At 44.4% G+C, this 132,496-nt stretch overlaps 3 protein-coding genes across 3 annotated transcripts; 1 reads left to right on the plus strand and 2 right to left on the minus strand.

Moving 5' to 3' along the window:
* Positions 1 to 975: 975 nt before the first annotated feature.
* Positions 976 to 20,575, minus strand: NUPR2 (nuclear protein 2, transcriptional regulator). Its single transcript, XM_078155445.1, has 3 exons — positions 20,540 to 20,575; positions 2,147 to 2,619; positions 976 to 1,198 (listed from the first exon to the last, which is right to left on the minus strand). Exons 1-2 carry the CDS (start codon positions 20,573 to 20,575, stop codon positions 2,191 to 2,193), a joined length of 465 nt encoding a protein of 154 aa, XP_078011571.1. The 3' UTR covers positions 976 to 1,198; positions 2,147 to 2,190.
* Positions 20,576 to 39,058: 18,483 nt separating this feature from the next.
* VKORC1L1 (vitamin K epoxide reductase complex subunit 1L1) lies at positions 39,059 to 85,903 on the plus strand. The gene is made up of 3 exons (XM_021007012.2): positions 39,059 to 39,359; positions 76,893 to 77,002; positions 81,834 to 85,903. The coding sequence occupies exons 1-3, from the start codon at positions 39,169 to 39,171 to the stop codon at positions 82,058 to 82,060; spliced, it is 528 nt and encodes a 175-aa protein (XP_020862671.1). The 5' UTR covers positions 39,059 to 39,168; the 3' UTR covers positions 82,061 to 85,903.
* A 1,764-nt stretch (positions 85,904 to 87,667) lies between these two features.
* On the minus strand, positions 87,668 to 111,328 carry GUSB (glucuronidase beta). The gene is made up of 12 exons (XM_021007011.2): positions 111,059 to 111,328; positions 107,308 to 107,493; positions 105,866 to 106,047; positions 105,149 to 105,291; positions 104,528 to 104,715; positions 99,801 to 99,953; positions 98,226 to 98,404; positions 97,832 to 97,978; positions 94,322 to 94,406; positions 92,177 to 92,353; positions 90,019 to 90,154; positions 87,668 to 88,372 (listed from the first exon to the last, which is right to left on the minus strand). Exons 1-12 carry the CDS (start codon positions 111,269 to 111,271, stop codon positions 88,197 to 88,199), a joined length of 1,965 nt encoding a protein of 654 aa, XP_020862670.1. The 5' UTR covers positions 111,272 to 111,328; the 3' UTR covers positions 87,668 to 88,196.
* Positions 111,329 to 132,496: the final 21,168 nt, after the last annotated feature.

The following is a 132,496-nucleotide window of genomic DNA, read 5'->3' on the forward strand; positions in this document are numbered from 1 at the left end:
ATCCCTGGAAATATTAGTAGGAACTTCATATACTAGAACATTAAATACTGCCCCAAAGCAGGGAACTGTTTTAAGCATGAAGCTTAAAACAAATAAATGCTTCTGAGAATCTAGTGTCCTCAATCACATAAAAATAAAACAAAAAACTCAAACCTTATCTTGGCCTCTAGGAGAATAACAATTAAAATATCTGATTTTTAAAAAAAGATATTTTTATTTCACCACAAAATATTAGCTTTGGAATGAAGCATTTTCCATAGTAATTCTAACAGTGTCTAGTTTTTTAAAGTATTTTTAAAAATCCTTAGAGGTCTTTCTTGTTCAGCTGTCTCAAACTCTTCATGACCCCATTTGGGGATTTCTTGGCAAAGGTATCATAGTGGTTTGCCATTTCCTGCTTCAGTTCATTTGACAGATGAGGGAACTGAGGCAAACAGGGTGAAGTGACTTGTCCAGGGTCACACAACTAGTAATGTCTGAGGTTGCATTTGAGCTCAGGTTTTCCTGACCCCAGGCCCAGCACTCTGTGCATTATGTAGGCCTTTAGAGATCATGTAATCCTACACCCTCATTTTACAGATGAGGAAATTAAAGATCACATGTTAAAAAGCAGACCTGCCAGAAGTCAAACTGGGTATTAAAAAGCAGAGCCAGGCTTTAAAACTAGGCTCTAGACTCCAAGTCAAGGAGTCTACAAAGGTGGTAACAGTGTACCTTTCAAGCCTTCTTAATTGGCAAAAATCAGTCTCGGCCAATTTTTTTACTGACCTAACATATACCTGCTACTTGTAACAAGTGAGTGCTGACAGAGTACATGGACAAGTACTGTATAATACAAGAACAGATTTGATCCTTATTATTCTGGTACCTAAACTACAAAGTAGCACTTTCTGTAATCTCATCAATGTCTTATAAGCACCTATTTTAAAACCACTTTTGTGCTCCTAGTAATATTAACTGACCAAAAGAGAAGAGTTGAAAAGCCATTCTTGCTGCTCTTCTTTAATGAGGAATCCTAAAGAGAAGACACACCCAAAGGGACTGAACACAGATCTTACTGAAGGAACAGCTCAAAGGGAAAAAGGCACTGAGGCGTCAAGAAGAAAGCCCTGGTGACCAACATGGTCTCTCTCTCCCTTTTATGGCCACAGTTACAGCTGGAGTCAGAGAAAAGACTCTAACATGTCCTTTGTGCAGCCTGCAAAAAATTAAACACAAAAAGATAATGGAACTCTTCAGTGAGAGGGTCGCCATGGGGGGCAACGCTGACTTTGGGAGGAACATCTATGTCCATACACATGATGGAAGGAACTGCTTCCTGGACTTTGAAAGGGCCAACGATTTTAAGGAGTTCCTGGGCATTTTCCAAGATTTTATAATGGAAACCAGCTCGAAAAGCAACACATCTAACATTTGTCCATTCACCATTAACTAGCGCGTAGTATTAAGCACTTACTATGTGCCAGGCACTATGCTAAGGCAAAACAGTTCCTGCTCTTAAGTAGCTCACTGTCTAAGCTCTTCGAGAGCAGGTATTGCCCTCTTTGCTTTTTTTTTTTGTATCCTCAGTTCAGCCCAGAGCCAGGGGCATAAGAAGTCTTTTTCTTTGGACCCCCAGCCTTTTCAAGCACCTGGCACATAGCAGGTAGGCATTTAATAAATGTTTGCTGACTGCTTAATAAATACTTTATCTTTTATCTTCAGTGTGAAGGGCTGCTTGTCAGATGAAGAACTGTGAATGGACAAATGTTATGACTTTTTTTTGCTTCGATTATTAAGCCTTGGGAAAATTCCACTTAAAAATCCCTGGAACCAGGAAAAGTCCTTGGCCCTGGGAGGAGACAAACAGAATGAAAGTTTCTAGCAATTCGAGGAAGGTCACCGAGGCTGGATTTTTTTGAAGGGGTGGGGCTTAGAATTAAGAAGTCCTGAGTTAAAATCCCGTCTCAGACACTGCGTTAGCTGTGTGACCCTGGGCCAGTCCCCGAACTCTTAGCCTCAGTTTCCCCATGTGAAAAACGGGGCTCTCAGCGAACGGCCCCAAGCGCACGGAGTCTCCCGGAGGAGGGAGGAGGAAGCGGGCTCCGGGGGCGGGGGCGGGGGCCTGAGCTAGGGCGCGCACGCGCACACCGACGCGCACACGCACCGTGGCTAGGGGCGGAGGGCGACGGGAGCGGGAGGCCGTCCCCCTCAACAGAGCCGCGTGCGGGGCCGGGTCTGCAGCTGGCGCTGGCGCCGCTTCCGCTGGCTGTTGTACAGCTTCTGGGCGATCTTCCGCTCATGGCCCGCGGGCACCGGCCGGTTGGTGCGGAGCTCCCGCTCCCGCCGGGTGCGGCCCTTGCTCCAGCCGGGCCCGCGGATCGGGTACTCCCGCAGGTTGTAGTATTCGTAGCAGTCGTAGTGCTCCTCCTCGAAGCTCGTCAGCGGCAGCTCTGCCAGTGACTTCTGCCGGGTCGGAGGCTGGAACCGAGGAGGCGGTAGGGGCGGTGACAGTTGCCGCTCCGCTTCCCTCTCCATCCCGGGGCGCACTCTTGGGCCCCGGCGCTCCTCGCGCGAGTAAGAGGCCCGCCACGTGACAGGAGCCCGCGGCGGCCATTGGCTTAGCCGAGGGGGAGGTACCTACGGTTCCCGTCCCTCTCCCTGCGTCACAGAGCGCGCAAACCAATCGTGGTCAGGCTATGTCACCTGTCTTGCCCTAAAACCCCTCCCACCTAGCCACAAGCAAGGAAACTCTCCCTAGTAGATTAACTTGGTGGCTTGGCCCCCGCCCTCGTAGAACTTTGAAGGAGCAAGGGTGCTTGCGCTCCACGTGCGCTCTCTTCTCGTTATCCTCTCGCGGGAGTTCCTACAGCCTAAAGATGTGCCCGAACTACCGATCCCAGCATGCTTAGCTAGGGGGCTAGAGGACCTTATCCTTAAACCTGGTATACAGAAGGGGCTTAGTAAGTGCTCTGTTATCCGTCCGTCTGTCCACTTTGTCAGTAAAGTGATCAGTCTGTCCACCTAATAATAATAATAATGACCAAAGCTATTTATAGAGTGATGTAAGGTTTGCAAAGAGCTTTAAAAAACATTACCGGACGTATGCGAAGTGCTTTGCAAACCTTAAAACGCTATATAACATAAATATAAAGTGCTATATTCATAAAATACTAACTGTAGAATCTATCGATAGTTAATCTTCGTATCTACCATGCGTCCAATAATAATAGCACTTTGATTGACAAAGCACATGTTAAATCTGTTTAATGACAATAATAATAGCTAGTATTTATATAGTACTTTAAGATTTGTAAAGTATATCTCTGTATTATATTTCTGTGTATTATATTTACACATTTATCAGAATATCTTTCTAATAATAAGAGCTAGCATTTATATATCATTTTAAGATTTGCAAAGTATATTGCCTGTAATTAATTGATTTTATTGACTATTTCTATCGTTCTGTGTGTAACCTTGAATTCCTCAGCAGACCCCCGCCCCCTTGAGGATCCGTCAAACAGCTGTATATTCAGGTTATGGTGTGATAAGATGCCATAGGCCAGAGGGTCAGAGCTCTGTGGGGTCATCGATATAACCCGACCCCTTCCTTTTACAGATGAGGAGGACACTGAGGCAGGCCCTGGGCATCCCTGAGCGTCCTGGGATCATAGCTCCATAGCTGCAATGGAGCCCCAGTCCAACCTTCTCATTTTACGCTCACTGAAATGGAGGCCCAGAAAACTTTTAGTCCAATGTCACACCGCTAGTTAATGAGGAGTGAGAGCACCTTGTTTCAGATCCCATCTCTGCTACTTAATGAAACCTGTGTGACCTTGAGCAAGTCACTTTCTCTCCCCAAGCCTCAGTTTGCTCGACTGTAAAATGAGGGAACTAGCCTAGATGGCCCTGGGGTCCCTTCCAGCTCTGGATCTTTGTAGTCCTGTCTGTGACCTCCAGCAAGGCACTTACTTTTTCTTGGGCTCAGTTTCATTTGCAAAATGAGGGGTTGGGCTAGCTAAGGTACCTTCTAGTTCCAAATCTGTAATAAAATATGATTCAAAAATTTTCGAGGCGAGACTAGAACTCAGTTCTCCTAACTCCCTGCCCAGTGCTCTTGAGGATAATTGTCTCAGTACAGTTCTATAATTGAAGATATCCAAGCTGTTGTTTAGTGACTCTTCTTTGTGTCTCTCATCTATTTTCTTAAAACAAAAACAAAAATGTGTATTGATATCTTCTGTCTTTTTCACATCACCAAAATTTCTTCTGGTATTCCTCTCCCATTCCCTCAGGGCTATTCCATACATGAAATGCCTTTTTTTTTTTTAAAGAAAAAAGAGAAAAGCAAATCTGCAAAACTGATCACTTCATCTAAAAAGTCTGGTAATACATGTAGTTTCCCATTCCTTTGGACCTCCCACCCCTGCAAAAGAGTGAAGTAGAGGCATCTTCTCAATATCTCTTCTTTGGGGTCACAGTTATTCTTTATCATTTTGCTATGTTCACTTTTGAGTTGTGTGTGTGGTCTTTCTCTTTACATGTTTGTCATGATTGTGTATGTTGTCATCTTGTCTCAGCTTCATCCGAGTTTCCATGCTTCTCTGTACTCACCCGGTTCTTCATTTCTTGCAGCCCAGTACTTTTCTCTTACGTTCATGTACCACAGCCAGCCATTCCCCAATCAATGGACAGTCCTAGTCTCCATTTCTTCTGCACTACAAAAAGTGCCCATCCTAAATATTTTGGCCTGTATGAGGACTTTCTTCTCCTCGATGACCTCTTTGGGGAGTAAATTCGATAGTGGAAACTCTGAGTCAAAGAGCAAGCATATGTTAAAGCATATCTTAATCACCTTATTTGCATAATAACAAACTGCTTTCCCCAATGGTTCCTGTTGATTAACAGCTCCACCAAAGACATGCCAGAGGGCCTATGTGCCCACAACACCCCTTCCCCCAACACTGATTATTGCCATGCTCTGTCATCCTTGGCAAACTGTTAGACGTGAGGTGACATCTCAGGGTTGTTTGGCTTTTTATTTTCCTTCTCTCTTTATATTTGATCTGGCTTGCTCCTTTATGTGGCTGTGTGCCGTTCTTTTGTCAATTGTTTGTTCAAATCCTACAGCCATTTATCTATTAGGAAATTACTCTGGTTGTCTGTTTGTATGCATATGTAATGTAGTGGCTCCAAGAAGCCATAACATGCACAGTGGCCACCCCAGGGTAGAACCATCTCAGCAGACTGGCTAGACCAGGTGGAGGGTAAGCAGCCTGTCGGTGACTTAGGGGGACGGCTGCCTCAAGCGTGTGAAGACTTCCCCAGCAGAAGGGGCAGAGGTGAACACTGTTCAAACAGGCCGTGAAGGCTGAAGCAGATATTGTGGAGGCTTAGAGCTTGGTTGGACGGAGGACGCCGACGTTATCCACCGCGTCCCAGGCCATTGCCAGTCCTCTTGAGGTTTGTCCTGCCTTGTTTGGACAAGAATACATCTCCTGTTCATAGTGGTGAAAAATATATAATTTATTTCTCTCCCAATTTTTCTGTTCTTTTATTGATTTTCAAATTCACAGACTTACTTCACCTATCACCTTCTCACCCCATGAAGAGCCTTCCTCAGAGCCAGGAGAACCAGGGTTTAAGTTCCAACCTCTGATACTTTTGGCCTGGTGACCCTGGTGAAGTCACTCAACCTCTCAGCGCCCCCCAGGCAACTCTGCAAGACTTTAAGTTTCTGAGAAGGCGCCAAGAATTTCCTCATGTGGGAGTTCTCTATGCCAATGAAGTCACAGGTCCAGTTCCAGTGTCGCATTGGATGAACTCAACTTAGAAAAGTCTTGCATCTTTCAGTTTCACCCTGAAAAAAATTGAGGTCAGCTTGGACCCCACTTGAAACATTTCTCATACCATTTCATAACTGGTGTGCACGTACTGAGACTCTCCGGCCTCAGTTTCCCTATCTGTAAAATAAGAAATCTAGATTAGATTTGAAGTCCCTTCCACTTATATTAATGAGAGTTTAATTTATTGTACTAGGGTAGGGTTAAGTTTCTTTTAAATCTAGGCCCAAGAAGACATGTGCAGAATTCATGAAAAATAGTTTTTCCTTTGCTTTCACCAGAGTCTCCCTTCAATGCCTGAAGTTGTCCTTACCTTCTTAAAAGCCATTGAAGCTTAGCTTAGTGCTGGCACTGAATGGCAGGAACCAAGACACAAGGGCATCAGGCCTGGGAAAAGATGGAAATGCTGGGCATCTGAAGACCAATCCAGGAGGCCCCAAACCAGGTGCAGGTTGGCTGAAAGTTAAGGAAGTTTTCAGCCACAGCAACCCACCAGGACCACCTGCTAAAAGATGGAGAAAGGCAGCTAGGTGTCACAGTGGGTAGAGTGACAGGCCTGGAATCAGGAAGGCTCATCTTCCTGAGTTCAAATCTGGCCTTAGACACTTACTAGCAGTGTGACCCTGGGCAAGTCACTTTACCTTGTTTGCCTCAGTTTCCTTATCTGTCAGATAAGCTGGAGAAAGGAAATGGCAGATCTCTGCCAAGAAAACCCTGAATGGGCTCATGGACAGTCAGACAGGACTGAAATGACTGGACAACAACAGAAGATGGAGAAGTTGCATTCTGCAACATGTTGACTGCAAAGGGAGCGCCCACTTGGGTAAAATCTGCCGTCCTTGATGTATTTCAGCTTTTGGTATTTGTGGCTGCTATCGACAGGACGTGAGGATTTTATCTAATGTGGAAAAAACAACAGCTTATAAATGGGCCATGGCACATTTACCAACTATAAACAGGAATAAAGGAAGCTGTATGGAAGGTGTCAAAGAGAGTAGGACTGAAAATGGAAGTGGGCCCATTGTGCTGGGAGACCCAGGTGGGAAACATAGTGGTAGCTCTCAGTGCCCAGAGGGTCTTACTGACTCCAGGTCAAGCTGGCCTGTGGGCTGGTGGTACTTCTATAAAGTTAAGTGAAATAGGGGAAGACATATGTCCCCCCATGGTTGGGTAGACTCCTTGGGAAGAATGGATATAGATGGGTGTGAACTGGCATTGCACAGTGCGAGAAGGTGTGTTGGTTGTGATTGGCGCTGAAAGAGGGAGGACCCACGACGATGTGGTTACAGATGTACTGAACATGGTTCTTTTTGTTCTCCAGGGGCTAGAGAAAGTGCTAATTCAGGGCTGTGCTAAGTCCTCTGAGTACAAACACCAACAAGCAAGACAGCCTCTGCCCTCAAGGAGCTTACTCTCCAATGAGGGAGGATCACTGATGGAGGGAAGCTGCAAAGGAGAGGAGGAGGAGGGGAGCGTCTCTGGCAGGTGTGCTAGAGACATGTCCAGAAAAGGGACTAGAAGCCTGGATGGCTCTAGGGCTGAATTAGAGTCTCCAGTGGGGGAACATTGGAGAAGATGGCCAAGGTGGAGTAGGCATGGCATGGCAGGAGAGGGTCAGGGCCCCCAAGGGGACAGCAGTCCCTGCTTCTGGGAGACACCCCTGTCTGGGTCTTCCTACCTCTAGTTCTAGTGTGGTCACTCTCCTTCCTAAGGCCAGCCAATGTTCCCATGGGATCACAGGTTCTAGGGCTGCGAGGGACTTTCAAGATAACCTTGTTCAGCCCCCTCCCTGTGCAGAGCCCAGACCAAGGCTGTAGCCTGGAGCCGAGGGCAGCACAGATGAGGAAAGAGAGTGAGGGAATGACTTAATTTCCCCTGGGTTGCAATAAGCAGCCAACTTATGACTCAAACTCAGGTCCTCTGCCTTTGAGTCCCGGGATCCTTCCTCTAATACCCCGTGCTGCCTCTTCAGTGACTCAGGAGGTGGTTCTCATTTTAAGGTAGAAAGCCTCTGAGTTCCTTAGCCGCAGGAGGTATCAGCTGGCAGTCACCCACCCAGCCTGGGAAGGAGGCCTGGCACAGAACCTCGGGCTGACCTCAGGGCAGATGAGTCAAACTCCCAGCCTCTCTCCTCACCCTGCCCAACACAGACTTCTCTGGGAACAAGATGGGCCCGGGGTGTGCCTGTTAAAGGAGCAGGAGTGCAAGCTAATCCGGGCAGGTACAAGGCTTTTGCTAGAAAAGTTGGAGGTCTAGTCTTTGCTCCCTTAGGCCAGCAGCATGGGGCAGGAACAGTTACCTTGCCAGCGCTTTCAGGTTCTCCCGTCAACACCTGGTTCTGATGATTTAATTGCTCCTTCGGTTGAAACTACTCTGAGGAAAATATGAAGTATCAGAGAAGGTTCCCCCACCCCTTTCAGGTTGTTTTAACCAGCACATTCTTCCCTAGAAGTGGCCGTCATCGCTGTGGGAGCGGTCTTTCCCAAACTGACTGAACATCATCAGTGCCAATTCAGAGACATCTTTCTAGCTCCTAGTGATTCTGGAGTCCCAGCTAGCAGGATTCTAGGGCCAGAGCTGGAAGGGATAGTCGAGGCTGTTCAATCCAGGCCTCTCCTCTTACAGACGAGGAAACTCAGGCTCGGGAAGAGAAGTGACTTCTGGGATGAGATCCAGAGATGGATCTCATTTTACAGATGAGGAAACTGAGGACCCTGGAGGTTACAAGACTTGCCCAAGGTCACACTTGGTGGGAGGGGAGGGGGTCACATACCCAGAAGCCCTCTGGGTCCAGAGCCGGTGCTTCCCCACCTGTACCAGGCTGTCTGCAAAGCTACCCATTTTTTATTTTACTCTCCTATTTGGTGCCATATAATTAGGAGTGGGGATAGTGGCCTACATAACATTGTGAGAAGCAGTGCAATTTTGGTGACTCGTTAAAAGGACAAGTCCTAGAGGACTATTTTTAATAAATCACTGAAGCCTTGCTTCTATCCACATATCCCGACTCCCTTTGACTCAGAAGGAAAAAAGTGAATCCAACTGAGTCACATAGAGGCTCCCAGGCAAATAGAAAAGTGGCTCCAAGCCATTTGTGTGGACTCTAGCCAGCCATTCTTTGCCTTGAACTTGAGCCGCATTCTGATGGACATTTCTGAGTTTCTGTTGAGTAATTCACTTTGGGTTCACACCCTGTTACTGCCTGGGTTGGGCAGCACCGTGCAGTCTCTTTAAATTAAGGAGTGTGTACAAATATTCTGGCTCCATAAACAGAAACACTTCCCCTCAGTATTTAGTCACTATAGGACTAAATGTGGGGGAATAGAATTCCACTGATCAAAAAGCCTTGATTAGGCTCTTGTTATGTGTTTGGCACTGGGGAAGAAACTGACCTTTCTCACAGTGAACTCACCTTCTAATAGGGAGATGACAAGGACCTGTATATAAGTAAGTAGGTACCAAATTCCCCTGAATAGAATTAATACCGAGCAATTCTATAGTTGGAGAGGGGAGGGCAGCCTCTGCTGGGGGAAATCAGGAAAGGCTTTTTGGAGCAGGTGTTTTGAAAGGATGAGAGGGTTTCTGTGAAGTGGAGATAGAAGGCGTGTATTCCAGGCGTGGAAGGCCTTGGGAACTGAAGGTCTAACAATAAAGGCAAGACATACCTCAGACTCTTTTTAGGAATGAGATGAAGGTAGGTAGCATACACTACTCTCCGCTTTCTGCTTCCTGAAATGCAAACGGTTTTGGTAAAAGTCATTATCAAATCACTGTTCAGCGGAAAAGGTTACCTTTGTATGTTCTAAAGTGAGAGAAAGGGCCTTTCGTTGTTTATTGCCCAGAAGTAGCTTCACCAAGGCTTCCTTCAGGTGTTGGCTTGGCAGGAGGAGAATATTTTGAATGTTCCAAAAATCCTGCCAGGCAGACTAAACCCATACAGGGCTAAAGACTGGGACCCCAGACAGACCCCATGACACACGCATAACATATTTGTAATTTGGGCATGGTATCACTCTGTGCAAATAACAAAGTAGAATTTTAAATATGGTCCAAGGTTTCCTTTTTTCCTTATGCTTTTCTCTACACTAAAACCAGAGGCTGCTAGGTGGCGCCGTGGATAGAATGCCAGGCCTGGAGTCAGGAAGACTCTTCCTGGGTTCAAATATGGTCTCACACTTACTGGCTCTGTGACCCTGGGTGAGTCCCTTAATGCTGTTTACCTCAGTTTCCTCCTCTGTCAAATGAGCTGGAGAAGGAAATGGCAAACCACTCCACTATCTTTGCCAAGAAAATCCCAAATGGGGTTGTGAAGAGTTGGACATGACTGAAACTGTTGAAATTGGGGGGAGCCTTGTCTAGTTAGATGAACTGGGTAAAAAGCTGCCTACTTTAATGAGTTAAAAAAGCACAAAAGCAGGCAGGAGCTGAGAGATTTAGTCACTTATTCACCCCCGTTTCCCTCTGCCCATGACCACTCCAGATTTAGGACCACAGAATTCCAGCTGGAAGGGACCTCACAGCCCTCCAGTCCAACCTGGATCTAAACATGAATCCCCTCTACGAGACATATAACAGGTGGCCCTGGAGATTTGGCTCATAAACCTTTAGGCATGGCGAGGCATATCTGCAATCCTTGCCACTAGGGGAAGCTGAGGCTGGTAAATTGCTCAGGGTTTGGAGTTCTGAGCTCAGTACAGCTAAAACCTGTCAGACTTCTGTGCGAAGTGTGGCACCGTCGCAGTGAGCCATCAGAAGCAGGAGGTTGCCAGGCTGTCTAAGGAAGGGTGAACCAGCCCAGGTGGGAAATGGAGCAGGTCAAAGCTTCTGAGCCTGTCAATCAAGAAACATTTATGAAGTGCCTACTATGTGCTGGGCAATGCGCTAAGCAGTAGGATAAAAGACAGTGCCTGCCCTCAAGGAGCTTACAATATAGTGGAGGAGACAACATGCAAACAAATATAGACAGAGCAAGCTGTGTACAGGATAAATAAGAAGTAATTAACAGAGGGAAGGTAGTGGAATGAAGAGGGGTGCGGAAATGCTTCCAGTAAAAGAAGGGATTTTATGTTTTGGGGTTTTTTTGGCTAGGCAGTGGGGTTAAATGACTTGCCCAGGGTCACACAACTGGTAAGTGTTATGTGTCTGAGGACAAATTTGAACTCAGGTCCATTCTGAATCCAGGGCCAGTGCTCTATCCACTGCGCCACCTAGCTGCCCCAAAAGAAGGGATTTTAGTTAGACTTAATGGAAGCTGAGGAGATCAGTTGTCACAGTAAAATCAGGAGAGTGTTACAGGCAGGGATAATAGCTAGAGAAAACGCCCAGTGTCTTGACCAGGAGACCAGTGTCACCAGATTGCAGAGTAAGGTGTAAGAAGGCAGGAACTGTAGGAGGGGGCTAGGTTATGAAGGGCTTTGACTGCCAAACATAGCATTTTGTATTTGATCCTACGAGCAGTGAGATGGGGTGTGGGTGGCCACTGTAATTCCAGGCTGATCAAGATATGGATATCCAGTCTCAAACAAACAAGCAAATAAAAGAAAACCCCCAGCAAGAGGGAACCTGCGGCCTCCTGAAGCAGCCAGTATCCATTGAGTATAGATTTAATTTTTAGGAAGTTTTTCCAAACCTCAAGCCTAAACTTACCTCTCTGTCCCATCTATGCCTTGCCTTTTTTTCCTTCTGCCCTCTGTGGCCTGCAGAACAAGCCTATGGTGCAATTCTGTGCAATAGCTGTTCAAATCCTTGAAGGCAGTTATCATGTCCTAAATCTCTTCTTCAGGCTAGATATCCCCACCACTGATCTTCACGTGGCCTGATCTTGAAGCCTTTCACCTTTTACTTTTTTTTGAGGTAAGCCTTTTCCCATCCTGGTTGCACTCCTTTGGACTCTCCTCTCCAGCTTATCAGTGCCTTTACTATTATGTCATATCCTGAACATAAGCTGATATTCCACACGTGGTCTGACCAAGGCAGACACAGCGGCATTATCGCCTCCCTAATCTTGGACACCAGACATCTCTTACACAAATCTGAGATTGCATTAGCTTTATAGGTTGCCATATCACACTATTGACTCATACCAAGCTTGCAATCCACAAACACCAACGCTGTCCCACCCCCCATCTTTTTCAGTCAAACTGATGTGTAGCAGTGCCTTCTCCCTCTATACTTTCAAAGATTGTCTTTTGAACCCAAAAAAGAGTACTTTGCATTCAGCACTTTGCATTCATCTTACTAGATTTGGCCCGATTTGTCAAGGTATTTTTCAATCTTGACTGTCACCTAATGTGTTATCTCTTCTAACATGTTATCATCTGCAAATTTTATTTACATAGCATGTATGCTTTTATTCAAGAAATTGATATAAATGTTAAACAGCAAAGGGACCAGGAGAGATCCCTGGGCATGCCACCAGAGATCTCCTTTCAAGTTGATATTGAATCCTTAATGATTACTCTTTGGCTTCAAGCATTCAACCAGTTCCGAATCTGTCTAATTGTGCTATTATTAAGGCCACATTTCCCTATCTTTTCCACAAGCATATTATGAGAAACTTTGTTATGTGTTTCACTAAAATCTAGGTAAATTGAATTCAGCTGTATCTCTAGTCCTTTCCTGATCTACCATTCAAAGATCCCTGTCAGAAAAGGAGATGAGCTTGGTCGGTTCTGGATGGAAGGCCTATGGCAGTTTGTGACCAGGGCTTGCTTTCCTCAGTGCTTTCTAACCCAGCCCTAGAATCATAGGATAGAAATCAAATTCACTGCGTTAGAGTTTGCTCCGTTCTCGTTTCTTTTTTTGAAAATTAGAACAATGTTTGACTTTCTCCAATCCAGTGGTAGAGCTCCAAACCTATTCTCCATGATCTCTTTCTCTCTCTCTCTCCCCTTCCTCCCTCCCTTCTTTCCTCTTTCTTTTCCTTCCTTCCTTCCTTCCTTTTCTTCTTTCTTCTCCCTTCCTTCCTCCTTTCCTTCCTCTTTCTTTTTCTTCCTTCCTTTCTTTCTAGAAAGCATAAGCCCCATGAGGTTAGACACCTTGTCATTTGGCCTTTGGTGTTCTCATGAGATTACTGAATTGGGGACAGCTAGATGGCTGGGCATGGAGTCAGGAAGACCTGAGTTCAAATCTGGCCTTAGACACTTACTAGCTTGTGACCCTGAGCAAGTCATTTAACTTCTATGTGCCTCAGTTTCCTCATCTAGAAAATGGGGATATTAATAATATTATACTGTTGTGAGAATTGAATAAGACAATACTTTTCAAAAACATTTAACCAAGTGCTTTGCCCATAGTAAGTGCTATATAAATGTTAGCTATTATTATTAGTGTTTAGTATTTAAGCTGGTGTGAAGATATTATTTATGAATCTACAACTTCTGTCTCCAGGGTTGTTTTTTTATCTTTACCCTGGAGCAGTGTATTTGTTCCCCAGTTCAAAGGCTTTGCTAGGAAGTACCTGGGTTATAAATTCATTAACATTGTTTTCTATTGACCAGAGAAATTTTCTTCTAACATCCATGCCAAGTCTAAGTATGGTAATATTTACTTTTTGTTGCTGTTGACATACCATTATTATCATTGACGTAATAATTATATTGTTGGAGAGTAGAGTTAGGAAGGCTTACGCTCCCACCCTGGCTCAGGTACACACTAGCCGTGTGACCTTGGGCACTTGCCCTTGGTGACTTTCGAAGATTATAAATAATAAATGGTCTCATATCAGTGGAGGGGTTTTTATACACAGGGAATTCTCTATATAAATGAAACCACAGCTCTATATACCCTCTCCCCCCAAAATCGTTATTATTTCAGATCCTCGTCTTGCATCTAGAGCACTGACATTCGGCTTTACTAGGATCCATTTTCTTTTGCCAAAATCCGACTTTGCTCCCACATTGTGGAATGAAGGTGCCAGTGGTTGTGTTTGAGAGGGATTAAATAACTTGCCCAGGGTGACCCAGTGAGGATGTGGATCTGAGGTAGGGTTAGAACCAGGTATCACTGATTCCAAGACCAGTGCCCCAGCCCCTGCAACACCTAGCTGCTCAAATATTTGGAAACCCTTGTCCTGGACAACAAGGACCATTCATTTGGAAAGAAGGGGAAGGAAAACCTTTCTAGAAAATAAAGTCTCCAAGTCCTTTAAAATCACGGTTAGCAGAAACACTAAAGTACAAAGTGCTAGTGTCAGGGACCTGGCCTGGAATGACCCACAAGTCAATGACAGAAGCACCTTTTGGCAACCTGTCTCAAAGGGCTTTACACATCTACACGCCACCCCTCATACCCTTCCACGTTGTGGAGGAGAGAATTGTAGAGCCATGAGTCATTGCAAAACCCCTGTTGTCAGCTCCTTCTCTTACCTTTATCCCAGTCTGACAGAGAGGTGGCCTTTCTCCTTGCCAAGGCCAACTCCCTTCCTATGGACCCCAATCTTACTCCCTTTTCTCCCCTACAGGAGATCATCCAATCTATCATTCTCCACCCCTTCTCATATCTTCAGTCTCTCCCTAGCAAGTGGGTCCTTCCCTTTTGCCTTCAAACATGCCTAAATCTCTCCCTTAAAAAAGCTTCACTAGACCATACCATCCCCTCAAGCTATCATCCCATATCTCTCCTTCCCTTCTCCAGGGAACTTCTAGAGTTAGCTACATTCATTCCCTACCTTTGCAGTCTGCCTTCCTGCCTCACCACTCAACTGAAACTGCTCTCTCCACAGTTACTAATGAGCTGTTGATTGCTAAGTATGATGGTCCTTTCTCAGTCCTCCCGCTGCTTTTACATCTCTGCTGCTTCTGACACTACTGACCACTCTCTCTGCCTGGATGCTGGCTCCCTTCTGGGCTACTTTTTTATGACATTTCTTTATCCTGGTTTTCTTCATTCCTTTCTGATATCTCTTTCTCAGTCTTCTTTGGTGGTGTACTATCTTTATCAAGTTCCCTCATTGTAGGAATTCCTCAAAGTTCTGTCATAGATCCTCTTCTCTTTCTCTTTTCTTTCCTCTCTCTCTCTCCATCACCTCTCTTTCTCTCTCTTGCTATCTCTCTCTCCCTCCCTCTTTCTCTCTATCTCTCTGTTGCCACATTTTTCTCTCTTTCCTTCTCTCCTCTGTCTCTGTCTCTCTTTGTCTCTCTGTCTCTTTCTCTTCATCTGTCTCTTTCTGTCTCTCTCCATTTCTCTCTTTCACCATCTCTTTCCATCTCTTTCTCCTTCCTTCTCTCTGTCTCTCACTCAGCTCCCACAGATTTAATTATTATTTCTATACTGATGACTTCCAGATCTACATATCCACTGTTGGTCTCTCCCTCAGCTGAGTCTCACATCATTAATTGCCTAATTGACATCTCAAACGGCTTGGCCTGAGGACATCTAAAATCCACCGTCTCTACAACTGAACTCATTTCTTTTTCCTGTGACCCCTCTTCCTCTTCCTAGCTTCCCTATTGCCATCAAAAGACACACGGTCCTTCTGGTCTTGCAGGTTCATAACTTTAGCATTTTCCAGGACTCCTCACTCTTCCTCATTTCTCTCAACCAACAGTTACCAAATCTGAGGGTTTTTTTCAGCCTTAAAAATGACTCTCACATCTTCCCTGTCTCTCACACACGAGCTGTCACCTTACCTAGGTCGTTCCCTTATTACCGATTCTCTAGGTTATTGCAGTCAGTTGTGTCCCTTCGTCAGATCTCTTCCCAGTGCAGTCTATTGTGCTCAAGTACAGATCTGACCGTCGGGCCTCTGGCTTCCTCAGTGTAGCCAATTTTAGTGACTTCTTATCAAAACCTCTAGGGCCAATTCCTCAGTTTAGCTTTTAAAGTCCTGAGTAAACCGGCCCCAGTCTATCTTTGCAGGCTCATTGTCCGCCTCAGGCACTCTGTGAATCAGCCAAACTGACCTTCTCTCTGGTCCTCAGACACAGCCATCCATCTCTTATCTCTCTTTGCTCTGAGAATGTACCACCTCCTCACCTTTGCCTGTTAATTTCCCCTTTGCTGCATCTCTTGAATAAACACCCTTCTAGCCTCTGACACTGTCCTACCCTGGTCTAGGCCCTCATCATCTCACTCTTGACCATTGCAATAGGCTGATGATGGTGGGTCTGCCTGCCTCAAGTCTTTCCCCACCCCAGGGCATCCTCCGTTCAGCTTACAAAGTGATTTTCCTAAACACGGGTCCAAACACATCCCCCACTTCGACCCACACTACTCAGTAAACTCCAGCAGCTCCCTGTTGCCTCCAGGATCGAATACAAAATGCTTTGTTCAGCATTCAAAGCCCTTCATAACCTAGCCCCCTCTTACCTTTCCAGTCTTCTTACATCTTACTCCCTGATTCTCTCCATTCCAGTGACGCTGGCCTCCTAGCTGTTCCACAAACAAGACCTTCCGTCTCTCAGCTGGAGAATGAATGCTCTGGGCATTCTTTGTGACTGGGACCCCATGCTTGGAATACTCTCCCTCCTTATCTCTAACTACTGACTTCCCTGACTTTAAAAAAAAATTTTATTAATTTATTTTGATTTATCAATAATCACTTCCATACGCTTTTGAGTTTAAATTTTTTCTCCCCCTTCCTCCCCACCACCCTCCCCAAGACGCCGCACAATCTGATATAGACTTTACATTTACATTCCTATTAAACATATTTTCACATTAGTGAAGTTGTAAGTAAAAATTAAAACCAATGGGAAGAACCATCAGAAAGAGGAAACAAAATTCAACAGAAGAGAAAAAAAATGATAGCGATTCAACTTCCATAGTTCTTTCTTTGGACGTGGATAGCATTTTCCATCACGAGTCCTGGCTTCTTTTAAGTCTCAATTAAAATCCCATCTCTTAGAGGAATCCTCTTAATTCTAGTGCTTTCCCTCTTTTAATTATTTTTTGCTTATCCTACATACAGCTGGCTGTCTCTATGTGTATATATATATATATATATATATATATGTGTGTGTGTGTGTATATACACATATATGCATATATATGCACATACATATGTATGTATGTGTATGTACACATACATGCTGTCTCCCCCATTAGAGTATAAGTTCCTTGAGGGCAGGGACTGTTTTTTGCCTGTTTTTTTTTTAATTTCTGACTCTTAACACAATGTCTGGCACAAAGTAGTTGCTTAATAAATGTCTATTTTCTGACTGATTTTGCCTCATAGAGTTTCTCTCTTCTTTTAGGATGAAACCCAAGTACCATCTTCTGCATGGTACCCTTCCTAATCCCCCTAGCCAGTGGTACCCTCACTCCCTAAGTACCTTGCATTTATCTACTTTGAATATACTTGTATTTATTCACTTAATATTCATGATGTATATATTTTTAGGTGTCCTTGCTATCTCTCCCATTAGAATATAAGCTCACTTGAAATGGGGATTGTTTCATTCTTTATACTTGTATCCCTAGCACCCGGCACACAATAAGGGCTTAATAAATGCTGGCTTGATTGATTTTTCCCTTCAGTATAATATTGTCAGGGCAGAAGACAGCTCCTGGTTTAGAAATCCTAAGTTGCACATTAACAGTATAAGGCAATGAATGACACAACTATAAGATATTCCAGGGAGGTTATGGAGAGATATCTGGATAACCAAATTCCTAAAAGACAAAAAAAACCCCAAAAACCCAAACCCTAAGGGGAAGAAGATTAAGACCCTTGGCTAGGGATGGCTTAGTTTTTAAATAGACGTTTTGAAGATGGAGATTTCAATTTTGGGGAGAGAGAACTGATACCAAGGAGAAATCCTTTTGAGTTGATTTATTAGCTTCTTTGATGGGGTGATTGGTTCAAAAAATGTACTATTCTAGCCTGGAAAATCTTTGTGAGAAATTTCCAGTTGCAATGATTCAGCCAATGGTTCCACACTCCTTGAGGTCCCCAGCTCTGGAGCTAAGATCCTCTCTGATGCTAAGAACATTTGGAGTCTACCTGAGTCACCCAGCTCTCACCTGTAAATTGTAGCATTTCAGTGGCCCCACCTCAGTAACAGGCTAAACCAGATTGAGGGTAACTGAGAGGTCTCCAATCTGTCAGTGAATTAAGGGGTGCCTACCCCAAGCATGTGAAGAGTTCCCTCAGTGTAATGGGAAGAATGAGAACAGTTTGTTCCAACTGCCATGAAGGCGGCTGAAGCAGGCCCTGTAGAGCGCTTAGAGCTTGGTCAGATATGGAAGATGCCAAGATCACCCACTGCATCCCAGGCCATCACCAGCCATCTTGACTGTCCCTTAGCACTGGGCTTGGATGACTCTGGAAGAGAGAGTGAGGCTGATGGCTTTGTGCACCTCTGCCTCACTTAAATCCAAAAGTCAAAAATCCTTCTGAGCAGCACAGTCACTTGGGAGATGTTTGGGGATGGTTCTGTCTCTTTGGGACTCTTTTCCTAGGCTGCATCCTCCCTCGTATCAGCTTTCTGGTTGCTCATCTCCTCTATCGGGTACAGGGTTACATTTATCAAGCATCTACTGTGTGCCAGGTACTAGGGGCACAAAAACAAAGAACAAAGCTACCCACAAGGACCTTCTGCTTTGAGAGTGGGGACCACAGATGCGTATATAAATATATACAACATAAATATGAAATGAATTAATACAAGTAGATGCACAGTCATTCACTAAAAAGTAGTTTAGAGGAGAGGCATTAGAGTTTGGAATGATTAGAAAACAGTTTGTGCTGGAGATGGTGTTTGGAAATGTGTTGTTTTTTTAACATTATTTTTCATTCTGAGCTTAAATACCAAACATAAAAGAGCATTTCCATATATACAGAACAGAAAAAGAGGATTCTATATGAAACTGCATCTCCATTAAATGGCAGTTTGCCCACCATGACCTCTGTTTTTCTTATTCATTTCTCATTCATTTCTTATTCACCTTTAATACCCTCCGAAAATATTAAGGATCTGAAGAGATGCTTGTTTCTTCTCTCCTCCTCCCCTATAAGACTATTAGCATTACATCATTGTATAGCTACTTCTAACTGCTCGGAAAAAAAAAAAAACAAACTGCCACAGACATTTATTTGCTAGCAATGGGACGCTGGAGTCTGCCTGCCTCAGCTCCTTCAACTGTAAGATGGGGATAATAATAGCATCTGTCTCCCAGAGTTTTCCTGAGGATCAAAGGAGATAATGTTTATAAAGTGCTTAGCACCGTGCCAGACGTACAGTAGGCACTTAAACATTTGTTCCCTTCCACCAAACACATTTTTACCTTCCTAGGTTTTCAAGTGTGTCTTAAATGAAGGGAGGGACTCTCTGAGGTGGAGGTGAGGAGGAAGTGCCTTCCAAGAATGTGGGACATAGTGCAAGATATTTCTTAAGGTTCGCAAAGTAATGGAGATGCCTGAAATATGTGGAGAGGAGAAAAGTCGACTACCAAAGTCTGGTTGGTTTGAGTTCATTGGCGATGCAGAGCTCCTGTTGAATTTCACTTTTCCCCTAGTTAGTGGTGGGGTTTCTTCCAAACTGGGCCCCATATTTGCTCCCATGCCAATCTGTGAACAAAGGAGACCTTTTCTTGAACTTGAATGGGTGAAGAAGAAACACGCTCTGTACTGTTAAAGCATTTTTAACGCATCCAGGACAGTAACTGGTCAATTCTTCTGTCGGTCCACTTTGCTTGAGTTGCTCCCCAGTACATTTCGATGAGCTGGGCTTTTGTCAAGGGGAACAAAGCAGGCAGTAATGGGCATGCTGATTTGAATGCTTGCATTGTTTTCTTTTATTGTTTCATAGTCCTCAGGGAAAAGTCCAAAGTGGTGGCAGCTGCGTTGGGAGGATGTAGTGTGGGCTCCAGGCTTCCTCTGCTGATGAAACTCAACAGGCCATGAGAACTGGGTTGGGTGGGTGTGAAGGAGCTTGACATCTCCCATTCGAAACAAGGAAATGACGGGAGCCACAATTGAGAAAGAGACTGAACTCTAACTCAGAAATCTGCTTCTCTATCTCCCATGTACTTTCTCGTGTTTCTTTATGTTGCACCCTGGAAACCATACAGAGTAACTTCACAGTTTTAGTTTAATTAACAATGACTTTTTTTTCCCCCAGGGAAGGACTGGAAGCAGTGAACCTGACTTAAAAAAAAATTACCTCCTAAAATCTCGTCTTTCCTTACTCTGCCTTCCTATTCTCTTCACCTTTTGCAGTGGAGCTACACTGAGACAGATAGAAACACAGATGCAGATAGATTGATAGACAGGCAGCCAACTGCTGTTGTTTAGCTGTGCCTGACTTATCTTAACCCCATTTGGAGTTTTCTTGGCAGGGATCCTGGAGCCGTTTGCCATTTCCTTCTCCAGCTCATTTGATAGATGAGGAAACCGAAGCAAACAGTGTTAAGTGACTTGCCCAGGGTCACACAGCCAGTACGTGTCTGAGCCTGGTTTTGAACTCATGAAGATGAATCTTCCTGACTCCACAAAGTAGAGTCTATCCACTGAGTCACCTAGCTGCCCCAGATAGATAGAGTGCATTTATTAAACAGTCCCTACCACGTGACAGACACTGTGCGTGGATACAAAACAAACAAAACTAGATGGCCGCCACTGGCAAGAAGGCCACCTTCCAGCAGGGGAAGACCAACCAAAATGGGGAGCTGGAAGGGGCAGGGAGGGGAGGATTGGTGGAGCAGGCGAAGCAGATTGGAAGGAAAGTGGGGCTCCTCAGCATACCGGTGTTCTCAGGCAGGGACTGACTCACCCGCCAGTCGTCCAAGAAGCCGCAGGCCAGAGTCATCCTCAGGTGGGCAAGGTGTGCAGGCTGAGCAAACAGCAAGTCCAGTGGGCAGCTGCCCTCTAGCTCCCTTTCTCCTATGGAGCCTTGCAGCCCGATTTTCCCTCTGGCAACGAACTCTGCAGGTCATCGTTCCCTCTTAGGTCAACCTTTCCTTCCTACAACTCTTGAGTTAGCCAGTTGTGAAATCTGGCTGCCTTCAAGTCCTAGCTAAAGTCCCCACTCAGGCTGGAAGCCTCTCCCACGTGCCTTCCCTCTGTTGATTGTCCCAAGTGTATCCTATATATGGCTATTTTGCACGAAGCTCTTTTGACAGCAGATCCCCATGAGACCGAGAGCTGCTCGAAAGCAGGGCTTGTCTTTCGCCTTCTTTGTTTCCCTAGAGCAGGGTGGGGAACCTGGGGCCTCAGGGGCCACATGTGGTTCTTTAGACCTGGCTGGCAAGGGCCGCACTTGAGGATCTGGAGGACCACATGTGGCCTGGAGGCCACAGCTTCCCCACCCCTGCCCTAGAGCTTAGATCGTTCCGTGGGTAAGAAAAACCAAGGAGAGCCTTCTTCCTCAGACCACAACCAGAAGTGAACTCGGTGGTGGAGAATGCAGATGGCCACCCCTTCAGTTCTGAGTGTTCTCTCCCCTAGAAGCCAAGCTGGTGGTAGAGAAAGGCCTCTTGGTTTAGGAAGGAAGTTCTTATTCTTCCCTTCTTCTTATCCTTTTTCGGTAAATATCTGCTTGTAAAATTAACGGATGTTAGTTGATGTTGGGATGATGTATCAACTGGTTATTGATGATGTCGAATACATTACTGGTTGAAATTATGTTTTTGTGTTTTGGTTGGGCAGTGGGGGTTAAGCGACTCGCCCGGGGTCACACAGCTAGTAGGTGTTATGTGTCTGAGGCTGGATTTGAACTCAGGTCCTCCTGACTCCAGGACCAGTGCTCTATCCCCTGCACCACCTAACTGCCCCCATGGTTAGATAACGTTAAAGAGAGACCAACTGAGTGGTCAGTTGATACTGGAGAGATGATTACTAGTGATTTTTATTGCAGGAATACACGAGATGGGGGCTCGTGATTGAGAAGAACCCTTCTCCATCCTTCAGCCTTATCCCAAAGGAGAGAAATAGCTAGATATGCTGGGGGGGGGGCCCTCAGCTGATCGTGGGGTTGGGGGTTGGGAGGATGAGCCCAGAGCCTGTGAGACATAGCTGTATATTTGTATGTGTACATACATGCATACATGTATACATACATATATATATATATATATATATATGTGTGCCCACCCATGTTGGGCACATGCGCAGTGTTTGTATCATGTACACATAAATACACACACACTGTTTCATAGCTTAAGACTTCACTGAGACTTTTGGAAGACTGTGTGTACACACATACATAAACGTAGATGTACAGCATGCATGTACATATATGTATGTGTGCATATGAATTTATTTTTTTCTTTCTTCATTTGTTTGTTTACTGATTTGTGTTGTTTCCCTCTAGGAGAACATAAGCCCCTTGAGGACATAAACTGTCTCACTTTTGTACAGCGTCTGGCACATAGGTGCTCGATAAATGCTTGTTGATTTAAATTTGATTTAACTGTGTGACCCTGGACAAGTCACTTCACCCTTTTTTGCCTCAGTTTCTTTGTCTGTTAAAAGGGCTGGAGAAGGAAATGGCAGAGCACTCCAGCAGCTCTGCCAAGAAAACCCCGGAATGGGAACACAGAGAGTCAGACACGACTGAAAAACGACTGAATAACAAGAGAAAGGGCAAAGCAAAGCAACTTATAATTACCAAATGTTCACAGCCGGCAGGGCCTTTAAAGGCCGTCTAGTTCACCCTGCTTATTTTAGGAACGAGGAAAATGAGACCAGAAAAGGGAAGTAAATTTGTTCAAGGTCACATAGCTAGTTAGCTAGAGAAGCACAACATCTGTGCATTCCTGACAAACCTGGGTCCCACTCATTTAATTAGAAGAAATAAATAAATGGAAAACCTGGGATCGTAGAGAGTCATAGTGTTAGAGCTAGAAAGGAGCAGGGAAGTTATCTGGCCCCCACCCCCAACCTCGTTGTACAGAGGAGGAAACCCAGGGGTTTGGGAGTGGGCCAGTCCATCGGCAGCCTTTGACCTCCAGAGCAAACAAGGGTGAGAGGCAGTGGCATTGGTTCATTAGACTATGCTGCTAACAAGCTTGGATAAGTGGAGAGTTGAGAAATGTGGCTGGCCAGAGTACAGAAGGCGAGGGACAGACTGCTTGTCATCAGAGCTAAGGAATGACTACCTTCTCTAGAGCTTTTTCACCTTGGACTATGTCCCCTAAAGTTGGCCAAATCAGTGTGTTGCATTGGGGGCCTTTCATGACTGGGTAAGAAATGTAAATGATAACAGCCCAAGATTGATTTTTTTCCCCTCAAGCAACCGTATATTTAAATAGACTCCCCCCACCCCATTAGACTATAAGATCTTTGAGAACTGTCCGTGTTGTATGTCTCTTGACATCTGTCCCTGGTATAGAAAGACCACAGGTTATAGGAATGTAATAGAATATCATTGTGCTAGAAGAAATGATGAGCTGGCAGACTTCAGAAAAACCTGGAAAGACTTGTATGGTCTGATGCTGAGTGAAATGAGCAGAACCAGGAGAACATTGTACACAGTAACAGCCACGATGTACAATGACTAACTTTGATAGACTTAGCTCTTCTCAGTAATGCAAGCATCTAAGACATCTCCAAAGGCCTCATGATGGAAAATGCTATCCACATCCAAAGAAAGCACTATGGAGTTTGAATGCAGACTGAAGTATAGCTCTTTTTTTTCTTCTGTTGTGTTTTGTTTCCTCTTTCTGGTGGTTCCTCCTATTGGTTCTAATTCTTACTTACAACATGACTAATGTGAAAATATGTTTGATAGGACTGTATATGTATAGCCTATATCAGATTGTGCATCGTCTTGGGGAAGGGAGGTGAGGAGGGAAAGGGAGAAAACTTTAAAACTCAAAAGCTTATGGAAGTGATTGCTGATAATTCAAAAGAAATTAATTTTTAAAAAAAGACCACAGGCTTTATTGGACTGAATTCTCAATGAGTTCTTCCTTTTGCAGGCAAGCTGTTTTTCTTTTTTGTATTTATTTAGTATTTTATTTTTTCTTGTTACATGTAAAAACAATTTTTAACATTTGTTTTAAAAAACTTTGAGTTCCAAATTCTCTCTCCGCGTCCCCCCCCCCCCTCCCCACTGAGAAGGCAAGCAATTTGATATAGGTTATACATGTGTAATCATTTCAGGCAAGTTGTCATTATAAAGATGTCACACCCATGGTATGTCTTTCCACAGCCTTTTGAGTTAATGATTTTGATTCTTATTAGAGTGTGTTCTGTGATTGGCAGCCACATAGTGTGACTGGGAGAATGGTGATGTTAAATAGAGAGGCTTTGGCAATAGTGTTGCAGGGGGATCACTGAAAGCCCTGCCCTGTTTCAGGTCATCTCTGACAGATAAAGGAGGAGTACCTCAAAGTTAATGATAACCCAAGAACTCTCAGATTGGTATGCAAATACTTTCAAGATACAAGATACACAAAGAGTAGGAAGGCAAGGTCACCCTCTATAGGTGCTTTATGGGGGAATTTATGATAAATCATGGGCAGGAATTGTACGGGGTGTGTGGAGGTGTTGGTGTTGATGAAGGAAATACCAACATTGAGGAAATCATGGGATTCTTCACCTTCTCAATGTCCTGTACCCCTTTGTCAATATCTGGGGAAGTCTGGGGACCCCTGCTCAGAAATCTTTCTTTAAATGCATCAAATAAAATAAGCAGGATTATAAAGGAAACCAGTGCAGTTATCCAAACATCTGTTTAAAATAACTAGTTTACAGACCCCAGGTTAAGAACCCCTAACTTAGGTGTATCAAAATATGTACAACAAAGGTTGACCCCATGAAAGTAGTCACTTTTGAGAGACTTCGCTCTTGTCCTAACTATGGGTCTCATTCAAACGTTATTGGAACCCTTCTTTTGGAACTGCTTTCAGAGTTCATGCCATCCCCAGCCTGGGAGATCTTTGTCCTTTGAAAGCAGTCTTGAGTTTTGGAGACAGCCCTAAGTCATTCACACGCAAGTCTTGAGAACAAGGATAATCAAGCTGGACAGTGTGAATTTTGGTCAAAGTTGTTCACTGGAACTTAACTGCAATAATGTTGGAACATTGCCATAGTAAAGAAGCCAGCCATGGAGCAACTCTCAATTACTTCAGAATTCCAGTGTAACTATCAGACTGACTATTTGTCTTTGGGAGATTGATTCTACATGAAGACAGACTAATGTCAAAGAACCAAACCAATACCATCTTCACTTCTGATTATGACATAAAATTCGGGCTTGGGGGATGATGGAGTTTGAAACTACAAACTTTGACTTCTGTTTACAGGTCATGCTGATGTTACCCAAGGTACAGGGGTTGTCCCCCTCTCACAAGGGGCTTCTGCTCTGGATTCCCACAAAGCAGGTTCAGTCCTAGTGGAGTCTGACCCCAAAGGCTTTTTTCTCATTGTCTAGTTTGTAGCTAAGAGTTCCAGTGGAGATCTCTTAAACAAAGCTTGGGTATGTATCATGTTTAGAGTTTCTCCTAAAAGAAGAAAAAAAGTACTCAGTGTACAAAGGAGATATCAGGAATAGGACAGCTACCCTGTCTAGAACAACTAACAAAAAAAGAAATGCTTAAAATAAAAAAGACTTACAAGCATGAATTAAATACTTAAAATGCAAAAACAATAACAAATCGAACTTATTATATTGTCCTGCAAGTTAAAGGTGCTTTGTGGGATTATGAATCAGATAATTCACTTGCACCACAGATTGCCCACCTGCACAACTCACAAGGTCCAGATCTCCTGGCTGCCACCTATGGCTTTGGGTTTAGCCCATTGGTTGCAGAATCCTCCTGATGGTAGTGCTGTTCTTATAAGAGCTGCTGTGGAAATCACCTCCTGATGGCCAGCTCATATCTAATGAAAGAACTCCCAACCTCTTAAACTCCTGAGGTTATTGAAAGGGCTAGAAGTGTCCATAAACACACACACACACACACACACACACACACACATACATACACACACACACACACAGAGTCAGCTATGGTTTCAAAGCCTTTTCTCAGGCTCATATAAACAAGCACATGTTGACTGCAATTGATACGAGCCCTGATTACAGGTTTCCAAGGCTGCTAGGGTTGGGGTAAGAGGAAGAGAGAAAAATCCTCTCCTCTCTCTTCCAAGAAAGGTCAAAAGAAAGATATGTTCCCAAACAGGCAGAGCACAATGGAAAGACCACCAGAGTGTCTCAGTCCCATGGGAAATGCACCAGCCCAACAGATCTGGGGGCCTCTCCCCTGATTACCCATGTTACAATTGAGAACACCATATTTCATAACTACTGTTTTCCTTCAAGATGTGTTAATTTCTCTAGAAAGATGGGAATAAATGTCAACTAACTAACTCTGTAAATCACTCAGGATTATGGGGAATGATCTTTGCAGAAACATTGCTCATGTTCAACTTTCCTTTTAAACAAGTCAGAATATTCCTTTATCTAAATGGAACTTTTTAGTCATCATCACAATTAATAATATGTATAAATATAGTAAATCTCTGATCCTACTAACAGTTTTATTGGTCCTTTGCATAACTGATCAAATGACAACTTTAAGCAATATCATCGACAAAAATTATTTATCATTATTATTATTATTTAAATATTTTTATTATGAACAAATATAAATTTTCAGTTTACAGTATAATTTATATAAGTCAACAAACATAAATTTTCAGTGTCCAGAGGAACAAAAAAGATGATTGAATATGAAATCACAAAATTCTGCTAAGTACAGTTTTTTGAAAGTGTATTTGAAATTTGACATGTTCCCTATATTCTTCAAGTCATTAACATTATTTCATCCTCATATGTTTCCTTTAATATTTAGAATGCCATGATTGAAGACTTATTTCATGTCATGAGAAATTTGGTATTTATTGCTTTAAATAATGGTTATTCATTCAAGATTCACACGGTTAATAAGTGTGTGAGGCTGGATTTGAACTCATGAAGATGCATGAAAATATCATTTATTTCTGTGTCTCATAGCTGCTCGCACAAGGCTGACTAGATGATCTTAAAAATACTGTAGCCACAAGTGGAAGCCTTGGAATATGATTCTGCTGTGATCCTTCTTCTACATACCACACACACACAGAGGCAGTCTCATAAATTTATATTGACAGCTCAGCTATTCCTTAACCTGTAACTAAGAATTAGCATATTACCATATCAACAACAAAACTAACAGAAACCATGTGATTATCTCAATAGATGTAGAAAAAGCATTTGACAAAATTCAACACCCATTCCTATTAAAAATACCAGAGAGCATAGGAATAAATGGAATCTTCCTTAAGATGATAGTATGTAGCATCTGTCTAAAACCATCAGCAAGCATTATATATAATGTGGACAGACTAGAAGCATTTCCAGTAAGATCAGGGGTGAAACAAGGATATCCAGTATCACCACTGTTATTCAATATGGTACTAGAAACATTAGCTTTAGCAATAAGAGAAGAAAAAGAAATTAAAGGAATTAGAATAGGCAAAAAAGAAATAAAGCTATCACTCTTTGCAGATGATATATGGCATACTTAGAGAATCCTAGAGAATCAAGTAAAAAACTACTTGAAATAATAAATAAATTTAGCAAAGTTGCAGGATGTAAAATAAACCCACATAAATCATCAGCATTTCTATATATTACTAATTCTATATATCACTAATAAAAGCCCAACAAAGAGAAATTCCATTTAAAGTTACTGTAAACATTATAAAATATTTCTGAGTCTACCTGCCAAAACAAACCCAGGAACTATATGAACACAATTACAAAACACTTTTCACACAAACTAAGTCAGATCTAAATAATTGAAAAATATCAGTTGCTCATGGGTGGGCCAAGCTAATATAATAAAAATGATAATTCTACCTAAATTAATTTACATATCCAGTGTCATACCAATCAAACTACCAACAATTATTTTATAGAACTGGAAACAAATAACAAAATTCATCTGGAAGAGCAAAATGTCCAGAATATCAAGAGAACTAATGAAAAGAAATGCAGGGGAAGGTGTCCTCGCCGTACCAGATCTTAAATCATATTATAAAGTAGCAATCATCAAAACTACTTGGTACTGGCTAAGAAATAGAGTGATGGATCAGTGGAATAGGTTAGGTATGCAAGACACAACAGTCAATGACTATAGTAATATACTATTTAATAAATCCAAAGACTCCAGCTTCTGGGTTAAGAACTCACTATTTAACAAAAACTACTGGGAAAACTGGAAAATAGTATGGCAGAAACTAGGCATAGACCCCAACATCTTACACCCTATACCTTTACACCCTATACTAAGATAAAAATGGGTACATGATTTAGATATAAAGACTGATACTATGAGCACACTAGAAGAGCAAGGAATAGTTTACCTATCAGATCTATGGAGAAGGGAAGAATTTATGACCAAACGAAAGATAGAGAACATCATGAAATGCAAAATGGATTACTTTGATTACATTAAATTAAAAAAAATTTGTGCAAACAAAGCCAATGCAATCAACATTAGATGGGAAGCAGAAAGCTGGGAAACAATTTTTATCTTGTGTCTCTGATAAAGGCCTCATTTCTAAAATACATAGATAACTGAGTCAAATTTATAAGAATACAAGCCATTCCCCCATTGATAAATGGTCAAAGAATATGAACAGACAGTTTTCAGAGGAAAAAATTAAAGCTATGTATAATCATACAAAAAATGCTATAAATCACTATTGATTAGAGAAATGCAAATCAAAACAACTTTGAGGTATCATATCACACGTATCAGGTTGGCTAACATGACAAAACAGGAAAATGATAAATGTTGGAGAAGATATGGGAAAATTGGAACATTAATACATTGTTGGTGGAGTTGTGAATTGATCTAACCATTTTGGAGAGCAGTTTGGAACTATGCTCAAAGGGCTATAAAAATGTGCTTACCCTTTGACCCAGCAATACCACTTCTAAGTCTGTATCCCAAAGAGATTCTAAAAATGGGAAAAGTACTCACACGTATAAAAATATAGCAGCTCTTTCTATGGTAGCAAAGAAGTGGAAATTGAGGGGATGCCCATCAATTGGGGAATGGCTGAACAAATTGTGGTGTATGAATGTAATGGAATACTATTGTGCTATAAGAAATGATGAGCAGGCAGACTTCAGAAAAACCTGGAAAGACTTGCATGGACTGATGCTGAGTGAAGTGAGCAGAACCAGGAGAACGTTGTACACAATAACAGCCATCCTGTTCGATGATTGACTTTGACAGACTTAACTCTTCTCAGCAATGCAAGGATCTAAAACATCTCCAAAAGTGTCATGAAGGAAAATGCTGTCTGCATCCAGAGAAAAAACTATGGAGTTTGAATGCAGATCAAAGCATATTATTTTGCTCTTTTTTTCTTCTGTTTTGTTTTGTTTCTTTTTTCCTATGTTTAACAGGAATGTATATGTAGAGCCTCTATCAGATTACATGCTGTCTTAGGGAAAGGGGAGGAGAAAGAAGGGGGAGAAAATTTAAAATTCAAAATCTTATGGAAGTGAATGTTGAAAACTGGAAGTAAATTATTTTTAGATGTGTCTCAGGGAGTCCACCCACCACGCTGGGGACTTTCCTCTAGTTCTCTTAACTAGTTCATTTAACCCTCTTATTAGCACTGTGATACAAATAGAATGGTTATCCTTCCATCTTGTTATGTGGTTGCTACACAATTTCATTTCCATACACACAGCCGTCTCACAGTCACATATATAGTATACACTCACACACATACAGATAGTCCTTTACACTGCTTCCTTCTCCTATGCAGTTTTTCGGTGATATTATGTTACAGGTATTTCATGCTCACTATTTTCCTGTGGGTGACTCATAGCTGTAGTTCTTCAGGGCTATGGTTTTCCATGTCTCAGAGTCATATAGTATCACCTCTATGGCAGAATTAATTTTATAGGGTCTAAATGTAATCTAACTAACCATGTCCACTTTTAGTGTTGACTTGTTGATTTTTGAAACCAAGTATAGAATCCTCTTCAGAAATAAAGGATGGGGGAGACATAGGCTAGTCAATAGTTTGTGTGGAAAAAACCCCAAATCTGATTATTTTAACAGACTGAAAATTACATTATAAGTCATTTGATAGCCAACAAAATTAATGTTATTTTAAACTGGGTGGGGGAGGGTCTTACCTTTATTTTGTAACGTTGACCTCTTTGGCAGTCTGGTAAAACCAATAAACTTCTTCTCAGAATGGTGTTTTTAAATGCGTAAAATAAAATATACAGGATTATAGAGGAAGCCAATTAGATTGAAATGGTTATTTTTTTAAAAAATTCACAGATCCTCTGACATCTATTAGGGTCAGAGGACCCCAGATTAAGAACCCCCATTCTAGGCTCCATTGAGGGAGCCAGAGTGTATAGAGAAGTGGTTTACAATTTTTTTTTTTTGTTTTGCAAATGGCACAGAATTCTTTGTTAAGAGGAATCATGGCACATTGAATGTCTAAGGTGGTAACACAGTGGGAAAATTGGGAGAGTCATTAGTGTACAGTTTCTCTTCAATAAAAACAGCTGTTTTTATTGAGTTCTTTGCAAGTTCAAAGAGTGAGGTATTTTGAGGTTTGTGTGATCACCTACATAGATGAGTTTTATTTATTTTTTTGCCATACTATGAATGCTGGCAAGTAAAATTTAGAGTAAATAAAATTATCTAAACATTTTCTTATCGACAGTAGCATCCCAAAATTCATGGCAGACCTAGTGAAACTCATGGCATCCCAGTGTGCCATGAAACCCCCTTTCAGAGTCCACGATGGAGAATGTGGGAGGTCATGAGTGGGTCCTCTGCCCAGATCAGACAGTATCTGGAGTTCTGGGTTTAGTTCTGGATGCCACATTTTAGGAAGGATATTAATAAGTTGGAATGCATTGAAATGATGATGGCCAGGAGAGGGAGAGGTCGGAAGGCTATACCATACAAGTATCAATAGCAGCAATTCGAGATATTCCGCATCGAGAGGTGAAGACAGCCCAACATAGTGGCAGGTTTCAAGGGTCTGAAGTTGTAAAAAAGGACTTTGTGTTCTTATGTTCTTCTCTGCCTTTGAGGGTAGAGCTAGGGCAGTGGGTATAGGTGGCAAAGGAACAGTTTTAGAGAAAATATCCTGGTAATTAAAGATATCTGAAAGTGGAAAAGACTTCCTTTGAGGGATGATGGGTTTCATCTCCCTGGAGGCCTTTAAGCTAAGGCTGAATAATGACTTGTTGACAGTGTGGAGGAAGGGATTCTTGATCAGGTGTGGATTGGATGAGATGGCCTCCGAGGTCCTTTTCAAGACTGAAATTCTGCATCAGAAATGGGTTAGAAAAGAAACAATATATACATGTAGAAGGGTATAAAAATCTTCTAAATTTATGAAGCAAAAAGATGGTGAGGGGATAGGATAAAAGAGGGTATGTAGATTAAGAATTAGGAGGGTAGGGGAGAGGATAAGAGGGCAAAAAGATGGTGAGGGGATAGGATAAAAGAGGGTATGTAGATTAAGAATTAGGAGGGTAGGGGAGAGGATAAGAGGGGGACTGTTAGAGGGGCTGGTAGATTTAGGAATAGGAAGGCAAGGTAGTAGTTAGAGATAGGGTAAAGAGAGAAGAAGGATAGTAAGGCAAAATTAGATGAAGGGAAATACAAAACTAGTAATTATAACTTTGAATGTGAATGGGATGAATTTACTCATAAAAAGGAATGTGATAACAGAACGGATTAAAAATCTGAATTCAACAATATGTTGCTTACGAGGAACAATAAAAAATGAGAGATATACACAGAGCTAAAATAAAGGCTGGAATAGAATTTATTGTGCTTCAGCTGATGTAAAAAAAAAAGCAGGGGTAGCAATCATGATCTCAGACAAAGTTAACCCTAAAATAATTTAATTAAAAGAGATAAATAGGAAAATTACACTATATGTCATCAATATTATTCAGTATTGTTTTAGGTCATTTAAAATAACTGTAGATAGTATAAAATACCTGAGAGTATACGTGCCAAAATAGACCCAGGAACTACATGAACATAATTATAAAACACTTTATACAAATAAAGTCAGATTTAAATTATTGGAGAAGTATTAATTGTTTATGAGTAGGCAAAGCCAATATAATAAAAGTGGCAATTTTACCTAACTAATCTATTTATTCAATGTCATCCCAATTAAATTACTAAAAAATTATTTTACTGAGTTAGAAAAAATAAAATTCATTTGGAAGAACAAAAGATCAAGTATTTGAAGGAAACTAATAAAAAAAATGTAAAGGAAGGGGGTTCAGCAGCCCTAGACCTCAAACTACATTATAAAGCAGTAAATATCAAAACTATATGGTACTGGATAAAAAATAGAAAGGTAGATCAGTGGAACAGAATAGAAATGTAATACACAGTAGGAAAGGATTATAGTAACTTTGTGTTTGACAAATGTAAAGATTTAAGTTTTAGGGATGAGAATTCATTATTTGGTAAAAATTGTTGGGAAAGCAGTCTGGCAGAAATTGGGCATAGACCAATATCTTAAGCCATGTACCAAGATAAGGTCAAAATGGATACATGACCTAGATATAAAGGGAGATATCACAAGAAAATTAGAAGAACATGGAACATTACCTATGAGACTTATAGATAGGAGAACAATTTATGAAAAGCAAGAGAGAGCATTGTGAGGTGTGAAATGGATAACTTCAATTATATTTATTTAAAAGTTCTTGTACAGATAAAACCAATGCATCTAAGAGTAGAAGGAAAGTAGAAAATTGGGGGAAAATTTTCTTAGCCTTTCAGATAAAGGTCTCATTTCTCAAACATATAAAGAACTTTGTCAAATTTGTTAAAATACAAGTCATTCCCCACTTGATAAAAGGTCAAAGGTTATGAACAGGCAGTTTTTCTTTTACATTTATAATTTTATTTGTTTTTAGTTTTCAACATTCACTTCTATAAGATTTTTGAGTTCTAAATTTTCTCTCCCTCCCTCTGCTCCCCCTTCTACTAGATGGCATGCAATCTGATATAGGCTATACATGTACAATCATATTAAACATATTTCCACATTAGTTATGTTGTAAAGAAGAATTAGAACCAAAGGGAAAAAAACACGAGAAAGAAGAAAAAAAAGAGAGAGAGAAAATAGTATGCTTCAATCTGCATTCAGACTCCATAGTTCTTTCTCTGGATGTGAACAGCATTTTCCATCATGAATCTTTTGAAATTGTCTTAGATCTTTGTATTGCTGGGAAGAATTAAGCCTATCAAAATTGGTCATTGCACAATGTTGCTGTTACTGTGTTCTCCTGGTTCTGCTCATTTCACTCAGAATCAGTTCATTCAAGTCTTTCCAGGTTTTTCTGAAGTCTACCTGCTCATTGTTTCTTATAGCACAATAGTATTCCATTACATTCATATATCACAACTTGTTCAGCTATTCCCCAATTGATGGGCAGCTCCTCATATCCAATTCTTGGCCACCAAAAAAAGAGCTGCTCTAAATACTTTTGTACATTTTCCCGATTTTTTGTTTGTTTGTTTTCTTTGCTAGGCAATGGGGTTAAGTGACTTGCCCAGGGTCACGAGTAAGTATCAAGTGTCTGAGGCTGGATTTGAACTCAGGTCCTCCTGAATCCACTGTGCTACTAGCTGTCCCCATTTTCACGTTTTTATGATCTCTTTGGGATACAGACCTAGAAGTGGTATTGCTGGATCAAAGGGTATGCACAGTTTTATAGCCCTTTGTGCGTAGTTCCAAACTGCTTTCTAGAATGGTTAGATCAGTTTATAGCTCCACCAACAATGCATCAGTATTCCAATTTTCCCACATCTTCTCCAACATTTATTATTTTCCTGTTTTCTCATGTTAGCCAATCTGATAAGTGTGATATGGTATCTCAGAGTTATTTTAATTTTCATTTCTCCAATCAATAGTGATTGAGAGCATTTTTTCATACGACTATAGATAGGAACAGGCAGTTTTTCAAATGAAGAAATAAAAATTATAGTCACATGACTAATCAGTACTAACCAGTACAGTAACTTTGACCTCTATGTCCAGCCTGGGCCAGTTTGACCCTCCTGAGGTGTGCTTCTGGTCACCTTCTGCCTTGCTCCTAGGGGCTCACCCTATCAATGCCAAACTTAGTGGTGACTGTCAGTCAGCATAGCCCACTACAGCTTAGAACTCCAGCCCTCAAGTGATCCACTAGCTTCAGCCTCCCAAGTAGATGGGATTACAAGCCTTTCTACTTATTTTTACAATTATTATATAATACAATTATTATACAATTATAAAAATTATACAATTTATTTCATCAAGAAAGAGGAGGTTCAGAGACTTGTGGTGATTTGCTCAATGTCACACAGCTAGCTAATGGCAGAACTGAAGTTAGAACCCACGTCTTTGTACTCCTAATTTACCTCTTTTTTTTATCCACCAGAGCATACTGCCTCTGCAATTTTAAGTGTTCCCGTTGGGGAATTGAATTCCCATTTCTTATGTGACCAATAAGGATATTTACCCCCTACATCCTGATTTGAGAAAACAAAGGGCACATTCCTGTAGAATCATAGTTTGTTAAAATGTGAACGCCTAGAGAAGACTGGGTGCCGTGCCCATGTGATAGAAAGAGTTGAGCGAACCTCCTGTGGCAGGCATGAGGTTCACAAATAGAATTTTATAGAAGCCCCATGGAATTGTTCATCCCCTGAGTGCTTGAGTGGTTTAATTATGTTCTGGAATAGGTCTAAGGGGAAGTGGTAACTGGACTACTTTAATTCCCAAAGATATTTCAAGCAATAAGGAATCCACAGCATGACATTTTCCTAAGAATCTGACCTTCGTTGTGATTTGGGAATGGCTTGCTGCATAATTCCTTGATCTGTGAACCTAGTTGTATGTATTGGGGACAGTGCCCTACCAAGAATGTCTGGATTTAATTTGGCTTCCAGCAAATTTGACCTCATGCTAAGCAGCACTAGATGTGTATAGAAGGTGACACTTTTTAGTTCCATCAAAGAGACAAGGAATCAGAGCCTTCCGGGACATTTAAGGAATAGGGCCATGACTCCCAAAGCCTTGTCCTCATTAAGCATGTTTTTGTGATTTCTGCATCAAAGAGAAGTGGAGTCTTGTTCCTGGTCTGAAGACTGGCTGGAACAGGTTGTGTTGCCGGTATAGGAATTCTATGGGAGACACATCTGAAAAAAAAATGTCAAGGATTGTTCATGGAAAGATGACAAACTGGATTATAAAAGCAGGTGAAGCATTTCTTAATGAGTTTCAACCAATTTACTCTCAGGCCTTTTGTTGGAGAGTTATGCAGTTTCTTAGATGAGTTAATTAGGATGTTTTTAGACAAACAAAATGATGAAAAATTCATAGCCGTTCTATTGGCAGACAAATGTTTATAACACACATCCCCAGTAGGAATCCAGTGTTTTGGAAGAATTATTTTTGGCTTGTGCTCTACTTTAAATACACCAACTACATCTTGGTTTAGATGTCCTCTTATCTTTTTTAGAATAAAGTTCTTATTGTCTTGGGGGCTTGTCTTGGGGGCTCTCTCTGTTGTCCTGATTTACATCTTGCTATCAGACCCAAATGGTTCCAGAGGAGAGAATGAGTCTAGTGACTTTGCACAGCCCTCTCTCACTTAAATCCAATTCACTTGCGTGTCATGGCATCACCTTCCTGATGTCACAGTCCTCTTTGAGAACAAAGGACAAAAATAATGAGAACAACAACAATCTTATTGTCTTAAAAAACTTGGGAAACAGGCATTTATCATTTTTAAAAAATCAGCCCATCATATTGACATTGTGTTATTTTTTCCATATAAGGCCATAAAGTAAATCGTTAATACTCTATTTGTTCTGCAACCAAAACATAAGCTCTTTACTGGAATAAGAAGGGTTTCTGAAGTATGGAAACTTTTTTCCTCACTGGTATGGAATCAAGAATCTAGGTGCTTCACCAAGGACTGGGAAGAGCTGTGGAAACAGGCAACTCCAATTCTTTTTTTTTTTTTGGTTGGGCAATGGGGTTAAGTGACTTGCCCAGGGTCACACAGCTAGTGAGTGTTATGTATCTGAGCCCACATTTGAACTCAGGTCCTCCTGAATCCAGGGCCAGCGCTCTATCCACTGTGCTACCTAGATGCCCCTGCAACTCCAGTTCTTAAAGGGCTCTCAAGACAGCCTCAAGACCTCTAAGACAAGGGCCCCATAAATATACAGTGTGAAATACAAATGATGAAGAGGCTTAAGGCAAGCACTTCATTCTCTGAAATCAGCAAGGCTCTGAGGAATCTGCAGTCCTTTGGTGATATTTGGGCATGTGTTTTGTGGGTTCATTTTTTTAAAGGGTGCTGAAGACTGATTTCTGCAACATCTGATATGGGAGTAAGTCATGTGGTGAGACGTCTGAGGCTCAGTGGAGTCTCTTCAGCCTTGGCACAGCAATTCCTGGCTTTACTTGCTAATCTAACCAATGACCAGTTACTGTAAGGTCACAGGCAGAGCAACTACACCAGTCTTTGAAATAGGTGCAGTAGCAGACCGAAGGGCCAGAGGCGATGACGAAGTGGACCCTTAATGATGCTTCAGTGAATCAGATCTACCATAATGAGGAAGTAAGATAATTAATATTGCTCATGACTAGAATTATAATGACGACCTTGTTCATCTTTCTAGACAACTTAGGGGGTGAGGCCATGACCCTGGCATGAGGAAAAGAGGATCTGTGTCTCTTATTCCAGATCCACCCCAGGCAGGAAACTGGAAGGGATTTTTCAAGTTGGTTAGGCCGCTGGGGAGGGCAGGAGAAAGAATAGCGCACTCGACACACTTTGGTGACTGAACAATCAACTGAATGGATGAGGAGAGCTAGTCTCCCTGCACATGTCCTGCTTAGGATGGTTCTGTGATGTTATCGTGGAGGAGAGGGGGAAGAGCACGATTCAGTCATAATTGGTGAGTTCACCACCTTTCCCCTTACCCAGCCATTAAAAAAAATGCTGTTCCTCCTCTATACCAATGATGTAACAAAAGCAGAACGTGTTCTTGGGATGTGAAGATGATGCTTGGACCTACCATCAGTTGGCTCCATACCCCTTTGGAGTGGGGCTTGTTTGTTTTCTAGGGTGGTACGAAGGTGTTTTCCAAGGTCCTGAAGCAGACAGGCATGTGGACAGGCAGCTGACAAGGCCTCCGGCTGATTGCCACACCCTTAAATTGACCCTTGCAGGCATTCCCAGTAGAAAATGCTTGGCAGGCAGCTTTCCCTGAAGGCCTAACCAATGGAACCAGAGGTCGTGGCTTCATTATCAACTTAGATTTGGCTAGTGCCCTGCTTCTGAGGCAGAAGTGAAAATCGGGGAAGGGAATAAGCATTTATTAGGCACCTACTCTGTTCAGTGTTAAGCAAACATCTCTTAGGAAAAGATCCTCTGACTTGTGTACTCTTTTTCAGCTCTCTCTCTTTCTCCTCTCTCCCTTTTTTTCCCCTATCTTTCCTCTAATTCTAATCAACTTCCCCTGCTCATACATTCTCATACATTCACTTACAGATAGGTGCCCTAAATATACTCTCTACACAGTGGCAGGGAAGGGAACTTTAGAAAACTTCATTTGACAGATAAATATGAAACTAGGGCAATTCTCTACTTAGCAAGCCCTCCAGATGGTAAGCTCCACAAAGAGGGGGAAAATCCTGCTTTCCGAGTCTTCTGTGTGCAGTCGGGACCTTCAGGGAGCTCAAAGACATTTACTCTGAATGCATCTTGTATGACCAATGTTTCCATGTTGTTTCTCTCATTAAAACGCGTCTTCTCTTCTTCGAAGGTAGGGCTGGTGTGTTTGCCTTTCTCAGCCCACAGTACCTGGTGCAACTAGGCAGGCACTTGTGGATTGTAAAATGGGGATAAATAATAATAGCCCCGACCCCCTAGGGTTGTTTGTGACGATTAAGTGAGGTAATATGTAATGCAAGGTAATGGAGGTGATCTCTGGAGGTCTGCAGGCCAGGGAGGTGATCTCAGAGGGAAGGCACTAGGGTTAAAGGGGACTGGGAAAGTCTTCTTGGGTTGAGACTTGAAGGGAGCCAGGGAAGTTAGCAAGGAGAGTGTTTTCCAGGCGTTGGGGGACAGCCAGTGCAAGGGCTCGGAGGGCAGACGGGCCCCAAGACCAGGGTCATCGGATTCCGGGGAGCTCGTAAGGTGAGGAAGCTAAGGGTGAGCGGGATTGAGTGACTTTCCGGGGGTCAAACAGTTAGTGAGTGTCCAAGGCAGGTCTGAATTCAGGTCATCGAGGCTGGCTCTCTAGCCCCTGAGGGGCGACGGTACCTAAGGGAAAGTGACTCAGCCAAGGCTGAACAGCTGTTTTCAGCCCCAGGACGACCTCACGGGGAGGGGGGCTGCCACGCCGGGGGCTCTGTGCCCTGTTGTCTGGAGACCGGGATGCTCTGGAGGGGGAGGGGAAGGGGGGGTGAGGGGATGCTCTGGAGGGGGACGGGAGGAGGAGGTGAGGGACTACTCTGGAGGGGCAGGATGGGGGGCAGGGATGCTCTGGAGGGGCAGGATGGGGGGCAGGGACGCTCTGGAGGGGTAGGAATGCTCGGGAGGGGGAGGGAGGCGAGGGGATGCTCTGGATGGACAGGATGGGGCGGGGCAGGGATGCTCTCTGGAAGGGGAGGATGTGGAGTGGGGTGATGGTCGAGAGGGAGGGGCTCTCCCTTCTGGGCCAGGAGGTTCACCTGCGGTCCCGGGGATCCCTCCCTCATTTCTGGGAAAGCACAAGGACCCTAGTGGGTGGGCGGCGAGCCCACGAACGCCTGCGAACTGTCGCCGTCCCCGGGTCCTGAGTCCCGCCGCCGTAGGACCCGGGTCCGCCGGCTTCCCCGGGGCGCGGCGCCGTCCCTCCCTCCCGGCGCCCCGCCCCTTCTGCGCGCGCCCCCGAGCCCCAGCCCCTCCCAGGGGCGCTCCAACTCGCTCTCTCGCTCTCAGGCGGAGCCGCGCGCGGCCGGCCGGTGGCGGAGGCGGGGCGCGCGCTCCCTCCTCCCTCTCCCCCGCCCAGCCTGCCCGCTCCCCCCTCCCCTCCCCCTGCCGGCCGGGCCTGTCCGCGCGCCGTCAGGGGGAGGGGCCCGGCGGCGGCGGCTGAGCCAATGGGGCGCGGCGGCGTGCGGCGGCGGCGGCGGCGGCAACGGCGGCCGCGGAGGAGGTGGTAGAGGCGGTGGCGGTGGCGGCGTCTGGGGCTGGGCGGGGACAGGCGCTGGGGTCAGCCTGAGGCTGGGTCGGGCCCCGGCGGGCGGCGGCGGCGGCGGCGGCGGTGGCGGTGGCTGAGACGGCGGGCAGCGGCGGCTGAGGCGGCGGCGGCGGCCGAGGAGGATCGGGCGCGGAAGATGGCGGCGCCCGTGCTGCGGGTGTCGGTGCCGCGCTGGGAGCGGGCGGCCCGGTGCGCCGTGTGCGCCGCCGGCATCCTGCTCTCCTTGTACGCCTACCACGTGGAGCGCGAGAAGGAGCGGGACCCCGAGGCGCGGGCCCTCTGCGACCTGGGGCCTTGGGTGCGTTGCTCCGCCTCCCTCTCCTCCAGGTAGGCGGCCGCGGGCCGGCCGGGCGGCCAGGGGGAGGAGGCCCGCGCTGGGGGAGGGGGCGGCCGGGCGGGGCCGGGGCCGAGGCCGCGGCGGACAGGTGTCCCGGCCCCTCCAGCCCGGGGAGGTAAGTGGGGTGGGGGGTGGGGGGGGCGCGGGTGAGGCCGCCCATGAACCCCTCCGCCCCGCCCCCCCCCGCGAGCGTGACCTTGCCCCTCCACGAGACTCTCGGTTGTCCCCCGGACGTTGCGGGTGTCTGGGCAGGAGGCAGCCCATTCTCCTGGCGAAGGACTGAGGACGGCTCTCGGTGCAGCAAGCGGGGGGCCCGTGCGGGACACTGGGGAATCCCGGGCGCCCGTGGGAGGGGCACCTATTCCTCGGAGCTTCTCCCCCCCGAGTTCGGCTTTCTCTCGTGAACAGGTTCCTTTGATTGACTCGCGAGACGCAGACTTGAGGGGATCTCTGGGTGTGGGTGGCCGGGCGTGAGCCGAGGCTCCCGGGGCCGTGCTTAGAGCTCGGGTCGGTTGCCTTTTGGCTCCCTCTGGACTGGAGTGCGTGGACGCTGACATCGGTTACATTTTAAGTAGCATCTTCCGACCCGGTGACCCCTTATGTGCGGTGCCGCAGACGTCGTCTGTGCCCACGGAGCCCAGCTGGCAGTTCTGGGGCTGGGGTTCGGCTTGGAGCTCTGGTCCGCAGGCTCCGAAGTTATCAACTTTCCCCAAGATCACATCCGTTTGGAAGACCACACCAACGAATATGTTATTCTTTTTGGAAATTGACTAAGATGTGCAACATTTATAAAGTAAAAAAAAAAAGTGAAACTGTTTTTATTTCTGTACCCATTTTTCATTTTTGGTCTTACTAGGAATTGATCACAGAAAAAAAATTATCTTATGTCAAAGGAGTAGTGTAATTCTACGTGAAGGTTATCTCTATGAGAGAAAGAACGTGATATAGTGGCTTTCAGTTTGAGTTCGGTTGTCATTAGGCAACCTCTAGCCTCAGTTTCCTCATCTGTAAAATGAGGCTGACTCAATGACTTTTGGGGGCCCTTCTGCTCCAAATCTGTGAAACTTTAGAATGTAGTTTTGTTGTGACTGAAACTAAGGTTACAGAATTATTTGGATGCATGGGGCAGATACGGTTCTCAGGGTTAGGTGAAAAAGAATGAGCATACTTTATGTTAGGGAGAGGCTTGAGCGTTGAGGACCAGGAAATAGGTGAATGGGATTTCACTTGCCATAGAAGTCATGGTAGATGATGAAAAATAGTTTCTTGATAAAAAAGATTTATGAAAGGTCATGTACCATACGTCTCTTCCCCAGTGACTTGATATGCCAATTTAATTTAGTAGTTTGGAGAATTTAGAAGCTTGAACCTAGTTTTATTTAGCCTCTAGAAGTGAATGGAGTGAATGTGGCTGAGAGTTTTCATTTTGCTAAGGTAGAACTACCCTTAAAAACACATGCAGATGGCTCTTTCTTACTTCCAGTTGCTTTTTTTGTTACTTGATTCAGGTATCGTCATCCAGCATGTATAAACAATATCACCGATACAGAAAAGTTTGAGCTCTTAGTAGACTAATAGAATTGGAGAATAAGGGTGAGGAAGGGTAAGATTTAATGAGGATTCTGAGTTCTTTTCCCATCTTCACTCATGTGACTTGGAGTTGCTTAACCTCCCCATCTCAGTTTCTCTGTCTGTAGGTATGCTGTCAGATAAGGATGACGTTCTGATTAGAAACACTCCTGAGATTTTTTTTTTAAACAGCAAAATAGGTAGTCTAGACACCTTTTTGGAGGGCATAGGATGAATCTCAGAGTCTTCACTTGTTTAAGTTTTTCTTAAGATGACAAGGTACACATACTGAATTTAAATTATTTGTGGGCTGTTCAATTGCTGCCCTATGGATGGTCCTTTGTAAGAATATAGCTGAAGACCATTTTAAGCACTTTCAGATGTGTGACATGAGACAAAAATTCGACTACTTCATTGGTGATACCTGAATCGCCTTATATCAAAAAAGTATCAAGTGGTCTGCCTCTTGAGAGAATACAGCTAGGCCAGACAGGACGCTTTTGCGGTGCCTGGAGACAGTCTTGGAAGTTGTTTTCAGAATGGTTAGGTTCATAGAAAGTTTCTCTGGATTGCAAACATTGTGTTGGATTAGTCATCCCCTCTATACGTTTCCCAAAGTAATAGGAAGGGAAAGTGAGATCTATTAAATTGCTTTTGGGCTTGGTGCGGATTCCTTGAGGATCATGGTTAGAAAAGACTTCACTTCATCTAGCCCAACCCCCTCGCATGAGGAAACTGAGGCCTAAGGAGATGAATAATAATAGTAATGACACTTATTGGACAGCTTGACATTACATTTATGGTTTTACCAAGCTGGATTGCCCAGGGCATCCCTTTGACTTGGTGACTAAAATGTATGTTAAGCCCATTTCCCTGTGGAGCCTTTTCTAGTTAAGTGCCTACCGGTCCCTGGGAATAAAAGGATAAAAATGAAACAGTGCCTTGTCCTCAAGGAGCTTCTGTTTAATCATGGGGAGGGAGCAACTGAGACAAATGAAATACAGAGTTATTTGGGAGAGTGGAGGATAGGGAGAGGCAGGCACAGCTTGGAGCATCAGGAAAGGCCTCCTGTGGTTGGTGAGGGTTGAGCAGGGCCTAGAGGGAAGCTGGGGTCATGGCTAGTCTCTGTGTCTGCTTTGAGGGGACCAGGAAGCAGTGTGGTGGAGTGGCTGGAGGAGGCCACTTGGGAGGCCAGACCTTGGGGCTTCAAGCATCACCTCTGCTGCCTGCCTTGGGCAGCTGCAGCTAAGACTGACTTAGAGCCTTGCTGCTCTGCAGTAAGAGATGGTGTTTCTGACACCAGCAAAGTCACAGAGCCAGAGTTTTAGAAAATGTCCATGCCAGGGAATTCCAGCTTGGAACAAGGATTTCCTTTTATTTGCACAGTGAGGTGGCATATGATGACAGTCTGGTTGATGGACTCTTTCTCAGGATAATGTTTATAAGTAATTGGAGAGAATACTAAAAAAATCCAATAGAGGTTAGTCAGACTTGAAGTGGAATTTTCCCCTCATTTGAGTTCACAGACCCCCCTGACATCTATCCATGGAGCCCAGTTTAAGGATCTCTGACCTAAAGTCAGGAAGACTTGAGCTGCCAATATGCAAATTGAGGGAGTTGGCCTGGGAGTTCCTTTCAACTCTTAAACCTGTGATTCTGTGACAACATGAACGGTTCGTTCTAGTGTTTATCTTTGAAAAAAATTAATTAAAAATTTACAGTGTATACGTATGCATATAAATATGTATATAAGTAAAATATACTTGTATATGTCACTTATGTAACCCTTGTTTCTTGATATGGAAACTAAAGGAAAACAGACGAATTCTGCAATTTTAGTGTTAGGAGACTGAAATGAGAGGGAAACGGAGGTCATCGATAGAGACCTGGAAGTGGAAAGAGACTCTTTGGCTTAATCTTCCCATTTTACGGATGAGGAGAATGGGGCTTGGAGAGATCAGGTGATTTGGCCCAGGCAACCCAGGAGGGAAATAGGAAGGGAGGGGACTGGAAGACCTTTCCTCTGAGCTAGTGCTCTTTCCACTGTGCAGACTCATAGCAGCTCTCTTTTCTTCATACTGTTCAGCTTCCAAGGCCTAATGTATCACACTGACTCATAGACATAATGAAGAAATGTTAGGAAGAACTGTTTTATTTCTTGGGTTTGTTGCATTTCAGAATTTGTCTTTTAGGAATCTTTTCCTTTCCATTCAATTGTCATTCAGAAATGTCAGTCTAACAGCCTCACCATTGAAAGTAGAAGTCACACTCGGTAGTGGATCATTTCTCCATAAAGAATATTATAGCATTGCGGTTGCTTTAAAATGTTATTATAAGTAATAATCATAATCTTTGCAAATACAGATATTTGACGTTTGTCTCTTTTCTTGCTTTGTCTGAGACTTTCTGAGTTAGTTTTGTTCAGTTTAATAATTAAAAAAACCCTTTCCATTTATACAGCATATCTAAATGAAGTATTTTGTTTTACCCTTGTTATAGCCCTGTGAGGCAGGCAGGACAAATACTGTTCTCTTTTTTTTACAGAGGGGTGGCCAGTTACTGCAAGTTGTTAGCAGTTCTAGAACTAGAATCCGGGTCTCCTGAATCTTCAGCCCAAGATTCTAAGGCTTGCTAGTTGAAAAGAAGCCAACCATGTTTTATCTAGAATTAAGTGATTGCCACCCTGGGTCTTTAGAGCAGGACTTCTTAAACTTTTTCCACTCTGACTCCTTCAGCGCCTCTTAAACTGTGGGTCATGAGCCCATATGGGGTTGCAACCCATGCTGCTAGAGGAGTTACCTCTTATAAATAGAGAGCTGTGTGCTGGGGTTAGGCTATTATGGCATTGATCTGGGCCGCGTGATGCTTGATATACAGTCAAATACGAAGATTTTGAATGGTTCAGAACACCCTCAATGTTCATGGCTTCGTGGAGTCAGTTACTGATTGAGTACTCAACCCATAGGAATGATGATCCCCGCTTATCATGACATTACAGTATTAGGCGATACCTTTAATTTTGGGATCTAAATGAGAAGTCACTGCTCATTCATTAGTAGCAGGACAAAAAACTTCTTCATTCGGTAAGTCTTAAACGTCCACGGGCTGTGCAGGGTCCGGTGAACTTCCTTAAATATGTAGTGGACCAGGTTTGAAAGCACTGGAAGATCTTTGAATCTCAAGACCTAGGCGGTCTTGCTGGTGACCTCATAAGCACTTCTTTCCCTTCTGAAGAGGAGAAGGAAGCCGAGGCCTAGGATCGAATGACCTACCCATTTCTCACACTTGTATTAAAGATCATAACCTGAGGACTCAAGTAGAAATGGAGAACACTAATCCATACCTAAGGATCCCTCTGCTGCATATTGACTTAGTTTTAAAATGTAACGTGGCCTATGGTTTGTTGTATTTTTGTTTATTTTGTTAAATTTTCCCCAGTTACATTTTCATCTGTTCCACCTCTACTTGGGTTACCCACTGCAGCTATGTGTTGGACATCTCTAGACTAGAGAACCTAAGTGTATAAATAGGCCATGGAGAGTGGAAAGAGCATTGCGTTAGGATGTGGTGTTTACCCTCTTCTAGGCCTGTTTGCTTATCTTTAAAATGCAGGTCTTTTGCACCCTCATTTTGCAAATTAAAATACTGAAGCTTCGCTAGTACCTATCCAATTGGCCCAGATGATAACAGATGGAAATAATGCTGGAGGGCTGTAGGAATACAGTTGGCACACAGATACACCATTGGTGGAGCTGTGAATTGGCCTAGCCATTCTGGAAAACAGTTTGAAATTATGGGAGGAAAGTCGTGACTTTTCATATGCTGTATCTTAGCATCCATCCCACCGTTGGGTATATACTCCAGGGAACTGAAAGACTTTTAAAAAAAGTCTTATCGATATCAAAATATTCATAGCAGAACTTAGTAGTAAAAAACTGGAGAGGAAAAAGGAAGTGCCCATCAGTTTGGGGAAGGGGACGTGAAGAATCATTTGAACATACCAGTACTGGAAATGGTTTGAAATGTTATTTTGTCTCAAGAAATGAGGATTTAGAGAAACATGGGCTGACTCTGAAGCGATGCAGAGTGACTACAGCAGAACCAGGAGAGAAATAGGCCCAATGATGAGAGTAATGCTGCTGAAAAGAACATTCAGAGAAAGTACAAAGGATGAAACAAGTCCCAGCTCCTCAGTGTATAGAGAAGAGTGGGGCAGCAGGTATACTCGGACAAATGTGGTTGTGGTGAGGGTTGGATGTACTCAAGTTGTTTTCCTTTGTTAAAAGGAGGTTTTTTTTGAGAAGAACCTGTATCTGGAAATGACTTCTCCTTTTTAAACAAAAGGCATCAGTAAACCTTAAAAACTTAAGGGGAGATTGGATAGAGGACTTCCAATTTCCTTTATTTCCTCAGTCCTACAATCTGTTAAGTTCCCTGTTCTCCATACCACTTCTGCTATTAAATTGGATGGCCAGCTGTTCCTGGAACTCAGCAGGCTGTTGTCCCCACTGCACACTTGGACACAAGTGTTGTCTGGGTCTGGAATGCATGGCCTCAGCCACGTTCCCCTTCATGATCCTCTGCTCAGGTGCCACCACTTCCTCCCATAAAGCCTTCTGGGAGAAAAGTAATGTGTCCTCTGCTTTTGGGAGAGGGTCTGTCTGCATCTCACTTTTGATCCCTCACCTAATTGCCCTGTGTTGGTGCTTACCAGTGTATTTATCTGTTGAAGTGAACTGAGAGCTCTTGAAGACCATTGGCACAGTCTGGTCCCTGGGCCTGACATTCACTCCTGCTCACTTCTGCCTTGTACAGTTCCTTGCTTCCTTGAAGTCTCATCTCCAGTGCCATCTCTTACATTGCACTTAGACTAATATCACAGTTGGCTAGTGCCTTACCAGAAGGCACCCATTTATTTTTAAAAAATAAAATGCTTTAAGCCCAAATCACTCTGGCTGTCATTGTTTGGACAACAATAGGTCGGTCCCAGTCTAAGCCTCACTTGGTCATTGTTGCTACTGGGCCCAGGTGGTTCCATAGGAGAGAGTGAGGCTGGTGAGTTCCTTCCTTCCCTCCCTCCTCTCCCTCTGACCACATAGGGTATCATACCCTTACCTGTGGGTGCTCTGATATAAATTTGGATTGCTGGCGAGATTTTTTTATGAACTGTGCCTTAAACCCAGATCACTTTGGCTCTCTTTGATTGGCCAACAGTAGGCCCCAGCCCAAGCCTTACTTGGCCATTGTTTGGATTCTGACGACTCTGAGTAAATAGCAGTTTTTTCTGTTTTGGCCAGAAACACTTAGGGTCTTCCCTCCCAGATTTTTTTTTTTGTTTTTGGACTAGCCTTAATCACTGAATGGGGAAAGACCTCAGCTTAAAAAGGCTAAGGTGTCCCACTGCATCAGGGCCATCTCCAGTCATCAAGCAGCTGGACCCAGATGGCTCTGGAGGAGAGAGTGAGGCTGGTGACTCGCACAGCCTCCCTCACTTCAATTTTATCTCCTTCCTGATATCATTGGTCCTGTTCCAGAAGGAAGGACAGACAACCACAGACATGTACTCACGCATACACCTCCACACACATACGTGTATCTGTGTATGTAATGTCTGTTTATCAGTGTTCCCGTTGATTCCCCTTCCTTGCCTCCCCCCAGGGGAAGAAAAAAGCTTTGAGAAAGAGGACTCCTTGGCTTTTGTCTTTGTATTTCCAGTATCCAGCACAGTTCATGACACATAGTAGGTACCTTATAAGTGCTTGTTGAATGAATATTACTAGTAAAATACAGTATTGCGATTGTCACCTCACAGGTATTAGTCGTGATCATCACCTGAGTTATCATAATCTTGGAGATTGATTCAGCTTTGATACTCAACACCTCCTTAGCATCCTCACTTGCCTCTTGCCTTTGATTGGAGGGCTGAACAATGAGTTCCTCCCAAGGTCTTCCTTTATAGTGGGTTCATACTTTTCCATCTAACTTTATTTACCATCACCTGCTCTGCTTGGGTTCTCATCATGGACGTGCTTGTACCCCCTGGTGCCCAAGGTGTGTGTGTGGGGGGGGGTTTCAATTTCCTTTTTGTGTATTATCTTCCCCCATTAGACATTAGAAGCTCCTTGAGGGCCGGGACTGTGTTTTGGTTTTTTTTTTTTTTTTGGTATCTCCAGGGCTTAGCATAGTGCCTGGCATATAGTAGGCCTTAATAAATGTTTGTTGATGACTAATTGCTCTCTAGAACATAATTCCTGCAAGAGACTAGAGTTTCTTAGTTAATTCAGTAATTGAAAAGTTGTTTCAATTGCATCTAATTCAGTTTAAGAAATTAAAAGAAAAAATTGCTTTGCTACTGTCTTTGCATTATTTGATATGTATGCTAATTTCATGTGATTAGAGAAGACCAGATGCCATTCAGCACAGTATATCATTTTGAAAAAGCATTTCCTTAGCATCTCAGTATTGAAGTGTGTACTAGGTTAAAAAAAAATTATCAAAGACATTCCTGGGAAAGGAGGGTTTAAATGGGTTTTTGTGCCAACAATATTCTGTGCTGTACGGCGAGGGATTTTAGAAAATGGTGTGCCAGTGTGGGAGAGCGAGTTGATGGTCTCGAAACCAAGATCAGAGTTAAACTTTGGTTCAAGTCTCTGATTTTCCACTTATTACTTACATGACAGTAGACAATTAACTTATCCTCTCTTCCCTTAGCTTCTACATTTGTAAAATAAAAGAGGCTGAACTAGAAAATCTTAGAGGTTCCAGCTGTGTTTCTAACCCACACTTCGCTGTGTGGCCTTGGACAAGTCACTTACCCTTTTGGTGAGGTCAAGCAGCAGGGAGGACTGCTAAGGCAGAGTTGTAGGCCTACATAGATGAAGTCATTTTGAACCACAAATCAAAACACGAAACCCAGAAAACAGCTCACAGTCTGATGTGTTATAGACTTGGAGAATTTTTTTTGGGGGGGGTGAGTCAGTTGAGGTTAAATGACTTGCCCAGGGTCACACAGAGCTAGTAAGTGTCAAGTTTCTAAGGCTGGATTTGAACTCGGTTCCTCCTGACTTCAGGGCTAGTGCTCCAACACTGCACCACCTAGCTTCCCCTTGGAGAGACATGCTCTTAAAAGGAGACAGAAAATTATTCTACTACATCCTTCCTCCAATTCTGAGTGCATACCGTATTGGTGTGCGTTCATGACATAGCTAAGGGAGCACTAAAGCACTTCCGCTCTGTCTCTGGGTTTATGGCATGCAGAGGTGGCGTGTGCTTAGGAGGGATCTAATCCCGGCTGCTTCTTTTGGGGGCATTGCCTGCGTCTCTTGTTTGAAGCCACATGCTTCTGCTACTTCACTGATCATTCAAAGAAATGAAATCTGCCTTTGACAAGGGAGCATCACCCTAACCATGACGTTGACCTTGAGGTTTGTAGAAGGGGAAAGGTTGCTTCATTTGCACTGACCCGGAGCACCCTGTTCTTGTCTTTCCATGTTTCGATGTATTTATGTTTGTAAATTCCTTGTATCAATATGCTGCAGTTTACCAGACCATTCCGAATCACTGTTTGCAGTTCCCAGTTGTTGGAAAATCTTTGACTGTTGAGCATGGATTTGATTTTTGGAAGTGGCCAGACATTTGAAACTAAAGTGAAAGAAAGTGTTATTAAGGTTGGATGATGCAATTTGGGGGCAAAAGCAAGGTATGGTTATAACATGAAGCTTGACTTCCTTGTGTGGCTTAAACTAGCTTTGAATGCCATTACAAAAATGGAGTTCAAAAAATATTTGAGCATCATTTGAATAAATCTACTTTTCTGTGTTGACTGCTCAGAAGGGTAGAAATCCTTTTGGCCCTTTAAGTTCACAAAATCGTACCAGTCATTGTGCAAAGAGCAATCTAGCAACTACTTGCTTATCCCATCAGTAAGCTTTGTACGTGTCAGGCACTGTGCTAGGCACTTGGGATACACAGACAATTGGAACAGTGCCTGCTTTCAAGGAACTTCCATTCTGTGAGGGACCCTGCTTTAATATATATGTTATATTTATATATATTTTCATATGCACAACATACATATGAACAAGAAGAACAAATACAGAAAATTAGGTAGGAAGGGAAGGGAGAACATGAACGGTTGGGAGCATCAGAAGAGGCGTTGTGTAGAAGGTAGAGCTTATTGCCTCTTGAAGGATGAGAAGGATGCTACGTGGTGGAGGGGGCACATGGCAGGGATGGGAGACTGATGCACAGGCACAAAGGTGGAGGAACAGGAGGAGGAGCACCTGCCATGGGGAGAGGGGGGATTCATGTTTCATGAGACTGGAAAGATGTGGTAGGGCCAGAGCTGAAAAAGTGTTTTTAAAAGCCAAGCAGGAGGATATGTGCTATCTTAAGAGGCAGTGGGAAGCCAGTGGAGTTGAGTAGAGGGAGTCACGTGGTCAGAGCTGGGCTGAAGGAAAATTACTTTGTCATCTGCGTAGAAGATTGATTGGAGCAGGGAGAAGCTTGAGCCAGATTAATTTCAGTGGTCTGGGCAAGAGGAAAGGGCGACCCAAACTAAAGGAGTGACTGTGAGTGGAGAGAAGAGCTGGGATTGGGAGATGAGGTTTTATTGTCCAGCCTTTGGTGACCCCATTTAGGGTTTTCTTGGCAAAGATACTGGAGGAGCATCTGGGTGGTGTAGTGGATAGAGCACCGGCCCTGGAGTCAGGAGGACCTGAGTTCAAATGCAGCCTCAGACACACAACATTCACTAGCTGTGTGACTCTGGCCAAGTCACTTAACCCCAGTGGCCTCATCAAAAAGAAAAAAATCAGCAAAAGTACTGGAGTGGTTTGCTGTCTCCTTCTCCAGCTCTTTGCACTGTGCCACCTAGCTGCCTGATGTGGTGATAGAAATAGAAAAAATTGGCCATCGATTGGCTGTATGGAGTGAGGGAGAGTGAGGAGTGTAGGATAATGCCAAGATTACAAACTTGGAAGCCTGGAAAAATGCTTGTTTCTTCAACACAAAGAGGAAAATTTAGAAGAGCGGTAGGTTTGGGGAGAAAGTTGATGACATCTAAGTTTGAGATGTTGGAGGGATGTTTTCCACTTTGAAATGTCAATAAGTGATAGGAGATTCAGGGCTGACACTTGGGGGAGAAGGAAGGGTGGGAGTCATCTTTGATGAGTTGTTAATTAAACTCCTGGGAAGGGATGAGGTTGTGAGAGTCTCCGTCCTGAGATTATATAGAAAGAGAAGTGATGAAGGCCCAAGATGGGGTTTTGTATTCGGGAAGGATACTGAGAAAGAATGGTCAGACAGAAGGAGACCTAGGAGAATTCAGAGAGGAGATAGTATCTGGAGAGAGGGGCTGGCTGGTGAGTAGTATCAGATGCAGCAGAGAGTTAAAGCATGGTGGGGGCTGAGAAAAAACCATCATATTTGGCAATGAAGAAGTCACTGGTAATCGGAGAGAGCAGTCTCAATAGAGTGTTGGAGTCAGGAGCCAGATTGTGAAGGGATGAGGAAATGAAGGGGGTGCGGTGAGCGTGAACAGCTCTTTCTAGAAGGGGAGAGACAGAATAAGAACTTGACGGGACCATCGTGTCTAGTGAAGGGTTTTTTTAAGAGAGGAGGCAACTTGGACATGTTTGAAGGCAGTAGGAAAGCCATAAGTACGGAGAAAGAAATCGAAGACTAGAGAGAGAACGGAGGGTTGAGAGAGCAGGCTGCTGGGAAAGAAGGGAGGGGAAGACACCAAGGGCACAGAGGTAGCAGTTGGCCTGGCGAGGAGAAGGGCCACCTCAGGGGAAACTCCTAGGGATTGCAGAGAGAAGAGGGATTTCACAGTCCTTTTCCCTCAGTAAAATTAAGAATCCAGGTCCTCGGCAGAGAGGGCTTGAACAGCTGCCGGGAGTGAGATTTAGTCAGTTAGGGAGGAACGAGGGGATTGCCCTCTTGCCATCAGAGCGGGTGTGCTTGCTCTGGGTGCCGTCTGGCAGCGTGTTGAGTAGGCCAGCGGTGTAAGTAATACAGGGCTGGGGACAGAGGGACAGGAGGGACCCACGGGTAGAGTGCAGGTTGTGGTGTTGAATTGGTAACTGTCAGGGCAAGATTGGGAAGGGAGCAAAGGGAATTTGAAGTATGAAAGGGATGGGAGAATTGTAGGTCTTGGTGAGGGTGAGGAATAGGCTCAGGAGAGGTGAGGCTGTGTGGGGAGAGGGCGGGCAGGCAGAGCACTTGTTGGCAGTGGGGCGATGTACCTCTGACCGTCCCAGCCTTCAGCTCGGGGATAGTGGGAGAGCTAGCCCTGGGCTCCAAAGAAGGTAGTGTTGGAGTGAGCTGCAAGCTGAATGGCTGCTGAGCTCCTGGAGAAGGGCAGGGGGATGACCTGGCAGCTAGGGTGGGGGGAGAGTGGGGGGGGATCACTTTAACACAGTTCACAAATCCTGTTTCGACTGTACTACATGATTATGTCCTGTTTGTTAAAACATCGGTCACACGCAAGTTCACTTAGCATGACGCAGTGTCTGCCGTTGGCTGTCAGAATCTTGATTGGGGTCTTGGTGGTGATATAGTCTCTTTTAGGTTAAAGTTATCTGGATACTTTGAACTCATAGCTTTTTTTTTTAATTAAAGCTACCTAAAAACCATTTTCTCCCCTTTAAAGTGAATGAGTATACAAAAGCCTTTTTGGCTGCGTACCTAGCCAGATGTTTATAGGTTACTTTCATTTCTTTTCTGGGACAATTCTGTGAAATTTGTTTAGTGAGTCTGAATCTAAATTAAGAGCATTTCATGATGATTCTGCTGTTCACAAGCTTCCTACAGCAGTGGTTGTGTGAATGGTACTGTAGTGCATACAGTATTTTTAACCTTGAAAACTGACAGCATTAGTGACTAATGCCTATTAAGAGAAACCAGTAAGTTGATATAAATGCTTTTTAAAGTAGGAGCATCTTAATTATCTTGTGACTCAGAAGAAGTCCCCATTATGTTGAGGTTTTTAAAGTTACTCAGCTTATCAGTCAATCCCAGAACCTTACTGGAGGCTAATGTGCTTTGGATAAAGGGAGCATAACTTTGAACTTTTATTCAGGACCTTCTCTTACGAGGACTCAGCCTCCTAAACAGGCTTTTTTGGAGGGAAGGTTAGGGTTTGTTTATATGCTTTTGCTTATGATATTGATGATCTTCGATACCACGGAAAGCTTTGGCCAAATAAATCAACAAATGAACTTTTGCTGAGTGCTTCCTGCGTGCTCGGTACTGTGAATTGGTCCTTGTTCTTGAGGAACTCACTTTCCCCTGGAGGAGGGGATATAGCATAGTCACAAATGAATAAATATAAGATTGAGGGAGAGATTTTGAGGAGTCCCTAATAACCTAACAACCGAGGGAAGCAGAAAGGTTGCCTCCTGAGCTGAGCATTGAATGAGGCTAAGGGCTTCTAGGTGGAGGGGGGGAAGCAGGAAGGACAGTCCAAGCAGAGGCACTGGGGGAGGCCAGTTTCACTGCATTCAGATTGGGGATCTCAAAACAGATTTAGTTTTTATTCTTTAGGAATTTAAAGTATAGTACAGTTAGCCCTTCCATGTCACAACTTTTCCCGTTGTGGTTTTGATATATTGCAGGTAGGCATCAGAAATCAAATGGGAATTTTTTGGGAGTTTTAAGAAGCCTCAGATGATACACAGAGGCCAGCAGATGATACAGAGCCTGTGATCAAATACTTAACCCAAATTTTACAGTAAGGTACCATAAACACCCCATAAAAGAAAAAGAAAAAATTCTCTTCTGATACAAAGGACAGGCTAAAAAATTTTGTGCAGATTTTCTAGATTGCAGAGTGTACCCCCTCAACGTGGAAGGGATAACTGCATAAATTATCTCGTCCCCCCACTCGGCCAAGTCCTGTCAGTTCTGCCTCCATTATATGCTCTGTTCCCTTCTCTCCCTTCCCATTGTACCCACTCTAATTATTTTTCCCTGCCCCCTGCCCCAAACTCAACTGGTCTTTTGTACTGCTTCCCCAAGTGTCTCCAGTTCAGTCCCTTCTCTAGTCACATGGCCAGCACCCTGTTTCATACCCTCGTCACTTGGTATTTGGACTATTCCAGGAGCTTCCTCCTTGGTCTCCCTACTTCCAGTCTCTCCCTTCTCAGGTTTGTCTTCCACACAGCTGCTAAGGGTCTGATGGTGTCACTCTCCTGTTCTATAAGTTCCTGTAGCTCTCTACTGCCTCTAGGAGAAAACCTGGAGTCAGCTGTTTGGTGTTTGCAGCCCTTCCCAGCAGGCCTGACTTCTCTGGCCTCCCTAGAGTCTTCCCGTGCCTGTTCCTCATATGTGATGTTTTACTTCACCTTCTCCTTAGCTTTCCCATCATTGTTGTCTGTGCCTCACCTCTACCTCTCATAATACCCTTGTTTCCTTCAAGGTGTATTGAAAAGCACATCCCTTTCATTTGAAAGATGAAGTGGAGAATCATAGAGGTTAAGTTGATTTTTTTCCCCGTTGACATTTTTTCTTTGGCTGTAGGAGCCGGCTTTCAATTTTAGTGGGAGCCTGATGCATTTTTTACCTCTTACAGAATGAAAACCAAAATGGTGATGGTTCACTGTATGTTGCAGTGGGCCATTGGTTTCCAGTCCTAGGTGGAGATCCAAATTGAGGGTCCTGAGGCTCTACAGAAGGATCTCCTCCTGGACTGGAACATGTGGCCAGGGGCCCTCTGGCTTCTTTATTCCTTCTCTCTGTCCATCTCCCTTTTGGGAATTGAAGTCTGAGCTGGAGTGGATGCCTCAGAGTCTGAGAATCCTGTGCAGACTTTAGGCAGATCTTTGTGCCCTTCTCTGCTCTGCCATATGCACATTCAGTGGTCCTTTCCTAGGCTTTGAATTTTACAGAATCACACGCAATCTCAGTGTTGTTGGAAGAGATTGCAGAGCTTCTAGTTCAGTCCATGGTTAACCAAGAATCCTCTCGATAACATAGCTGGTAAGTTGACATCTGATGTCCCTTTCAAGACCTCCAGTGGGGGTGAGAGGGGAGATCCACTGCCTCCTCAGGCTGGCCATTCATGCACTTTGGGGCAGTTCTAGAGCCTGAAGCTGGGCTGGTTGTTTCTAATCTGCCCTCTGGACTTAAGCGGCAGAACAACCCATCACCTCCTCCTTCTCTCTTCTGCGTGGATCCCACCCCCAGTTCCTTTAGCACTTCTTGTAATGGCATGGTCGTCAGTCCTCTCACTGTCTTCCTGCTCAAACATTCTGTGTGGCCCTGGGGATAGAAGGACAAACCAACAGTTTACATTCTGCAGGGGTGAGAGAAGGAAACAACATGTACATAGAAGATGAAATACAGAGTATATCAAATCTCATTTCTTGGAGGTGGGATCAGGTTAGGCTTCCTGTAGGAGGCGGCACTGCAGAGGATGAGGGAGCCCATTCTGGGCATGGGGGACAATCTAGGCAGAGGTGGGGAGGCAGGAAGTAGCAAGCAAGGCCAATGTGCCTAGAGTGTCACAGGTGTGAAGAGCAGTAATGCACAGTGAATCTAGAGTCAGATTACGAAGGCCTTTGGAAACCAAATAGAGGAGCCTGCATTTTTTATCCTTAAGGCAAGGCAGAAGGGAGCCCCTGAAGCTTCTTGAACAAGTCAGAGATGTGGTCAGCCCCGGGCTTTAGGACCATCTCTTTGGTAACTGTGTGGCCTGGATACAGGGAGACCAATTAAGAGGTTCTTGCCTCTTCAGGTCAGAGGTGATGAGAACTTGAACTAGAATGGTGGCTTTATGTGGTGGATGGAGAGGAAAGGGTCCACGGGATGCTTACTGTGGAGGTGGAATTGATAAGATTTGGCAAGACGTTGACAGTGAAGGAGAAGGAAGAGCCAGTGTTGTGAACCTGGGTCATGGGAAGAATGAAAGGAAGTCAGGAAGAAGACAGGGTTTTGGGGAGATGGGAGATAAGATGCCTATAGAACATGCAGTGGGAGATTGCCATTGGTAATGCAGCAGGGTGCCTAGGTGATTCAGTGGATAGAGAGCTGGGCCTGGAGTCAGGAAGACCTGAGTTCAAATCCAGACTCAGACACTTACTAGCCATGTGACCCTGGGCAAGTCACTTAACCCTGCTTCCCTCAGTTTCCTCATCTGTAAAAAGAGCTGGAGAAGGAAATTTCAAACCACTCCAGTGTCTTTGCGAAGAAAACTCCAGATGAGGTTACAGAGAATCAGACGTGACCAAAACAACTGAACAACAACAACATTGGTAATAAAGGGCGTAGGCAGTTACTAATATGGTAATGGAGATAAGCAGAGAGACTTAGGGCCGCTCTAGCCTGTTAGCATCCCTCCTAAATCCTGGTGTCCCAGATTGAGTACACCACTGTAGATGTGGTCTGACGAGGGTATGTTCTCATCATCCGGGAGCTATCGCTTTCCTCCCTTCTGGATTACTTCTCTCCTGTCATCTCAGAGAGACAGTGGGTCTTGGTAGAGAGCCAGCTTGAGAGCCAGGAAGACCTAGGTTCAAGGTCCACTTCTGCCACATATTGGCTTTTTGACCTGAGCAAATGACTTGACCACTTGGTGTAGAGAAGCTGCCATTCTGCGTTGAGGTGACATTTCCTCACTCAGGAGTTCCATGTGTCAGTGAAGGCATAGGCCTAAGCCCTGTCCCGGTGGTGGTGTGAGGTTTGGGGCCTCCCCAGTTTTATTGATGGTAAAACAGAAGTGTGTATGAGTGGGAGTTTTGTTTTTATAGTTCCAATAGATAAGACTGTCCGAAAGGTGATAGATGCCATAGTGACCTGGCCCCTGGCCATTTGTCCTGCACTCGCAGACAGTTTTTGGCCACCACTTTAGCTCAGTGGTATTGGATGTTGAGGAGTGATAACAAAGGTATTGCCTTACTCTGGGGAGGGCATCTACTTGGGTCAGAGCCAGGCCTCCTGGTCTTTTGAAAGCCAACCTTGGAGCAGGTTGACACTTCCTGATTTTTCTTTGTTGGTCAACAAGCATTTTATTAACTGTCTGCTAAGGTCCTGGAGAAGGTAAGGCAGCCTCTGCCCTCAAGGAGCTTAATGTTCTTTGCCAGCTCCCATTTCCTTTGGCTTCCTCCTAGGCTTATTTATCACTTGTTCCTGCTTTGAGGTTAGTAGATTACTGGAATACCTTGATTAAGAAATAGCTTTGTAGTGAAGTCATCTTAGTTTTTGTTTTTTTTTTTAAAGCAGAACTGCTTCATTTTTAGCTCACGTATCAAACATTTCAGACCCATCTATTTCTTTGGATTCATTTGAAGGTAAATGGGGCTGATCTCAGACAAAGTTGTGAAGGTCCTTAAGTCAGTTTAACACTCTCCCTTTTCCGCACCCTTCTCCTCCACCCCCTCCTCAAAAGTTTACTAAAAAATCCTTCTTTCAGAGACTCAGACTGTCCACCTTGTCTCCTGGTAAAACGGAAGAATCCAATGACTGCTTTCTAGACTTGTTGAGTAATTGGCTGATTGTACTTTAATGGAAACTCAAAGTTTTAGCATTTGGCTAATTCTGGACACAAGAGTTACAAATACAAGCTTTTCCAAACTTCATTAGAGGAATTTCAAGTGTCAGAAAGTAGGTGTGATTGTTTTGAAGGGTCAGAGAGTGTTTGAAAGGACATCAGCAGTCATATACAGAGAGGACCCATTTTACAACTATAGAATCTCATCTACCCTAGTCCAGGTAGGGGCCATCTACTTTATGCTTGAAGACCTCCAGAGATGAAGGCCCCTTACCTCCTCAGGCAGTGCGTTCCACCTTTGCATACTTGTGGCTTGTTGGAATGTTTTTCCCCTTCTGTCAGACCAAGATCAGTGCCTCCGTAGCTTTTTCATTCTATTCTTAGGCTGCCCTCTGGGGCCATGCAAAACAAGATGAATTCTTCTTCCCTGAAGTCTCCTCTTCAAGGCCTCCTCCAGGGTTTTTTGTTTTCTCTCAGTGTATGCTTACTTTCTGACAGAGTACCTGGCACCTAGGCATGTTCATAATAACTTTTTCAATAGAATGGTATTCATTCTATTGGTCCCTCTCCTCTGGACCTGCTTCATCTTGTCTGGGTCCTTCCTAACACTCTCTTGCTTAGATCTGAGCCCAGGACTTCAAATAGGGTCTGTCCAAGGTAGAGCGCAGAGGGTCTTCTGCTCCCTTTTTCTGGCTACCTCTACTAAGATAGGCCAAGGTGCATTCTCTCTTTGAGCTGCTCTGATCATAATGACAAATCACATTAGCCCGTCTGGCCTGGCGTTGTGGGTAAAACTGCTGACTTTTATTCTAGACAAAAGGCTTTACAAAGGTGGTCCAAAGGGTCCAGGCATCCTTAGGATGCTCTTGGAGGTGGATGCACCTGTGTGTGGCCTCCTCCAGGTCATCTCCTTGCTCTTCTTCTCTCACTTTCCCCATCACTCCCTGCAGAGCTTCCCTCATTTTTCCCTGGCCCTTTTCGTGCCACTCTCCAGGCTCAGTTTCTGCCCTTCTCCTTTCACAAATGCAATTTTTACCTTCCTCTCCCCTCTGCTGCAGCCTTCTGGTTCATGACATGTTTCTTGGCACATTTGACTTTAGTTTAGTTTGTCGTGTTTGCTGTTCTTTTGTAGATGTGATGTCAAAGGATCATAGTTAGAAGGGACCTTAAGAGACCATCTGGTAACACCCTTTCATTTGACCAGTGGTGAACCTCAAAGCCCAGAGATGGGGCTAGAGTCTTGATCCCTGGTCCTTGTGAGCACCAGACCAGACTCTTCCCTCCTCTGTCTAACCCTGAACTCACTTCCTTGAGTGCTTATGAAGTTTCTGATGAAGTGTGTCACTGCAATGAATACATCTTTGTCTTTCATAGAGTAGTTATCGAGTGTAGATTTCTTTGTGGTTAGGTTTATTTTGGCTCAGGTTGTATTGTTTTCAATTATCTAAACTTGTAAGAAAAATTTTTTTGAGATAAACATCCTTTGAATTAAACACAAATTAAAATAAAATCCCATGTACCAAACCGAACACTTTCTTTTAAACCATGTCGAAATAGAGCTGAGGTCATTCCTACCCTGTCTTGCTGGCTTAGTACCACCTGCCCAATAGGGAGTAGCAGGTTGTGTTTCACTGCCTTTGCTCTGGGCTCTTCTGCCCCAAGCTTGATAGTTACAGCAGGAAATGTCATGGGGTCACTCAGCTGCCAGGACAAATGGGCCCTGACTGCAGACTCAGTGGAGCTGGCTACCTGCTTTCTTTGGCATTAGAATAATGGGGACCTTGACAGCTCCAACCTGCTGATACAGAAAAGTGGCCATTTTGACCTTATGGGGTTAATTAAGCAAGGAACTGGAATAAAATTGTATGAGATCAGTCACATTGGGTTTGGGTGTCTACATGCTTATTAATTGAGGCAGTCTGATGTAGTGGCCTTGAGACTGAATTTGGAGTCTGAGGATCGGGAATTTAGAACCAAAGGCTGCTAACATCCCACGGATCACTTCCCCTCACTTGGACCTAGCGTCTTCATTTCTAAAACATTTACCCCTAAGCATCCTTTGGCTCCAAATCTTTGATCCCTTTCATAGCCTATGTTTCAATTCAAATTCTAAGATTCAGATTGTCTAAATGTTGAGGGCAGCAGTGTGAAGTTGTGGAGGATGTGATAAATTTTTTTTAAAAATCACATTGGCCAATTTTGCAGTTTTTCAAGAGATTGGGTTCAGTAACTTAAGGTTTGGAAATATTTGTTCTTCCCATGCCTCTCATAGTACAAGCATTCAGTACTGATTGATTTTAGTAGAATTTTCAGGCTGTTTTTATGCCCCTATCATACATGATTATTGAACCTTATTTGGGAGTTCCAGAAGTGAGAGCCATGATAAAAAAAAAAAAAGTTGAGTTGCCCATTCTTGGGGGTCTTGGCAATACCCTTTGCTCATCCTTGTGGCATTCACATTCTTTTCCCCTGTTGTTCTTTCAAATATAAAACTGTCATTGATAGCTTTTGGGTTTCTCTCCCCTGCATTTTCCGTTTTCCTCTGTTTTCTTCCCTTTCTTGGCCTCCACCCAGAGTATCCTCCCCTGCTTAGAGTGCCCTCCCTTAGATAGCAAAGAAAGTCATTCAGCAAACCTGTCATCTGCATCCCACATTATCTGTAGTGTTCCACCCACATAGCTTCCCATTTCTGCAAAGCAGGGAGTGAGGTGCTTTTTCCAAGCCCTTCTTTGGAGCTAAGCTTGGTCACTATCATCTCACAGAATTCACTTCAAAATTTGTCATCATCATTCTTTTCATCTACATTGTTGTGGTAATTGTGTACATTGTTTGTCCAGTTCTGCTTATTTGTGTTAATTCATAAAATTTTTTACTTCTCTGTATTCATCATATTCACCATTTCTTATGGTGCAGTAATAGTCCATTACACTCCGTTATTTTCACATATGCCCCAATTTGTTTGTCTAGTCTCCAAATGATGGACATCAATTTTGTTTAATTTTTTGCTACCGTGAAAAAAGCCCTGCTATGAGTATTTTGGTTAAGTACGGGACACTTTTTTTCTTTGACCTCTTTGGGGTATATGCCTAACAGTTTAATGTCTGGGTCAAAGGCTGTGTATCCTTTAATTGCTTGCTTAGCCATATTTCCAAATTGCTTTGATCAGATCACTGTATTATTGGGCCTCTCCTCTCTGCTGCCCCCACTGTCCCCTAAACATGGACAGTCCCATCTTTTGTCACGGCATCTTTGACAGTTTTCACAGTGTCAAGGGAAACCTCTGTTGTTTTAATTTTATTTCCCTTCGTGGTGACTCAGAGTAGTATTTCATGTGATGGCTAATAGTTGGCATTTCTTTTGAGGACTGTTTGTTTATATCCTTTGACCACTTTTCAATTGAGGAATGGCTTTCAGTCTTATCTATTTGTATTTGTTTCCTGTAGATCTTGAGAATCACCGTTGTCTGAGATTCTTGGTACAAAGATCCTGTTGTTGTTCTTCAAGGAGCTTCTTGTTTTGGCAGCTAGGCATGGTTGGTTATGTGCAAATTGAGGTCGGCCTCAGCTCTTATGATACGACCTTCACGTAGAGCAGTGAGTCACTGGTGGCTCACAGTGTAGGCCCAGGCATTCGCTCAGATTCTTGGCTTTTCTGGATGTATACATTCCGTTAGTAATTGAATTGTGTTGATGTTGAGGAGAAACCTTTGAAACCTGCCGTGTGCCACTCTGATGTGGCTGATCGTCTCTTTAACCAACTTGCTCATTAACTAGATTTTTATAGTCTGCTGATAGTGTAACTTGAGCGCTTGTAGCGTGAGTTAGTTTGGGAAGCAAAGTGGGACCACGGAAATTGCTGAAAGATGAATTCCTGAGTATACCAGTAAGATGCCTGCTGGAGCAGATTGGCTGTTTGTCGTTTGTGGCAGCAGGCTGCAGTTGTTGATTCTTTGAAAGGATGTAGCCAGTATTACAAGGACAAGGAAGGATTCCTGTATGCGAATAGGTCCTTTTTGACTTATTAACTCGTAGGATTTCGATAAGGTAAGATTGAGCCAAGAAGGTAAGTCTGAAATTTGGGGTTGATTTGGGTAGAATGTTTACATCAGGGTTGATACTGATTCTTGGTCATTTCTTTAATGTAAAACCTTTGGAACCCCGGACAAACTTATTTCAGTGTTCTGAGTTGACTTGGGATGTGCTGATCTGCGGATTTTTAACCAGTAGAAAAAGCTCTACATTCTTGGAGTTTGAGTATGATTGTTTTTCATTTTGTGAGTTACTTTTTCAAGAAGCGTCCTGAAACACGTATCTGGTATGCTTTGGGAAGTAGATGTACTTTTATCATAATTATTCTAACTTATAGTAATAATGATAATAGTAATAAAAGTTTGAACATTTACTATCATTCTAACTAATGGTACTAATAGTAATATTGCTTTCCCTTTTAAGAAACTTTTAAAAAATACATTCTTATTTTATCTTTACTGCGGTCTGTAGTCTTCTGAGAAAGATAGGGGAAGTATCATCCCCATTTTATCCCAGGAAACTGAGGTGTGCAGGTGTTACGCGGCCAGTCCAAAATTACAATGTCATCAGTATCCGAAGGTTTAACAAAGACTGCAAATCAGTCATGTCGTGAAATATTTAAAGATTTAATAGTAACTTACGTCTGTCTAGTTGTCATTCATTAGTGGAAGAACAGATCTCAAAGCAGTTATTGGGTGAAATAGGATCAGGGTTTAAGTTAGATGTGAAGGAGTAGGTGTCGGGTTTGTTTTTTAATGGCTTGGTACTTGTTGAAAGAGTGGTCCCTTTGACCAAGAATTTGTTAAGAGTCTCTGTTCCTGCTGTTGAAGTCTAATGTTTATTGAAATTACAGGGCACGTCGTTGGGAGACAGTGAAAGTCTTTCCCTTGTTTCTAAGAATTCGCATGCTTACAAACCCCATAGGAATTTTGCGGTCGATTTGTGTTGGTAAGCGCGGGTCCTTTCTGGATGTCCTGCAGTGTTCTTTTTCTCCTTTCTTTTCTTGTAGTACTAGTGCACATGATTCAGGATGATTGAGCATATGTTCTCTGTGCTCTACTGAGTTGTTGTAAAGTAATTTCCATCCGAAGTGAGAAGTTCAACAGCCAGTTTTTCCCAATCTGAAGTTGGCTGGTAGCTAGATGTCTGGTCCTGTGCCCTTTATTGATGGTGCTTCATTCAGAAGAGAGATGAGGCCAAGCTTACTGCAGTTTGGCGGGGTGGGGGTGGGAGTGCGAGGATTTAAGCTTTATTTGTTTTAGCCTGTTGCTCGTTTCAGATTTAGTCCTCAGCTGTGTGAGAGATTACAGTGAGCAGGCTATTCAGAGCAAAGGTAAGGTATAAATGTGGTGGTTGGGTAAAGAAATCACAAATGCTTGCAAGCAGTATGATTGCCAAACCTGCCATGCCTGAAGTGGCAGAGCTCCAGTGAAACTAGGGTGATGGGTTATTCCCTTAGACCAATACAGAGAATGTCCTTTTAAGTTGGGAAGCTCCTTTTCCTGCTACAATTAGTTAAGTGTCACATGATCTAGGCAGCTAGACGGCACAGTGGATAGAATGCTAGGCTTGGAGTCAGGAAGACCTGAGTTCAAATGTGGCCTCAGATATTTATTAGTTATGTGATCCTGAGCAAGTCACTTGACCTCTGCCTCAGTTTTCTCAGCTGTAAAATGAGGATAATAACAGCACCTCACCCTGAAGAGTGGATAGGATAAAATGAGATAATATTTGTAAAGCACTTGGCAATCCTTAAAATATTCTTTAGCTATTATTATAAACTAATGTAAAAATAGTATGATTAAACATGGACGAAGTAAAATTTTGTGCAGGAAGACCTTGGGAAAATAGAGTAATCATTAACTGCTTAATATTGGGCAAGTCACTTTTCTCTTTTCTGGGCCTCGTTTTCCTTTTCTATAAAATGAGAGCTTTGACCCCCTTCCTGACAAAGTGGTGATGGGTTCAAGATGCAGAGTGAGGCGGACATTTATGAACTTCGTCAGTTTGGGGATTTGTTTTGCCCTAACTATGGATATTGTTATAAGGCTTTTGTTGTTGTTTTTTCCTTCTTATTGGGGGGTGGGAAGGAAATAAAATAAATACTTGTTAACTGCAAAAGAATTTTAAAAATGAAATGACAGGTTTGAGCTGAAGGATCTTCAAATTTCTTCCCAACTTTAATTTTCAGTGTTGTTTCTAGTACTTTCCAAGAAAAATGAGATAAGTCTCCAGATAGAATTAGAAGTACTGCCAGTCAAGATGAACAAAAGTTTATGCTCCTAAGGAATAAAATATCAAGTTGTTTGGGTTTTGAACATTGAACATTTGACTTGGAAGCATCTTTGTCTCTTCTAAGGACAGATTACTCTTTTAGACTAATGTGCAGGTGAGTGGTAGTGTTACCTCCTGCGACAGTGTTTTCAGTTGTTTAAACCATGCTTCTCGTGCAGTTTAAACTGCCTTTTCCTCCTTCCTCCATCTTTTCATCCTCGTCCCTGGGTTCTAGGCCCAGTTGTACCTACTCTTTAATGGCTACGTGGACTTGGACAGGTCACTTAACTTCATTTTCTCGTCTGTAAGATAGAAATCATGCCATCTGTTCTACAGAGGGTTGTGAAGATCAAATTAAAATGCTTTGGAAACTGTAAAATTCTTCTTGAAAAATAGATTTTTATTGGTTTTCCTTAACACTTAAGAGTAAATGACTTTTACTGATTTTTATTTTTTACTTTGTTGCTACACCTTCCTCAAGAGAATGCTTTCTTATAATAAAGAAATACAGTTAAAACAGACCAACAGTGAACAGCAGAGAGGCCTGTTTGTCTAGAGTATCAGTGCAAGGAGTGGGGAGAAATAGGGAATGGGCCTAGAAAGACAATCTCCAGGCAGATGGTAAAGGGCTTTAAATGCCCAACAGAAAAGTTTCTATTTGATCCTAGAGGCAAGAAGAGCCTGGAGTTTCAAGTTTCAAGAAGTGGGAAATGGCACCATCAGTCTTGGGCCTTGGTAATGCCCATTCTGAAGCTCTGTAGAGTACGGATTGGAAATGGGAGAGGCTAGAGGCAGGGAGGCCTTTGTAAGAGTCACAGGACAGGGGAAAGAGGACCAGGGGCTGACTGGAGAGATGGTGGGGAGGTCCGACTTGGTAAGGCATGGCTGCTGACTAGCCTTGGGGCTGAGGAAGCATTAAGGGTCAGTGATATTCAGTGATGGTGAAGTGTTCCCTCTCTCTTCTTGAGGTGATGAATTACAAGTGAGAAATAAAGCATACAGAGCCAAGATGACGGATAAAGACAGCCCAGCTGAACTCTCTTAACATATTCCCTTCCAAACAATTTTAAAATAATGCTTCAAATCAAATGTTGGAGCAGCAGAGCCAAACAGAAGGTCGGGGGAAGACCATTTTTCTGGCATAAGAAAACTTAGGACGTCGGCAGGAGAAGTTTTCGACACCTGAGTGGAAGCTTGTTTAGAACCCCCACACAGGGCTGTAACAATAGCAGCTACAGGGGCGGCTTTGGGAACTCTTGGCCCAGAGACAGCAGTAAAGGGGTCAGACAACTGGTCAGAAAGAATTTATGGGGGATCTTTTGCTGGTACTAGGTATAGCACTTACTGATTTGCAACTCCGTTGTCCATATGTGGTTCTGGGTCACGATTTCAAGACAGAGCAGAGCACTGAGGTTTGGTCACAAGGGAGCAGGGACCCTGGTTGCAGTTCCGAGGGAAAGAGGAGTGCTGGCCCTTTTGGCTGGAGGGGAACAAGGCCCTTCCTGGGTAAAGACTAGAGCATAGACCAGGAGAGCAATGACCACACACACCTCTTCTAGGATCATACCACTTTGGAAGCACCAAAAATATGCAAACTCCCAGGACTAGCTCTGAAAACAGCAGCATGAAAAATCCTGAAGCTTGGGAGATGCCTCCCTACCCCCAGTTGAATAGAGCCCACGTAACCCAACATAAATTTCAAAGTCAAGAAATAGGCTGGAAAAATGAGCAAAGCGCAAAAAAAAAAAAAAAAAAAAAAAAGAATTTGACCATAAAAAGGTACTAAAGTGGCAGGGAAAACTAAGACACTCAGAAGAAAACAGTATATGAAAACAGCTAAAAACAAAATCTCAAAGAAAAATGCTCATTGGACCCAAACCCAACAAGAATTCCAGGAAGAGTAAAAGAAAAAAATAAGAATGGGAGAGGGAAAATGGGGAAAAGAAAGAGTGTGACGCAAGAAAATTATGAAAAGAGGATTAACAGCTTAGTTAAAGAAGCACCAAAAAATACTGAAGAAAATATTATCTTAAGAAACAGAATTGGCCTGATGCTAAAAGAGACACAAAAATTCACTGAAGAAAAAAACTCTTTAAAAAACAGAGTTGGCCAAATGGAAAAAGAGGTACAACATATCACTGAAGAAAATAATTCCTTAAAAATTAGAATTAGGCAGGCAGAAGATATTAACTCATGAGACATCAAGAAACAGTAGTCAAAAGAATGAAAAAATAGGAGAAAATGTAAAACATCTCATCAAGAAAACCTAGAAAATAGATTGAGGAGAGATAATTTAAGAATTATTGGACTACCTGAAAACCATGGTCAAAGAAAGAGCCAAGACCATCATAATTCAAGAAATGATCATGGAAAACTGCCCCGCTATCTTAGATCCAGAGGGCAAAGTGGACATTGAAAGAATCTACTGATCACCTAATGAAAAAGATCCCTAAATGAAAACTCCCAGGAATATTATAGCCAAATTCCAGAGCTCCCAGGTCAAGCAACTAAAAAGAAACAATTCAAATATTGTGGAACCACACTCAGGATCACATGAAATTCAGCAACTTCTGTGTTAAAGGAGCAGAGGGCTTGGAATATGATATTCTAGAAGATGGAGTCAGGATTACAATCAAGAATAACCTAACCAGCAGAACTGAATATAATCCTTCAGGGAAAAATTAGACACTTAATGAAATTGAGGACTTCCAGACATTGCTGATGAAAAGACTGGAGCTGAATAGAAAATTTGACATTCAAGCAGAAGACTCATGAAAAGCAGAAAAAGGTAAAATAAAAGTGTAGTCATAAGGGTCTTAATAAAGTTAAGCCATTTACATTCCTTATGGGAAGATGATGCATGTAACTACTAAGAACTTTATTATTATTAGGGCAGTTAAGGAGTTTACATGAATAGAGGGCATGTATGTAAGTTGATTATGGTGGAATGATCTCAAAAAAATGGAGGGAGAAAGACGGTTATACTGGCAGAAGCGGGAAGGGAGAGTTATGGGGGAATTGGGGAAAATTTTCTTACATAAAAGAGGCACACAAGCAAGAGCTTTTACAGGGGAGAGGAAAATGGAATGGTGGTGGGTACTGCTGGAGCCTCACTCTTATCAGAATTAGTTCAAAAAGGGAAAAAGAATACACACACACACACACACTCAGCTGTGCATAGAAATGTAACTTACCAATAGGGAAATAGAAGGGGAAAAGGGATAAGGTGCTGGGGGGGTAGAGGTGATGATGATGGTGAAAGGGAGGACAGATTAAGGGAGGCAGTGATTAGAAGCTGAATGGATTTGAAGAGAGACAGGATAAAAAAGGAGAGAGAAGAAACAGAAGAAAATGGGATGGAGGGAAATAACAAAGTTGGTAATCATAACTGTAAATGTGAATGGGATGAGCATACCTGTAAACCCAAAGTGGATAGCAGAATAGATTAGAAACCAGAATCCGACAATATATTAGAGATACACTTGGGGGCAGCTAGGTGGTACAGTGGATAGAGCACCGGTCTTGGATTCAGGAGGACCTGAGTTCAGATGCGGCCTCAGACACATAACACTAGCTTTGTGACCCTGGGCAAGTCACTTAGCCTCATTGCCTAGCAAAAACAAAAACAAAAAAACCCAAAAAAGAGATACACTTGAAACAGAAAGACACACGAAGAGTTAAAATAAAGGGCTGGAGCAGAAACTAATATGCTGCTGAAGTAAAGAGGGCAGAGGTGGCAATCATGATCTCAGAAAAAGCAAAAACAAAAATAGACATAATTAAAAGAGATTATCAGGGAAACTACATTTTGCTAAAAGGAAGTACCAAAAATTTTTACAGTAAGTTTCTCTAATAAAGGCCTCATTTCTCAAATGTACAGAGTGAAATTAATCAGATTTTTCAAAATAAGAGCCTTTCCTCAGTTGATAAATGGTCAAAGGATATAAACAGGCAGTCTTTCAGAAGAAGAAATTACAGCTATAGTCCTATGAAAAACACTGTAAATCCCTATTGATTAGAGAAAGGCTAATTAAAACAACTTTGAAGTATCACCTCACACCTATCAGAAATGACAGATGCTGGGTGGGATGGGAGAAAAATAGGTACACTAGTGAATTGTGGTGGAGTAGTGAACTGGTCCAGCTGTTCTGGAGAACAATTTGGAACTGGGCTCAAGGGGCCTATAAAAGGCTGCAGCCCAAAGGGTATAAAACTATGCATCCATTGATCCAGCAATACCACAACTAAGTCTGTACTGCAAAGAGATTGGAGGAAAAGGCAAAAGACCTGTATGTGCAAAGATGTTCATAGCAGCTGTTTTTGTGGTGGCAGAGAATTAATTGGAAATTGAGGGGATGCCCATCAGTTGGGAATGGCTGAATAAGTTGTGGCATGTCATTGTGATGGAGTACTGTTGTGCTGTGGGAAATGACGAGGGCGGTGGTTTCAGAAAAACAGAAGACCTGTATGAACTGATGCAAAGTGCAGCGAGAAGAACCAGGAGATGGTTGTGCACAGTAAGAGCAATGTTGTAAGGGCGATCAACTGGGAAAGACTTGCAGCTCTGATCAACATACAGTGATCCAAGACAGTTCCAAAGGACTCATGGTGAAAAACGCCATCCGCCTCCTGAAAGGGGACTGATGAACTCTGAGTGCAAGTTGAAGTATAGCGTATTCTCACTTTATTTTGCTTGCCTTTTAAAAATGTGGCTAATATGCATGAGTTCACATGTGTAATTGGTATCTTATTGCTTATCTTCTCAGTGAGTGGAGGAGTGGTAGGAGAGAGGGAGAACTTAGAATTTAAAAAAGGAAGTAAAGCATCCATCATCGGACATGTTGGTTTATTTTACTTAACTGCGATTCTTTATTATAAGAAAGCATTCTTTGAAAAGGACACGACAACAACGTGGAACAAGCCAGTAAGAGATGTTTTTATTTTAAAAAAAAAAGTTGTTGAAGGGAAATAACCAAAGCCTGATTTACAGCAGATCTTGTTTCTGATTCCATTTTCATCTGTCCGTGGGGTTTGTAAGTGAACCTGCGTGAGGTCACAGAATGCCAGTGTGCTTCTGGGCATAGGAACGGACTTCCAGCCCTGTTCTTTTTTTTTTTTTTTCTTAAAGTCTGGTCTTTGTTCTTGATCAGACCCTGCTTCAGTTACCAGTTGAGCGCCTCTGAGCCCAACGTTGCTAATAATGAATTTGTAGGTTACTGTGAACTCTTTCCCTTTAGATCATTACACGTATCCCTGGAATAGTGCTTGGGTTCAACAAATCTGCTGAGATATATTTTTAATTACGTTGTTATGATCATAAAGCCTCTGGGAAGCCATATTTTATAGAAACAAATTAATACAATTGTACATCATCCACATAAAATAAATCCAGAGCAATACTCAGTGTTGCTTTCTTTCATTAGGACCAAATCATGCTGTAGATTTACATATAGCTCTTTAAGATTTGTAAAGTGCTTTGTATGTGTTATTTTGTCTGACACACAACCACATGTAGGGGTTATTCTGATCCCCCTACTCCCACTAAGCAAAATTATTATTTTATAGTTGAAGAAACTGAGGCTAGCAAAAAGTTATGATGGTAGCCAGTAGAAGAACCAGGCCTGGAACCAGGGTCTCCTGGCTTCAAGACCTGATTCTATCCAGTATCCCAGGCTGGCTGTGGAGGAGGTCAGCAACCTCAAAATCATCCTGTAGCTGTCTTCCTCGTAACCCCGTTGACCATCCTCTCCTCTAGGAGCCTTCTGTTCTCTGGGCATTCATGAATCTGCCCCTTCTTGAGTCTCCTCCCAACTGATGACTCCTCAGTGTCTTTGGGAGAATCTTCACCCAGTCCATACTCCCTAAACACAGGTCCGCCCCAAGACTGCCCTTTCTGAACTCTCACTTGGTGTTTTCGTTCTGCTTCCATGCCTATAGTTATCTGTACGCAGATGACTTCCAGATCGATACAGCATCCTCTGGTCTCTTTCCTAAGTGCTAGGTCTGAGCTCTGCATATCAAACAATTTAAACCAGATGTACTATGTACCACTAAATGGCTCCAGACTTCCAAAATAGAACTCATTCTCTTTTTCCCTAAAGTCCTCCCCTCCAGGACACTGCTGCTTCTCCAGGTCCCCGGTGTTGGACCGATTCTCTGCCCCCACATTGACCTGCTCTGTCCCCCTGTGTAGATTGCTTGCTCTGTTCTTCTTCCTCCCCATCCACCTAGGCTTCCTGGCTTCCTTCCAGACTCTGTAGCAGCTCCTCCTTTCTCCATCCCCCCCCAGCTACTGGTGCCTCTTCCTTCAAGGTCTAATCCGGCCCGGGCCCAGAGGTGCACATTTCTCCCCCTAAGTGCGTTACCCTCCTAGAGGAGTTTCCAGTTTTCCCCAGCTCTTAGCACTGGACATGGCACACTGTACCTCTTAAACAGAATAAATAGTTGTTATTGACTGTCCTACAGTGAGAGGGACCAACAGTGATAGAACCTTAAGGCACATTAGATCTTATTTCTATGTATGTATGTATGTATGTATGTATGTATGTATGTATGTATGTATGTATGTATGTGTGTGTGTATTTTTGGGCAGTTGGGGTTAAGTGACTTGCCCAGGGTCACACAGCTATAAGTAGCAAGTGTTTGGTCTGAGGCCGGATTTAAACTCAGGGCCTCCTAATTTCAAGGCCAGTGCTCTATCCACTGTGGCACCTAGCTGCCCCTCACACTAGATTTTAGAAAGAGAAAAACAGCAGTTCAGCAAAACCAGGCTGTCAGCTATGGCTTACAGTGTGTTCTGTGTCCCGCAGTTAGAGTTTCCACCTCTGCAAAGATGGGAGAGAAGCACATTTTCTCATCTCTCTCTGAAGCCAAAGCTTGGCCATTATAATGACAAAGCTTTCAGTTTTCTGTTTTTTGTTCTTTCTTTTGGCACATTTTAAAAAGGTGTTTTAAAATAGAAAATTACACTAGGGAAAAAATCTTCTGCAGAATGTGGGACAGTCACCCAATTAACACAAAGAGACAGTTGTATTACATAAAAGGATCACTGAGGAAGCTGTGATAGCATCAGAAGATTGGTGTTACGCATAGATGAGATGATTTGTAAGTTTTCATTTAAAACCTCATTTACAGGATCCCAGGTTTAGAGCTGGTAGGGCCCTCAGAGGCTTCTAATCCAGCCCTGTCACTTCATAGGGAAGGAAACTGGGGCCCATGGGAGCTGAATACCGACCCTCCTCACCAGGTTCCTTTAGCTTCCCAAAGACCCGACAAGACCTCTTTGTTAAAAAAGATCCAGATGGCACAGAATAGCTCAGCCACTGAGTTGCAGAATCAAGATTCAAATGATTGGCTAAAACTATGAAGCTAAGATTAAATTTTTAACAAAGAAAAATGGAAAGTCCTAAATTCAGGTTTTAAAATCTAATTACAGAGGGCACCTAGGTGGAGCAGTGGATAGAGCACGGGCCCTGGAGTCAGGAGGACCTGAGTTCAAACCCGGCCTCAGACATGTAACACCCCCTGGCTGTGTGAGTCTGGACAAGTCACTTAAACCCAATTGCCTCACCAAAAAAAACAAAATAAAACAAAATCTAGTAGCTGAATAACTTGTGAGAAAACACATATCAATGTAATATTATTATCCTGTAGAAATGACAAGTAAGCATCCTAAAAATGCAATTTTTTGAAGTTGCAAATTTGCAAAGAACTATCTTACTGGCAACTCTGGAAGGTAGGCATTGCCAACTCTCTTTAATCCCTATTTCACTGATGAGGTCCAATGAGTTCCCCAAATGTCATGATTTCTGTCACCCGAATTTTAACCCAAGTCTCTTACTCCATTTCCATAGAGAAGCAATACAAAGAAATATGGAAACATAGGCGGAGATGAACAGCTCAGAAAGTAGAATTAGAAGAAAAATGTATATATTGACAATATATGTTGTTTTAAAAAAGCAACAGAAACAACTTTAATCATACTAAAAAGACATTGAAAGATGTTACAAACCAAATAGTTTGTTATTTCTATTTTCTTAAGGTTTTTATATTTTTCTTTGAAAAAAATAATATATTCCTGATTGGTGTGTAAAAAAAAAAGAATCCTTTGAAGTAGTTGTGTTATTCAGAATCCTACAGAATATTTCCATTGGGCAGGATCCAGTTACCATATTTTACATAATGATGACTTTGAATATATGTGACAAGTTCATGAGATTCATTGTTCACACTAACTGGGACCTGGCCATGTGTGGCTTTATTGGGAATTTTACTCGTTTCTCCCCCTATTTGTTGAGTTTATAAGGTTTATAACAACTTTTAATTTAAAAATTAATTACCTGTATATGCAGAATGGAGGTAAGAGTTCATGTGGAACAAAAAGTTTGGGAGTTTTAGCTGAGCACAAGGGCAAAATGTGTCTGAGCTGCTAAGAAAGCCAGGGCAATTATGTGGCGTTCATTACTGTCAGCTCCAGGGGTTCTTTATTACTTCAAGGATAAAGTAGAAACTCCTCTGTGTGGCCTGTAACGTGCATGTCTGATGGTGCAGGCCTTCTTTCTCACCTGTAATTCATCACCTCAAGAGGAGGAAGGGAACACCTCCCTATCACTGAATATCATTGGCCTCCCATGCTTCCTCAGCCTCCAGGGCCAGTCAGTGGCCACGGCTTGTCCCCTAGCCCTCTTCTCCTGGCCTGTGACTCTTCCCAACTCCTCCCCGCCTCCAGCCTCTCCCCTTTCCACTCTGGCCTCCACAGAACTTCAGAATGGGCACTGCCAAGGCCCAAGACTACTGAGGCCACTTCCCTTTCCTCAACTCCACCGCCTCTTCTTGTCTCTAGGATCAAATACAAACGTGTCTGTGTGGCATTTAAAGCCCTATACCATCTGGCTGGAGGTGGTGTTTCTAGGCTCGTTCCCTGTTTCTCCCCCCTTGTACTTTTCTGCCCCAGCCACACAGGTCTCCATCTTGCATCTCTGTGACTTGGTCCTGGCTGTCCTGCACACCGGGAATGCTTGCGCCCCACCTCTTGGAACTCAGCTCAGGTCTCTCCCACCCCCTTCCCGAGATCTTTCCGGACTTTCCAGTTATTAATATCTGGAGATCACTGGATTTTGCTCGTACGTATTGTCTCCCTCATTTAAATGTAAGCAGAAGGCCTTTGAGGGTAGGGTCTGTGTCATTTGGTCTCTGTCCCTGTTGCTTAGCATTGTACCTGACTGACACATAATATGTGCTTAATAAATGCTTGTGTATTGCATTGATCAGAGGACTGATGTTTTTTTAAATATTTAAACACGTATTTAGAGGACAGAAATTTTTCTTATTCATTTGCTGTAGTCATTCACCTCATATTTAGTCTTTTTTAGTGACATAAGGGTTGGTTATGAAAAAAAATAAGGTGCAAAGAGGGTCAGATTTTAGGTTGCTCAGTTACAACTTCTTAGGTATAGCTGCTATTCACCTTCAGTTTGTTTGAGTGGGGTTGGTCTTTTAAGAATGTAAGAATGTTTGGAAAATGAGGTGGAATTGTACTTTTTAAAAAAGTAACTAAAACATTTCATACCTTTTGGCCCAGGCATCCATCCCACTGCTGGGTATATGTGCCCTAAAAGGTCAAAGACAGAAAGAGAACAGTCCTGTACATACCAAAATATTAATTGAGGCACTTTTGTGGTAGCAAAGAACTGGACACAAAGTAGACAGATGTCCCTTGTTAGGGGAGGCTTGGCTAAACATATTGTGGTACACGTGTATTCTAGGGGAATGAATGGTGTCTGTGAAGAATTCAGAGAAGCAGGGGAGACTGGACAGACTAATTTAGAGTAAAGACAGCAGAACCAGGTAAACTCTGCACAGTGACCACAATGTCAATGGAAAGAACAGAACAATGCGATGGAATATTGTGTGACTATCATGGCCGCACTTGACCTCAGAAATACTGAGGAAATGAATCTCCTTCCTCTCATTGCAAAGGTGGGGGGCTATGTGTGTGGAATATTTCATATGTGGTTGGACATGATCAATCTATTGGTTAATTTTGCTGAACTGCTTTTCTCTTTTAAAATCTCTTATAAGAAATGCATTTCTGGGTGGAAGGGGAGGGAAGGATGTATTTGGAAATGAATGTACTATGAAAACAAAAGGCATCCTTGAGATTAAGTGGATTATTTTTCAAAGAATGTAAAGTATAACATAACCAAAGTTATTTTGGATGTAGCCAAGCTGGCCAGTTGAGCTTTGAATTTTTCTGTTAAGATGTAGGAGAAAAGGCAAAACCGAATATGCATGTTTTGAAAAATCATCCCCTGGCCAGTAGAAGCAGCGACATTGTAGTCTTTCCCCTTTAGTCTTATGCCTAGGTAAAGAAGTTGGCAAAAATGGGGTGGGGATGGGAAGAGGGGGAGAGAAATATCTCAGACATTTCTTTTGTTCCCCTGGGAAAGTGTTGCATGTTTCTGACTTAAAAGTTGCTGGAAGAAGATCGAATTTAGGTGAGAGACCTTGTTGATTCCGCTTATATTGAAGTGAAATGAACATCTGTCTGCACTGGTGTATATAGTCTTAAGATAACCTCCCTGTATGGACCTGCCCCCCCTCGCCCCAGCCACCACCACTCCCAGTTTTAAAGAACAGATCCATTGCAGAGTGTTTTTCTTATGGAAGATTCTCTGTTGAATTACATTGAATCAAGCCACAGACTTCTCCCCAGTTCACTTAACATGGGATTTGTGAAAATGTGCTTTACACAGCTTTGAGTATAGTGTCATATTTAATCAAATGGGTTAATCTGGTTTGAATATGTTAAAATTTAATGTATTTTATAGAACCCTGCCCTAGAAGGTCTTCTCAGTTAACCCCTTTCTAAAGCTTGGATTCTGCAGCCTGATGACCCAACATTTGGAGTGGTGATGAGGGATTTGAAGAAGGACCATGGGTAGGGGAGGGAGCCCAGTGATAGTGTGGCCAGAATGGAGAGTCAGACAAACTTGGGTTTGACTCAGTCTCATGGGAAAGTCGTAATACCTCTGGGAGCCTCCGCTTCCTGATTTCTAAAGTGGGGACAAGATCACCCGCTTAGCCCGAGTGGTGGCATGAAGCTCTGTTCAGATGTATGTCAGGGGCTCTGCGAGTAGGGTTGTTTTTGCCTCTGAGGCATCTGCACTGTTGTGGGGCAGCTGAGGGTTAGGAAGCTGCTCCTTACATCTTGCACTTACCTGCTCTAACTTCACCCATGGAGCCTAATTCTACCCTTCACAGAATAATTCTACTGTCTTTTCCACCTTGTAAGAAACATAAATGATGTATCAACTTGTTTGCAATTGCTAGGATTCTTAGGACCTTTTGTACCAATGTGGTGGTAAAAGAGGCAGTTTATCCTGATCAATGAAGTGTAGGTCTGGAAGCCAAGAAGCCCTGGGTTCAAGTCTTGCCTTTGACAAATACTTGCCCTGTGACCCTGTGCAAGTCATTGCTCTGAGTGCTCGAAGCAGCTCTCCAAGACGCTAAGTGGCAGGGATGGTGCTGGCTGACCTGCCTTGGTGGAGGGAGTTTCCTAAGTCAGGGAAATCACAGGCCCAGGCCCTCCCCACCCTTATCTCTCTCTGTTTCCTCCCACTCTCTCCTTTCTCTCAGAGAGGTCTGGCTTTCCTGTCTTCCCTCTCTTCCTTTCTCTTTCTCTCTTCTCTCTCTCTCTCCCTTTTATCTCTCTCCCTCCCACCTTTCTCTCCCTCTCTCTTCCCCCTTCCCCCCCTCTCCCTTTTTTTCTTCCATCCATGCCTCCCTCTCTCCTTTACAGTGTGCCCTAGCATTAGGAGGCCCAGATTCTAATTGCAGGTTCCAGTGAGACCTGGATCAAGTCTCTCAACTGGTGTCGAGCAGATAACATAAGGCCTGGTCTGCCTGTCTCCCAAGATTGTCATTAGGATCAAGTGAGATCATGTATAGGGAAGGACTTTTGAAAAAAATGCAACATTTGGTGCCATTAAATGGTAGCCTGAGTTGTACTCAATAGTCAGAAACTGAAATAGGTCCCAGTTCCTTTTTAAAAAAAATTTTTTTTTTTATTTCTGAGTTATGATTTCAGTTTATTCTGATTCACGAAGGCTCTTCGGTGTTTGTTAGCATGACCTTTGAAGCAGATATAGGTGTCTACATTACATTAGGAACAGGCCCTAGACCTGTGCTTTTAGTGTCTTGGAGAGCTCCTGGATGAGGAGACTCTCTCTAGTAATGCAGTTGCATCTTCTCAGCAACCTACAGAGCATGGCCTAACGGTCAGTGACTTGCTCAGGGTCATAAGGCCAGGGCCTGTCAAAGTGGTACTTGACTCTACAACTTGCTGACTATCCACTACATCACACTGCCTTTCAAAAATTACATCAAAGAAGTAAATTTTCCTGTATTCACTGTGGGTATGGTAGAGGTTGGTGCCGTGTTTTCAGCAAGTTCAGAAATAATCTTAGTTGTGGGTGCCCTCTTTGCCTGGTTTAGAGAAGATCTCCAAGTATGCAGTAACAGTCTCTCCCCTTGATGCTTGTGGGCAGCCTCTCCGGTTGTTTTCCATCACCCCGGGGAGGGCTGCAGGCTGGCAGTGCTGGATCAGCATTGGATTGCCTGCGTGGAAGATCAGCTTGTAGTCAGCGTTCTGGCCACACTGTCGGGTGGGGTCGGGTCTGGCTCCCGGCACCATCATATTTGCAAATGAAGAGAATGCTCTGGAGGGTCCGTCGTAAGACAGAGAGGCGGAAGGAGCCTTGGAGAGCATTCATCTCCTCTAGGGCAGATCCTGTCCCATTCTTGTTTCCCTAGCGTGGGGCACAGAAGAGCCCCTTGATCAGTTCTTGCTGGTTGATTGAGTGAGGAAACTGAGGACCAGAATGTAGCTGGGCACATAACTGGGATACTCTGGTCCTCTGACTCCAGGTTCTGAACTGCTTCCGGTACACTACTCTGTTGGCACTTTTTTTAACATCAGCTTTTAGGTTTTAGAGTCCCTGGTTGCTGATTTATAATCTTTTATGACTGATTTTTGCGAAGAGGCTGACAGTCAACAGAGTCCTTTCATTCAAAGTCATTTTAGAGTTTGAAGATTATTTTCAAAAATAAAAAAATGGAATCAAGTTAGGTCAGGTTTAAGGTCACATTGTGCTATATTAAACATTTAATTGTTAAGACTGTCCAACAAGTGATGGAATGTGTGGGTGAATGGTGACTCTATAATGTTTCTGTCTTTCAGAAAAAGGGGGAGTCTTTTCTGTTTTGTCTCTTGGGGACCCAGAAGTTTCTGTTCTTGTGCTGTTTGCAAAGGGATCGTCAATTTAGAGCTAGAAGAGACTTTGGAGGCCATGTGGGAGGCTCAAAGAGGCTGAAATGACTTGTCCAAGGTCACACAACTGGTAATCCTCAGAGGCGGGTGGGCTGACTCCTGAGTGCGACGTGCTGGCCGTTCTGCAGCACTGCCTTTCCTGGTCTCTAATATGCGCCATGTTGACGTGAACAGAATGAGGAAATCTTAGAACCACAAATGGATTGTGTCTGTGGATGAGTTTGGTTAGTTTAACTGGAGAAAATATTGTTATCAACAATATTGAAAATGGAAATGACATCCCTATCAAGAAGTTACTTAAGGCCTATTGTGAGAAGGCCAGAGATGCTGACGTTGGCATGAGTTCCAGAAATCAGTGAGGTCAGCGGGGTTGTCCAGGGATATCCGCAGATCATTGTTATTAAGTGTGTTAATTTTCTTTCTTCTTCTTCTTTTTTTTTGGCTAGGGAATTGGGTTAAGTGACTTGCCCAGGGTCACACAGCTAGTTATGTGTTTTGTGTCTGGGGCCGGATTTGAACTCGGGTCCTTCTCAATCCAGGGCCGGTGCTCTATCCACTGCGCCACCTAGCTGTCCCAAGTGTGTTAATTTTCAAGACTAGATTGAAACTAATGCTTCCATTTTAATATTGTACTGATTTATTTGGCACAAAACTTAGAAAGTGTTTTTCCTACTGTGGGCAGAGGAATCTTTTTAAAATAGTTGGTGGACAAATATTTATGACCAGAGAATGTGATTTTTTGTTTTAATTGGATGGTGTGTTTGGAGATTATTTTAGGTTAAAAGTTTGTGGAGATTCAAATGTACTGTTACTGATGTCCCTTATTTTACAGATGGGGTCGAGGATTTGGTCTGTTGGGGTCCATCTTTGGAAAGGACAGTGCAGTAAACCAACCAAACAGTGTTTTTGGACTTATATTTTATATCCTGCAGCTGTTACTCGGTAAGTGTTTAATCAGTCATATAAAATCCATTTGTTGGCACGTAGGTATGTTTGGCCAGAAAAGAAAAAACTGCTTTTATGTTCTATGAAAAGGAGCATCTGATTTAATAAACAAAGCTGTATTAATAACAGAACCCACAGCTCACAACACATTAAGGCAGTGGTTAGTGTTAAACCTTAGAATTGGTTCAGCCGACATCTAATATGAATATAGCTGATCTCATAGATATTTAGACTAAGGGTTTTTGGACTTTAATGTCCAGGATAGCCTCGCCAAAGTTATAGAAAATCTTCCTAATGCCATAAATGATACCATACATTCAGAATCTTTTTTTCTCTAATTGATATGTTTTCTTTGTAATCTGGTTGGCATGAAGTTATGTTATTTTAGGTTAAGGAAGGTCCCTCTAGATAAGATCCTTAGGACATTGCCACCAAGGGTCTGGTATATGCTAGGACCATTATCTGCCAGGGTTCATCTTTCCCTCTTCAGCACGAATTAGGCTAGTTTTTCCCTGTAAGGTGATAGTGGTCTTCCTGGGACTTGACTGCCCCTCCCTTGAAGCAGCTTCCTGGTGGGGTTTGACCGTGTTGACAGTGGCTTCTTGGTCACCTGAGGACATAAGAAAGCCTACCTCTGGGGGGTTCCGGGCCCTTTAGACCAAGTGCTGGAATGTCTGTTGAATATCTTTTCTGTGCTCATCTCCTTTTGTTCAGTTTTTTTTTTAATGAACTTATGTTATACTTTCAGATTTTTTTGCTCACTAGGTTGTAAATTCCTTACAATTTATATAGATCAGTCTTTATACTGTAATATACATCTGGTACCATACTGGACACAGAATCACTGTTCCACATTATGTTTTTTTGTTTGTCTTGTTTTGTTTTGTTTTTGCTCTGGGGCTGTGATTTCAGAACTTCCAGTTAGAAAGCTTCCTCTAAATAATAAAGATTAGCAGCTGTTCACAAATTGGAATCTTAGATTACTGAGGCACCTAGGTATAACTTGAGCCTCCATTCCCCGGGCCAGTCAGGTCCTGGAGACATCTTGGTCACCTTGTAGGGTAAAGTTGCTGGGGAGAAGGGCAGTATTAGAGGAGGACACTGAGATGAGTTACTTGCCCAGGGAAACATAGCCTGTATGTGTCAGAGGCGAGACTTAAACCCAGGAATGTCTGATCCTGTAGCTAGTTTTCTGTCCACTACTTTCCGCTGTGTTTCACTTCATACCTTCTAGTTGAAGAAGATACTATGCTCTTGGGAGGCAATAGTGTAAAGTGCAAGAGTATAAGAAATGTAAGAATTTCTACACTGGATCAGAAGTAGGGTTGGTTCACTTAGTGGTCCATATCTGACAGGTAGACAGGTGGTACCAAGGAATAGTTTGTAAAATGGGGGGCTTGGACTCACTGACCTCTCAGGATCCCCTTCTAGCTTTAGGTCTTTGATCCCATGGTCTTCCAAGACCTCTCAACCTTGGGGAGTCAGGTGAGACCCCCAACCATCTGTTATTTCCCTTATTAACCTGCTGTGGCTCTCACCTCCATGATTTCATCGAATTATCTTTGTGCCTGCTTGTTTTCAGACTATCCCTCATTTTAGGGAAATGAGTTCTATGACTTTTCTATTTTCAGTGTCAATTAATACTTCCATTTATTTGTTCTAGAACTAACTCCTTAAAGCTTCCTTGGATGCCCTCTAGTTATCAAGTATTCCAAGAGTTGTTGTGGAAAAAAATCTGTTTACCCATAGCCATATCCTTCATGATTTTAATCCTAATTTCTTAAGGCAGTGTTCTAATCCTTTCGGTTTATTCTTCCTCTGTAGCCTCTTTCATTTCCTTTATTATTAAGCTGCCTTTCTCTAGACTTTTTTTTTTCTCCATTCTCTCTCTTAAGACGTAGTACTGAACTACCTGGATTTCAGATGCTGATGCACCATGAGTGTATAGAAAGGTAGAGAGGGGTTTTTTTGGGTGTTTTGACCCTTTTACAGTAATTGGCCAGTCCGTGGTAAGCCTTTTTGGCCACCACAACACCCGAACAGATCTCTTAAGGCAGCTGACTGCGGTGACACCTAAAGCCCTTTCCTGTGTTGTTGACATACTGGATTTGTTGCCTTTGAAATGTATCTTTCCCAGAACCCACTACCTTATTCTTGTTCAGCCTGGAGCATCTGTTATTTTGATGCCTGTACCTACAATGTGGGAGTTTCTCTTCAGCCTATCTTTATTGTCTTGGGGTTCCCTGATTCCAGAGAGCTTGACATTGCCCGTAAGCGTAGAGATTTCTCCATTCACACACCCTGTTCTATCTGATACATCTTGATGATCAGTCATTCCAGTTCTTGTGCCAGTTGTACCAAGCTTTGGTCTTCCTGCCCTGCACACTCCTTTATCTGGAAGTGTGGCTCTTAATTTAGACTCATTTCTTATTCATAGCAATCATAGAATTTTTAGAGCTACAGGGGACATGAGAGGTCATTTAGCCCCACTCTCCCATTTTACAGATGAGGAAAATAGGCCCAGAAACGGAGACGACTTTGTCCGAGGTCACAAAGTTACTTAGTAGTAGAATCGGCACCAGAACTTTGATCTTCTTTCTAAGCCATTGCTATTTCCAGCATTCTCCCCTGTCGTCCCATTGTGATCGTTAAAAAAAAAAACAAACTAACCAACCCAGGAAGTGTTGAGCATCATTCAGGGCTTTTCCCGAGGTGCATCAGCTACATCCACCTGCTTTCTGCTTGGCTCCATGCTTATTCACCATCTCAGAAGAATTTTAGATGACTCGGGCATGATTTCTCTCGGCTGATGCTGGGATGCCTTTCTCCCAGGGCAGCTGGTCCTGAGGGAGGCTGCCGGCTAGCTGTGAGATACCTTCTCTTTCTTCTGATGTTTATGTTGTAAGGCATCAGAAGTGCCCGTGTTGGACGACAGTTGCCAAGTGGTATGAGATGAGAGCATGGACTAGTTGGGATTTGGGAGCTTTGAGCATATGTGCTGTGGGTGAGACCTCAAGTTCTGGGTTGCCACAGGTAGATTTCCTACAGGCTCCCCCAAAACCACTTCATATACAGGTTCATGGGAACAGATTAATGTCATTGAGGAGGTACTAAGATGCCACAGTCATCTCATAGCACAGAACAGTGACACCTGAACAGCTCTCCCTTGACTTGTTAACCCAAAGGAGATTGAGGCCTTATATACCAGTACCAGAAGCCAGTTGTCAGCACTAAAATGTGGGTGCCATGGTATGTCTTTCTTCTGTCTCCTCACCCCTCCCTTCTCCCCTAGCTCTCTGCTTCCTTCCTATTTTATGCCCCATCCCTCAGCTCTGTTCTGCTGAGGAATTTTCCATCACCTTGTGTAAAAGTGTTCAGTGGAAGTAGAGGGGGACCCGGAAAAGATGTGTGATATGTACTTGTATAGATCTGGTCAAATTTGAAATGTGAGGGGCAGTGTGGTGAAGTGGATAAAGACTTAGCCTCACAGCCAGGTAGACCTGGGCTCCGGCCTGGCTTTGACACATCCTGTCTGTATAGCCTTGGGCAAATGTCTGATGAACCTCATGGTGACCCTAGGTGTGACTGTCCAAGAGGATAGGTTGCCAAGCAGGGTCTCATATCACTGCACTGGGAGAGGCAGCTTCCTCAACCCTGGGAAATCACAGGTTCAATCCCCCTTTCTATCCTATTTGAAATGCTTTTCTATCTTAGGGAGTCCCATGGTGAGTTCATTAAATAATCACCCTTTATTTGTCCTTGGATTTCCCTGTGTTGTGCCTTGTCTAAAGTAGAATACCCCAATGTAATAGATATTGAGTTATCCAGATGGTAGGTTGCTCTCAGAATTCTATGGGAATTAAATTTCCTGTAATATATTTGAGACACCCCCCCCCTTTTTTTTTTGCCCATTGATGCTCTCTATGTATATCCTTTGGAAACAGTCCTTCAATGAAAAAAATGAAAACAGTATTAGTATATGAAAAATGAGGTGTGTATTACAGCTAATACCAGCATCTTTTTTTGTTTTGTTTTGTTTTTTTGGCTAGGCAGTGGGGTTAAGTGACTTGCCCAGGGTCACACAGCTGGTAAGTGTTATGTGTCTGAGGCTGGATTTGAACTCAGGTCCTTCTGAATTCAGGGCCAGTGCTCTATCCACCATGCCACCTAGCTGCCCCCTAATACCAACATCTTGTCCTTTAAGAACCTCATTAAAACTTTAAGGCAAGTCCGTGGATTCCTAGCAGAGGAGCTCTTGGAGGTCCTCCCCCTGAGAAAGTGATTGGGTTTTGTATGATAGACAAGTAGGCCTAGTGGGATGGACCGATCACTTGCCAGTTCAATATTTTTCTCACTGAGTGATTTGCATAATTTAAAAGCACAGCAAAAGAGAAATCACAGCAAAGATCTCGGCGTATTCTGAGCTGAGTAAAATACTCCACTTCTAAAAGGCCTTTTCCTTAACCTGAGATCGAATATTCCCTTCTTTGTTGTTCAAGAGGGAGAATATAAGGATCTGAAAACGTGGGGTTGGGGAATAGGGAAAGGCAGGAGGAGTTTTGAAATCCCTTTCCCTGGAATACTGACGGCCCCAGATGGGATCGGTCTGTGCAGACGCAGCTACATTTGATCGGCCTCATCTGCTGCAATAGACCGTTCCTGGTTTGTGTGTCAATTTTAAATGTCAGACTACAGAACTAATGTTACTCTTTGACTGGGCGCCCATGTCCACAGTGTAATGCCTGTGACCTCTGCGGCTTGCGTCCTTGGTGTGAGACCGAGGCATCATTGGGCATCTCTGACTCTGGTTCTGCTCTCTCTCTTGCAGGCTTGACAGCCAGCGCAGTTGCAGCTTTAATCCTCATGACCTCCTCGATAGTGTCTGTGATAGGGTCCCTGTACCTGGCATACATTCTGTACTTTGTGCTGAAGGAATTTTGCATTCTTTGTTTTTTCACATATATGCTGAACTTCTTTCTCCTTATCATCAACTACAAACGACTCGTTTACTTGAATGAAGCCTGGAAACGGCAGCTGCAGCCTAAACAGGACTGATCCAGCCTGGCGAGCTCTGAACGGACCGTCTGGAGACCCTTTGTCCATTCAGTTTATTTTGCAGTAATTTTTTTTATTCTTCATATCAGACACTTTTCCCTAAGAATCTTAAACTGATTTTTTAAAAGAAATCCTGCAAATTAGAAGGGGCCCTATCTATTTTCTGTGTCAATCTTCCGTTTGACCATGGATACAAAAGAGGATACTCCGAGCCAATCAAAGACAAGCTTTAACTTTCCTTTGAAGATGTTTCTGAAATAACAAAGTATAGTTTTTTCTCCCCAATCCCCAAATGTCAAGTGAAGCAACAGTTACTAGTAATTCTCTTACATGTATAAATTCAGTTTCAGGTATTAAAAATGTGATCATGACATGAAAATATTTTAGAATAGATACTGTATTAAATATTGCCATGTTTACAGTATGTAATACATTTTTAGCCGATGGATTGAAACATGTAGATTCAACTAGAATCCATTTATGTGATATTGTCAATAAAGGTAGAAATATTGGATCCATCCCTGCAGAGCTCACTCCACAGTTTAGTTTAAAGTGTAGCAATGAAGAATTTTCAGCTCATAGTTGACTAATAGTGGAAGGAGTCAGGAAGCCCTTCCGGGTGGGTAGCATCTCAACAAAAGCACTAGTAGCCGTGGCTGCCAGGCTAGCCAGCTTCACAGACCCTCGGGGTGTTGGTCCATTTCCCTGCACCTCTTCTCTAAGGAAGAAACTGAAGGTAAAAGAAGGCCCCAGTCAAGTTACCGACACAGAATGAGTGACCAGACCTGGCCATGAGGAAGGTGTCTCTGGGCTGTGAAGGATGGGAAAAGAGGGTGGGGTTAATGATATTAACTTAAGGATCGTTAGGGGCTTCATTTCTTCCAACAGTTGAGTTTTCCTGCAGACATTTTTCGTTTGAATTGGTGCCAGACAGCCAAGCAGTGTTACGACTCACTGGTAATAGGTGTGTCAGTAAGCCCAAGGACTGCAAAGGAGGATTGAGGCCCTGTGTAGCTCCAGAGGGATTTCCCAAGTGGATGAGTTCTGCACTAACTAAAGAGACACAGAATGAGCTGGTTTAGAATCTCTTAATTTGTACTATATTTAGAAGTGAACTTTAGGCCTGACACCCTTCACTTCTCACAAGAGATTCAGTCTGCTTAGGAGGGAAAAGAAAGTTTTGTAGGTACTGAAGGGAGGGAGGCTCCAGGAGCGCTGGCATTGCTCTTTCTAAGAGCCATTGAAAGTTCAGGATGAAGAAGTTTTTAAAAAGCTGATCTGAATAAATCCAATGGAAATTGTGACAGTGTGTTTCTGTGGTCAACATCCTAAAACAGAATATTAAAAGTGCCTTCTGTCTTCAATCCTTAAACCAAATATTTTGTGTGTTGAACTCAGCAGGCAGAAGTGTCCTTGCTTTTTTTGCCCCCCACATGAATGGAATAGAAAAACTCGAAGTCTCCAGAAAAGCACTGCATGTGGTCATTCTGGTCCTTCAGCTGAGTAGTAGCAGTAGCATGGGTTCCAGTTCTGTTAGCCATCGTGTCCAAGTGTAGCTGACTGGACTTGGGGAATTAATGAATGAAGCTGGAGGGCAGAGAGCAGGCTTGGAAGGTCAAAATCTGCAGAGTCGGCAACAGTGGGGTAATTTTTGTCAGCTAAAGTCTCTCAGTTCATGAAATCAGTGGCGTTTTCTGCCCTCCAAACAGGTATATTAGGGATCTGGATGTATACTCTAAACTCCAAACCGATTTATTTAAAAATGGCCTAATCCAGTTGGAACAAAAACTTCCTTTTCCTGTGAATGTGAATGTTTAAAGAACAAATTTCTTCTCTGAATTTCTTGTACTCTAATGGTTTAAGAACACTAGGAGATGATGATGCTTGAATGTCAATGATCTTTTTGGGAGGAGAGTATTGATACATTTGTGAAAAATAACAGTTTCAGTTTTGCTAAGGCAATACACTGAAATTCCCTTATCTGAGTTTTTGGAGGAGATGGTCTAATGATTAAGAGTGCTATGGTGAAATTACATCAGGTAGGAAGCACTCTGCACGTTCCTGTCCCAACTCGAGACTGTTTTCCACAACATTTTGTGTGAACCATCAGTGTACACTTCAAACTTCTCTTGCTGTTTAGGTCTCTCTCAGCCAGCTTGAACTTTGACGAGAGGACACGAGTCTAACATTCAGCTGGGACCCTTATGGCTTTCTTTTCTTTTCCTCTCATAAGCCTTAGGGGGAACACCACTGGTTAATATATTGTGTAGAAGTTATGTTAATACATTCCTGTGACTAGTAGACTTAATGTGCTTTTTCTCCACAAAAGAGATGAATATGTGCTGCTTGATGTACGAGCTTATCATTCATTGTAAACTGTCTCTATAAGCACCTGTACTCATAGTAAGAATCTTGATTTCATGATTTATTTTGCCCTCGATTAACCCTGCCCCCCCGCCCCCCCCCCAGTAAAAGCCATCATATTTGTCAAATGTAAATGTTGCTGTAGACTGGAAAAGCATTTTGTATTGCATGTTTTGTTTTAGCCTGCTAACCTGACTTGCCAACATCTTTGAAGAATGGGTTAGGGAAAAGATAATTTTAAAAACTCCTAGGTTTTTTTTTTTAAAGCAGGGTCTTTTGTAGTTCATATATTATTGGTGAATTGACTCAGAACAATTGAAGATCTCTTACACACTTTTTGTAAGTCTTGAATGTAATTTGATAAAATGGTTAAAAAAGCTGTAGCAGGATTACAAATTCTAGGGGGTCTGGGGGAGGTTTGGGATTGTTTTTTTTTTCTTTCCCCTTTCTGTTTTTGTCGTCTGATGTTGTCTGGGGTGAGAACCTTTTCTCTTCTGGTGAAATAGCTCAGGGTTAACCAGTTGTGTGCCAGGAATTGTACTTGTATTTCATGCAACTTCTCATTAAATCCGTTATTACTAAGAGTCCCAGAGTGTGTGGACTTGACTGTTTTCAGACAGAAGAGCAAAAAATTAATAAAAAGTTGGCTGCCAGAAATCTTAGGATTTCATGGGTTACAGGCACATAGGATAAGGCAGAAAATGACAAAGACTAAACCCTGACTGGCTTCAGCTCTCGTGGTTTTATGTCGCCATGGATGAGCAAAAAGCATCAAGAGTCTTCAGTTCTTGTAGAATCTGGGATCTGTGCTACTTGCTTGTGATGGAATTGGAAAGTTTTTGGGGAAATTCTCAGACTGACAGTATTGTTGGCTGGACGAGTTCAGCTGATGATCAGTGTTAGACCAATACTGACATATTTAAAGGGGACAAACACTTTCCCTCCTCCCACCTTTGATGCCTCTTCGAAGGAACAACTCGCATCTGGAAGGGGCAACGTGAACACCGGCCTCCCTTGACCATCAGAACTGTCCCCGTCTTGATGCTTCAGCCAGCCATGAGGGCTTTGAACTTTGGTGGACTAAACCTCAATAAATCATCTGATAAACCATGACTCTGGTTTGGCCAACCTTGTTTAAACGTGATCCTTACATTGGTCCAGAGAAGGTGGAGTGTTCCATTTCTGTAAAACTGGCTTAAAGCATGGCCTCAGTATTCGGCATGGGTTGATCTGTTATAGTGCATTCCACTGGAAATATTTATTACTAGTGCTTTAATCTCCAAAGTAAACATTCATTTAAAGCAGAGGCACCAGGCAAATACTCCTTTGAACAACATTGATATATTCTGTGAAAGAGATTTGGGACACAATTTTTCTAACTGGTAGAAAAAAGATAATAACCCTGTAAATATGTAAGAATGCTCATTTGTTGCACATAAACTTTTTGGTATAAAATAAATGTCAACATTTCCTGTGGAAGTCTTTGCTGCAATCATTCTTAGCCTGCAGTTCTGCATTTCCAGTCAGGAGCTTGGGTGAACCTAAACACAGAGGCCTTTGGGGCTTTAGGAGGAGCCTTAGATGCTTTTAAAAAAAAAAAAAAGTCGATACTTTTCTAGAAATGTACTAAGTTGTGATTATTCATTTTTTAAAAATTGATTTGTAAAGAGGTTGAACTGTTGAGTCCATAGAGATCCAAGTTCCTGGAATTTCTGCCATTTTATTATGTGATGTAAGTGTGTGGTTGTCTGGAGTCAAGAATCCATGACTTTAAGGTGTTACTGTTTATAATGCTTCAAGTCTACAGAAATGTGTTCGGTGGTTTTCTTTTTTTAGATTCATAGCTTTGGGTTCATGCAATTTGGACAGTGTTACAGTCTTCAAAAGTGGCAGTGTCCCTTTCTTTTGATGAAAAATGGCATGGCTTTTAAGCATTTTGAAATCTGTGCTTAGAACATTTGCCTTTGTAGTTGGGATGGATGTTGTTTTTGCTCTCCCGATGCCCCAGGCCCAGTGAAATGGGACAGCTCCTTAATTTGTAAAGCATTCATCATAGCGGTTGTGATTGGTGTCATTTTTGATGTGACTCTTGTAGGCTAATGGTTTTAGTATGTGACTTTGTCAGTGTTGAAATAGTGTGGAATGTGATGCTCTTTGAGAAGCGTCATGGCATTGTGTCACTGGTGACAGAAGAAATGTATGGTTCTTTGGAAGACCAACTAAGTGCTGTTTTGATGGTGCTGGCCTTGTTTTGAAAGGCTGGCTAGCATAGTAAATGAGTCACTGCTTGGGAAAGCAAGGCTAAGGTGGGTATTAGGGAAGACTTACTTAATTCATCACATCGACTTTCATTTTGAGCAATATTTGATTGCTTCTGTCATTCATCTGATCTGATCCCCATATTGTATAGATGAGGAAACTCAGGCTTCTTCCCATGTGTTTGTAAAATACTGTCTTCTAAGAATGGGGAGAGGGTAGGTTGTTGACTTAAGAGACGGAAGTTTGTGAGAGTAGCCCCCTTTCAAATTCTCTGTTCTGTAGATAGAGTTAGTCATCATGGACTAGCAGACTAGAGCCTTAGGCTTATCTTCTTATTTCCTTCCCCCCAGCACTAAATAGAGCAATGGTGGTCGCAGTGATTGATAGAGGCTTCTTGGATAAAAGGGCCTCCTTTATGAACAGTTATTTCAAGAGACCAATGAAGAGGCATCCAGGACTCAAAAGGCAGGTAGGTGGCTGTTGGAGTGGATAAGAGTGTGGAATTCAGAGTTGGAAGGACCTGAGTTCACATCCTACCTCACAGACACTTGCTAGGCAAGTCACTTACCCTCTCTGGGCCTCAGTTTTGTCATTTGCAAAATGAGATTGGACTGTATGGCCTTCCAGTTCTTAATATATGGTTCTATAATTGGGGAAGTCACTATCACCTTCCCAAACCTCATTCTCCTAATCTTCAAAAAGAAGATAAGGATAATTGCACTACCTATAACACAGGGTTGTGAAGAAGAGTGATGTATAATCGAAAACTCTTTTTATTGTTGGCTTCTAAGAGGGCAGAAAGGGAAGAGGTGAAGAATTGTGGAGGCCTTGACTTCTAATGAATTCTCTTAAAAAGATGGGGCTGTGAACCTCAGTAAAGACAATGTGAAGTCAGTGTCCCCTTCACATTGTACCATTTAGGGTGTCAGTCCTCATGAAGTTCAGTCATAGTTGTAAAGAAGAAAAACCAATGTCTCTTAGGTGTTATTTTTAAATTCTCATTTATTTCATCCTGGCCAGTCTGGTGGTATCCAGGGTGGAGGAAAATGTACTACCTCTGTGTTAAGGGACCAGGCTTTGCTTTTGTGTTAGCACAGGGCTGTTGTTGGGAAAACATACAGTTTTGTAACAACATACCATTAGTACTGTGTAGTCATTAAAACACTCTGATTTTAAGAGTCTGTCTGCACAAGGCATATGAGAACAAGGCACATTAATCTGTCAAACTGGTTTCAAATTCTTTTCAGCCATATTTTTTCATGCAAGTCCTCCCACTTATGGATAGTCAGTTCTTAAAACTTGCATTTCTGTTCTGGAAAAAGGTCTCATTTCATACTTGACAGTATCCCATCTTGCAGAACATTATCAAAAAGCTCCATGTCTTCCCACCCCCTCACCAGAAGGTGTAGTTTATAATCCTGTCTGCTGGGGCATCCCAGAGTCCATTGCAAATCAAGCAGCGCCCCCCTCCCTGGCAGGTTTCTTCCCTGGTCCATAGAACAGTTCTTGTCCTTTAGACAAGGGAGTAAAAAAATTGATTTTCCAAATACTGTGGAGTCACTGCTAAGTGAGGATACATGGTTTCATTGGCGATTTTCCAGTATCGTTCTCTCAGAAGGAATGCTGAACCTTTGGGTTGTCGCTGTCGGGTGAAGATTCCCTTCTTATTCCCGACCACTCTCTGTGGTGCTGAAAACGAGGCAAAAAGCAGAGTGAAGGACTTTTGTTAATCTTCTCCACTGTTGCGTATAGATGGATAGATCCTAACTCACCAGCCTTAAAACTGAACTGGGCAGGGACAGTTTTTAAGCTCAGAAAACCACCAGATTGAAAAAAAACCCCAACCAAACCAAAGTAGTAATGAAACGCCTCATGGTGCCAGTAGGCTATCCCAAGTCAGGTCGTACTGAGGCTGACTCAAGGCTTAGTTAACGGTAGTATGCCCCAACCAACACTAGAATAGAACATTCTAATCGGGCCCCTTGAGCAGAAAATTCAAAATGAGCCCCAAGCAGTTGGGGATCTACTGGTTGGCGCTGCTCTGGGCACCACCCCAGGGTTCTCCGTGAACTCACTGTGAACCTGTAAACTGTCTCTGATCAGAAACCTGACTGTGAGCATGGGCTTGAGAATCTGATTAACGGAATACCAGCTGCTCTGCATGAAGGGGTTGGGGACTCCGAACTGGCACAGAAGCTGCTTACACCAAGTCAAACAGAGGGTTCTGTCTCTTTATCTCTTCTCCCTCTTCACTCTCTTCCTTGTCCTTTTGTAGCCTTATTCCCCCCCCCCACTTTCTTTGTTATTTAGCTGAGCTTTAATACTTAAATGTGCTTTAATGACCATGTCTTCCTCTTCCACCCAGTCCATGATATATCACGGCATATTTAGGCTTCTAGAAATATTACAGGAATTCAGAAATAAGAGTTTTACTTTCCTGGAGGATTTAACCAAAACTACAGTTTTATACCTTTGCTGGGAAAAAAAAAAAGATACAAGCACATACTCCATTTTATTTTGTTTTGGCTAGGGCCTGTTTAGCTGAAAATGAGGTATTTCTTTGAAACCATACCTTTGTCAAACAGGTGTCTGTCCCTTCAAATGAGCTTTGGAAAATGAACTGAGTATTTTTCAACACTGTTGAAAATTAGTGTTATCTCAGACCATAGAGGAGCAGTGTAGTCTAAAGGATAGAATCAGCCGAGGAATCTAGAAGATCTGGGTTCAAGTTCTGCCTGTTACATATACTGGCTGTGTGACCCTGGACAAGTCACTTAGCTCTGGTCCCCCAGGCAACCCCAAGACTAGATTTTGTAGAACAGGATTTGCATTAGGAAAGGGAGTTTACTTATCAAAAGAAACTACCTCACAGCAGTAAAAAAAAAAAAATGTATGGGTCTGGGTGATTAGAGCTACCCCCCCAAAAAAAAAAGTTTGTAGTAGAAAAGATGCTACTCTAAGGTAACCTCTGGTTCATTTCTCTCATGTTCTACCCACCTCCCACCAAAAAAGGGGAAAAAGATCAGTGGGATTTATCAGCTTCAGGACAATGGATGTGTTCAAAAAGTAAGATGACAGCTGAGTTTAGCAGTGAGTGACTCATGCTACCATCATTATAAGACAGACTGACCCAAATACTGGCTTTTCTACCCCAAAATGCTTTCAAGTTTGGTTAAAGGTTTGCAATCTGAGTTACAGAGAAAGCACCTCGGATTCCCAGATTTCCCTATCCAATTGTCCACACACTCTACTGTGTCTCCCTGCCGTGACTTGGTAGTGGTGTGTTTGTAACTAAGGAGAGGTAGCAGTTGCAGAAGACAGGCAGGGCCACTCACATTGGTCCGTCATGAAATCAGCAAAATTCCAAATAAGCTCTCCAATCACGTAGTCTTTGCGTTTTTGGTCCAGAGCCAAATGATACTGCTGCAGCACAAATTTCTGATATTCTTCACTGAACATCAGAGGAGGGTCCTAAATAGCAGAGATGGAGAGGAGGGAAGGTGGAGGTCATTGGTGGGAGCTGGCAAGGTCCCAGTGTCTATGAAAGTTGGTAGGTCTTCGCCATTGTCCACGTCTCTGCCCTCATGACAAGCTGTCAAGGCAGCCATGCAGCCTTTGGATGCTACACCGTGCATCCGTGCAAGGAGCCTTTGAGAGCCTTGTGTAGTGCAGTGGCCGCGCCTCACTTCAAAGGCTTCGTTTTGTTTGCTGGCTGTGTGAAAGCACAAAGAATGTCCGCATGTAGCAACCTGGATTTTTGTGTGTCAGGTAAGATCCGAGGAGTTGCTCATGCATGCATCATGACTTGGCAGACTTGAGTGAGTCTAGATTTCACACTGCCCTGCTGTGCTGGTGCCATGTTCAGCTTATACAGCAAAGACCATGAATTGACCGACTAGAAGCACAGGCTAGTTAACTCCTGACAACAGCTTTTATGAGGTGTTTGTTGCCAGGGTGTTTGCTGGACAAAGAACGAAGAGCAGCTATGCCTGAAAGCAGACTGGGGAGGGGGGGTGGTCCTCCATGGAGCAAACAACCTGCCCTAACATGGACACAGATGGTTTTCAAGGTTGTTGGAGTTTCCCGAGACCTCAGTGCTGCCCGTTATCACCTCATAACCCTGATGGTGAGTTGAGCCGGATGCATTTGCCAAGAGGAGGGCTGGAATTCCAAGATCCTAACTGACTCTTGGCTTCTTGGCAGCTAAGGGCGTTGGAAGTGAGGCTGGCTGCAACAGAGGGGGCCCCCCTCCATTTGGTGTCTCTGATGCCTCCACAGAGGAGACCCAAGAACCACGTTTTCAGTAGTGGAGAGCAAAGGCCATGATTTTCTCTGATGATTTATCCCAACTAGAGAGAGTCCTGACCTAGTACCAAAGGTTGCCTTGAAGCACAGAATGGTTAAAGAGGAAGTATATGGTATAGCGGATAGAGAACCAGGAGGAGACACATGCACACACGGTCCAGTGTTACAAAGAACATGCCAATCTGCATTGGTAGAGGGAATTTCTCCACCTGGGAATTCTCTAAGACAATAAAATCACAGGTTGGGCCCTTATCCTAATATTAGAAACAGAATCTAGCTGGATTATTCAATGAAGTTGTGTGTGGTAACATGGGTCTGAGTTTAGGAGGAGAATTTTTAGAGCACTCCATTTTCTGCATCACCATTTCTTCTCTTCCCCACCACCTCCCAAAAAGGTGGATGAGGAATTAGATGCTAAGCAAATGCCAGGAGAGCATGTAGAGAGCAGGGAATTCTTAATCTGGGGGGTCCATGGACCCCAAGATCTTAGGGCCTCTATGAACTTAAATGGGGTAAGAAATATATCTTTATACTAACCTTTGGTTTCTTCTGCAGTCCTATGGACTTAGGCATTTTAAAACATTATTCTGAGAAGGGGTCCATGAAAAAAAGGTTGACACTCCCCTTCACTGCTCATGAGGGAGAATAATAGGCTTTAGTTCCTGGAACAATGCCTGTTTGGGGGTCACATGGCCACTGCAGTGGAGTGCTTGGATGCATGACCATCACACGTTTATAGAGCCAGATAAACAGGTGTAGACATGATGCATATGAACATTAGAAGCATTTTTAAAATCCCAACAGAAAAAGGGGGTCTGCCTGCCCCTGTTAGTATAGGGACGACATTTCAGCAGGGCCAGACTGAGCTTAAAAAGAAGGGAATCCGTTATTCAGTCCTAAGGGTGTCTAAAGGGAGAATTCCAGACCTGCAATCGTAGCCAAGTGGGAAATTCCCTGGCCCTCGCACAGGCTCTCGGAGAGAGAAAGGAGAATCCAACCCCGGAGATGGAGGAGGAGGATTATGAACTCAAACTCGTCAGCTTCCATAAGAGATGAAATGTAACCTGGACCCAAGAGTGGCCTCCCTACCACTACAAATACCACTGGAAATGGGACAGAGAAGGAAAGTTCCTGGCCGCTAAGCCTCGCTTCCAGAAGAATGAGCTTGGCATGGTGTCTGCCACTCACCTGGTGAAGCCCGGGGATGGCCTCTGCTCCATACTCACTTTGGATAATCGGCTTCTGGTATAATTTATACCAGTTCTCAAATTGAGTGTTGACCTGCAGCTGAATCACCTCGAGGTGCCCAAAATCATGGTACCAGGAATAGTAGCTGTTTATACAGATCACATCCACGTATGGCGCCTAAGAGAAATTTTAAAAGCTCGCTTTTAGCCGGGTGTGATGGTGTACCCCTGGAATCCCAGCTGCCAGGGAAGCTGAGGAGAGGGCTAGCAGGTCTCTGAAGGTGAGGAGTTCAGAACTGTGGGGGGCAGGTCAGTCAGCATTGAGATTGAGCCCTTCCAGCCTGGATGCCATAGGGACACCTAGTCTTTAAAAAAAACAACAAAAAACTGCATTGCTTTCAGACTCACAAAATGTGAGGTGGGTTCAGAGCGACTGAAATTTGTAATAAGGCTGCCCCTCAACAGAGAAGTGCTGGGCAGTTTGGCCATGTGAGCTGAGCAGAGTAGTTTTCCTCCCCAGACTTTGCCTCCAAAGATTGCCCTGCTCCTGGTGGGCAGGAGATAGATCAGTAAAGGGCTGAAATAGGCTTTGCTTGTGCCCATCCTGGCCGGCCAGTGGAGGAGGGGGGCTGGCCAGGAGACAGAACAGAATACTGGGGGGAAGGGTTCAGGTCCAACTTCACTGGCAGCATTTTCTCCCCAGGGACCCTTCCCCCTGGATACTGTCCCACTTTGGAGTTTGGTGGTGAGGTTTCTGAACTGGAAGTCAGATTCACTAGTGAATGGAAGGAGGGGACTTCTTGGGGGGTGGACAGAAGGGGAAAAAGAAGTGAGCTGAAACGGTACCCCAGTCCTGGAGAGGAACAACTTTGATGTACGATTCCCCACCGTTAGCTTAATTAACATCATGTCTCTAATAAACCTGCTCATCTTGCAACCTGTGTTTGCCCTGATGTGGTCTGTCTTCTCCCAGTGATTGCTGTCCTCCCTGAACTCTCGGGCCACATCACAATGCAGGTGGTGGCAAGGCTGTAGGGGAGCCCTGGATGGGTGGGTTGGTCGGGGTGTGTGTTGTGTGTGTGTGTGTGTGTGTGTGTGTGTGTGTGTGTGTGTGTGTGTGTGTGTGTGTGTGTGTGTGTGTACATGGGGGTCCCTACAGCTGAAGGTCCAAGTGCCTTTGGAATGAGGTGAGGTTAGCAGGGCGAGCTTGGACCCATGGGAAGAGTTGGCCTGGAAGGGCCAGGGAAGGAGAAAAGCAGAACAGCATAAGGAATAAGGCATTTCTTATCTTGACAAGAGGATGGCTCCACAGTCCTTGAAGGTGGGGGTGCCCTAAGGGTGATAGAAGGGCCTGTATACTGGATAAACTATTTTCTTATCTACATTTACAAAACAAGGACTCATCAGCGGCATGATGATTCGTCTCTGGTCACTTCTGCTTTCTGATCCACTCCTAACTTGGGTGATATCTTATGAGGACAATACCGATAAAGCAGGGATGCTTCCCTTCCCTTCTTCACCATGCTGTTTTGTATGTAGGGTAGAAGAAGGCAATGGCAAACCACTCCAGTATCCATGCCAAAAACACCAAATGGAGTCACCAAGAGTCAGACACGACTCAATAACAACAAATATGGGCTGGGCTAGGGACCATTTTCCTCACCCCTGGTTTTAAAGATGGCGGGCGGCAGTGAGTGTGGGAAATACTGAGCTATGTGTAAGGCAAGAGACCCCCGGGGTCCAGCTACGGCTCCGTTGCTGGCCAGTTGTGAGACCAGGGCCAGCCACTGTCCGGGCCGTGTCCTCCTGTCAATGAAAGGATAGGCTAGGAGGTGATGGGTGATTTAGCCCCTTCAGCTGTAACATTCTATGAATGGACTCAGCGTGCCAGTTAGCTGGCCTAAGACCAGGCCACATGCCCAGTGCCCAGCTTAGGTCGTTGCCGTTAGGTCCCGCCACCTCCCCTTGGACGACTGGACGGTAAGCAGCACAGATTAGAGTGGAAGGACTGGAGCTGTTCCCTGGCCTCAGAGCTAGACTCTTCTGTCTTGGCCCCAGAATGTACAGATGTTGGCCATCTGGTTTTAGCCTCTGCTACTAAGCAAAAGTGAGCGAGCAGAAAACACGACGCCATCTCAGTGCTTACCCCGTGATCCACTTCAGGCTTAGAGTTGGACACAAAAGTCACAGGTCGTGTGGGGTCCAGGGCTTTGGTGTGGCCTATCACGGTCCTGGTCATGGCAGAAGACACATGGTGGCCCATCAGAACGGGAAGGGCTGCCGGTCCCTGCCTCTGCTTCCAGGAGTGGGCAAAGGCCCGCCTCCAGAAGCTCTAGCGGGGCAGAGTGGGGAGGGGGAGCAGAGGGTCTTCTGCTTTCCTAGAGTGGAAGCAGCCCAGAGTGGGTGACTCGTAGTGGGCTGGGAGCTAGGAAAACGCGGACTTGGTGCTCTCTGCTTAAAGCTGCCTACTAGGTGGAGCCCAGCCAGTGGCTTTTTCCCAGCTGTTCTGAGCAAGGGACCCCTCCCTTCCCTGCGGTGACTGTATGAAAGCCTCCCATAAGAATGTCTCTGCACTGATTAGGAAGTGTCAGTGCTAGAAAGGGTCTTTAGAGATCTTCTGGGCCAGCAGAAAAGCACTGGGCCTGGAGTCAGGAAGACCTGAGTTCAAATCCAACTTCAGATGCCTACTAGCTGTGTGACCCTGGGCAAGTCACTTAACCTCTGCTTGAGTTTTCTCATCTGCAAAATGGGGATGGTAGCACCTACTCCCCAGGGTTGTTGTGAGGCTCAAATGACATCTTTACAATAATAGGGGGAAATGGAGGCTCAGTGGAGAGAGGTGACTTGCCGGCTAGTGGCACTAGACTGCAGGCCAGTGACCTTTCCAGGGTTTCAGCTCACCTCATGGTGATGGATGGGCAGCTAGTAGCTGTCACCACTGTGACTGTGGTCTCCCTCCTTTCTCTCTCCCTTCCTTCCTTTTTTCTTTCCTCACTTCTCCCTCCCTCTTTCTTTTCTTTCTTTCTCTTCCTAGTTTATTTTAATTTTTATCGATAGCTTTTGTTTTTCCATTCCATCCATTTCCAAATTTATCCCTTCCTTCCCCAAGACCTTTGTAACAAGGAATAAAACCAAAGGTCCCTGAGGGGTAGGTGGTGAAGTGGGCAGAGTGCTGCCTCTGGAGCCAGCAACCTGGGTTCCAATCCAACCTCTCTGAGGCCGGTCACTTGCCCTCAACAGGCCTCAGTTGCCCCTTCTCTAAAATGAGAGGGGGCCCCTCCTGCTCTCCATCCAGGATGGTGCGTCATTTCACTTGCTAAAATAAATTGTACCAGATGACCCCTGGAGGCCCTTCTACCTTGGAATCCTTGGTCCTATGAATTAACCAATGCATCTGCTGAGTCTGACAGTATATGCAGTAATCCACACCCACAGTCTCCCACCTCTGCAAAGAAAGGAGGAAAACCTTTTTGTGAGGAAGGAAATATGCATTTATTAAGTACCTACTATGTGCCAGGCACTGTGCTCAGCACTTTACAGATATCGTCTCATTTCATCCTCACGATAACTCAGGGAGGGAGGTGCTATTGTGATCCCTACTTTTACAGTTGGAGAAACTGAGGGAGACAGCAGTCATGTGGCTTGCCCAGGGTCACATAGCTAGTCAGTGTAAGTTCCTATCCTCGCCACACCCCAGCTGCTCTTCTGAAGTTTTTAAGTTTATATTCTGGGAAGACTGCAGAATGCCTTAGTCTAGTTCTGACCAACCCTCCTCCAAACCTGCCCTTGGTTTTCACCAAAAGTCCTGAAGAGCAGAAGGAATGATCTCCGCAGAGGGTTGGGTGGCTCAGAGAAAGCCCCTGAGGCTGCCTGGGTGGCTGGCCCAGCCACAGACCCTCGACACTGTTGGCTCAGGCCTTTGTTCTGAGGGTGACTGTGGCCTCACCCTGGAGGGAAGGAAGCCCTTCCTTCAGAGGCCGAGCAGACCGGCCCATTTAGCATCAGCGGACAGTAGGCCAGGCTCTGTTTTTCACTGGTTTGTGACTCTCCTTCCCCCAAAAAGGACAAATTTATCTGATCCACAATTTTGCCTAAAGCTGGTACAACATTCATACAGAATTTCTTTTTCCGGGCCTGTTTCCTCCTGTAAAATGAATAAGTTACCTGTGAAATGATGACCCAGTTTGGCCTCAAGGAAGAGATAAGAAGACACTTCCCTCCCTCCTTTTCCAGAGGGAGGGGCCTGTGGGTATGGAATACTGCATGTAGTGCCAGACTTAGATGACATGGCTTGGTCAGTTTTGCTAAAATGTTTTTTTCTTTTAAAATTTCCTATATGGCAGGGGGGGATTCTTAACCTGGGACCCAGAACTTTAAAAAAAAATGTTTAAGAACTATATTTTGATATAATTGGTTTCCTTTGTATTTTATTTAAAAATTAAAAATTATAAATAAAATTATTTATTAAAAATTTTAAAAATCTGTAAATAATAAATGGTGATAAATAATACACAATTGGGAGGGTCCACAGGCTTCTTCAGACTGCTTAAAAGGGGTGGTGATATTTAAAGGTTAAGAACCCTCAATAAGTATATTAGGAGTATTAGGATATTTGGAAATAAAAGTAGTTTTAATTTTAAAAAATTGTTTTTTCATGTGAGGCAATTGGGGTCAAATGACTTGCCCAGGGTCACATAGCTAGTGAGTGTTAGGTGTCTGAGGCTGGATTTGAACTCAGGTCCTCCTGATTCCAGGGCTGGTGCTCTATCCACTGTGGTGCCATCTAGCTGCCCCAATTTTTTTAAATTTAATTTAAAAATTTTAAATATGTAAAAAGCTATCAATTAAAATTAAAACTCAAAAATAAAAACTGAGGTCATTAGACCATATGAGCTGTAACATTTATAAGTATAGGGCCATAGCTCTGCAGCTGGGAGGGACCTCTGAGGTCATCTAGTCCAAATTCCATATTTTATAACTGAGGAAAGAGGCCCAGGAAGGGTGTGACTTGCCCAAATGACAGCTAGTATTTATACAGCACTCTTAAGGTTTGAAAAACACTTTCTCTGTGTTAACTCACTTGATCTTCACAACAATCCTGAAGTCATGGGTGTTATTATTAACCCATTTTATAGAAGAGGACGTTGAGGCACAGCCAGGTTAAGAGACTTACCCAGGGTCACACAGCTTGGGAATGTCATCTGTGGAATTGGAACCTGGGGCTTCTCAACTCCCCACATTCTGCCCCGCAGGTGCTGCACACCCTCACCCATAGTATTGGGCCAGCCCTGAGTGCAGTGGCCGTGAGTCTGTTTCCCTTCTCTGCTGTCTCCACTCAATCTGAGATTCCTGACTGCAAAGCCTATGCTTCTCTGTCCCCAGAAGGAGAAGGCACTTGGAAGTTAGGTCATGGTAGACTGGAAACTTCTTGAGGGCAAGCTTTTTTGTCTAGCACACAGCAGGTTCCTAATACAGGCATCCTGATAGGTTGACTGGATCCCACTGAGCCCCCCCGAGAGATCCAGATGATGCCAGGACAGAAGCATGTTTCCTGTACCAATGGGCCCACTTGGGTGGGTGCTTCTGGCTCCAAGCAGACATCCCCAAGGCCCCCCTGAGGATGCCCACCCCACAGCTCCAAGCCTCGCCCCCATACTTCAAATAGTAGGCAGCAGGTGCCAGCTGGGAAGCGGGCTCGTTGGCCACAGACCACATGACCACAGCTGGGTGATTCTTGTCTCTCCGGACCAACTCCTCCATCACTTCTAGGTGGTGTTTCAGAGAGATGTTCTTAAAGCTGCCCCTATGGGGAAGAAGGGAGAGGAGTCAGCATCGGCCCAACGAACCAGGCATGTAGGATGATCACAGACAGAGAACTCAAGGAACCTCAGAGATCACTGAGTTCAACTCCCTCCTAATTTTACAGATGAGGAAACTGAGGCACAGTGACTGTCACATGGCTACGAAGTGGCAGGGATCCCCTGACCCCTCCCCTGAATGCCCCAGCATCCATCCCACTGCGCCAGGGGGCTCAGGAGGAGGACACTCACGGAAACACAATCCCCACGCCCGGACACTCGTCAATGACCACGATCCCGTATCGGTCACAGAGCTGCATCACCTCCTCGGCGTAGGGGTAGTGGCTCGTACGGAAAGAGTTAGCGCCCAGCCACCGGAGCAGGTTGAAATCCTTCATCACCAGAGCCCAGTCGAATCCCTTCCCACGGATCTAAGGGTGGAGATGATGGAGGAGGTTGCGGCAAGCCTGCCTTCCTTTTCCATGGGGGGTGGGGGCACATGTGCAGAGCCACTTGGGTGTTCCCCTGTATCTGCCTCATCACCCCACCAGTCACCCGACCTAGGCTTGACCCCAGAGACGGCACTAGCTGCACATATGGCCTTAAAGGGTGGCTGAGGGATGGCCCCACGCTGCTGTGCTCTGCTCCGGCTCCCGAGGGGAACTGTCCCTCTGCCTCCTACGGCCATCGCCCTAACTCAGCTGGACTCTCCTGATGGCCTCCTACGTGGCCTCCTTGCCTCCCATCTCCCTGTCTCTAATCTGTCTCTCGACACAGCTAGAGTCTCCCTAAAGCAGTCAGTCAGCCAGCATTTATTAAGCTCCCACTGTGTGCCAGGCCCTGGGGACACAAAGAAAGGCTTAGAAAAAACTCTGTTGAGTTTGTGAAGGGACGTCACGTAGGATGAATTTGGGAATGCAGCCCAGAGTCAGGTTGTGGAGGGCTCCAAATGCAAAGGAGGAACTTGGATTTGATCCCGGGGTGTTTACTGAGTAGGGGAGTGATAGGATGATTAAGCCTGCTCAGAAATCTTCCGTGGCTTCCTCATGTCAGTGGGATCTAGTCCAGCCTCCGCAGCCTGGATTTCGAGGCCATCCACAAGGTGGAAGGCCTCTCACCTGCCTTATAACCCACTCCACATTACTCCCTCCCACTGACGTTCTCCAGCTGAGCTAAACGGAGAGCTATTCCCTGTACTTCAGAATCTCCCACCACCATGCCTTTGAGAAGGCTGGTCCCCATGCCAAGCATGCAGTCCTCCTTGTCTTTGCCCTTCATATTTTTTTAGGCTCAGCTCAGGCACCGCCATCTTGGTGGGGCCTTCCCTCTTCTCTCTCCTCCTTTCTTAAATTTTGATCTCCAGTTCTGATCTCTGATCTCTCCTTTGCCCCCTTTACTCTCTTATATTGTAGTGACCTGGATACGTGGGATATCCCCTCAGGAGAACGTAAGCTCCTTGACTCAGGGACTGATTTGTTGTTTTGGGTTTGTTTTTTGTCTTGCTACCCCTGGGCCTTGTATAGTGCCAGGTTATTATTAGTAATGTTGTTGGGTTGGGTTGATGCTAAGATGTGGATGCCTTTGCTTTTATTTTGTTTTATTTATTTATTTATTTTTTAGGCGATTGGGGTTAAGTGACTTGCCTAGGGTCACACAGCTAGTAAGTGTCAAGTGTTTGGTCTGAGGCTGGATTTGAACTCAGGTCCTCCTGACTTCAGAGCCGGTGCGCTATCCACTATGCCACCTAGTTGCCCCTATATGCCTTTGCTTGTAGACTGACCTTCCCGCACACCCGTTTGCACCCCTCCCCCTGAGCCCATCTCTCACATCGGCGTCTTCATGCTTGTTGACCCCATGGAAATAGAAGGGTTTTCCGTTGATGAGAAACTGACTGCGTACGACCTCCACGGTGCGGATGCCCACAGGAAGGGTGTAGACGTCAGACACGATGCCGGCTCCTGTCTGTACCACGAGGGTCACCTGCCATTCCCAAAGCACAGGACGTGAGGGTCACAGGGGGCCTGTCCTAGGCAGCATCATCTGCTACAAAGAAGAACCAGCCCCTGGCCCGACTAAGATGTAAGGGTGGGTAGAGGGCGCGGTTGGTGCTCAGGCACCAGGGACCTGGGCCCAAAAGGATCAGAAAAAATTAAATGAGGAAGTCCCAGGCCCTGGTGGCCTCTACACCAAGATGCAAAGGAATCAGGCAATGTAGTCTTCCCACTGTCCACTCTGACCCTCTCCTTTTTCTAAGTGGTTTCTAAGTGGTTAGAAATGAGCCATCTCAATAGAAGGGAGGGAAGAAATAGAGGAAAGGGAAAGAGAAGGGAGAGGGCTGATAAAAGGGAGGGAAGACTGAGGGTGGTGCTTTAAAGCAAAACTCTAGTGAGGAAGGAAAGGGAGAAAGGAGAGGTGGGGGTAAAATGGAGAGAAAGACAGCAATAGCAACCATAATGGTGAATATGAATGGGATGATCTCTCCCATAAAATAGAAGCGGGTAGCAGAGTGGATTAAAAACCATAATCCTACAATATATTGTTTACAAGAAACACATTTGAAGCAGAGGGGATATGCACAGAATAAAGGTAAAAGGCTGGAGCAGAATATATTATGCTTCAGCTGAAGTAAAAAAAGCAGGGGTAGCAATCCTGATCTCAGACAAAGCAAAAGCAAAAATAGATCTTATTAAAAGAGAAAAGGACAGAAAGTACATCCTGCTAAAAGGCACCATAGACAATGAAGTTGATATCTTTACTAAACATACACACACTAAGTGGTATAGCATCCACATTCTTAGAGGAGAAGTTAAGGGAGTCATAGGAAGAAATAGACAGCAAAACTATACTAGTGGGGGACCTCAACCTCCCCCTCTCTGAACTAGATAAATCTAACCACAAAATAAATGAGAAAGAAGTTAAGGAGGTGAATATAATTTTAGAAAAGTTAGATATGGTAAACTTCGGGAGAAAACTGAATGGAGATAGAAAGGAATATACTTTTTTTCTCAGTGGTACATGGCACCTACACAAAAACTGACCATGTACTAGGTTATTAAAAACCTCACAATCCAATGCAGAAAGGCAGAAATATTAAATGCATCCTTTTCAGATCATGATGCAATAAAAATTATATGTAATAAAGGGCCATGGAAAGATAGACTAAAAATTAATTGTAAACTAAATAATCTCATCCTAAAGAATGAGTGGGTCAAACAACAAATCATATAAACTTGAATCAATAAATTCATTCAAGAGGATGACAATAATGAGATAACATACCAAAACTTATGGGATGTAGCGAAAGTGATTCTTAGGGGAACTTTTATATCTCTAAATGCTTATATGAATAAAGTAGAGAAAGAGGAGATCAATGAAGCACGCAACTAAAAAAGCTAGAAAAAGAACAAATTAAAAATCCCCAATTAAATGCCAGATTAGAAATACTGAAAACCAAAGGAGAGATTCATAAAATTGAAATTAAGAAAACTATTGAACTAATAAAACTAAGAGCTGGTTTTATGAAAACACCAATAAAATAGGTAAACTTTTGGTTAATTTGATTTTAAAAAAAAGAAAGATGAAAACCAAATTAGCAGTATCAAAAATGAAAAGGGTGAATTTACCACCAATGAAGAGGAAACTAAAACAATAATTAGGAACTATTTTGCCCAACTCTATGCCAATAAATTTGACACTCTTAGTGAAATAGATGAATATTTACAAAAACATAAATTGCCCAGACTAACAGAAGAGGAAATAAAATACTTAAATAATCCCATCTCAGAAAAAGAAACTGAACAAACCATCAATGAACTCCCTAGGAAAAAATCTCCAGGGCCAGATGGATTTACAATTGAATTCTAGCAAACACTTAAAGAACAATTAATTCCAATACTATGAACTATTTGGGAAAATAGGCGAAGAAGGAGTCCTACCAAATTCTTTTTATGATACAAATATGGTACTGACTAAACCGGGAAGAGTCAAAACCGAGAAAGAAAATTACAGACCAATTTCCCTAACGAATGGAGATGCAAAAATTTTAAATAAACTATTAGCAAAAAGGCTATAGCAACCTATCACGAGAATAATACACTATGATCAGGTAGATTTATACCAAGAATGCAGGACTGGTTCAACATTAGGAAAACTATCAGCATAACTGACCCTATCAACAACAAAACTAACAGAAACCATAAGATTATCTCAAGAGATGCAGAAAAAGCTTTTGACAAAATACAACACCCACTCCTATTAAAAGCACAAGAAAGCATAGGAATAAATGGAGTCTTCCTTAAAATGATAAGTAGCATCTACCTGAAACCAACAGCTAGTATTATATGTAATGGGGATAAGCTAGAAGCATTTCCAATAAGATCTGGGGTGAAACAAAAATGTCCATTATCCCCACTGTTATTCAATATGGTACTAGAAACTAGCTTTAGCAATAAGAGAAGAAAAAGAAATTGAAGGAATTAGAATAGGCAAAGAAGAAACAAAGCTATCATTCTTTGCAGATGATATAATGATACCGAAGGGCTATAAAAATGTGCATACCCTTTGACCCAGCAATAGCACTCCTAGGGCTGTATTACAAAGAGATCATAAAAATGGGAAAAGGACCCACATGTACAAAAATATTCATAGCAGCTCTTTTTGTGGTGGCAAAGAATTGGACATTGAAGGGATGCCCATCAGTTGGGGAATGGCTGAACAAGTTGTGGCATGTGAATATAATGGAATACTACTGTGCTATAAGAAATGATGAGCAGGTGGACTTCAGAAAAACCTGGAAAGACTTCTATGGACTGATGCTGAGTGAAGTGAGCAGAACCAGGAGAACATTGTACACAGTAACAGCCACATTGTGTGATGACTGACTTTGACAGACTTAGCCCTTCTCAGCAATACGAGGATCTAAGACATCTCCAAAAGTCTCACGATGGAAAATGCTGTCCACATCCAAGGAAAGAACCATGGAGTCTGAATGCAGATGGAAGCAGATGATTTGCTTTCTCTCTCTCTCTTTTTTTTTTTGCTTGTTTCTTCTCTCTCATGGTTTCTCCCATTGGTTCTAATTCTTTTTTACAACATGACTAATGTGAAAATAGGTTTAATGGGAATGTGTATGTTGAGCTGATACCAATTTACACACTGCCTTGGCGTACGGGGGAGAGGAGAGATGGGGAGAACATTTGGAACTCAAAATCTTATGGAAGTGACTGTTGAAAACTAAAAATAAATAAATTTTAAAAAAAGAAAGGGAAAAAACCTTACTTCAAATAAAAAAAAAAAAGAAAGAAAGAAATGAGCTATCTCAGGGCTAGAGTGGGTAAAGAGGTCGACTGGCAGTATGGTGGAGTGGAAAGCTGATTGGCCTTGGAGTCAGAAGGGAGCTGGGTTCAAATTCTGGTTCTGATATCTGCTAGCTGTGTAACCCCGGGCAAGTCACTTAACCTTTAGAGGCCTCGGTTTCCTCAGCTGTAAAATGAAGGGGCTGTGTGTGTCTGCCCAGTTCTAAACTTTTGATCTACAGCAGAGGTGTCAAATGAGGCCCAGGGCCCCTCCCCAGCCCCTCCAGAAACAGAAGGACATGTAATTGGGAAATGTTTAACCCGGTAAATAAAAATACAACATTGGTAATGTTAATTGGTAATTTTCTAAGCCAGTATTCAGCAGGCAGGGATCTATTTCTACTTGGAGCAGGGAGGAAGGGAGGAAGCATTTATAAAGCACCTACTGTGCGCTAACATCTTACAAATATGATCTCATTTGATCCTCACAACAACCCTGCAAGGTGAGTATTGTTATTATTCCCATTTTATGGTTGAGAAAAAAGAGGCAGACGGCGGTTAAGTGACTTGTCCAGGGTCACACAGCTAGTATCTAAGGCTAAATTTGAACTGAGGTCTTCCTGACTATAGCCCCAGTGCTCTGTCCACTGCACCACCTAGCTGCCCGCTGATTTAGAGCAATCAGTGCAATCGGTGACACCTCTGGGCCTTAATTTCCTCATCTGTGTAATAAGACGGCTGCATAATGAAATAGGCTGGCCATCTTCAGACAGAGAGGGGATGGACTCAGGGGTAGATGAAGCCGTATTTTCTGGAATTAGACCAGGAATTCATTTCGCTTGACTAGGAATATTTGTTACAAACGTTGTCTTTTTTTTTCTTCAATGGTGGTTCCAGAAGGGGAGGTGGAAAGGAGAGAAAGTAGACATTTAGTGAAAAAACTTAAAATAAGAAAGTTGAACTGGATGAAGGCCACCTCTAGACCTAGCAATCATCCAGCGACCTCCCTGGGCCTCCTCACTTTCCGCTTCTGGGGACAGGAATTCTTAGCATTTCTTAGATTTTGTTGTGTTCCCAATTATATGGTCTTCATGTGATGTAAACATCAGCTCTCATTGGAGGCCTGAGGCATGAGCTGGGAATCGTTGGCCAAGGACATTCCCCTGAGGGCCTCCTTTCCCTACCAAGACTTCTAATTGGGCCTCCAAATGCAGCATGGAGGACAGATGGGAAGCTTCCCGTCTGGTGCAGAGATGTTACCTCAAGTGAGTACAGGTAGGCAGGCTGCTCGTGCATCAGATAAGGCCACCAGAGCTGGGCGCTGGGCACTGCTAGCTGGCCCCGGGCCCCCGTTCCCTTGGCCACCACTCTTCCTTCCTTGTCCCAGAGAAGAAGCTCCAGCTCAAAGTTCTCATTGCTTTTTACCACGACCTCGTAGTTCACCAGCCCTGGAGGAGACGAAGACACATCAGAGCTGTGAGAGCAACCCTCCAAGAAAGAGATCCGGGAGCAGGCCCTCTGGCACCCACGGTCCTGGGCTTGGGCTGCATGATTTAAGTGGCATCTGGATACAGGAGAAAGGGCCTTCCTAGGGTCAGGGGACCTGGAGAGCCCAATGGAACAGTGGTGGAGGCCATTGGCCCTCTCTGGCCCTCAGCCCCTGCTGACTGCTTCATCTGCCTCGAGCATTCTGTGATCCTGAGTCAGACTTCAGGGAGTCCTGGAGGGGGTGTAGAGACCCCCAGGGTGGCCCTTAGGGATGTCTCTGAATAGGAGCGGTGCCCAGCTTCAGGCCTGGAGGTGGGCATGATGTAGCCAGAGGCTGGAAATGGATCAGAGACCTTCCCTCCCCACCCCCAGTGGCCGCCCAGGGCCCCTCACCTGTGCCCTGGTCTACACTGGTGGTGACCGTGATGTCATCGATGTAGGAGACAGGGGTGGTGTAGAGGAAGACAGAGCGGTGCAGCCCAGCATAGTTGAAGAAGTCAAAATATGTTTTCTGAACAAAATAATCCTTGGGATACCTGGGTTTTGAGGGGAAAGTAAAGGAGCGCTTTCAGCCCTTCAGCAATCAAGTCTCGGTCAGCTCTCTCTGTCTCTTACTTCCGTATGGAGGGCCTGGCCCAGGGGTCAAAGGGCTAACCCTGAAGCAGGAGAACAGGGGGCTGTGAAGTTTATACCTGGGGCTGCTAGGGGCATCATGGTGCACAGAGTCTGGCGTCAGGAAGACTCATCTTCCTAAGTTCAAATTCAGCCTTAGATACTAGCTGGGTGACCCTGGGCAAGTCCCTTCACCCTGTTTGCCTCAGTTTCCTCATTTGAAAAATGAGCTCGAGGAGGAAATGGCAAACCACTCCAGTGTCTTTGCCAAGAAAACCCCAAATGGGGTCATGGAGAGTTGAACACTACTGTAATGACTGAACGCCTTGGGCAAGTCCCTTGTCTTTGTGGGCCTCAGTTTCCTCATCTGTCAAATGAGGAGGTCTGACTCACTGGCTCTGGGGTCCCTTCCAGCTCTGGATCTGTGCCTCCGTGAAGGCTCGTGTGTTCCCCAAGAGCCCGGCCCAGGCTTAGGGAGGGTAAGGGGAGCCTGCTTACCGGGAACGGTCCGTCATGTGCTCAATCATGCCCGGCGGCAGCGTGTGGAGCGTGAGGGTGTTGTTGATGGCGATGGTGATGCGATTTGGCTCCCCGGGATTGGACTGGACCAGCTTGCTGATGTCGACTTCAAAGGGGAGGTGGCCACCCTCGTGCTCAGTCACATGAACCCCATTCACCCACTGCAAACAAGCAGGAAGGGGAGTGGAGATGAGAGAGGGGGAAGGACAGTGAGCAGGGTGGGGGCCACCAATCTGCAGGTGCCCTCATGTACACATGAGGTCAGAGACGTGCACACACACACAATAAGCTGGTCTTGTGTGTTTCACAAAGGTGATGCAATACCCACACTGACTGAAGAATGGCTCATGGTGAGACATGAATATTACTAGGGCACAAGAAACAGTGAGCAAAGAAGACTTAGGTAAACTGAGGCAAACAGAAGGGAGCAGAGCCAGGAGAATGATGTTGACAAGAGCTTGTTCAATCGTGTCTGACTCTGTGACCTCATGGACCGTGGCATGCCAGGCAATACTGTCCATGGGCAAAGCTCCTGAAGTGGTTTGCTATTTCCTTCTCTAGCAGAGACAGAGGTCAAGTGACCCATTCAGAGTCACACAGCTAGTCAGTGTCCAAGGCTGGATTTGAACTCAGGTCTTCCTGATTGCAGACCAGCACTCCATCGGCTGAGCCACCCAGCTGCCTCCTTGTAGAGGAGAACTACAATACAAATGGAGAATGACCCCTCCCCCAATCACACCTGAATGTTGTCTCCTCATAATGCCCAAGCTTGACCTCAAAGAAGAGATAGGAGAACACATCTCCTTCCCTTCTTTGCAGATATGGGGGGCTCTGGGTATGAACACTGCATACACAGCCAGCCTTGGCCAACACGTCAGTTTTGCTGAACTGGCTTTTTCCTTCCTCTTTCTGATCCTTTCTGAGAGCTGGCTCTCAGGGTGGCAGAAGGGACATCTTAGGAAATCAAGAGGATGTGAAAGTAAAAACTAGCAATGATTCTTTTTGTTTTTAAGGAACCAGCCCTATCTGGGAATTTAAGGAGTGACAATAGATTCTTCTACCCGGGCAGGGCTGCTTTCCCTGGGTTTCTCACATTCAAGTGACTCTTTAAGGAGAAAGTGGGCCTGGGAGGATGGCCCAGGAGACAGGAGCCAATGTTCTGACAAAGGCCCCGGGAGACTCTGAACTCAGGGCAGGCCCTGTGAGGACAGGACCCAGAGCAGCCTGGTTGGCACACCACACTGCTATCGGGAGCTTTGCAACAGAGCGGCTTGCTTAGCATCACACAGCCAGTAGGTGTTGGGAGTGGGACAGACAAATAGACAGATGGGGACACACACACACACACACACACACACACACACACACACACAGAGTGTGTGCTCTCTTCTTGCTCCCTTAACCCCAGCCCTGGTGCTCACCACAATTGTGTAGTAGTGGGCACTGCTAATTCTTAGCATCACCCTGGTGCCCGGATCCTGGGCCCAGCTCTGAGGCACCAACACTTGCCGCTCATACCACACCCAGCCGATGAAGCTGTGAAGCTTGCGGTCCTGGCCCAAGTCGTTAAAGCTGGAGGGGACGGGCATGTCTAATACAGGGCCCGACTGGTGGGAGGCAGAGAGGAAGAAGAAATGGTTATGACTCTCTTTGTTCCTATGGAGGAGCCTGAGACTAGGAAAGACCACTGGATTGGTAGTCAAAGGATCTGGGTTTGCTATCTTGGTAACAAGTCATCTAGGCCTTTTCTAAATGGCAGAATTTGGGCTAGATCAGAGGTTCTGAACCTTTACTGTGGCCATGGACTTCGGTGGCAGCAATCTAGGGAAAATAAGAGGGTCTCTGCTCAGAAGCATAGTTTCAAATGCATAAAATGAAACTGAAACCAATTATATTGGAATATAGTTTTCAAAATATTTTAAAAATAAGTTTATGGACCCCCAGGTAAAACCCCCTGAACTGGATGACCTCTAAGTCTCCCTCCTCTAGCCGAACATTTTCTAGGGTAACCCAGGGGCAATCTCAGGTTCTCAGGCAGTACTCACACCTGCCCTGCCCTGTCCTGCCCACAAGGCTCTTTCCATGAACCTAAAGCTTGTGCCCAGGGAACCTTTGTCTCTGATGTGCAGGAGGGGTCAATTGAGATAAGTGTGCCTGGAAGCAGATGGCTGCAAAACAGGATCTTCTGTTCTTTTTAGGAAACTAAGATTCCAGCGCTGAGGGTTGTTGTCTGACTCTGGGATTGAAATCAGCACCACCTAGCCCTTATTAGCTCTTTAGAATTGATGTGTGACACTGGCTAGCTTTTTGGCTTGGATGCTGGCATAGGAATGAGGGAAGATAACCATGGGATAGAATGCAGCTCCAGAGGAGGGGGTCAGTTCTACCTGGCTGAAACCAGGCCTTGCCAGACAGAGGCCAAAGAGGAAGATTCTTGGCTGAGTTAAAGGCCAGGAAGTTGTGTAGAGGACCTGAGCACTGGTTTGGATTCACAGGTGTGAATCAGTCCCATAGAAGAGTCTTGGTCTAGGGGGTTCAGGAGCTCTGGGGTCTAGTCCCATCCCTAGGATGCTAACTCTGGGTGACCTTGGGCAAATCACTTTGGGCCTCAGCTGTCCCTTCTTTTAAGAGAAACTGGAAGGAGAAGGTATCGAAAGTCCTTTCCAGACCCAGTATTCTATAGTTCTCTGACTGATGGCTGCCTCATATACTTACCAGCTGTATGACTCTGGGTAAGTCACACTTCTGTGGGCATACTGTATTTTTGACTCCAATATAATATATATGTCCCAAAAGTCTAAGTAGAGAGTCCAAGACTCTAATATAGTACATATGTCCCCAAAGTCTAAATATATGGTCCAAGACTCTAATACAATATATATGTCCCCAAAGTCTAGATATAGAGTCTCTAATATTATAGACATATGCCCCAAAAGCCTAAATAGAGTCCAAGACTCTAATATATGTCCCAAAAATCTAAATGTAGAGTTCAAGACTGTAATATAATATATATGTCCCAAAAGTCTAAGATTCTAATATAATACATATATCCCAAAAGGCTTAGTATAGCTTTAACCTTTAAAAAATTATTGAATTAAAAATTCTTTATCTCTCCAGTGATTAGCATGGTACCTGGCATGTAACAGGTACTTGGTAAGTATTTATTGGATTGAAAAAAAATTAAGCCATTAAAGCTTAAGATTGAACTGAGACTTTTAGAATGCCTGCTATACCAAATGGCAGTTGCAATTATTAGTATCTCAAAGCTTGGAATCTACTAAAAGAAGGAGAAAGCAGTGCAAGGCAAAGGGAGCAGGTCCAGAATTCTAGCTCCCCACTGGCCAGTAGACTGATTAGATCCTGCAAATTGACTTACAGGTGTGAATCAGTCCCACAGCAGTCTTGGACTAGGGGGTTCAGGGGCTCTGGGGTCTAGTCCCATCCCTAGGATGCTAACTCTGGGTGATCTTGGGCAAATCACTTTGGGCCTCAGCTGCCCCTTCTTTTAAGAGAAACTTGAAGGAGAAGGTATCAAAAGTCCTTTCCAGACCCAATATTCTGTAGTTCTCTGACTGATGGCTGCCTGGCACATAGTAGGCCCTTAATAAATGTTTACTGACTGGCTGATGTCCCTGTCAGAGAGAGAGAGCAGACAGGGTTTTCTATCGGATCTCACAAAGCTGGTCTCTGGAAAAAATGAGCGGTAAATAAGATTGAATCAGGAAGTAGGACCCATTTCCTCTCCCCGACACATATATTCCCTGCCTCTCTTCCTCAGCTAGGACGAGTGGAAAGAAAAGTCTCACTCAAGATAGTGAATGTGCATATGGGGGAGAGAGGAGCACATGACCAAGCCCGTACCATCTACGCTTCCTACTTGAGCCCCTGCTGCACTGGCTTCTAGAGGACACACTGGACAGCCCTTGGCAAGTGGCTCTGGGCTTCAACTCCCCCTCCCCTGCAAAATGCTGGGAGACCTCGTTCCAACTCTGCTAGCCTCAGTTTCTTCCTCTGTGAGATGGGCTTAGATGACTTCTGAGGCTCATCCTGGCTCTGACACTCTATGGTTCTCTAGGGTTCCATGCTCTGCTTCCCATCTCTGCAGAAGGGAATAATGGGTTCCTGGGAGCCCAAAGGCCAGCCCCTCTACTTTTTCTGGGTTCCTCAGTTCCCCCCGCTTTCACCCCACATTTGCCTGCACCCTTGTGCTCTCTCCCTTATCCCACTTCCCCTTTCTTTCTTCCTTCTTCTCTGTCATCTGCCTCCTCCCTGCCCTCATAATTCAAGTCTCTAAAGCTTAGAGATAACTAAGGCCATTTTAAAGAGGAGGAAACTGAGACCCAGGAGTAGCGGCAGAGTGTCTTTTGGCAGCAAGGCCTCTTTCTGTGGGTCACACTGCTGGAGGATGGAGGCTGTGATGGAGGATGGTGAGGGAGAAGAACCTGGAGAAAGGGCGAGCCAACAAGGAGCATTCAGCTCCTAGGAAGCCAGGTGCCAAGTCAGTGAGGGGGCCCTTCCATTCTTCCCACAGGGGTCCAGAGCTTCTAGGCTTTACCTGATAGGAAACTGGCAAACTCTGATCCACCCTCCCCTGGGCAGTACTCAACCATCCCCAGAAAGACAAAGGTCATAGAATCAAAGATCTGGAGGTCGAAGGTACTTCTGATACCATCTATTTCAATTCCCTCATTTTATACAGGAGGAAGCCAGGTTCAGGGACTTGCTTAAGGTCTCACAGATGGTCAGAGCTGGGCTGGATTAGAACTCAGGCTCTCAGATTCCACGTTCAGAGTGACACCAAGCTTCCCAAATTTACAGGAAAATGAAAACAGGCAATCCGATTAGAAGCTACACTAAGGCAAAGAGGGAAGCTCGGAATATTCTGTTTAGAGCTGGAAGGGGCCTGAGCCGCACTGGTCCAACATCCCCACTTTAGAGAGGGGCAGCCTTGTCCAGCCCTGGGCAGAGCCCGGTTCTGTGCCTTGTTCACAGATGGCAGTCAGCCTCAGGCTTTCCTAAGGGCTGCCATCTTCCAGGAGGGGCAGAGGAGAAGGAGCATGGGTGGTGTGGTTCTCCCTGGCCTCCCAGGGGCCTGCCCGCCCCCTCCCCTTCTTCCCCAGCCCCCCTGGGCCTCGCCCTGCTCGCTCCCCCCCAGGGGTCCCCGGGGGTCACCTCCCGCAGGGGCCTCTGATACCACCGCTCCAGAAAGCCCTGGTTCCTGTCCTCAGAGAAGTCGGCTCGGAAGTCCCAGAGGCCATTGAGGTCCTTGCGCTCCCGGCTCGGGGTCTCCTGGGGGTAGAGCATCCCTCCCTCCAGGGCCAGTGCCCGGCAGCAGAGGGCAGCCCACAGGGCAGCTGCCCAAGTCACCCAGAGCGTCCGGGCCATGCCTCCCGCTACTGCATTCAGCCCGGCATCCGGTGTCTTTATTGGCTTAGGGTGGAGGAGGAGGAGGAGGAGCCACTGTGGGAGGAGAAGGGGAATGGGGGGTCACATGGAGCTGGGTGGGCCATCTTGGTTAAGGGCAGGAGCGGGGCCCAGGGAGCCTGTGGCCTGCAGGAAATGCTTCCTCTGGCCACCAGGGGGAGCAGCGATCCCAGCAGCAGCTCACCCACGTGCCCACGTGGTCTGAGCTGGGGCCAGCCAGGCTCCCGGGATGCCCTCTGCAGAGACCTGCCTAGGGATCCCCATCCGTGTGGCTGGCCCCCGAAGGCCTCCCCTAACCAGGCAGCCCCCTCTACCTTTAGACAGACAGTGTGGATTGTTAATCAGACATGTATTAAATGCCTGCTATTGTTGTACCGAGAAGTCAGAGAGGGATACCCAGACGTGATTTAAAATGTGAATTTATTGGCGCGGCTGCAAGGGGTATGCACACCCAAATCAAGCAGCCCCGGTCAGGGGTCGAGCTAGGGTTTATGTGGAAAAGAGCATGGCAAAGAAATCTCAGGAACACTGATGAGGTAATCCAAAGGTGCAGGTGTGTTGTGGGGCTGGGCGTGGGTGGCTATGTATGGGAAAGAACAGGGAGTATACCGGACAGGGAGGGAGATGACAGAGGTATGGCTCTTTGGAGTCTGGCAGGAGGAAGAGTCCTTGGGCTGGCCAAGGACAAAACTCCTCAGGCTGGGCAAGGCACCCCTCTCCCTCTATCTTGATGAGACAGTGCTCTGCAACAAGGGAAAGCTTTCTTGCAACACAGGAACTTACTAAGGAATTGGGAGGCTTCCAGAGACATGATAGCTGTACCAGGGGGGACAGATAAGGGTCATGCTGAGCTATGCAAGAGTCCATTTCTCTCTTGTTTAGATTTAGGAGGAGAGAGGTCAGGAATTTCTGTTTTTCATGGCTTAAAGGGCCCTACTACCTAAATGGTAAAATAATATTCTGCATTACACTGTGTGCCAGGCATATCTCCCAGCCCTGGGGTTACAAAAAGAGGCAAAAGACAGTCCCTGCCCTCAAGAAACTTACAGTCTAATGGGGAGATGACATGCGAACAAAGCAAGCTATATACAGGAGAAAGAGGGACTAAGGGGGTGGGGAAGGCTTCCTGTGGAAAGTGGAATTTTAGTTGGGAGTTAAGGGATTTAAGTAGCCAGAGTGGGGAGGACAAAGTATTCCAGCCATGGAGGACAGCCAGAGAGAATGCCTGGAGCTGAGAGATGGAGTGTCTTGTTCATGGAACGGCCAGGAGGCCAGAAGACTGGATACTGTAATGCAGAACATTATTTTATCATTTTAGGTAGTAGGGCCCTTTAAGCCATAAAAAAAAAGCAGAAATTACTGCTTAATCTTACCCCAGATCTCTTTCCTCCTCAGTCTAAACAATAGTGAAATGTACTCTTTGCATAGTTCAGCACAGCCTGTACCTCCAAAGCAAATGGAGAAAAAAGCTTGCAACAGAATTGCTTTAGGGAATTATGTTTATACCAGAGACCAGGACACCTGGTCTAGTTTATGTGGTCTCTGACCTGTAATGATGGGGTGCTCGGGTGCTTGCGCTTGTACTTGTGCCCCAATTTCTCACTCCTCTCAGAAACACTGTCTCTGACAACCACCCCCCAGCCCAAGGACACTGTGCCTAGCCCGTTATTCATGCATGGGCCTCACCATGACCCTTATCTCCCTCCCTGGTACAGCTACACAGAGCTGGGCTGCTCAGGCCCCAGCTCTCATGTTGCAGGCTGAGAGGTTGAGAGATTGTGACCCCTCAAAGACTGGAGTACAGGACAGGCCGTCTGGAAGGAATTCACAGACTCAAGCATTCTTTAATTCAAGGTGGCAAAGATTTATTGTTGTGCTTTTCAGCGGGCAAGGATTCTTAAAGGATCCTGCAGCCTTAGAGAGGTACAGGTAAAGTTTATATAGGATAAATGCAATAAAACATATGTCAAATATGCTAACTAGGGGACTCAGGGTGGGATTAGGGAGTGGTTAAGGAGTGGTCAGTTCTCAATTGAAACTCAAGAAAAGTCCCATTATTCAAGAGAGTATCTGGTCCTGGACATCCTGGGCCCAGTGATAACAAACAGGAAGAATACCGATCAGCTCTATCTGGCCCTGGAATTTGCTGACACAGGAAGGGGTGTTTTTAGTTCGCTCAGAGAGAAAAAGATTAATTTAGGTTTTTGGCCCTTATTGGGGCTCAATTGATCTTAAATGATTATCAAGGGACAGTGTTTCTGAGGCTAGGGAGAAATTGGGGTCCAAGTACAAGCACCTAAACATAAGCACCCAAGCATAAGCACCCAAGCACCCCAACACTCAGATCATGCCTCTGGAAGCCTCCCAATTTCTCAGTAAGTTCCTGTCTTGTGAGAAAGCTTTCCCTTGTTGCAGAGCATTCTCTCATCAAGACAGAGGGAGAGGGGTGCCTTGCCCAGCCCAAGGACTCTTCCTCCGGCCAGACTACAAAGAGCCACACCTCTGTCATCTCCCTCCCTGTCCGGTATACTCCCTGTACTTTCCCATCCCTAGCCCCACCCCCCACCCCCAACACACCTGCACCTTTGGATTACCTCATCAGTGTTCCTGGCATTTCTTTGCCATGCTCTTTTCCATATAAATCCTAGCTCGACCCCTGATGGGGGCTGCATAATTTGAGACTTCCCCTTGCAGCCGCCCACTACAATAAATCTTTAAATTTTGTTTAGGTCTCTGTCTCGCATCTGTTCCAGCACAACAATACGAGTCTGGCACAAAGGTGTAAGAAGACTGGGAAGGTGTGTGTGTAGGGGATGGGCAGGTTACGAAGGGCTTTGAATGCCGAACAGAGCATTTTGTATTTGTTCCTAGAGGCAACAGGAAGCCTTGGAGTTTGAGCTGGGAGGCCACAAGGTCAGACCTGTGCCTTTAGGAAAATCACTTTGGTGGCTGAATGGAGGATAGATTAGGGTGTGGAAAAATCTGAGGGAGGCAGACCCCCCTTCAAGCTATTGCAATAATCCACTGTGAGGTGGTCAGGGTTGGCACCAGAAAAGCAACCACCCTGTCGGGGTAGAGAGACAGGGCATGTTTGAGAGAGGCTGCTAAGGTGAAATCAACAGGCCTTGGCACCATACTGGACATGGTGGGTGGTGAAAGATATGGAGGAATCCAGGATGACACCTAGGTTGTGACCCTGAGGAATTGGGAGGATGGTATTGCCTTCTATAGTAATAGGCAAGGTGGGGGTGGGGGCAGGAAGACAGTTTAGGGGAAAGCTAATGAGTTCAGTCTTGGACATGTTGAATTTGTGATGTCTACTGGACAGCCAGTTGGACGTGCACATTTAGCAGAGAGATTGGGGCAGAACAGATAGATCTAAGAATCATCAGCATAGAGATGGTAGTTAAATCCATGGGAAATGATGAGCTCACCAAGCAAAGTAATATAAAAGGAAAAGAGAAGCGAGCCCAGGAGAGACCCCAGGGGGACGCCTGTAGTTAGAGGGCGTGATCTGGAAGAGGATCCAGCAAAGGAGACAGAGAAGGAGTGGTCAGAGAGGGAGGAGGAAAACCAGGGGAGACTAATGCCCCGAAACCCTAGAGAGAAGAGAAAAGAGTGATCAACAGTGCCAAAGCCTCTAGAGAGGCCAGGGAGAGTGAGGCTAGAGAAAAGACCATGGGATTTGGCAGCTGAGAGGTCATTGGTAACTTTGGCGGGAGTAGTGTCAATGGAATGATGAGGTCAGAAGCTGGATTTTAAGGGGCTAAGAAGAGAGTGGGAATCCCAAAAGTTTTGATATGTTGTCTCAAAATCGTTTTTTAACAGAATTATCCACCACTTCTATGTTCTTTGACCCACCCATTCTTTAGAATTAAACTACTTAGTCTCCATTTAATTTGAATGCTTTCTTCAAAGGCCTCATTCATATTTTAGTGTGTTATCATCAATAAAGAATATGATTAATATTGCTGATTTAAAAAAAAAGAGAGATAGTGGAAAGAGAAGAAATGGAGACTCCTAGTGTAGATGGCCTTTTTGAGGAGTTTAGCCACAAAAGGCAGAAGAGGCATAGGAGGAGAGTTAAAGGTAATGGAAGCAGCCTGTGGGGTTTTTCTAGGTTGAGGGAGACATGGGCATGTTGGTAGGCAGTAGGAAATGAGCCAGGAGAGAGGGAGAAATTGAAAATAAGTAAAAGAATGGGGATGACGGGTTGCGGGGGGGGGGGTTGTGAGAGAAGCAATAGGAAGCCACTGGAATTTATTGAACAGGGAAACAATAGATGGATTGGAGAAAAGAGAATTGAAGGCAGGGAGTCCTGGTAGGGAATTCACTGATGAAGTGGATTTGGGCTCACATTCATTTGCCTATGTTCAAAAAGTATTTAATCAGCCAACCTTGTGTGCCAAAGATGGTTAGAAATAACCCATAGCTCTGAAAGTCTCCATCACCAGCTGTTTACAAGATATAATTTAAGTTATCCTTAACCAACAGAATAAATTACACAGTGAGATAAATTATAGTTGTTGTTATTCAGTCATGTCTGACTTCATGATCCTATTTGGGATTTTCTTCGTAAACATACTGAAGTGGTTTGCCCTTTCCTTTTCCAGCCCATTTTATAGATGAGGAAACTGAGGCAAACAGGGTAAAGTGACTTGCCCAGGTTCACCCAGCTAGTAACTGTCTGAGGCTGGATTTACACTCAAGTCTTCTGACTCCACTTTACCATCTTGCTGCCTTAGTTGCAAAACTCAGGATAAAAGTTCACTTGAGAGATTGCTTCATTAGACATAGCAATAAAGTACAACTCTTGACATACCCTTGGAAAATAATTTTCTTTTTTTTGGTGAGACGATCGGGGTTCAGTGACTTGCCCGGGGTCACACAGCTAATATGTGTTAGGTGTCTGAGGTTGGATTTGAACTCAGGTCCTCCTGACTCTAAGGCCAGAGTTCCATTCACTGCACCACCTAGCTGCCCCAGAATAGTTTTCTTAAAACCGTTCAATCCTTCTTTGACCATTCCCTTTAAGGATTTCTCCTTCTGCTTGGTGGAAGATGAACTCAGCAGATAATTCTCATTAAGGGAAATAAAGGTTTCTTCCTTCTCTTCAATGATTCGTTTAAGGGCCCCTTATTTTTGTCAGGTGAAGGCCCTAAGTATGTCAGGGGGAAGTCTTTTCTAGGCTGATCTTGGAGAGAGGGAAGCAGGACGCTGTTTCTGAATTGATAGATGTACAAAGACTGATAAGGTTTCTCTGTCAGATTAGGCCAAAGTCTCTGGACTAGGATAATTTAAAAGTGTTTAATAACCACAAGCAAAAGAACGAAGTAGGTGACATCTTGCTTTCTTGTCCCTCTGCACCTTCTCCATGGACTCCTCCCCACCTGGTGCCTATGATTACTTGTATATCCTTCCCAGAAGGCCTTGCTCTCATCTGGTCGTCAATTCAACATATATCATTGATGAAGGCTGCATGACACAGGTAGCATCAGTGCTGAAAATGGAACCCAGGCCCTCTTTCTCAAAATGCAGCACTTTCCACTGGGCCACACTGACTCCAAACTTGGAAGCAGTTAAGGTACTAGTTTTGAAGTACCCCTCTCACCTGAACAAAAGTGAGGAGAAAAGATGTAAGACAGTGGCCTAGGGGGTTGCTATTCAACACCCAGCACCCCCAGGGGAGTAGTATAATACAGTGGATAGAGATGAACCTGGGTTCAAATCCATCCTCCACACAGCTACCAAAGTGATATTCCAAAAGCACAGTTCTGATTATGTAATTTGCCTGGTGGCAGCTAGTGGTATAGTAGATAGAGCGAAGGGCTTGGGGTCAGGAAGACCCGAGCTCAGATCCAGCCTCAGATGATTACTAGCTGTGTGACCCTGGGCAAGTCACTTAAACCTCTGTTTGCCTCAGTTTCCTCATCTGCAAAATGGACATCATAACGGCACCTACATTTCAGGGCTTTTGTGAGTAATCAAATATGATAATGTGTGTAAAGCACTTAGGAGGGGCTAGAGAGATGCTTATTCCCTCCCTCTTTTCCAATCTAGAAGCTTCAGTGACTCCCTCTTACCTCCAGAGTAAAATACAAAGCCTTGTGACTGGCATTTAACATCCTTTCCATTTTAGCTCTGGCCTACCTGTCCAGGTTTGAAAAATACATATTTCTCTATTTATTCTTTTCAGGCTTATTTACACATAACTCTCTGTCATGTATGCTACTTTCCAGGCAAATTGGCCCCTGGGCCCCCACTTGCCCTCTACTGTATTTGCTTTTATACATCCCTGCATGTATTTACTCATTTCTGTCTCTTAGAATCCTTAAAGGCTCTGAAAATATCCCCATCATTGTTTCTTAGAGTCCTTAAAAACTTTAAAAAATCCTCACCTATGTTTCTTAGAATCTTTGAAAGCTCTAACAATTCCTCATCATTGTCTCTTAGGATCCTTAAAGACCCTTTAAAAAAATCCTCACCTCTGCCTCTTAGAATCCTTGGGGGGCAGCTAGGTGGTGCAGTGGATAGGCACCGGCCCTGGAGTCAGGAGGACCTGAGTTCAAATGTGACCTCAGACACAAAACACTCACTAGCTGGGTGACCCCGGGCAAGTCACTTAGCCCCATTTGCCTCACCAGAAAAAAAAAATCCTTGAAAGCTCTTTACAGCCCTTAAAAACTCTGATCAGTGTGATGACCAGCCTGATGTGATGATGCCAGAGGACCAGTGATGCAGGATGCTGCCCACCTTCTAACATAGAACGTGCTAGACTCAAGATGCCAGAGGACCAGTGATGCAGGATGCTGCCCACCTTCTAACACAGAACGTGCTGGACTCAAGCTGCAGGAGACATACTGTTTTTGGACATGACCAAAGCAGGAATTTGCTTTGCCTAACGCCACATATTTGTTATAGGGATTTTTTTTTTCAGTTGGGGAGGGAGAGAAAATAAATTTTTATTTAAAAAAAGAAATTGTTAAATTTGAAAAAAGGGGGGGGGCAGTGAAGTGGCGCAGTGAATAGAGCACCGGCCCTGTATTCACGAGGACCTGAGTTCAAATCTGGCCTCAGACACATAACGCTTACTAGCTGTGTGACCTTGGGCAAGTCACTTAACCCCATTGCCTAGCCAAAACAAAAAAACAAAAAAAAATTTTGAAAAAAAAAGAGATCAGCCCATGTACCACTTTCTATATGAAGCTTTCCCAGATCACCTCAATGTATTCTATTTTGTATTTATTTATATGTGTATATGTTGTTCCTCACTCCTTCCCCCTTGAGGACAAATACTGGTTTATTTTTGTCTTTGTACCCCCATGCTGTTGTTGTTGTTCAGTCATTTTCTCAGTCATGTCTGAATTCTCATGACTCTATTTGGGGTTTTCTTGGCAAAGATCCTGGAGTGGTTTGTCATTTCCTTCTCCAACTCATTTGACAGATAAGGAAACTGAGGCAAACAGAGTGAAGTGACTTGCCCAGGGTCACACAGCCAATAAGTGTCTGAGGCCATATTTGAACTCAGGAAGATGAGTCTTCCTGACTCCAGGCCCAGCACTATGTCCACTGTGCCACCTAGCTGTCCTGTAGTAAGCACACAGTAAGTACTTCAGAAATACTTGGTGATTTGCCAATTAGATCGTAAACTATGAGAGAGCAGGGACTATGTCTCATGAGAAACCTTGGACATTGCACAGTGCCTGGCCTTGAATGAATACTGCTTGAATGAGTCAATGAATGAGTGCACGCGCACACACACACACACACACACACACACACACACACACACACACACACACACACGCTGCCAGTTAAGTAAAAGAAGATGAAGGAATATTTTGTAAGACAGCAAAACCATAGAAAACGTTGAAGTATCTTTTGGTCTACTGTTTTCCCAACACTAGGAGGTGGACAGGACCTTGGAACCTCTTTGAACTCATAGGCTGGTTCTTGGACAGCAGACATCCCCTTGATGGGACCAGCCAGTTCTAATGTTGCATGCTAGCCTTACAGTCTTGGGGAGTCCCAGGTCCCCCAGAATCCCAAGGTCTTAGAGGGAGAAGGGGACCTCCATCCTAACCTATCCCTGAACATGAATCACTGATCCCCGACCTCTTACAGGGGTTATCCAACCTCCATGTGAAAGCCTCAAAAAAAGAAGAGTAAATCCTCCTCTTTGTGACATCCCCCTGTAGCTCCTGGGTGTTCTCTGGAACCAACAAAGCACGTCTGATCTCTTCCTTAGAAGAGACATTCAAATATTTGAAGACAGCTATTATGTTTCCCCTAGATCCTCTCTTCTCCAGGCTAAATGTCCCCAATTTTGATCTGATCCTCATATAAGGTGGCCCCAAGACCCTTCCCTATGTTAGTTGATCTCCAGCTTATCACTGTCTTTCCTAAAATATCCTGCCTTGAACTGAGCCCAGTCCTTTCTTTTTTTCTCCCCCTCAAGGCAAACAGGGTTAAGTGACTTGCCTAGGGTCACACAGCTTAAGTGTCAAGTATCTGAGGCCAAATTTGAACTCAGGTCCTCCTGACTCCAGGGCCAGTGCTCTATCCACTGTGCCACTTAGCTACCCCTGAACTCAGTCCTTTAGATGTGGCCTGAACAGGGCAGGGTAAAGAGAAGATGCCCCTTCCCTTTTCTTGGATACGCCAGCTATCTGAACACTAAAAGTAATTAGCTTTCTCAGCTGTCCTGGCTACACACTGACTTATCATGGCATGTCTTCCCTTTTTTGTACTGGTGAAATTGATGTTTTGGACCCAAGAAGACCCTCTGGACGTTTCCACCTCCTCACTAGCCTGTATTCCACCCTGAGGCCCTCCCTCCATATTGGGAAGTCTCTAGCCCAGATCATCATTTCATTAGAGACCTTCCCCAGAATGGGGGCCTTCCACTGTCCGTTTGACTCATTCCTCAATAGCTGCCTTGCCTCCATTAGAGTACCCTCCCCTCCCTCTCCAACTCACCTTTTGGGGTTAACTTCCCTATTAGAATGTAAGCTCCTTGAGGGTAGGGACTGTCTTGTTGGCCATTATTTGTGTCTCCAGTACTTAGCACACATCTGGCATACAGCGAGTTAGTCAATCAATAAACATTTATTAAGCACCTACTGTGTGTCAGGCACTGTGTTAAATTCTGGGAGTGAAAAAAGGCAGAATGCAGTCCTTTCTCTTGAGGAGCTTACAGTCTAGTGGGAAAATGTTGTCTCCTTTTCTCCTGTTTTAAGTGCGTTAAAAAAAATGTTCCATCTGCCTGTCTAACACGTCTCCCTATAAGTCTTGTCTTACTCGATTTCAGCCCACTATTCAAGCCCATTGAGACCCTTTTGAGTGTAGATGCTGATATCCAGTGGGTCAGCCAGGTGATTTCCATACTATAATGAAACATTGGGGAAGGACTTGACTGTAGTATTAACAATCCTAATATAATATAAGATATTATATAATGATATATATAATATAAATATAATATAATATTTGTGTGCCTCTGTGATCTTATTGTTCTGGAAATTTCCTGCCCAGGGATGGAGCTCAGCATCTCCAGAATTTCCCCTCCTCTGTGGATTCTCTTCTAGGCGGGACCTTCCATAAATCCTCATTTTAACAGCTAATAATTGCAATAGCATGCAGACTTTGTAGTTGAGGTGGCTACATTGGGACCTATCCTTGGGACGATGTTCCAAGGCATTGTTAGTGGTTGTGTTCATCAAGTGGAAGGCAATGGAGAGAGGTGGGCATCGCCTTGATCTCTTCAAGGAAGCAACAAACAGATGCCTGGTGTTAGCCAAGGACCTGGCGCTGGGGGGTGGCTGTGGGAATTGAGAGAGGAATGAGACAGGATGACAAAGATTGATAATGATTAATCTCTAACTTATCAGGACCAGAGAAAAGGCAGTTAGGCTGAGTTGGGGGAGAGGACTTTGGTTTTAGCCATTTTTCCTTGTGAGTCCATCATTTCCCTCCCCTGCCCTCCAGTATTCCTTGCTCATTGGTACAACTAGTCAAGTGGGGGCGGCCGGGTGGCGCAGTGGATAGAGCACTGGCCCTGAAGTCAGGAGGACCTGGGTTCAAATCTGACATCAGACCAAACACTTGACACTTACTAGCTGTGTGACCCTGGGCAAGTCACTTAACCCCAAGTGCCTAACCCAAAAAAATAAAATAAAATAACTAGCCAAGCAAAACGCATCTAATCTCTTTCCCACAGAACAGTCGTTCAAATATTTGAAGACAGCTCAGCTAACATGTGCCACCTGGATCCTCTCCCCTGCTGCAGGATGCAAATGGATAGTACCGTATTTGGAGCCAGGATGGAGATTTGAATCCTGGCTCAGCTGCCTGTGAGCCGTGGGAGCCGGATGGCATAGTGGGTAGATGCTAGACTTGGAATCAGGGAGCTGATGTTCAGTCATTTCAGTCGTGTCCAACTTCCCATGACCGCATTTGGGGTTTTCTTGGCAAAGATACTGGTGTGGTTTGCCATTTCCTCCTCTAGCTCATTTTACAGATGAGAAAACTGAGGCAAACAGGGTTAGGTGACTTGTCCAAGGTCACACAGCTAATAAATGTTCTTGGCAAAGATACTGGAGTGGTTTGCCATTTTCTCCTCTAGCTCATTTTACAGACTAGGAAGCCGAGGCACACAAGTTAAGTTGACTTGCCCAGGGTCACGTATCTAGGAAGTGTCTGAGGCTGGATTTGAACTTAGGTCTTCTTGACTCCAGGCCCAGCACTCTATCTACTGAGCCACCTAGCTGGTTCCTAAATCTGGGCTATTCATCCATCTTTAGTGTCCGCCTGTTCCACTCAGTTCCCACTTGTGGCTCCAAGAAGCTGTAGCATGCTCAGCGGCCACACCCTGTAAGCCATTTCAGCATACAGGCTAAACCAGGTTGATGCTAACTGAGGGGTCTCAAACCCATCAGTGAGCTGGGGGGGTGTCTACCCCAAGCATGGGAAGACTTCCCCTGGTGGAGTGGGCAGATAAGAACCACCTGTTCCAATGGCCATGAAGGTGGCTGAAGCAGGCGCCGTGGAGCGCTTAGAGGTTAAGACACCAAGGTCATCCACTGCCTCCTGTGCCATCACCGGTCATCTTGATTCTGTCCTGCCATTGGACTGTGGTGACTCTGGAGGAGAGAGTGAGGCCGACGAATCTGTGCAGCTCTGCCTCAGTTAAATACAGTTTATGCAGGAATCAAATGAGATCACCCATACACTTTACCCTTTTTAAGTATCTCAAATTCCTGTGGCAACAGGCAAGTGATGAAGCAGCAGGTGTGGATACACTGGGAGCTGTGGTCACAGCCGTGCACACAGGTGACCCAGGCCATAAGGTCGTCTTCTCACTGGAAGCAGCAGTGGGGTTCGGCAGCCCCCTGGGTGTCTGAGCAGCCTTTTAAGGACTGCACTGCTCACCTCCTGGTGTGAGGAAGGGGCTAGAAAAGGTGCCCTAAAAATTGTTTACCCAACCTTGGCCTGATTACTGTGGCGGGGGGGGATCCCATCTACCCTGTGGTCGAAACACAAAAAATATACAGAAACATCTGCAAAGACGATACCACTCACCGTCGGCACGTGGAAGGTGTGCACACCTATAGACAACACAGAATCCAGCAGACCTGAAAGACGAACAGCTCTTGTTGCAAGAGAACTCAGCAGATGTCACAACCAAATAGCAGCCCTGTGTGGAACAAGTCTGGCAAATGAAGGCCAGCTTAGTGAAGTAGAAGCTGGATACACGTTTTTCTGGAGTGGCTGCAGTGAAGGGGAGTGCCCCGAAGCTGGAGTAGGTTTTGCAATCAAAACTAAGTTAGAGGGGCAGCTAGGTGGTGTGGTGAATCGAGCTCTGGCCTTGGAGTCAGGAGGACCTGAGTTCAAATCCGGCCTCAGACACTTAACACTTACTAGCTGTGTGACCCTGGGCAAGTCACTTAACTCCAATCGCCTCACCAAAAAAACAAAAAAACCCAACAACCAAAAAAACTAAGTTAGTCAGCAAGCTTGAATGCCTACCAAAAGGAGTGAATGACAGGCTCATGACAATGTGATTTCCACTTGCAGGAAAACGCCATTCCACCCTCATCAGTGCCTATGCTGCCACCGTGATGAACCTTGATGAGGTCAAAGAAGAATTTTATGAAGACCTGGAGACCTTCATCATCAATGTGCCAAAAGAGGGCAAGCTTATAATTCGGGGTGACTTGGCACGGAGTACTAGGGAGGAAAGGAGTTGGAAACAGCTACAGCAATGGTCACTTTACTACTGAAGACTTGTGCCCCTTATTACCTCATCACCGACACTGTCTTCCGTTTGCCTAAATGCAGTAACACTTTGTGGATGCACCAATGTAGCAAACATTGGCATTTAATAGACTATGTGACTGTAAGGAGAAGAGACAGACAGGACACAAAAGTAACGACGGCAACGTGTGGCACAGAGTGCTGGACTGATCATAGACTTATCCTCTCCAAGCTAAATTTTCACATTCAACAAAAATGGTGGCCCTAAGGCAAAATGACGACCAGAAGAATTAATGTCAACAGATTAGAGCTCTTCTCTGAGAGCAATGTGTTGCTACCTTGGAGGAAAATTTGAGCCAGCACACAGTCAGCAACAGCAGAGTAGAAAAGGAGTGGGAATTTCAGAGAATTTGGTGTGCAGCGCAGTGTTTGCTCGTCTGGGTCACAATACTTGCAGACATTAAGACTGGTTTGATGAAAATGTTGGGGACATTCAGAAGCAGCTAAATGAAAAATGAGAACTCCACAGGATTTACCAGGAGGATAATTCATCCATCTCTAAGAAGATAGCATTTAATTCCATCAAAAGTAAAGTACAAATGCCCAAAGGGCTATAAAAATGTGCATACCCTTTGATCCAGCAATAGCACTTTAAGAGCTGTATCCCACAGATCATAAAAATGGAGAAAGGACCCACATGTACAAAAATATTTATAGCAGCTCTTTATGTGGTGGCCAAGAATTGAAAAGGGGATTCCCATTAATTGGGGAATGGTTGAACGAGTTGTGGTATATGAATGTCACGGAATACTATTGTGCTATAAGAAATGATGAGCAAGTAGACTTCAGAAAAACCTAAAAAGACTTGTACGGACTGATGCTGAGTGAAGTGAGCAGAACTAGGAGAACGCTGTATGCAGTAACAGCAACGTTGTGAGATGACTAACTTTGATAGACTCAGCAATGCAAGGATCTAAGACATCTCCAAAAGTCTCATGATGGAAAATGCTGTCCACATCCAGAAAAAGAACAGATCAAAGCATACTATTTGCTGTTTTTTCTTCTGTTTTGTTTTGTTTCCTCTTTCTTGTGGTTCCTCCTATTGATTCTAATTCTTCCTTACAACATGACTAATGTGGAAATTTAAAAAAAAAAAGGAAAGTACAAGAGATGCAGGATTCTTGGCTTGGTAAGAAGGCAGATGAAATTCAGTTTTATGCTGATAGTAACAATCCAAAGTACTTTTATGGTGCCCTGAAGGCTATTTATGGGCCAAAGACCTATGGTGCCTCTCAACTACCCAGTGCTGATGGAGCCTCTTTGATTAGTGATAAGGACATGATCCTGGATATATGGGCTGAATACTTCCATAGTGTTCTCAACAGACAGTCTTCAATCAATGCTGAAGCCATTGACCATTTACCTTAGGTTGAAGTCAGTCCCTCCCTAGCTGAAGTTCCAACTGAAGAAGAGGTTTTGAATGCCATTAGCCTCCTTTCATGTGGCAAAAGTACCTGGTGCTGATTCTATTCCAGCTGAGATTTACAATGTAGGGAGTCCATTGCTCATACAAAAAAGCTGACTGAAATTTTCCAGGTTATACGACAAGAGGAGATTATCTCCCAGGAGTTCAAGGATGCCTCCGTTGTCCATTTCTATAAAGATAAAGGAATAGATTGTCCTGCAACAATCACAGGGGTCTCTCTCTTAGTCATTGCTGGCAAAATTCTTGCCTTAGTCCTCCTTAAGAGGCTGACCCTTCACCTGGAAGATGGTCATCTGCCTGAGAGTCAGGGTGGCTTCAGAAAGGGCCGAGGAATGGTTGATGTGGTGTTTTCTGCCTGACAACTCAGGAAAAAATGCCAGGAGCAGAACAGAGGTCTGTACACAATGTTTGTGGATATGACCAAGGCCTTTGATACTGTCCGTCATGAGGGCTTACGGAAAATTATGTCAAAATTTGGTGGCCCGGAGAAGTTCATCAGCATTGTACGTCAATGTCATGACGGCATCCTTGCCTGGGTTCTGGATAATGGAAGATGCTCTCATGCTTTCCCAGTCACCAATGGAGTGAAAGAAGGCTGTGTGCTTGCATGATGTTTTCAGCCATGTTTTCAAATACCTTCAATGAGGATGAAGACGACGACATCAAGGTCAGCTATTGCACTGATGGTAGATTCTTCAACTTGAAAAGACTGCAAGCCAAGACTAAAGTGGAGGGAGTGCTGGTGCGTGATTTTCTGTTTGCAGATGTCTGGGCATTCAGTGCAGCCTCCAAAGCTGAGATGCAGCAACGTATGGATCGATTCTCTGCTGCTTGTTCTCATTTTGGCCTAGCAATTAACACCAAGAAAGCACAGGTGCTCCATTAGCCAGCACCACCTCATCCATACATGGAATCATCGGTTACAGCAAATGGAGATGTTTTGAATGCTGGGGATAAGTTCACCTACCTCAGTAGTGTACTTTCCAGGGACGTATGCTTTGATAGTGAGGTTGATGCATGCATTGCCAGAGCTACCTCAGTGTTTGGGAGGCTTTGAGAGAGAAAAGAGGTATTAGACTGCCTACCAAACTGAAGATCTACAGAGCTGTTGTGCTGACCTCATTGTTGTATGCCTGTGAAACCTGGACAGTAGACCAGCGCCATGCCAGGAAACTGAATCACTTCCGTTTGAATTGTCTTAGGAAGATTCTGAAGATCACCTGGCAAGATAAGATACAGGACACTGAGGTCCTTTTTCTAACTAAACTGCCAAGCATTCAAACTCTATTTCAGAGAACACAATGCAAAACATATGTTTGCCAAAAAGATTATTTTATGGAGAACTCACACAGGGCAAGTGTTCACGTGGTGGTCAGAAGAAACGATACAAGATCTCAAGAACTTTGGAACTGATCATGTGACATGGGAGGCACTGGAACGGACTACCCAGCATGGCGTGCCCACGTCAGAGAAGGGGCAAAGCAGAACTGAAGTAGCTCAAGAGAGACGCAAGAGGCAGAGATGTAGAGAATCCCCCCCAAAATGTTTGCATGGACTATTTGTGCCCGACCTGTGGTGGAACATTCTGAACTCACAGTTGGGCACATTGTAATTTGACTCTAGCAGAGTGATATCATTTTGGCCCTTTTCCAAGAATAAAGGACAGCAGTCAACCAATGAGGGAGAGGCTTGAAGATAGAGAGGGGAGGAATTCTCCAAAGCTGACCTGGGGCCTTTGACTGGGAGTTGCTACTTCCCTCCCCTTTGAATCTATGTTGTATATTCCTATATAAGTACTTATTATCTTTTCTGAAAGAACGCAAGCTCCCTGAGGGCAGGGTCTGTTTTACTTCTATTTTCCCCTCCCCCGGCACCTCGCACCCTGGCACATAGTAGATACTTAATAAATGCTTGTTGATGGGTTGATTATAATTACCTAAAGCAGAGATGGATGTGACCTGGAAATGTGGTATTGACTTGTGTCTTGAGCAAGTCATCTTCTCTTCCCAGGCCTCAGTTTCCTCATGTAGAAGGAGGGGATTAAGTCCCCTTCCAGCTTCAGATCGAGGATACTGTGCAGCAAGAGCAAGGGGGTGACCTAGGAGCAGATCAACTCGTGGGCTCCATTGGTCTCCCTGCAATGTCCGAGCATTGGAGGAAGAGCCAAACGTGCTGTGGAGGATGATGGGAGAGCACAGGCGAGAGAAGGCACCGATGGACTGGTAATCACTGGAAGGATCCCCCCATCGAGGAGACCATGGAGCTGGCAAAACACGAGATCCCATGGTCTCTTTATTCACAGGGCTCTGGTCTTGGAGGAGAGAGTGTCTTACCACTCTGAGGTCTTCACCCAGAGCCACTTAATACAAGTCTTCCTATAATTCTCTGCATTCTCCATTTTGTTGTTCCTTCTCCCCTCCCTCCTTCCCTTCCTTCTTCCTTTCATCCTTCCTCCCTTGCTCTTTTCTGTCCTTGCTTCCTTCCTTCTTCTTCCCTTCCCTCTTGTCCTTCCTCCTTCCCTCCCTCTCTTCCTCCCTTCCTGTCTCCCTTCTGTGTGGGACAGCGACTCCAACCTAAATTAAACTCAGAGACCTCAAGGTGGAAAGTAAAGGTTACCTTCATTACAATCTTGCAAGATGACTGTCTGCTCCTCGGATACATGGAGAGAGAGATGGAGTAACAGGGGCCGCCTTATGAAAGCAAATCTCCGCCCACCACGCAAACAAGCTTCCACCCACCACTATCCCTTACCCCCTTACCTGGGGGTGGGCTTACATTCTAAGCTCGAAAGTTTCTTCCTATCCTCTTAACTGGGAGGTGAGGCTTACATTCTAGGCCCGAAGACAAGGAAAGAGGCCGGAAGCTCAGGTTGGGGCTGGGGCAGGGCTTATTCTTTCTGTTAAGTGCTTAAAAAGAGGGTTTAAGTAGGGGAGGATTTTGAAAGTAATAATCAAGAATTATTTGACCCTTTGAGGAGCCTTCACTTCTGAGAGTTCGTTTCTCACACTACCTTCTGAACTCATTACCTTAATTACACTGAGAAGTCTTCACTGGCACATCCCATTCACTTCCTTCCTCCCTCCTTTCCTTCCTTTATTTCTTCTGTTTTTTTCTTCCTTCCTTCCTTCTTTTCTTTCTCTTTCTTTCTTTTTTTTTTGTTTTTTTTTTTAGGCAATTGGGATTAAGTGACTTGCCCAGGGTCACATAGCTAGTCTGTCTGTCTTTCTTTCTTTCTTTCTCTCTCTTCCTTCCTCCCTCCTTCCCTTCCTTCTTTCTGGTAGTACTCCAGTAAGTCAAAGGGAGTGAAGCAATTTGGTAATTTTCTTGCATAATTCCAAGATGATTAATTCTCTGACATCTTAAAGAGTAGGATAAAGAAAATGTAAACTTTTCTTGATGATTTATCATTATGACTACTTAGTTTCTGTACTGAGCTGTAATATAATGATGTCTTCAGGACCTGTTGTATTACATAAGGCTGTTTGCCCCTGCACTAAATGGCCCCAGAAGGATGTGGTTTGGGGTCCTGATTTCTGCTTTTTAAGGTTTTCTGTTTCTGTTGTCATTTCTTACTTGTGATTAGGTCTCTGTTAAGAGCAGCCTCTTCCCACTTCCAATTTGCTGCAGGCTGTTCAACTAGATTAAAAAAAAGTCCTTACAGAACTTTGTTTTGAGCAAAAGTAAATAGGTTTTGATTGAAGGCCTAAGAGACTGCCCCATGAACTTTGCATTATTGATTTAGGCTGTTTGAGGGCTGCCAACCTCATTCTTGCCCATGTTCTAGAATAATCTAGATAGATGAGGTTGCCAGATGGAAGAGTTCCCTGTAAATGAGGATTTAATCATCTGTAAGTTGAGGACTGATGAATGGGCAAAGTGCATTAATGTGCTCAGCTGATTCCCTAAACCAAACGATTCTGGATAGAGCTGGAGGCTGGAGATCCTTCCTCCTGGAGAGGTTTGATGACCTAGAATGGATGTGCTTTGAGGAGACATTGGAGCACACAGAGACAGCCCATAACTGGTTCCAGTCTGCTAAACATGCAGTGAATGGCCACCTCTTTGACTCCATAGCCAACTGGGGGGTGCCTTCAGAGAGGCACCATTGACTGTATTTCCTGTGGCTGCTTTCTCTTGACTGCTTTGTTCATGCGGGTCTGGGAGAGACAATGCTATGTGAGGATAGGACTTGGGTCTTCTCCCTACCAGGGCTACAAGCCTGGGTCCTTCTTCCATTTCCTTTCTGTTTTAGAGATTAATCTGGAGGTTCTGACTGGGTGAATTTTGAAGGGTCAGGAGAGTGACTCTCTGAGATCCTGGACCAGATTTCGCAGCCAGCCCAGCATCGATGTCCGGAGGAGCAAGGAGTGACCTTGTGGAGTGACTTTTGATACTCATTCCAATGGTAGCTAAGATTCACCCAGACTCATCTGGATGTGAACTTGGTGGGACTGAGGTTATGTAGCTGTCTAATTCTATTCTCCCCACAGACTGAGGTGTTGGGGAAAATGTACTTTTGTAGCTGCTTATGATGAAGCAAATATCATTTTGTAAAAGCTAAGAGGTTAAACAGACCTGGGGTGCTGTCAATAGCACCCAATAGTGATGGAGACATGACCAGTGGGAGCTTGAACTGATGATAGCATTAGAGAGGAGACCCCAAACTCTTCAGGGTACCCTTGGAACTCGGATGGGCCTTACCCTGGGAGAGGCCATATCGCACTCACTACATAGCCATCCCTGCTCATCCATCCTGCCACCTTGGGAGCCTGAATGAAGGGAGTGGTCACCAGCTGTGCAGAGGGAGAAGACATGGATCCCAGGGTTCTTGGGGCAGTGCAGTACGATGAAGACTATGTCAGATGTGGAGACCAAGGATCTGGCTTGGAATCTTGGCTCTTCTGTTTCTGACCTGTGTGACACTGGGCAAATCACTCATCTTCCAGGCCTGTTTCTGCATCTGCAAAATGAGGGTCTTGGACCAGATGACCCATCTCCAAGATCTCTTCCAGTTCTAAATCTGTGATTCTGGGAAAAGGTAGGTGGGGAGACCCTAGGAGGTCAGCAGGAGGGTGGAAGGTGGAAAGGAACAGAGAAAGCAGAGGCTGGGTAGGCTTCTGGCCATGGGAGCCTAAGCTTTTGAGAGGGAAGGGTACTTTAGGTAACTCCCCTCACTTAGTAAGGGGGGAAACTGAGATACAAAAAGATTAAGTCACACAGCTAGCAAGGGGCAGAGGCTAGATCATAGATTTACAGCTGGGAAAGACCTTAGTGGCCATTCAGTCTCATTTGTAGATAGAGAAATGGAGGAAACTGTGGAAACTGAGTCCCAGAAAAGTTAAGTGACTCGCCCAGGGTCACCCAGGTAGGGTGAAAGATCTGGTGGTAGCTGGGACCTCAGAGGCCATCTGGTTCCACTCCCTTATTGTATTATTATTATTATTATTATTATTTTTGTTAGACAATTGGGGTTAAGTGACTTGCCCAGGGTCACACGGCTAGTGAGAATTATATGTCGGAGGCCACATTTGAACTCGGGTCCTCCTGACTCCAGGGCTGGTGCTCTATCCACTGCACCACCTAGCTGCCCCCTACTCCCTTATTTTACAGAAGGGTAGACTCAGTCCTAGAGAGATTAAGTGACTTGCCCATGGTCACCAGGTAATAAGGCAGGATTGAGTCATGCTTTCTGACTCCAAATTAAATGCTTTTTTTGTACTACACCACTCTCAGTAGGCTTGGAAATATAGCATTAAAGCCCAGGAGAGGCGTGAAGGCTTTGGGAGTCATCTGAATGGAGGTGATCATCTGGGTCTGAATATGGGTTGTACCCCTAAAATGTTGTTGTTCAGTCATGTCTGACCCTTTGTGACCCCATTTGGAGTTTTCTGTGGCAAATATATGGGAGTGGTGTGCCATTTCCTGCTCTGGCTCATTTTACAGATGAGAAAACTGAGGCAAACAGTGTTAAATGACTTGCCCAGGGTCACTCAGTAAGTGTCAGAGGTCAGATTTTGAACTCAGGCCTTCCTGACTCCAGGTCCATCACTCTATCCACTATGCCACCTATCTGCCCACTCCTAAAATGAGACCACCCTAAAAGAAAATTATAGGGTGTGGGGAGTATTCCTTCTCCCCTCTCTGAGTCAGGTTTTCAGAGGATATGCATATTGGGAATGCAAACTGTCCTGTAAAGTGATGGGGTGACCTGGAGAAGGCTGTTTCCCTCATCCACCCACCTACTCTATCTCAGGTATGGGCCATAGTAGCCTGTGTGGTGAGGACACTCATCTGCCTCACATAGAAGATTAGCTGGGGCTAAGCCATCCACTGTGAGGGAGCAGTTAGGATGCTTTGTTCACTTTTGACCAAAGGGAGTGGGCTCCCACCAAGGGAGATGCTCCTCCCCGGTATCTAAGGGAGGCCACAGGGGTCCCACGTCACCACATCTGGACCTGGTGCTGCTGGTGGGAATTCTTGGAGCTAGAGCTTGGCGTCATCCCACGCCTTCAGTCTTTATGAGGAAAGCAAGGGGGTGGTGGAGAGTGGTCACTGCTAAGGGTGTCATATGGTAAGGGCTGACTGGGCGAGCTTTGGAACCTTCCCTCCTGGAGGAGACAAGAACCAAGATTACTGTGGCAGAGGCGGGGACCAAGCCTGTCTGTGGTCAGTCACTGACCTCAGACCTGTTGGGAACCTGCAGCGGAGGCCGCAGAGGGCTGGGGAGGCACCGCTTGTCACTGTCGGCATCATCACAGCTACTAGGCCCAGGCCGGCTTCACCAGAGGGTCTTTTGATCGCGTATTACGAGTTAGTTTTCTTTGGTCTTCTGAAAAAACCTTTGCTAATTTTGTTCACTTTGTGATTGGGGTGGGGGGGAGGATCCCCTAGCTCTCCCCGTCTTTTTTTGGGGGGGAGGGGACTCCAAGCAAGAGATGAGAAATTTCCCAAAGCTGACCTAGACCTTGTGAATTACAGTTGTTTCAGTCCTCTCCATACTCCCCCAATCGCCTCCTATCTGTTCTATATAATAACAATAGCTGACATTTACACAACGTTCACTGTGTGCCAGGTCCTGGGCTAAACCATTTATAAATATGATCTCATTTGATCCTTCCAACAACCCAGGAGGTTAAGTACTATTATTATCTCCATTTTACGGTTCCATTTGATCTGGTAGGTCCCATTAGTGATTTGGTCAGGGTCACACAGATAGGAAGGGCTAGCTAGATTTGAGGCTGGATTTGAACTCAGGTCTTGACTCGTGTGACCTGGTGCTCTGAGGCAAATAGAGGTTAAGGGACTTCTCCAGGGTCACACGGTTAGTAAGAGCTTAAGGCCGGATCTGAAATCAGGTCTTCCTGATTCCAGGCTCATTACACCAACAAGATGCATGCATATATGTGTATATAAATGTGTGTGTATATGTGTATATGTGTGTATGT

This window comes from Phascolarctos cinereus, unplaced genomic scaffold (genome assembly GCF_003287225.1).
Source record: "Phascolarctos cinereus isolate Bilbo 61053 unplaced genomic scaffold, phaCin_HiC Scaffold_5;HRSCAF=322, whole genome shotgun sequence".
Lineage (NCBI taxonomy): Eukaryota > Metazoa > Chordata > Mammalia > Diprotodontia > Phascolarctidae > Phascolarctos > Phascolarctos cinereus.

Coding starts and splice junctions, on each gene's coding strand:
- NUPR2 (XM_078155445.1), bottom strand. CDS start 20,575: ATGACTCTGGCCTGCGGCTTCTTGGACGACTGGCGG. Junction 2,620..20,539: donor GCTTCTTGGACGACTGGCGG/GTGAGTCAGTCC, acceptor CGGGAACCGTAG/GTACCTCCCCCTCGGCTAAG.
- VKORC1L1 (XM_021007012.2), top strand. CDS start 39,169: ATGGCGGCGCCCGTGCTGCGGGTGTCGGTGCCGCGCTGGGAGCGGGCG. Junction 39,360..76,892: donor TCCGCCTCCCTCTCCTCCAG/GTAGGCGGCCGC, acceptor CTTATTTTACAG/ATGGGGTCGAGGATTTGGTC. Junction 77,003..81,833: donor TATCCTGCAGCTGTTACTCG/GTAAGTGTTTAA, acceptor TCTCTCTTGCAG/GCTTGACAGCCAGCGCAGTT.
- GUSB (XM_021007011.2), bottom strand. CDS start 111,271: ATGGCCCGGACGCTCTGGGTGACTTGGGCAGCTGCCCTGTGGGCTGCC. Junction 106,048..107,307: donor CCCACTACTACACAATTGTG/GTGAGCACCAGG, acceptor GCTTGTTTGCAG/TGGGTGAATGGGGTTCATGT. Junction 99,954..104,527: donor CCTACCTGTACTCACTTGAG/GTAACATCTCTG, acceptor TGGGAATGGCAG/GTGACCCTCGTGGTACAGAC.